Source organism: Hylobates moloch, unplaced genomic scaffold (genome assembly GCF_009828535.3).
Source record: "Hylobates moloch isolate HMO894 unplaced genomic scaffold, HMol_V3 SCAFFOLD_14, whole genome shotgun sequence".
Classification (NCBI taxonomy): domain Eukaryota; kingdom Metazoa; phylum Chordata; class Mammalia; order Primates; family Hylobatidae; genus Hylobates; species Hylobates moloch.
Window position 1 is genome coordinate 13,662,356 of NW_026652289.1, and position 141,940 is coordinate 13,804,295.

A 141,940-nucleotide genomic window follows, 5' to 3' on the forward strand; every position below is an offset into this window, starting at 1 on the left:
TGCCTGTAATTCCAGCACTTTGGGAGGCCGAGGCAGATGGCTCACCTGAGACCAGGAGTTCAAGACCAGCCTAGGCAACATTGTGAAAACTAAAAATACAAAATTAGCTGGGGTGGTGGCGGGCACCTGTAGTCCTAACTACTTGGGCGAGGAAGGAGAATCGCTTGGACCCAGGAAGCAGAGGTTGCAGTGAGCCAAGATCACACCGCTGCACTCCAGCCTGGATGACAGAACAAAACTCCATCTCCAAAAAAAAAAAAAAAAAAAGAGAAAGAAACTGGTCCCTGGTGCCAAAAAGGGTGGGGACCGCTGCTCCAGTGGGATACTGGAATGGCTTTTCCACCAGAATTTTTTTTCTTCTTCCTGTGAACTGGCTGGGACACTCTCCTCAACCCTGGTTTCTGAATACCCCCTTCCCTCCCCACCTCTGGCCCACTCTGTTGGCCTCCTTAGGCCAGGCTCACTCCCTCATCCTTTTCCTCTGCTCAGCAGCATCCCTGTCCCTGAGCCCTCTGTGACACACCTGAGTTTTGGGGGCCTGGCTTTCCTCTGAAATGCCAGCCAAATCTGATTTGAGCTTTTCAAGTCCTCAAGGACCTGATATCACACACACACACACACACACACACACACACACATCCAAAAAGAAAAAATCATTTTTCTTTTTAAAAATATTTTATAATGGTAAAATATACATATGTATATATGCATATGTATATATGTATATATGAATACACATGTATGTATGTATATATAAATACACAAATTTATATATAAATATTTTTATTGTGGTAAAATATACATAACATAAAATTTACCATTTTAACTTTTTTTTTTTTTTGAGACAAGAGTTTCACTCTGTAGCCCAGGCTGGAGTGCAGTGGCATGATCTGGGCTCACTGCAGCCTCCACCTCCTGGATTCAAGCGATTCTCCTGCCTCATCCTCCTGGGTAGCTGGGACTACAGGTGCTGCCACCATGCCTGGCTAATTTTTGTATTTTTAGTAGAGATGGGGTTTCACCATGTTGGCCAGGCTGGTCTCGAACTCCTGACCTCAAGAGATCCGCCCGCCTCAGCCTCCCAAAGTGCTGGGATTACAGGTGTGAGCCACTGCGCCTGGCCCATTTTAACCATTTCTAAGTGTACAGTTCAGTGGTATTAAGTACATTCACATTCTTGTGCAGCCATCACCACCTTGTATCCACAGAACTCTTTTTATTTTGCTAAACTGAAACTCTGTACCCATTAAATACCAACTCCCCATCCCCACCTCTCCCCAGCCCTGGCAGCCACCATTCTACTTCTGTCGTTATGGATTTGACTTCTCTGGGTACCTCCTATCAGCGGAATCATACAGGATTAATTGGCTTATTTCACTTAGCATAATGACCTCGGGGTGCATCCCGGTTGTTGTAGCATGTGTCAGAATATCTTTCCTTCCTGAGGTTGAATGATATCTTGTTGTATGTAGGTACCACATTAGCTTTTCTAGTGACTTTGTCTCTCATGGAAGGAAGAAAAGAGAGGGGTAGTCACGGATATGCCCAGTCTGTTTCCCTTTGATCGGCAGCAGTTTAAAAAAAACAAGCAAAACAAAAACCTCAGCAAAAGTCTCAGAAGGGTGACGGAGAGGTGGGGGAGGCTGAGGACTGTTGCACAGGCAGGTGGCTGGGGAAGGAGAAGGCTGGAGCTTCAGGCAGTTGTGGGTCCTGCACACCCAACCCCCGAATGCCACTAGGAGCTGTCAATGGCGCCCTCTGTAGGTGGGAATCTTAATTTATGTTTTAGGAGTGATGATCGTGGTCCATGAAAAAAATATATTTTTATTATGGTGAAACATACGTAACATGAACTTTACCATATTAGCCATCTTAACTGTAAAGTTCAGTAACATTAAGTACATTCACATTGTTGTGCAGCCATCATCAACTTCCATCTCCAGATCTCTTCATCTTCCAAAATTCAATCACTGCACCCATTTAAACACTAACTCTCCATTCCCCTTTCTCTTAGCCCCTGACAACTACCATTTCACTTTCTTTTTCGTTTTTTCTTTTTTTTTTTTGAGACGGAGTTTTGCTCTTGTTGCCCAGGCTGGAGTGCAATGGCGTGATCTCGGCTCACCGCAAACTCTGCCTCCCAGGTTCAAGCGATTCTCCTGCTTCAGCCTCCTGAGTAGCTGGGATTACACACATGAGCCACCGTGCCCGGCTAATTTTGTATTTTTAGTAGAGATGGGGTTTCTCCATGTTGGTCAGGCTGGTCTCGAACTCCGGACCTCAGGTGATCTGCCTGCCTTGGCCTCCCAAAGTGCTGGGATTACAGATGAGCCACCATGCCCTGCCTTCACTTTCTGTCTCTATCAATTTGACTACTGTAGATACCTCATATAAGTGGAATTATATAGTATTTGTCCTTTTGTGCCTAGCTGATTTCACTTAGCATAGTTTTCAAGGTTGTGAGAATTTTATCCCTTTTTAAGACTGAAAAATACTCCATGGTACGTATATACCACATTTTGTGTATCCATTCATCCATTGATGGACACGGATGGTTTCCACCTTTTGGCTATTGTGAATAATGCTGCTATGAACATGGGTGTACAAAAAATTTACAAGTTTTAAATGTTCATTCTCAAAGGAAAGCTTAAGGCTACCAAAAAAAAAAAAAAATCAAAGTCCACAAAGGGAATTTAGAATTAATAAAAGTGAGCTCTGATCAAAGGTATAGACCAGAGGTTCTCAGTCTTTCTCAGTTCATGGCACCTTTAGTGTCTCAATAATTTTTCAAGTGCCCCAGGACAAAACCCAAACCTAAACCCAAACCTAAACGGTTATGTTTATTAAACAGCTATATCCAAGCAACATAAGTATTTGTGTTCTAATAATAAAGAAGCAGTTTACATATATACATAAATACATATGATGGAAAAAAAATGTTTTCCTTTATTCTTTCTTTTTTCTTTTTTAAACAGAGTCTCCTTCTGTCTCCCAGGCTAGAGTGCAATGGTGTGCTTCCTGCAACCTCTGCCTCCCGGGTTCAAGTGATTCTCTTGCCTCAGCATCCCAAGTAGCTGGGACTACAGGCGCTTGCCACCACTCCCAGCTAACTTTTGTATTTTTAGTAGAGATGGGCTTTCACCATGTTGGCCAGGCTGACTGTCCTGACCTCAGATGATCCGCCTGCCTTGGCCTCCCAAAGTGCTGGGATTAGAGGCGTGAGCCACCATGACCAGTCCTCCTTTATTCTTAAATAAGCACAAATAATTTCGAATGGGGTGTGTGTGCCCATTGGACATGTCACTATTTCTTCAACCTTGAAATCAGATTGGATACCACACTCTCATTTCTTGACCCAGGTTGATTTTTAGCTTGGTGCTTCTTCTTCTTCTTTTTTTTTTTTAGAGAGATGGTCTTCCTCTGTTCCCCAGACCAGAGTGCAGTGTCTCGATCAGCTCACCACAACCTGGAACTCCTGGGCTCAAGCGATCCTCCTGCCTCAGCATCCCAAGTAGCTAGGACTACAGGCAGGCACCACCACACTTGGCTGATGCTTTTCATCATGGTAAGGCCCGGAAACCCAGCGTTGCAAAGCTGTGACCTCATCTCTTCATCTCTCCTTCGAAAGTAGCACAATCAGATCATGCTGATGTTTCCAACTCTAATCCAGTATCACAGGGTCCGTTCTAGCATTACCCTTTTGCTTATATGTAACTTTCTTTTCCAACAGTGTGAAACCTGGCTCCCACCATCCTTTATCCATTTACTTATTTTTCAATTCCAGGATATGAAGAAAGAAGTTTCAGATTTGTTAACCTGTACCTCCATTACATAGGTCTGTTTTGGAGTCTGTATTCCATTCCACCGGGCTATTTGTCTGTTTTTTGTTTGTTTGTTTTGTTTTGTTTTTTGTTTGTTTTTTGAGACAGAGTTTCGCTCTTGTCGCCCAGGCTGGTGTGCAATGGCACGATCTTGGCTCACTGCAATCTCTGCCTCCCGGGTTCAAGTGATTCTCCTATCTCAGCCTCCCAAGTAGCTGGGATTACAGGCATGCACCACCATGCCCAGCTAATTTTTGTTTTTTCAGTAGAGACAGGGTCTCACCATGTTGGCCAGGATGGTCTCAATCTCTTGACCTTGTGATCTGCCCTCCTCGGCCTCCCAAAGTACTGGGATTATGGGTGTGAGCCACTGAGCCCAGCCTATTTGTCTGTTCTTTTGCCACTGCCATTCTAATTTGACCATTGCAACTTTGAGATACGTCTTCATGCATAAGGTAAGATCCCCTTTAGTCTTGTCAAGCTGACTTAGCTATTCCTGGATTGTTATTTTTCCATAAGAATATATTATGGTTTTCTGAATTTAATTTTTATTGGAATGGTAATAGTTTACAGCTTAATTTAGGAAAAATTAAGTTTTACAATGTGAAGACATTCTTCCATGAACATAGTATGTATCTTTATTTAACCAAATATTATTTTACAATTTTGTCCTTAAAGATGCTGTGCAGTCTTTTTAGTTTAATTCTGAGAATTTGTAGGGTTTTTTTCTTTCTAAATGGTGCTTCATTTTCCACTACATATTTATTTATTTTGGTTTTATATTTATTTTATTTTTTGAGACAGGGTCTCCCTCTGTTGCCCTGGCTGGAGTGCAGTGGTGGAATCTGGCTCACTGCAGGCTCAGTCTTCTGGGCTCAAGCAATCCTCACACCTTGGCATCCTGACTAGCTGAGACTACAGATGTGCACCACCACACCAGCTACTTAAATTTTTTTTTTTTTTTTCTGTAGAGACGAGGTCCCACTATGTTGCTCCTGAGGTCAAGTGATCCTCCCACCTTAGTCTCCCAAAGTGCTAGGATTACAAGCATAAGCCACCACACCCAGCTTCTCCTACATATTTCAATTAGCTATTGCTAATGTACAGGTAATGCTACCAATTTTGGTAACTGATTTTATGTCTGACAACCTTGCTAAATTCTTAGTTTGCATTTCGGTTGAATTTTCCAATTAGATGACAGTTTCATTTCTTCTTTCTTTGTCTTGCCTTATTTCACTAGCCACGACCTCTCGTAATAGATAGTAGCATGGTGGACATCCCTGTTTTTCCTATTGTTCCCAGTCATAATTCAAGTTCATATCGTTTTCCCATTGTGCATGATGATTGCTGCAGGTTTTGGGATATAATCTTTACCAAGTTAAGGAAAGTCCTTCTATTCCTAGTTTTATGTGAATTTTTAAAATCATAAATAGGTATCTTTTCAAATGTCTTTTTCCATCTATTGAAATAATAATAGATTTTTCTCCTTTAATCCATTATTGTGGTGAGTTATATAAGCAAGATATTATTTCCTTGTATTTTTTGTGTTTTTTTTTCAAGTGCTGTTTTGTATTCAGTTAGCTAATATTCTATTTACACACATTTATATCCATACTTGAAATAAGTTCATCATTTTCATACTTTGTGTTATCCTTAGCTTGTTCTGTATTTAAGGTTATATGAGCTTCGTAAAAGACGTTGGGATACTTTAGTTTTTATTTTGTGGAACAAACTGCACAAGGTGAGAATTATCTGTTTCTGAAAAGATTGTTAGAACTTAACTGAAAAATCATCTTCACGTTGGGAAAGTGCTACGGTTTCAATGTTTGTGTCCTCCTCAAATTCATTATGTTGAAACCCCATCCCCAGTGTGATGTTATTTGGTGGTGGGGGGCCTTTTGTGAGGTGATTAGCTCATGAGGGTGGAGCCCTCAGATGGAATTAGTGAGTGTCTTTATAAAATAGGCCCAATCGAGAAAGGTCAGGAGACAGAGAGTGAGGTATGTACAGGAAGAGTCCACATCTGAGCCACTTGAGTTCTGGGCAAAGAGTTTCAAAGAAAGGGAACAAGTACAAAAGCCCTCGGGCTTTTTTCCTCAGCTTAGAATGTCCTAGGAGCAGTACCGCATAGTCTGTAACAAACCAGAATGCTCCTGGAGGCAAATAATGCAAAGCTTTGATATGGAAAGACAAGTCACTATCCAGAGGTTGGTGAGCTTCATATCTGAACAAAGGGTTAACCCAGCATCAATGATTCATGGCATTAACTTAGTCTAAAACATCCAAATGCACTTCTGAGCCACACTTGCCATCTATACATCTCTGGCTAAGGCTGTAAATGGGCACTGCCAACTTCTGTTTCTTTGTTTTTAATTTGGGACTAGGATACACTGGGTGAGTCCTGGCTCCACCAGTTACTAGCTGGATAATCCTGGGAAGTTCCTCATGCTCTTTAATTGTTTGTAAAGCAAACCAGCGCAGAGAGATGGTAATTTGCCCAAGGTCACACAGGCAGAAACTGAACTCAGGGCTTTTGACTGTTTCCTAACTCTTTCTGATAACTCTTTGGTTGGGACCACCATGGCAGAAAACAAAGTTGGTGGTTAGCGATTAACCAGAGAAGAGGACCAGTGTGGATAATCAGTCAGAATTAAGTCTGTTTTCACTAATAAGTGTTGCCTTTTACAGGTAACTTTTTGAGCATATCCCCCTCTCTTAACACTGCTGCATTAGCTCATATCTGCTGGGGGTGACACCCTCTCTCTGAGCTGCCTACAACATAGACATCTCCACAGGCACATCATCTTGTGGGGACAGAGGCTCAGCGTCAACGCACGTGCTTTTTCTACTAGAAACTCTGAAACCCCAACAGGCCACAAAAGCCCACATCCTCAGATGTTCAAAACACATCTGCTTACAGAATATGAAACACTATTTTCTTAGACTAGAGGACAACCTGATGGAGAATTTCAGTCATCACCAAGTTACTTATCTAATGCGCTGGTTCATGATTTATTTGGACACATACCTAAGTATAGATGAAGTCGTATTAAAATATGTACCAGCCTGTTTTTACTTATTTTTACTTTCATTTTATTTCAGAGCATTTAATGCGGTTCACAAGTCAATAACATCTTCCAAAAACACACTGTGTTGTTTTTCTCCTCAAAGCAGTTTTTCATACATTGCATCATTTTCTGTTCATAACAGTCCCAAGGACTGGATAGGGTTGGCTTTGCTGTCTCCATTTTAATGACAGGAACTTAGAGGTGGAGGCCTTACGCTGTCCAGGATGGGGTTTTACAGACGTTACTTCGTTTGGTCTTCTCCTCCCACCCTGCACAGCGCAAAGAGCCCATCAGTTTGCGGAAGTCTGGGGTGGAGGACAGTCCGGAGTGACATGCTACCAGACCAGTCGATCTGGTTCGGGCTGTGACATAAGCTAGGGGTCGAAGTCAGGGGCACCCGCACAGGTGGACCTGCTTGGCACATAGCCAAGGCGAATCCAACTTCCCGGCCAGCCGCCAGGGCCTCGAATTGGCAAAGTATCGAATCCTGTTGTGTGCGAAGCAAGCTCTTCATGCGACACCTTCAGGGCGACCTCGAGTCAAGAACTACTCATTGTGCTGCTTGGACGCGCCAGGGCCCGGGTCTTCGTGGACCGGCCAGACCAGGAGTGAAAGGTCTGGGAGTTCTTCTGGCCAAGAGCACCCGAAGAGCCACCGGGATCAGAAGTGTGCCCCGGTGGACCCCAAACCCTGCAGCCAGGGGCGGGGGATGTCGTGGAGTGTCCGCTCGCCCCATGCCGTGACCGCGACAGCAAACTCACATGGAACCCCAAGACTCCGGATCCCCATCGGCCCGCCCCTTCTGCAGGCCACGCCCCTTCCGCCGGTCCCAGCCTCGCGCGTGTCTGCCCCTTCCGCCGGCCTTTCCCCGAGCCCCGCCTCTTCCGCCAGCCCCGCCCCTTCCTGCCCCATGTGGGCCTGAAGCGCGTGTCTGCTGTCTGTGCTAGTGCTCTTGCCGGGTCCCCTCAGGTGTGTCGTTCCCGTCGCGCTTCCGCCCTCTCGGCCATGGGGGTCCCCAAGAGGAAGGCCTCGGGCGGCCAGGACGGCGCGGCTTCCTCCGCGGGTGCAGCCAAGCGGACCCGCAAAGAAGAGCTCACGGGCGTGCGGTTCAAGGCTCAGCTGAAGGACCCGCAGGGCCCCGGGCCAGGTGAGTCCGGGGCGGCAGGCGCTGGGTCGGGAGCACAGGCTGGCGAGGCGGCCTCCGTGTGCCGGGCATAGCCCCTCCTTTCTGCAGCTTTCGGGTCACCTAGGCTCAGTGGCAAGCCTCTGGTTTGCAGAAAACTGAGGTTCAGGACTGCTGTGTACTTCCTTGCTCTGGACTGTCGGCGACAGCGAGAGGGCCCCGACTTGCTTGATTGGGACGTTTCATGTTACAGCACATTTATTTCCCTTGCCCAGGCAGCGTCGCGGTCGCGGTATGGGGCGAGCGGACACTCCACGACATCCCCCGCCCCTGGCTGCAGGGTTTGGGGTCCACCGGGGCAGCTCTAAAACCTCTTTATTGCAGTTGTCAGGGAAGTAAATGAAGTGTCCTTCTTTATTGAGTCCTTACTGAGTCAGCTCAGGACGGTTCATGAGACAGTTTGCTACTCCTTGGGCGGTCAGCACCGTTTTCAATAGCTTCCATTCCCCAACACTCATACTGACTTGATAACTTGTAACAAGCTACTAGAAGCCACCACAGCTACTTGTCAGTTGACCAGGAATGGGCCAGTGACTGAGATGGAGCCGACTGTATAATTTAATTACACTTTTTATAAAGTGTGACCACCCTTCACGACTACTTGTAATCGTTTGGAAAGTAACATGGTTTGGGAAAAACGCAATTGAACGTGTTGCCATGTGGAAGCATTGCTCTAAAATAAAACAGTGGCAGTTTTTCTCTCAGGTTAAATAAATTATTAAATTAATGGCCAAAATATCTTCAACTTCCAATTTTTGTCCTGATTTTTTTTTTAAACAGACAGGGTCTTGCTCTGTTGCCCAGGCTGAAGTGCAGTGGCATGATCACAGCTCACTGCAGCCTTGAACTTCTGGGCTTAAGCTGTCCTCCCACCTCAGCCTCCCAAGTAGCTGAGATTGTAGGTGCACACCACCATGCCCAGCTATTTTTTGTTTGTTTGTTTGTTTGTTTACTTTTTGTATAGATGGAATCTCATTATGTTGTCCAGGCTGCCCTCGAACTCCCAGTCTCAAGCAATCCTCCCACCTTGTCTTCACAAAGGGCTGGGAGTATAGGTATGAGCCACCATACCTGGCCTGTTTTTAAACTTTGATACCTGTACTTGCTAGTCACAGCTAGGAAGATGATACTTACTTAGCATAGAGTTATATATTTCCGAATTCATTAAGTATTACTAGAGGCTATTATTTGCTACGGTAGAGATAAAGTGATGAATAAAAATCTCAAAAAGCCTCTGCCATTGTGGGGCTTACAAACAGTCGAGTGGGGCAGGCAGATATTGGTCACTAAAATCACATACATACAGTTTCAAGCACGAGTTTTCCAAAGGAGAGGTACATGGTGTCTGAGGGTGTTTAACAGGCCTTGGATCTAATCTGGGAGCTCAAAGAAGGCTCCCCTGAGGAAGTGGCTTTTCTTTTCTCTTCTTTTTTTTTTTTTAAATTATACTTTGTTTTAGGGTACATGTGCACAACATGCAGGTTTGTTACATATGTACACATGTGCCATGTTGGTGTGCTGCACCCATTAACTCGTCATTTAACATTAAGTATATCTCCTAATGCTGTCCCTCCTCCTTCCACCCACCCCACAACAGGCCCCGGTGTGTGATGTTCCCCTTCCTGTGTCCAAGTGTTCTCATTGTTCAATTCCCACCTGTGAGTGAGAACATGTGGTGTTTGGTTTTTTGTCCTTGCGATAGTTTGCTGAGAATGATGGTTTCCAGCTTCATCCATGTCCCTACAAATGACATGAACTCCTGATTTTTTATGGCTGCATAGTATTCCATGGTGTATATGTGCCACATTTTCTTAATCCAGCCTATCAGTGTTGGACATTTGGGTTGATTCCAAGTCTTTGCTATTGTGAATAGTGCCGCAGTAAACATACGTGTGCATGTGTCTTGATAGCAGCGTGATTTATAATCCTTTGGGTATATACCCAGTAATGGGATGGCTGGGTCAAATGGTATTTCTAGTTCTAGATCCCTGAGGAATCGCCACACTGACTTCCACAATGGTTGAACTAGTTTACACTCCCACCAACAGTGTAAAAGTGTTCCTATTTCTCCACATCCTCTCCAGCACCTGTTGTTTCCCCACTTTTTAATGATGGCCATTCTAACTGGTGTGAGATGGTATCTCATTGTGGTTTTGATTTGCATTTCTCTGATGGATCTAATTAAACTAAAGAGCTTCTGCACAGCAAAAGAAACTACCGTGAGAGTGAACAGGCAACCTACAGAATGGGAGAAAATTTTTGCAATCTACTCATTTGACAAAGGGCTAATATCCAGAATCTACAATGAACTCAAACAAATTTACAAGAAAAAAACAAACAACCCCATCAAAAAGTGGGTGAAGGATATGAACAGACACTTCTCAAAAGAAGACATTTATGCAGCCAAAAGACACATGAAAAAATGCTCATCATCACTGGCCATCAGAGGAAGTGGCTTTTCAAAAGGATTGTAGGATGGGACAGGGACAGGAACCTTTCTGGCAGAAGAAAGAGCACGTTTAATTGTTAAAAAGATGTAGTATCTGTATTTCATGGTCTTGTACAGAGAGCCTCATGACGTTCAGGTGCTACATCATTTGAACACATGTCAGAAGGAAACCCGGATTGACAGGGCATGGGTGTAGATGAGTAGTTGAAAGATGGGGCAAAGCTGAGTCAATGGGTGAAAGTGTGGATCCCTTGTTTGAGGCTGTGTTGAACTTGTGTTTGAATCTGGTCTGTATCTTGGATTCTCTCCTCCTCTCTTCCTCTTGATATGCTCTCATAACCTATGATAGGGTTGCTGGAAGATCAGGGAAGTGAAGTTGATGGCTGTTAGGAGACTTTGTTTTCACCAGGCATGTGAGGGAAGGGTTCTGATGATGCTCCCTTCGTGTAGTGGAGGAACAAGAGCTGCCGGGTTAGATTGGTAAGGACTGAGGATATTCCAGAGTGGATCAGTGTCAGCCTATGGGAGGATCCCCCATCAAGAAGGGTTTGGCTCTAAGCCAGTTCCTTTGAAAGTGTTTGCCCATGACTCCACTGGTGATAGAGAAAAGACCATACTGTAAGAGAGTACACTAATGGTTAAACTCTTGATCTCCTTCTCCCCACATTGCTTCTGGTTTCCCCACTGCATAAGTGGTAATTCTGATTAGCTGGATGTTCCTGCCAGAACCCTCCGTCTGCATCAGTCTATCCCCTGGCCTTGGTGGTTGATTCTCCTCCTGAGAATTTCTGGAATCTGTCTGCTCCCCCTCTTTCCTTCATCATCAATCTAGTCCAGGCATCATCAGTCCCTGCTGGGACCGCGGCTGGAGTTGCCCAGAGTTGGTCTCTCTTGCTCTTGCTTCCCTACAGCCCATGCTGTGTGCAGCAGTCGGATGATTCTTCAGAACTCCAAATCTGATTATGTCACTCCCTCATGACACCCTTCAGTGGTATCCCACTGCCCTTAGGATAAAATCCAAAGTCATTTCCTTTGCTTCATCTAGCCCCGCCTGCTTCTTTGACTTCATCTCAGGCTGCCCTCCCCACTCACTCAATCACCCCTCACCACTCACCTGGCTCCAGTGTACCCTCCAGCCTTGGGGCCTGGAATGTGGTCTCACCCTCTGCCCCCTCAATACTTAACATTTACTATTATTAATAATAGGTTCAGCATTACTTCTTCAGAGGAAACCTTCCCAACCCTCTAATCTAGATCATGTTCCCTAGTTACAGTCCTCATTACACTCTTGATGTTTGCTTCATAGCACTTACTACAGGTGCTATATGTGTCTGTGTAAGTGATTGCGGTAGGTGCTTAATAAATACATTGGTCTCTATCATTAGACTGTAAGGACCATGTGGATAGAGGCCATTTCTAATTTGCTCACCAGCACGTCTCGGGCACCCCCTGTGATGCCTGGAGCACCTGGTAGGTGCCCAGTAAATGGTGTATGGAAAGATGAACCCGTAAAGACGGCAAACGTAACAGGCCAGCAGTTTCCACCGTGTAATACTCTGGAATGCTGGGAGTTACATGCTAGAGTTTGGCGAATAATTCCTTTAAAAAGAGTAAGTAGTTGCACTGCTCTTTCTGTATTAACAGCCCTTACTATCACTTGCATTCTGTGTTTTCTTGAGGGACAGAGGAAGTATTATTTATGACTCCAGGGTTCCTGTGCCGACTGAACTCCTGTGACTCACAGTCACCTCGGCCAGAACACCCATGGCTCTTGCTCATAATCACCACCAGACCATGCTGCAGACGGCGGCAATGGAGTCTGGCCCTGATGCTCAGAGCAGCGCCTGGCATAGCAGATGCACTTGCTCGGTGACTGTTAAAGGAATGACGGTGGTTGGTGCAGAAAATGTTGCAGCATAAAATGGGAACTGAAAACACCTGTGAGGCTGGCAGAGGCCGAATGTGACTGGATTTTCACTGCTGCTGCTGAGGACACCTGGGGGGCTGCTTATGTTTTGAGGGTTTACCTTGCCCTAAGTGTGATGCTGGATGCTTTATGTGTAAATTAGCCTTTTTACGCTTCATACAAACCCTGTCAGGTAGGTTCTGTTCTTGTTCCGTTATACAGGTGAGGTACCCAAAGCTCTTGAGTTCAGTGCCTTACTCAGTACCATGCAGCTAGTAAGTGGCTGAGCGGGGATTCGTGCCCAGGAGTCTGGCTCCATTTTTTGTTCTTTTCTGGTACGTTTTTGGTGTAAGGTCCTGCTCATGCGTCCTCGGGCAGATGTTGCTTAGCAGCATCAGGGACTTGAATCTGAGACACGCAGAATTGCTGTCCAAGAGGAAGGATGTGTTGGTCCTCTCTGCTCAGCTAGTGGAGCTCACCTGCAGTACCAAGCCCTGTTCTGGGCCTCATGCTTCAAGGGAACATAGAGAGTGACCTGAACACAGAAGGGTCTCGAAACTGTCATTTCTGGAGAGAGGTTAAAGGAAGTGTTTGGTCTTCAGAGGTGCCGACTAGGGTGATGGGAGCTGGTGTGGGAAAGAAGGATTAGATCCACTGCCTGTGGCCCCAAGGCAGAAAAGGAAGGACCCCTTAGGGATGCCCAGACACTCCCTAAAGCAGACCCCCCTATTCTGATGTGTCTATGAAGACTGTAGTGTATTTCTTAAAGGTTGTGGCATTTTACATTTTACTGTATTGATAATTACTAAGTGAGTTTTAATAGAAATATTTAGTCCCTTCCTCTGTTTTTTTTTTTTGTTTTGTTTTGTTTTGTTTTTTTTTTTTTTGAATAAGGTGAAGTCTCCACTCCCCAGAAGAGATGATGAAGGCCCCAGTAAGATGTGTTACCTTTAGCTTATGCTCTCATGTGGCTTCCAACCCACTGCCATGCCCTGCCTTCCTAGTTTTGAGAAGTGTGGCCCAAAGAGTAGAACCAGAGAGAGGCAGAGTTTTTTTTGTTTTGTTTTGTTTTGTTTTTGAGATGGAGTCTCACTCTGTTGCCAGGCTGGAGTGCAGGGGTGTGATCTCGACTCACTGCAACCACCACCTCCTGGGTTCAGGCAATTCTCTGAGAGGCAGGTTCAAGTGATTCTCTGAAAGGCAGTTTTGTAGAACAGGTTCTGGCGGGAGAATTCTGTGGGCAGTGGCAGACAGGTGGCTTCCAGTTGGTAGGGTGGGGTTGTGGTGGGGGTTCAGATTCAGGTGTCAATGGTGGGGGAGGGGAGGTTGTGTTAATTGCAGGAAGGGTAGTACAATCCTCAGGCTGTTGAGAGGGGAGATTTTTGAATGGAGAACTTCTGGGGTAGCCTTATGGGGAAACACTCGAGTGGGGTGCCCTCCTTTGGGTTTTGAAAGAGCACTGATGTCAGCTGATGCTTGGCATGCTGACCGTGGGCCAGGTGCAGCACGGACACTCCATGTGCCAGTGCACTCAGAGCAGCAGGCGTCAGCTCCATTGCATGAGCAGAAATCATCCAGTTCGTGAAGGGAGAATATGGGCTCTGGAGCCAGACTGCCTGGATTGGAGTCCTGGCTCTGCCGCTCCTAAGCTGTGTACCTTTGGACAAGGGCCTCAGTTTTCTCATCTGTGAAATACTAGTACCTAGGGAAAAAAATACTCGTACCTAGGGTGGAGGGTTGCAGTGAGAATTAACTGATGTCATGTAAGTAAACCTCTTGGTAATGTTTCGTTATCATGCTCTATATGGTTTTTCTTGTTATACCCATTCTATAGTTGAGGGAACAAAAGCTATATGGGGATCCAGACGAGTCATTGCCAGACTCAGTACTCAAACCTGGGAGTCACATTGGCACTCAGTTTGTCTCATTCCTTATTGCCTTCATGGTTTCTAAGTGTGTTCATAATGTCCATGTGGATTAATCTACTAGGGCAGCCATAACAAAATACCATAGACTGGGTGGCTTAAACAAGAGGAATTTATTTTCTCATAGTTGTGAAGGCCACGTCCACAATCAAGGCATTAGCGTAGTCACATCCTGGTAAGGGCACGTCCTGGCTTGCAGACAACTGCCCTCTTGCTGTGTCCTCACATGGCCTTTCCTCTGTCCACATGTAGAGAGGGAGCTCTCTGATGTCTCCTTCTCTTATAAGGACACCAATCCTATTAGATTAGGACCTCACCCTCATGAACTCATTTAACCTGAGTTATCTTCTAAAAGGCTATATCTCCAAATACTGTCTTTTTAGGGCTTAGGGTTTCCTTCTTTTTTTTTTTTTTTCCTGAGACAGAGTCTTGCTCTGTCACCTAGGCTGGAGTGCAATGGCACAGTCTCGGCTCACTGTAACCTCTGCCTCCTGAGTTCAAACAATTCTCCTGCCTCAGCCTCCCAAGTAGCTGGGACTACAGGTATGTGCCACCACACCTGGCTAATTTTTGTATTTTTAGTAGAGAGGGGGTTTCACCATGTTGGCCAGGCTGGTCTCGAACTCCTGACCTCAGGTGATCCGCCCACCTCGCCCTCCCAAAGTGCTGGGATTACAGGCGTGAGCCACCGCACCCGGCCGGGTTTAGGGTTTCAACATGAAGTTTGGAGAGGAACGGTTAAGTTGATAGCATTCATAGTAGCTTCTGTGCAGTGTGGGTGGATCGGAGAAGGTCACAGAATAGGGAAAGCAGGTTGCAGTGGTGGCTGTGATTGTTTCTAAGAAGACTGACCTTGTTAACGTTTGAACATAACTTTTTTTTCAGGCTTGGAAGCGTTTGTGTCTGCTGCCAAGAAGCTACCACAAGAAGATGTGTATGATGTTGTGGAAGGGTATATAAAGATTTCTGTTGAGTGTGCGGAAATTTTCCAGCTCCTAAGTGGAGAGAAACGACCTGAAAGTGAAGTATGTTTTTCCTTACATGGCTTGATGAAGAGAAGAAAAGTTAATGCTGCTGTTAAGTTTGATGAGGAAAAATGTGGTAGAAATTTCCATTACCAACTTTCTATAGAAAATGATGCTTTGTCCCTGTGCTCTAGGAATGTATTCATTTTTTGCCTCCATGACCTTTGAAAGCATTTTAGTGGAAAATTCTCACTTATTATTAACATTTGATGAATGATATCAGAAGGATCTTAGATTCCTAATCAAAATATACTTGGTTTCAGTATGGTTTATTTAAACGAAAGGGAAACAGATAAACACATGGTGTCACAGACTCACAACACATAATGAATTGATGATTGTTTTCTGATTCCAAAGAGATTGAACACTGGGATATTTATGTGCCTGTTGAAATCTCAGTGTTATTGCTATAAGGTTGTAGACCTGAGTATCTCTAAAGGAATGAGGCCCAGTCATTAAGAGAATTTTCTTCTCATTTGATTTTCTGTAATTGTAAATAAGCTGTTCTTTCTTTTCTTTTCTTTTCTTTTCCTTCCTTTCTTTCTTTCTTTCTTTCTTTCTTTCTTTCGTTCGTTCGTTCTTTTTTGAGACGGAGTCTCACTCTGTTGCCCAGGCTGGAGTGCAGTGGCGCAGTCCCGGCTCACTGCAAGCTCCGCCTCCTGGGTTCATGCCATTCTCCTGCCTCAGCCTCCCAAGTAGGTGGGACTACAGGCGCCCGCCACCACGCCCGGCTAATTTTTTGTATTTTTAGTAGAGATGGGGTTTCACCGTGTTAGCTAGGATGATTTTGATCTCCTGACCTCATGATCTGCCCACCTCGGCCTCCCAAAGTGCTGGGATTACAGGCGTGAGCCACCACGCCCGGCCCTAACAAGCTGTTCTTTATTTTGCTGGACTGTGGGAGTGGGGCTACATGGAGAGCCTGGGTCCTGCAGGTCAGCCTGCCAAGCTGTCACCTTTGACTCAGGATCTGGGTGGGCCTCATCCTGCATGTTGAAGGCTTTAAGCCTACAAGTAACTGTGGCTAAGACAAAAGGAGCATATATGTACAGGAGGAAAGGAAATGAGACGATTTCTAAGCATTTCAATTCTGTCTTTGCAGACAATGTTAATATTTCAAGTTTTTGAGGCCATATTATTGCGGACAGCAAGTGATCTTTCACATCTCCATGTTGTGGGAACCAACATTGTGAAAAAGCTGATGAACAACCACATGAAGCTCATCTGTGAGTCCCTGTTTGCCTCGGGTTACAGGTAGGCAGTCTGCCTTCGCGTGGCAAAGGATGGGCCTTTGGGTTTGGTCTGCATTCAGCTCTCCGCAGGTGCATTTGGTCATTACCTTTATGGCTAGAGGAGAGCTGAGCTGTTTCCGAGGCCACAGTGACTGAGTCTCTGCCCCCTTCCTTTGTGGACCAGCCCTGGCTGTCTCTGACTCCTCTCTTGCTTACCCCTTGTCCCTCTTGTCCTGCCTGCTACTGTCCTTGCTGCTATATCTGTTGACTGACTCCCTCTACTGGAATCCTAGGTGCATGTGGCAGGGCCTTGCCTGTGTCATAAAATGCCACCTTCCCAGCACCTAGAACAGGGCCTTGCACGTAGCAGGTGCTCAAAAAACCATGGAATCTGGGTAACTGCAGAACGGAAAGACAGCCAAGAGCTTGCGTTCGGGGATGCCTTTGGGAAGAAGTCGTACTCTGTATTCTGCAGTCACAGGGACTGAGGTGTGGTCTATTGATCACACGATGGCTCACTCCAGAGAGAAATTTCCATCTTCTTCAAATCTTGCGTTTATATTCTTAATCCTACTTAGTTTTAATTTTTAGCCTTATTTTGAATCTTCATGCTTTTTTTTTTCTTTTTCCTTGAAAGAAGAGCATGTCTTTTTCCTTCTTTTTTTCTGGTTTGGGGATAGCAAATAACACAAGCAGCTTGCAGCTGGCTTTGTGGTGTGGCGGCTCTGTGCTTCTGCTGTTCTTGACGTGTCTGATTTCCTCTGGTTCCCTGTGCAGGTTGGCTCGCGCCTGCCTGAGCTTGATGGCTGCCATGGTGACCCAGGGTCCGGAAGCTGCCAGGGACGTCTGCAGCCATTTTGATTTGAATAAAAAGACCTTGTACACCCTGGTGACCAAGAGGGATTCAAAGGTGAGGGGACCACAGTGTCTCATGCCTTCCATGGGTCCCCTTCCCTTGGAGGACTGTAGTGGTTTTTCCTCCATTCTTGGGCCCTGATCCCCACACAGATGAAATGAGAGGTGTTTATGTAGAAGGGTGTGTGTCAGCAGCCACAGGATCTGTCTGTGAGGACAGGACTCACTTCAGACTGGCGATAGGGCCAGAACCTGGCAGAGCCTGAACAATGGGGACATCTGAGGGAGCTCCTGCGGGCTGAGTGGCGCAGGGCCTTCCTGGTTGTGAAGATGACTTCGCTGTGGGCATCTCCTCTCCTGAGGAAACGAAATACCCTCCATGTGCCCATGGCCCTGAAGCTTGTAGCGTGTGTCCCAGTCCTCTTTTCCTGTTCTGCCCACCTCAGAGAAAGCCCTTGAAGCTCTAAGCCAGTGACGTCCTGAAAGAGGACTTTTATGGCTTTTTAATAAGTGACTTTTGCCTCCCAGTTACAATCTCGTGATGGGTAAGGGTTGGATTGTGCCCAAGAAAATGGGAGTGTGGATGGTTGGTTTTCAGGAAACCTGTGAAACAAAAATTCCCTGGTGGCTTTTGAAATTTCACTTGGGTTTGGAAAGGTTCTTGGGAAGCAGGCACACTTTGAGGACTCCTGAGCTTGAGAGAGGGCATCCTCCGATCGTGTGTGCCGGCTGCAGGTTGTCTGTCGAAGGGCCTCTTCTGGTTGCCATATCAGCTCCCCTGCTGGAATTCAGTGCTGTGAACAGCCCTGGCCAGAGTGTCACCCTCTTCCTGAACGTAAAGAATAAGGGGACAGGTATCAGCCCATCCCATCTGCCGTGGTGGAGAACCACATTAGAATAATTCACTTCTATAACCGTGTGCTGCCTTGTTCTGTCAGTATCCCTGGGAACTAAGAGTTTCTACATTGCCGGGAATTGGACTAAAGGGTTGATAATACCAAGTAGCTTTTATGGCTCTGTGAGACTGGCCTGGTGTTGAGGGTTTTACTGGAATTGCAAATAAGGTATTCTCTAAGGAAAAAAAATCCAGGTCTTAATGTCTCTTAGATACTACGCTTTATCAATGTGTCAACAAATTCCATTCAATGAGTAATGGCTCCTGACATTTTAAATACGTTTCTAATAAAAAGAATGTGTGTGCTATTTGCAGACTAGGGCAGATATCACGGTTCTTTGGTCTTACCTGGCAGTAAGCCTGGCAGTAATTATCCATCACATGCCCTCCCCACCCATGTCTTTTGATCTCAGCCCTTCCAGCTATCTAAGTGAAATAGACTTTAGGAGCCCAGACAGCGTGGGAAAGGGCTTCCCCTCCTGAACCCCAGCTGCAGGGCCACGCACGAGCCGTTTCATCTCAGGGTCTCAGGGCACATTATTTTACCTCTCCAGGATCTGTAAAATGGGAGTTACAGTCAAGTTGAAAGTGTTTTTACTTTCATTGTGTAATCTGTAATAAGTATCTTAGATACCTTGTATGTTATAGGAAATGGAGCTGAGACATTACATTTAATAAGGAACTGTTAGGAACATTTAAAAATAGAGCGGCGTGAGGAACCCCTGTACCAGCTGTCCAGCTTCAGCCACTGTCCCCACCCTCCACCTTTTCAGTTTCCTTTGGGGCAGTCAATTATAGCAAATCCCAGACGTGAATCATATTTCACTATAAATATTTCAGCATGTACTCTAACAGAAAAAGACCTCTTAAAGAACAGAAACCACAGTGCCATTATCACGCCTAACACATTAATAATTTCTCACTATCATCTGTTACTCAGTTTGGTCTCAGGTTTTTTCCATCTCAAAAATGTTTTTACACTTTGTGATTCAGATCAGGATCCAAACAAAGTCTACATTACATTTGGTTGATATGTTTCTTAAATATCTTTGATCCCTTTTGAGTCTTTGAGTTTTTCTCCCTGACGCCATCACCTGCTTTTTTTTTTTTTTTTTTTTTTTTTTTAGTGCTATTTAGTTGTTGAAGTGCTGGCAGCGATTTTTTTTAAATGAATATTTGTTAACATTTTGAAGGAAATTATTAAAGCCTCATGAAGAAGGAGGATTGTAGATAATATTCATCCAGCCAAAGAAAGCATTGTTAAAATCCTGTGCCAAAGAGCAGTTTTACCCGATGTATTTTGGTCTATTTTAGACAATGTTTTGCAGAACAAGCCCTGAAGAGTTTAGGACGTTTTCTTCCTGGAATAATAACCCTGTGAGGTCACAGGGTGAGAATGAAGAGCAGGCATGTGGCCCACTTGCCGTAGGAGTGGGACGCCTTTGATGGAGAGGACTGGAGACAGAGGATGGAGCCCCAGGGGACCACAACAGTGGCAGAGCCTAGAGCCTGGGCAGCTGCTAGAGCCTAGAGTGGGCAGCTGCTGTGTCCTGGGAATCTTACCCAGTTCCTCCATCATGTCAGGACAGGAAATTTGGAGTGGTCTGGGATATAAAAGATGGAAGCCAGGAGGTGATAAGTAAATCCCTTTTCATTTATAGATTCATTGCTGGAGGGACCCACAGGAGGTCTAGTTCTGCTGTGTACCAGCAGGATAGAAAGATCTAGAATGGCAGAAAACCTGGACCAGCATTCCAGGGCCCTGACTCCCAGTACTGTTACTTCAGTGGACAAAAAATAGAAGCACAGGAACTTTCCACTAGCAGGGAAAAAACAGAACTTAATTTAATTTTGCCAGGCAAGTTTTAGCATTTTACCAGCACTCATCTGGAGCACAAGGCATGTGTAGATCAAGAAAATTAACTGCTTGAATTAGATGGCATGTTTATTTGAACAATGAGGCATAGAGATGGCTTGGGAGCAGCTTAAGCTTCCTGAGGACAGGGACAACATCTTGGTTAACTTTGCACCCTTCTCTTGGCCTGAGATGATGGCATCTTGAATGGAATGAGTGTTTTATAAAAACTGAATTGGTGGGTTAAGGCACTGGAGCGTTGCTGACACTATGGAAGTACTGCACATTCTCAGCACCAGTGATCATTGTACACAAACTCCTTATTGTGATGAGACACACAGGTCCTCAGAACAGAGAGGATAGTTTGAAGTTCTCAGTTTTGGAAGAAACTCGCATTGGTGTAATAAGGTCGTGCTGAGATGCTGTGTGACATGGACGGGGATAAACTCAATAGATGTAATGAGTGTGCAAGGCCTTGATCCACATATTAGGGAGCATGGGTTGGATAGCCTTCCTTTTCTCCAGAAGAAACATAGACCCAACAAAATAAGATGGAATTAATTAAAGACTTGCACACATACCTAGCTGGTGCCAAGTATGGTCCTTGCACCTTAAGAGAAAGTGAAATGAAAATGGAAAATGCCACAGAATCTTGTGAAGAAGGAAGAACTTCTCTGTAGTTGAACATAAGTAGTATGTTTGTACAATTACTTCTTATCTCAGTTCTGGTACTTAATTAGCTGTGTGACCTCAAGTGAAATTTTTTTTTTTTTTGAGATGGAGTATCCCTCTGTCACCCAGGTTGGAGTGCAGTGGCGCAATCTCTGCTCACTATAACCTCTGCCTCCCGGGCTTAAGTGATTCTCCTGTCTCAGCCTCCCGAGTAGCTGGGATTATAGGCGCCTACCACCATACCCAGCTAATTTTTGTATTTTTAGTAGAGACAGGGTTTCACCATGTTGGCCGGGTTGGTTTCGAACTCCTAACCTCAAGTTATCCACCCTCCTTGGCCTCCCAATGTGCTGGGATTATAGGCATGAGCCACCGTGTCTGGCTGAATTTTTGAACCCTCAGTTTTCTCATCTGTAAAATGGGTGTGGTGTGGGCATCTCTCCCTCAGGCTGTTATGAGGAGTAAATGAGATAACGGATGTGCAGCATTTGGTACAGTGCCTGGCACATAGTAAGCACTCTGTAAACATTGTTCTCCTCCTCCTCCTCCGCATCATCACTGCTACTGCCACCGCCTCTCCTGCTACTACTAAGTGGAACAGAACTATCTGGAAGGCAGAGATCACTCCTTAATTTTCCCAGGCATTTTGGGGTGGTGATTTGTTGTGATATTAACTTATTTCTTGGCAGTGAATGAAGGTATCTTTGCAGTAACTGTGAAGTAGAGAGTAGTGCTGGGTGTAAGCAATGGAGGATCCAGGCACACCTGCTAGTTCTGGAACAGCTGATAAGAGACTGACATGACCACATGCCTTGAGTTCCTTAGATACAAAACGAGGAGTGATGTGACACAGCTTTGTCTTAATGATACTGGGCGGGGAAGCTGATCAGCCACTTCCCAGAGGCACTGGCTGCTGTCACGGTGTTGGGGCCCTCCCCAAATATGCCCACTGCCCTGGTTGGTGGCTGATGCCTGTGGACAGTGCAGGCCACAACCCTGGGAAGGCCAAACAGGGTTGATAACGTGACAGCATCTGTGCTTTGGTTTGTGGTATGAGCTAATAAGTTATTTATAATATCTCATAAAAACCAGACATCACCACATTGATGTCTCACCAAAAGCAGTACCAGCCATTTCATCATCTCTGGATTTTCAAAAACATAAATTATTTTCATCAGCAAGCGAGAGGAGATGGATCTAGGCAGGCTGAGAGTCTTGCTCTACACCAAAGTGGCCAAGAAACGAAAATGTATATGCTCTAGTCAGGGAAGGGAACACTACTATTTTTTACTCATACTTTTGTATTGAGAATAGGGCTTGAAAGAGAAGGAAAGTAGAGAAGATTACCGGGGAAAGACAATAGAAAAAATTTTTTACTTTCCATGAAGAATGAGCATTGGTTTCAGACTTGCATCCCCTGGTGACTGGGGACAAGGCTGGGGAGCTGGTGATGTTGAGACGGGAGGGGTGTGCTTGGCCACTGTGTTGCTGATTCCTTTGGCTGTATGTGGAATATGCATGTGACATGTAGGTCTCCTTTGTCCTCTAGGGAGTGTACGACGTTCGGCAGGCCTACGTTCAGTTTGCTCTCTCCTTTTTAATTGCGGGTGATGACAGCACTATAGTGCAGGTGTTGGAAGTGAAAGGTAGGTGTACTCCCTTGTCCCTTAGGAAAGCCCATTTGTTTTGAAAAACCTACTGCAAACCATTTCTTCCAAGTTCGAAAAAAGTCTGCAGCCTTTGCAGTTGCTGTGTACACCAGATTGAAGGGTGTGGGGCAGGGAGGTGGGTGAGCGGGTGCAAAGCCTTGTTCAGTACCAATTTTGATATCACTGGTCAGAGTGAACAGAGTTGTTCCTGTTATGCCGTCTGGAATGCTGAACGATGCCATAACAGAGGATAAATGCAGACCTCAGAGAGGCAGAGTCGGGCAAACAAAGGAGGCTTTATGGCTCTGGAACCTACTCAGACTCGTAGCCCTGGCTACCTGGATTTCTTTGGGAGCTGTAGTTTTAAAAAATAAAGTTAGTTTCTTTGGTGGCTTAGCCCTGTGTTACGAGAATATCAGTAACAGGGCTTCAGAGAGTTCCAACTTGACCACCTTTTGGTGGCTGTGTCCCTAGAGTGAGGCTTGGCGTTTAATCTACTAGGGCCCCTTGCATTTTATCAAGAGATTCACTAAGATGATAAATGGCAGCACTTAGCTCAGCACATGGCAGTTGCTCAGTAAGATTCCCTGGAATCCTGGCCTGTCAGGAGGTGAGGAGCAGTCCCATGTCCTGGCTGGAACTCTGGGAGTTATTGAGGAGGAGTAGCAGGGTGCTGTACCCAGGGTGTTTGGGTCTCCAGCCCTTCTTCTCCCTCCCAGGGTGGGAGATCTGAACTGCCCCTGGAACGTGACTGCCGGGACCATTTAGGAGAAGAGTGCAGGTGGTGGTTACGCTGTACGTGGTCAGCCTGATCTGTGTGGGGTGCTCCATTGCTGCTGTGGTGGAGCAGCGTGAGAGTGGAGATGTAGTCTCTGCATAATGCAGCAGACAGATTTTTTTTTTCCTACTTGTTACCAGGCACTAGGTTTGGATGTCTTGCTGCTGCCAGGGCCAGTAGTTTCTTTCAAATTCCTGTGGGTCATTTCAGCTGTCTGGCCTTTTATTCAAGGACAGTTGGTACCATTTACACTGTTGAAGGGGGCTGGAATGTACTACAGTTTAATGTTTCTGCTGGGAAGTTTGGCCGTACGCATCAAAACTTTTAAGGTGCTTATGCATGGGTTTGGATTTATGATGGGTCCGTCCCCCTGGACCTCTCATAGTACCCCATGCCAGAGCAAACTGTAGCCCCGAACCATTGCCTGGCCTCTGTGCCTGTAGGCTGCTGGCACTGAAGTGGGTTGCACAATGGATAAAGAAAAAAAGATAAAAAAACTTAAGATACTCGATCCTGCAATTCCATGTCTAGTCATTTATCCCAGTGAAATAATTAAAGATGTGAGTAGAGGTTTTGTTAGGGAATAATATTTATTAGCTGGAAATGGGACTTCTAAGTATCCACCAGTAAGGGATTGGCTGAGCAAATTGGGGACTGGTCATAAGATGGAATGCAGCGATGAAAAATACTCTAGAGGCTGGCCATGGTGGCTCATGCCTGTAATCCCAGCATTTTGGGAGTTGGAGGCTGGAGGATTGCTTGAGCCCGGGAGTTCTCAAGACCATCCTGGGCAACATAGTGAGATTCTGTCTCTACCGAAAAAAAAAAAAAAAGTTAGCTGGGCGTGTTGGCGTGTACCTGTTGTCTCAGCTACTTGGGAGGCTGAGGTGGGAGAATTGCTTGAGCCTGGGATCAAGGTTGCAGTAAGTCGAGATTGTGCCACTGCACTCTAGCCTGGAGAACAGAGGGAGGCCCTGTCTCAAAAAAGAAAAAAAAACGTGCTGCACTTAATGATTTCAAAGTTTTTTAGTGATATGTGATTGGGTGTAAACTGAGTTATAAAACTGTAAAGTACGATCTCATTTTATTCAAATAGAATAGCATGGATACATCAGAAGGTTAATAGTTAACTCAGAGGATGTTAACGGTGTTAACTTCTCGGTACTGAGTCTTTGACTTATTCTTTTGGTTTGTCTGGTATTTTCTGATGTTTCCTTTTTCACAAATAATGAATTTGCTTTTGTAGAAATTCTGTGTGCCCAGTAAGCATGTGTGGAGCAAGGAAAATTGTAATTGTTTTGCTGCTTCTGCCCACTGTCATCACTGCATTAATGATGATACAGTGTCAAGCTCTGGTGGCTATTTCCTTGGGGATTGAAAAGTAGGAAGAAAAAGCAAAAAGTAAACAAACTAAATCACCCAAAATTCTACTACCAACTTAAAAAATGATGACCATCTCTTTAAACATATCTCAGCAAGTCTAAGCAAGAGGGAAATTTTATTAGTTTGTTATACCATACATTCTCTTTCAAATAGTAGTTAATTTTAATATGAGAAAAGAAAGGTAGAATAGAACTAAAGACCTACTGAACTTCTTAAAAAGTTCTGTCATTGGTTCACCTTTAGGTGCTCTTGATTTCTTTTCTTTCTTCCTTTTTGTTTTGTTTTGTTTGGAGACAGTGCCTTGCCCTGTTGCCTAGGCTGGAGTGCAGTGGTGGGATCATGGCTTACTGCAACCTCAAACTCCTGGGTACTAGTGATCCTGCCACCTCAGCCTCCTAGGTAGCTAAGACTACAGTAAGACTACAGGTGCGCACCACCATACCCAGCTAATTTTTAAATTTTTTTTTTTAAGAGACAGGGTCTTGCTATATTGCCCAGGCTGGTCTTGAACTCCTGGCCTCAAGGGATCCTCCCACCTTGGCCTCCCGTAGTGCTGGGCTTACAGGCGTGAGCCACTGTGCCTGGCTTCTTGATTTCTTATGTCATGGAAGTGGTTATTTCTACCGGAAACTTGTATAGTTAAAAAAAAAAAAAAAAAAACTTAAGAAAAAGTAAATGGCATTGTTTGCTGTACCACCTAAACAGTAATATTCTCTCATCTATTCTCATTTTCAAAATATTTTTGAATTTAATGCTTTGAAACTTTTACTTTCAGAATTTATTCCTTGCATTTTTAGCTCAGGGATAAAGGAAGATAGGATCTCTACCATCAATATTTTATTATCCACACTGAAAACAAAGGTACGTGCTTGGTGATCAGTGTTTCTGTTGTCTGTTTTCCCTTGGGAATGGAGATATTCTCCGGTGTTTTACAGGACTGTAGAGCTACAACATCTTATGTTATGTAGATTTTTGTATTGGTTGAGTGGAAAACTCTTTCCTAAGCAGCAGCTTGTTCTTGTTGATGAGTGTATCCCGGGACTAGAAGGTTAAAGAATAGCTGAAGCAGCCAGTGATGTCCAGACATGGCTGCTGTTTCATTATAGCAGCAGAAAAGCTGCTGGTCAACATTTCACAGCAACCCAAAGTAATCATTGCGAGCTGTAAATTATAAATAATACTTCATTCACATACGTAGCAAAATGTTGTTTTGTGTCATGTTCCATGACAAAAGTCTGCCTTTTGCAAGCATCTTATCGATATTTTAAAACTTGCTAAAAGGATCACTGCCTTTAATACAGAAACACTTTAAATCTTCAGTAACAAAAACTCTATGACTCTCCCAACATGACAAGTTGTCCAGAGTCCACATGAAAATGGCTAATAAGCGTGAAAGGACTTTATTTTCAAAGTATTTTAAAGAGTGATTCTCAACTGGGGGCAATTTTGCCTTCTACGGGACATTTGGCAATCTCTGAAGACATTTTGGGTTGTCACAACTGGGGAGGTACAACTGGTGCCTAGTGGGGAGACAGCAGAGATGCTGCCAAACATCCTGTAATGCCCAGGATGGCCCCCATAAGAATTACTTGGCCCCAAATGTCAATACAGCTGAGGTTGAGAAACCTTAATTTAAAGTAATGCAAATAACGACATACGGATTTTTTTGCCTACTAAAATAGCATTGACTTTTAAAAACGATGGTGTTCAGTGCTAGCAAGGATGCTTTGAATCAGATACTTTCTTGAGGAGGAAGTGTTGTATCCCCGGTGGAAGATAACAGTTCTGACAGGATGTGTCAGAGGTCTTAAATATGTTCGTGGACCCTGACGTATGGTTGTTCTGAACTGGGGGAGTTGCATCAGAACCTCTAGGGGAATGTATTTGAAATATATATACCTGGGCCACACCCCTAGGGATTCTGGGGGTAGGTTTGGGTGGAGCTGAGAATTTGTGCCACAAGTCTACTTGCAGGAACCAGTGTTAAGTCCAAAGTCAGATGCAGTGAAGACTTTGTTCAAGGATGCTAATCACGGCTTTTTGGAGAATAGCCAGAAATTAGAAACAACTAATTGTAAACACCAGGGGAATGGTTAGATAAATTGTGGTCCAGTCATAGGATAGAATGGTATTTAGCCCCCCAAAATGTTCTAAAGGGATTTTTAATGATGTGGAAAAGGCTTATGCTTCATAAGTAATCATATATAAATAAAATCTCAGGCAAAAAATAACTAATACATACACATGTATGTTGTGTGGGTGTGGGTGGTGACTGAAAGGAAATATATCAAAATAGTAACTAGGTATCCTAGGATGATTGGGAATATTGGTGAATTTCCTTTTATGTTTTTCCTTTTTTTAAACCAAATTTTCTGCTACTAGCATGCATTATTTTTATAATGATGAGAAAACAGTAAGCACCATTTAAAAAATAATTGAATTCCATGAACTTCATTTGTTTTATTGTTTTCAGGTAGTTCACAATAAAAATATCACAAAAACCCAGAAGGTGCGTTTCTTTACGGGGCAGTTATTGAACCACATAGCATCGCTGTACAACTGGAATGGGATTACCGATGTGAACCCAGAAAATGTCAAGGTGCTGACACTCTTTGGTTTTCGTTGACCTCGTTGTTGGAATTTGATCCTCAGGGCCGGGAAAGGGAGAATTCTCAATGCTGCACTAGACTTGAAGTCCCCTCATTTGATCTGTTTCTTTTGACTGTGGTTATATGGTTGTATTAACCGTCTGCTAACTACAATAGGATTTTTTTCCCCTAATTTCTTATGCTAATAATGTTTTTTTTTTTTTAATTAGAAAACTATGATTTCCTTGGGCTGAGCCATATCTTAGTTTTCCCTGCAGCACTTGCCTGTTAGACCTGCAGGGTCATCCCGACCTTCTTTTCTTCCTCTTGCTTTACCTCCGCCTTCCCGTCCTTCCATTCTTTCATGTCCAGCTGTTGGAGTTTCAAGGCTTGTTGTGTGTTTTTTGTTTGTTTGTTTGTTTTTAACCTCAGGAACCTGAATGTCTAGGAGCTTCACCTAATGACATATATAATTTATTTTGTGCTAGTTAACTCATGTGCTAAATTGAAACAGCTGCTCTTAACATTGACCCAATGCCAGTGTATATTTTAATTTTCCTCAGGGTGTTACTGAACATGGACTTGGCCAGAGTAGTAAAGGCACAGACTTCCTGTTAACTTTATAATAATTCACCTCTCATGAGCCTACTATTTCACCTCCTTTTATCTTGGAGACTTGCCCAGGTCCTCTTGTTTTGAACATGTTTTTGTATGCTCTAGACCAGCAAGCCTCAGAGCCTGCATAAAAACACTCCCAAATATGGAATTTTATTCAAATGAACAAGAGAAATTAGATCACTTTAAAGCTTTTAAAAATACAGGTTTAAACTTGCCCCTCTTCAGAGTATTCTTTTATCTTGATCGGTGTATCTTTTGTTGTTGTTTTCATTTATTGTTTGGAATGACACCAAGTATTTAAAATGTTTTCTAAATTGTCATCGGCAGTTAATATTGTCCTTGTTTTTACTCTAGCTCTTACTAAAGTGTATGAGCTTGGGATTTTCATTGAATTTTTAAAAATCTTCATAGGTTTTTGCTGAAGAAGCAGGGAAAACCATGGTGCGGGAGCTTGTTCATAACTTCCTGATGGATCTTTGCTGTTCACTCAAGCATGGAATTAATTTTTACGATGCATCTTTGGGTACCTTTGGCAGGTAAAGTATAACACTCTTGTGGACCCCAGGGTGTGCGTGTTCCTCAGAAGTCACGACATATGTGAGTGTCTAGTGGAACTGTAATAGGTTAGAACTAGAATTGTGGACATTATCTAACTTGTTTCAGGGTTGAACAGTTGTAGTCCCAGAGAACTTCTACTCGTTGCATGTCCTCGGGGGCAGTTCTGAGGGTAGCTGTCTATTAGCACTTAGTTAGGTCATGGGATATTTCACCCAGGGAGGTGCTGCGGATGTTTACCTAAAGACAGTGTTCGTCAGCTGGAGCTCAGAAAAGGCGTCTGCCTTCCCAGAGAGGGTTGGCCCTGACATAGGCCTCACAGCAGTCCTGACGCAGGTACCATTGTTATGCCAACTTTGCAGAGGAACAAAGTAGTTCTAGAGAGGTCAAGACACTTACCCTGGTTAAATGGCAGAGGTTGCATTGGAATCCAGGAAGTCCAGCTCCAAACGGATACTAAACAGTCCTCCCTCTCCTTGACAGGCTGCCCATGAGTCACGATTTCAAAATTTTTTTTTTACGTTTTGTTTCACATTTCACAATTGTGATAATATTTCATCAGTAAGGAAACATATGAAGTTCAAATCTACTGGTTTTGATCATATTCTTTGAGACTTTGTTTTTGTAGTCGTATAATACAGGTCCATGTAATTTTTTTTTTAATAACAAAAATGGCTTCCTACTGTTCTTCCTATCTGCTTTTTTCCCATTTGACAATAAGAATATTGGCCGTGTTTTCTGGTCGTTGTAAATGTGTAAATGATTTATTGTTTAATCCTTGTTATTCTATCCTAGCATTATATCACAAGGATTTAGGCAGTTTGATTTACTTCTAATTTCAGCCAGTCAGGAAATCAGGTGATTCCTTCAGAATGGAATAACATGGTGGGAGTTTTTGTCTGCTTATGACTTGGGACATGTTTTGATTCTGAGGTCACTGTGATTTAACTTGTCACATCATTTCTTTTTTCTTTCATCAGTAAGAATGAGCTCATTTTCCTGCCGAAACAACAGCAGACTTTTATAGTCGAATAGAATATTACACCATGCTTAAAACACATGCATTGTTCCCCCTTTTTAAAGCATTTTTCCTCCATAACTAGGCCCATGAAATAGGTGAGCATTTAATGAGCATATTGAATCAACTTGTGGGTATGCGTCTCTTTGCAGCAAGCTGTGATTTATGTCAGTTTTGAAGCCATGGGCAAAAGACAAGTGTTTGTGTATAAGGGAAAGGAAGGAGATTTGTTTGTGGATGGTAATAGAAAGCTTTGAGAACACTGAATTGCATCGTTCCCTGTTCCCTAGTAGACATGTGGCCCACTCATTCATTTCATTCAGGTTCCTGTGCAGACCTCACCACTTCAGGGAGGCCTTCCCCGACAACCCTTTCTGAAATAGTCCCTCCACTGTCACTGTGCTTTTTGCCTGGCTTAGGCTTCTGACTGTTCATACATTTATTTGCTGATTTATTTATTTGCTTGTTCATTATCAGATTGGTGAGAAGTGGTGAGAACGGGCGCCGGTCTATTATGGGCCTCCAGTCCTTAGGACAGTGCCTGGCACATAGTAGGTGTTCACTGAAAGCTGGTGTTACAGCATAGAGCAAGGATTGGCAAACTTTTTCTACAAAGGGCCAGATTGTATTTTAGGTTTGGCAGGCTACACAGTCTGTTGTGACCACTCAGTTGTGCCACCAAAGTATCCATAGACGTAAATAAGTAGGTTTACCCATGTCCCAATAAAATTACAATGATAGGTGCTGGGCCCTACTTTGCCAGTCCCTGGTGTAGGTTAACAGAACAGACAGCTGGGCTTCAATCCCAACTTAGCTCTGAGACCTTCACTGGGTTAGGCATCCTCTCTGCCTCCATTATCTCGTCTATAAAGTGGGAATAAAAGTAGTGCCTGTCGCAGAGAGGTGGTGGTAACTGCCTAGAGCAGTGTCTGGCATGTATTGTGTGCTACATAAATATTAATGCTCTCCATTTTATTACGTTGTTGATTAAAATAAAGCATGTGTAGTATTTTTAGCACTCTTTGTAGATTTAATATCCTTTTCATTTGACAGTACAAACTGTTTTGTTCATGACATTTTCATATTAGGAAAGGATATTTTCATATCCTTTTTTAAAGGATAGTTTTTCCGATCAAAATTACACTTTCTAATTTGTTTTTTGAAAAACTTTTTTTACTATATGTAAAGCTGTCATATAGCATTGTAGTTTTACTCAATTTATAAGGGAGATGTGAGACACTGGGGACCCTAGAAACCATCACTGTGTCGTGCACATGAGGCAGAGTCTGAGGATTTTCTGGATGTTTTGACTTCCTAGGGTCAAGCAGATAGGAAAGGGCGTATTTTCTAAAAATACTTTGAGGCAGGTGAAGCCTAGTGTCCTGGGGCTTTGGCTGTGTGGATCCTGGGGTTTTACTCCCTTTATGCAAGTTTTAGTCTCTGCAGACTTTCCTGCCTCTTACTTTTTTTTTTTTTTTTTTTTTTGAGATGGAGTCTTGCTCTGTTGTTCAGGATGGAAGGCAGTGGCACAGTCATAGGTTACTGCAGCCTCGAACTCCCGGGCTCACCTGCTGCTTTTATTATCTTTTCATACCTTTGAAGACGGTCCACTTTGAGACAACTTTTCAGTATTTTTCTACAGTAGATTTTTTCCACATCCTAGCTGCTTTCAGCTGCTAAATGAAAATGAAGGAATTTGAAATAAGCTAGAAACAGGGAAGGCAGAAGGTCCATGCAAAGACCTCGTGCTGTCTTGTCAGATTTCTTGTCAAGAAATAATTTAATGGCACTCTGAACCATGCAGCAACTCATGAGCAGTTCATATAAAAAAAACTTTATTGCCAGGTGTGGTGGTGTGCACCTCTAGTCCCAGCTACTGAGGAGGCTGAGGCAGGAGGGTCACTTGAACCCAGGAGTTCGAGGCTGCAGTGAGCTATGGTCACGCCACTGCATTCTGGGTGACAGAGCAAGACCCTGTCTCTAAATAAAGAAATAATAAAAAATTTTAAAAATTAAAACAAGTCCCCCTTTCAAGAGAAAAATGTCTTATCTGCATTTTTTTACACTCACACTCACATATGTATTTACATAGTGCTTCTTTTTTCAGATGGAATCTTACTCTGTCACCCAGGCTGGAGTGCAGTGGTACAATCTCAGCTCACTGCAACCTCCACCTCTCAGGTTCAAGCGATTCTCCTGCCTCAGCCTCCCGAGTAGCTAGGACTACAGGCAGGCACCACCACGCCTGGCTATTTTTTTGTGTTTTTAGTAGAGACAGAGTTTCACTGTGTTGGCCAAGCTGGTCCTGAACTCCTGACCTCAGGTGATCCTCCCACCTTGGCCTCCCAAAGTGCTGGGATTACAGTTGTGAGTCACCACAGCCAGCCCTACATAGTGCTTTTTAGTGTGTGGCTGAAGGAGGGACGTCAGTAAAATCTCAAAATGAAATTTGGGGCATGGATTCCTCCCTGCTGGTTTTGTCCTTTCTTTTCAGTAGCCTTGACTTCTAGGCAGACTGGTAGGTGGCTGAGGTAGAATGAGAGAGAATGGTTTTCTTTCTTTTCTTTAGAAAGCAAATTGAACTCAAGGGAGGGAAGTAGGAAAGAAGAAAGGGAGCAGGACAATCAGAGACTTTTTCAGCCACTCAGAAGTAGAGGATGAGAGGGAAGCCCTCTGTGGAGAGCTGGAACCCCCAGGCCACGGAACTCCCATTTTACGTCCTGGGGGAAATTCCCCACACTGTTATTACTGTGTTCACTGAGGGCAATTCTGCAGAGCTGCGCATCACCATGAGCTCTCAGGGTGCTTTGACCATTTTCTGCTGACCTCTCCCCATGTCTCTTTCTCTAACAGAGGCGGAAACCTGACACTCTTGCACTTCTTGCTGGGTTTGAAAACTGCAGCTGATGATGATCTGGTGGCTGACCTTGTGGTGAACATCCTCAAAGTGTGCCCGGACTTACTGAACAAATACTTCAAGGAAGTAACGTTTTCCTTTATCCCACGAGTGAAGTCTACTTGGTTAAATAATATCAAACTACTAAATAAGGTAAAAAAAACATGATATTTAAAAGTCTGTTAGCTAGGCTGGGCGTGGTGGCTCATGCCTGTAATCCCAGCACTTTGGGAGGCCGAGGCAGGTGGATTACCTGAGGTCAGGAGTTTGAGACCAGCTTGGCCAACACGATGAAACCTGTCTCTTACTAAAAATACAAAAATTAACCGGGTGTGGTGGTGTGCACCTGTAATCCCAGGTACTTGGGAGCCTGAGACAGGAGAATTGCTTGAACCTGGGAGGTGGAGGTTGCAGTGAGCTGAGATCGCACTACTGCACTCCAGCCTGGGTGACAGACCAAGACTCCATCTCAAAAAAAAAAAAAGTCTGTTAGCTAGGTAGGGGGGCATAGGGAGTTGGGGGACCAGCAGACATTCTGATCTGGTAAACTGTACAATATGAAGACCTTTCAGGGATAAAAAGGGATATTTTAGATCATGTAAATTTGGTGTCCTTATCTTCTATAGCATTTTGCCTTTCACTGAGCTGAATTTGAGGTTTATTTAGAATCTTTTAAGCCAATTTATCCTGTTCATCAAGATTTTGCTTAGAGTGAAATCTTGTTGAGTCTCAGCACAGTTAGACTGGGGTTGGTGAGATGCTTGATTATCTCTTCTCCATCTGGGCTCATAAAAAGTAAAATAAAATGAAATGTCTGACTTGTAGGATAGTTTTTAAAGGTTGCTGCTTCAATTAGAACAACTTGAAATAAGCTGTGGAACGTTGGTCTGCTGGTTTAAGTAAATGTGCATTACCTTCCTTTTGATCATAGTGTCAGCATCTGCCCATTTTACAAATAGAGGTACCTACTGTTAGCTCTTTGGCAGTAATACCTGACTTGTTTGAACTCTCTGTCACTGATTCATGGTTTGCCTAGTGGTAAAATACCTGGGATTGTTTCTTTTGCCTCTGCCTGGGCCTGGCATTATCTGTAGAACCAGCTTTTATTCTGCTTGAGTGCCTATGTGCAGTCTCCACATTTACCCTTGGGATGAGGAGGATGTACTCCACCCCTCATTTTGGTATAGATAGTCCGGGGGCCAGAACCCCTACTAGGAGCTGCATCTGATGAAACGTCTGATTTGTAGGATAGGGGAGGGGTGAGTGTGTGGTCTTTGCAGGCCCAGTATTGAGTCCTTACTTGGCTGCTTACTAGCTATGTGGCCTTAAGGAAATTACCTAACCTCACTGAGGTCCAATTTTGTCACCTGTGAATATATTTTTGTTTTAATGTAAAGTGTGCCTATCCCAAAGGGTTGTGAGGAAGCTTTGAGAAGATGGCTTCTTGACATCCCTTCCTGACATCATTTGTCAGGTGCCTGTCAAGTGCAGCAGGAACTGGTAAGTAGTACCATTCGTAGTTCTAGCAGTGATTTATTTGCCATCAGAGATTTTAAGAGACTGCAGATCACAGGTCAAGTTCTGCTCTGAAGGTCCTTTCTCTGTTAACAGCCAGTCTCCTGACCTGATTTGTCTTTGACAAGTAGATTTGGGGGTTAATCTTCCCCTCTGCCTTGTGGGGAGTCTCGGACCTTTACCACTATAATTATTTGATTGAATGGCTTCACCTTTGGGTGCCTACAGCTAGTCTCAGATTTGAAACTTACTTCCAGCACCAACTAAATCTCTTTTTTGCTTTTCCTAGATCTATGAGGCTCAGCCGGAGATTTCCCGGGCATTTCAGACCAGAGAGTTTATACCCTTGCCTCGGCTCCTGGCAATGGTGATGGTGACCACCGTGCCCCTGGTGTGCAATAAGAGCATGTTCACCCAAGCATTAAATGTAAGGCCATGTGGTTGCCCCACTTCTGGAACTGCCTCCAGCTAAACTCTCTGGCTACATGATGTGATTATTCTGAGAACCGGCCTGGATGTGTTTGATTGTGTTTTGTCAGGGAGGCTCTGAGGCTTCCAGGACAGAGGCTGTAGTTTGAAATAGCCCATAAGTGACAGGTCCACGGACCTGGGTAAGGACCTTGGAGCAAAGAGACTTTGCTTCTAGGGACAACGGACTTCGTGTCCTTGGCCCTGTTCCATCACACAGCGGGGACCCCTGCGTCCCTCTAAGCCTTTCTAGTCCTGCCTGAGGGTGAAAGAATGTCTAAATCAGAAGAATGAAAGTTTATCATTAAAATCTCATTAGTTTAGAATTTCTAGACATGGTAGGACTGAAATTTGCCTAGCAAATTCTTTCTTTTACGGTTTAGGTGAATGGTGTTAAGATGCCTGGCAAACATATAGTTTGAAGGCCAGCTGTTTTCAAGCGTTTTTGGAGGACGTATTCATGGAAGAAATTGATTCTTAAATTTTACCTCATTATTTATTATAAGGGTCCCCATGTCTCATCAGAAGCCACATTCTGAGGGGTTCACATGTCTTCACTGCAGCATCATGGGCCTAGGTGAATGGCTGTGGGTTGTTGGCACACCTGGGTCCTGGGCCCTGCCAGCCCCTCCTAACCCCAAGTTGCCTGAGGTACCTGGGGGAGGACAGGTATTTGGAGAGGTGTCTTCGTCCTTCCAGGCAGGCTGAGTTGTTGTGTGGCTTCAGTAGGAACAGGTTGGCTGTGGTGGGTTACACAGGCCTGGGTTGGCCGTGTGGTAATGCGCACAGTCACTGTAAAGTGGGGTGGACTCCTGAGACCACATGGTGAGATTCACTATTTTTTGATACCCCTCCAGGGTTTGTGCTGAGCATGGGTAATGGGGTGAGGAGTAGAGAGGAGGCCTGTGTGGGAGTAGGCAGAAAGGTTTTGTGTTGTGTTTGTCAAATCGTCATATGCAAAATTAGCACCCAGCTAGCTTGCCCAACTGTTTTAATTAACGTGGGAGACATTTGCATTTCTCCGAGGGCTTGCAGGAAAGCCAGACTGAAAGGATTAATTTGATGAACCTCCTTTATTTTTTAATTATTTTTATTTTTTATTAAAATTTTTTTTCTTTTTTGAGACAGAGTCTCGTTCTGTTGCCTAGGCTGGAGTACAGTGGTGTGATCATAGCTCGTTGCAGCGTCAAACTCTTGGACTCAAGTGTTCCTCTCACCTCAGCCCCCTGAGTAGCTGGGACTACAGGTGCACACCACCACACCCAGCTAATTTTCTTATTTTTATTTTTTGTATAGACAGGGTCTTGCTATATTGCGCAGGCTGGTTTCAAACTCCTGGCCTCATGCAGTTTTCCCACCTCGACCTCCCAAAGTGTTGGGATTACAGGTCTGAGCTGCCACACCCAGCCAGATGTGCCTCCTCTGTGGGCTGCATTTTCTCTCCCTTCCAAGCTTGCTCCTGGTAGTCTGGGAGAGAAAAGCCTGTCTCCTCCTCCTCTCACTTTTCAGAACAAAGGGTTGTGCCCCTAGAGGGGTGTTCTAGCACGGAGTGGCTCCTAGGAAGGAGTCTCAGAGGACACAGCCTCCTCTCCCCCTGTTGGCTGTTGCCACTCCCTGCAGGGCCAGGGCCGGGGCCACCGAGCCCAGCCTTGCCTTCCCTCCACAGGTGCCCTTTCCAAGAGCCAAGACTGTGTTTTTATGTAAGTGAGACCCAATGATGTGAGTGCATCCAGGGACTGGAGTTAGATGATGTTTGTTTTTTTTTTCTTTTATTTCTTATGGTTTTGTCTAAAAAACTTTTAAAGCATACATTTTAGAGTCAGGAGGAGAAGCTTTAGCCTATTTTAGAAACAGGAAATAAGAAAGCGTTTGGAAGCAGGGCCCCAGGCTGTTGGTTGAGCTTTGCTCTCCCAGCCCCTTGGGTGTGGTGTGCACGCTTGTGTGGGGCCTGCCTTTGAAGCGATTGTGGAGCTGGCCATTCTTGGCTTAGTAGTCCTTGTAGTCCTGATTTAGTGTGCAGTGTACACAGAGTGAAGCCGCAGCTGACTGGAATGCTGGGGCTCTGGGGTGTCGTGGTTATTGAGCTGAAAGTAAACCAGAAAAGCTCTTTGTTTCTACTGCACTGTCAGTCTGCAGTGTCCCAGCCAGGGCTTCTCAGATCTCAGTGTTGGAGGGCTCTCCTGGGGATCATGTCAAATGCAGATTCTGCTTGAGTTGTGTGGGCCGGGGCCTGGGATTCTACATTTCTCCTGAGCTCCGGGAGATGCCATCATATGATGCTCCTGGCCCCAGAACACACTGTGACTAGCAGGGGCGTGGACTCTTTTGCTGCTGTTGGTAGTAGCACAGGTTCTTGAACCCTACTCAGTCTCTGCAGTGAGTGACTCTCCCAGGTGTCATTCTGACTGGAAGTCAAGAGCTCTGGATGTCACAGGCCTGTGATGTGGGTTGCTTGCTCACTGAGCTTGGAGGTGGATTTTCATACTAAAGTACCTGATGCATTTTTTTTGGCCATTCCTCCACCTGATGCTAATGTTTTTAATAGTGGTAGAATCCTGGGCAACATAGCAAGACTCTGCCTCTACAAAAGGAAAAAAAAAAGGCTAGGCATGGTGGTTCACACTCATAATCCCAGTGCTTTGGGAGGCTGAGGCAGGAGGATTGGCTTGAGGCCAGAAGGTTGAGGCCAGCCTGGGCAACATAGTAAGTCTCATCTCTTAAAAACAAAACAAAACAAAAAGAAAGCCAGAAGCAGTAGGTGCCTGTAGTCCCGGTACTTGGGAGGATGAGGCGGGAGGATTGCCTGAGCCCAGGAGCTTGAGGCTGCGGTGAGCTATGATTGCACCATTGCACTCCAGCCTGGGTGGCGGAGTGAGACCCTGACTCAAAAACAAAAAATAGTGGCAGAGTGGGTTCTGGTGAGATCTATTGTTAATGGAGAACATTCACAGTAGCTGAGTGGTTGTCTCAAGGCTTACCAAAGAGCAGATGATAAAAATGAAACTACTGCTGGATGCTACCATTAGTGGTCGTTTCCTGGCAGTTGCTGAAGTCAGACCCAGAGGATGTCAGGAGGGCGAGATACCCAGGTCGCCTCTTCTCACAGTGTAAAGACCAGCTGTTTCATGCAGCTTCCCCTGTGAGTGACCTGAGGAGGGGCAAATGCCAGCCAAGCCCACAGCTTAGCAAATCTGTGTCCACCAGTGTATCCTAGAGACATTTGTACATTTAACTCTTTTTCTTCCCAGTTGGACAGCACCTCAGTGAGGCACACGGCCTTATCCCTTATTTCTGTCATTTTGAAGAGGGCATTAAAAACGGTTGACCACTGCCTGAATAAAGAGGTGTGGCAGGAATCAGGCATGTACACAGCTGTGATGATGGAAGAATTCGTGCAGCTCTTCAGAGAAGCCCTGAGCAAGGTAGGCTCTGATCCGGGTTTGGGCTGTCCTTCCAGACCTCACCAGGTAGAAAAGGCCATTCTCGGAGCCCTAGGGTGGAAGCCAAGTGATGTGTCCTTGGAGCCACAGGGTTGGACAGGCCAGTGGGCAGTGTGGTAGCATGGGTGCTGAGGGCCAGTTGAGAAGACCTGCCACTGTGGTTGTAGGCAGTGATGTCACAGAGCATGATCCAAAAGTCCTGGTGCAGAGTAAGAATTTAGACGATACATGTGTTCTCTCACAGGGGTTCTGGCTCTGGTGGGGACCTCATGTTCAATCAGGAGCCGTGGTGATGTTGTCAAAGGGTAGATTGTGTCCTTACCCCTCACCCATGGCTGCAGGCACACACACAGACCACACTGTGGCCCAGTGAGAAGGGATGCAGTGGCTCAGGAAGCCCCTCTTGCTTCCTATGGCTGAAAGCCAGGCTTCTGTAAACTGGCCAGCTGCTCTAAGAGCCCCAGTCACACAGGGTAGCTTTCCCTGAGCTGCTCCTGAGAAAGTCTGTCTTTGTTCCCTGTGTCTTTTGCTTAGGTGAATGAGGCTTAAGGGGTTTGTTTTAATGATCAGCACTTGCCTGTTCACCAAATCCTTACTGTGTATACTTCTAGAAATCATACTGCAGAACATGGTTGGGCGCGGTAGCTCACACCTGTAATCCCAGCACTTTGGGAGGCCGAGATGGGTGGATCACCTGAGGTCAAGAGTTCAAGGACCAGCCTGGCCAACATGGTGAAACCCCGCTTCTACAAAAAATACAAAAAATTAGCTCGATGTGATGGTGGGTGCCTGTAGTTCCAGCTACTCAGGAGGCTGAGACACAAGAATCACTTGAACCCGGGAGGCGGAGGTTACAGTGAGCTGAGGTCACCCCACTGCACTCCAGCCTGGGTGACAGAGTGAGACTCCATCTCAAAAAAAAAAAATTATACTGCAGAGCAGAGCTTATGTGGATTTGGGCCTATTTTCTCACCACTCTTCCCTCTCCTTCTTACACACACTTCTCTAGACTCGCACCCCCCTCCCTGTTTTTTGCATCTTGTTAGTATGTTCAGTTCATTTGTCACTCTTCGTGGTTGACTACAACTAATGTTTCACTTCTTTTTCCTGTTTAGATTTTGCCAGACCTGAACACTATCGTGTGGGTCTGGCAGTCACTTAAAAAGCAAGAGACCAAACAGGATGACAAGAAAGGGAAGAAAAGGAGCGATGGGCCCCCGGCTGCCTGCGATGCTCGCCAGTGCGGTAAGGTCTCAGGGGTGAGGGGGACCCTCTGCCTTTTGCATGGGACAGAGCTGACACTGACAGCCTAGGATAGCTCCCATCCAAAGAGTCCTGGAGCAGTTCTTGTTTCAAGGCACCTCTGGCTGTGAATGTGTCTGTATCCTTTTTTGCTTAGGGAGAAGAATTGGAAAGGAATCATAGATTGAATTTTGGTATCTGTTAGAAACGTGCCCATCTTTATGCAAGCACTGTGCCTCTCTAAAGACTTGAGTGTTGGGTGCCATGTGCTCTGGCCTTTCCAGGGATGGCAGTATGGGGGTGCTGTCTCTTGGTCTGCAGATAGAGCTCAGAGCCTTGTTGTTGGTCAGGCATTGAGCTTTGTGTCTTATGTCTGTATCGTATTTCATCCTTACAGCAGCCCTGCAAGGGTAGGCCCTGCTGTATGTCCCTGTTGCTCAGATGAAGACACGACAGCACAGGGAGACAGAGTGACCAGAACCTGTCTAAGGTCACAGCAGTGAAGTGAGGTTTTAACCCAGACCCCCTGAACAGTTTTAACGTTTTTACCATGTTGACTCCTTAGATCCAGGTACTGAGCAGTTTGTCTGCAGCCTCGGTGTACAGCATGCAGTTGGCTGCAATGTGGTGCCATACTTGGTTCAGCTGCTCAAGGACAAAGAACCAGTATGTTTTCTAATTCAAGCTATTTTCTTTCTTTCTTTCTCTTTCTTTCTTCCTTCCTTCCTTCCTTCCTTCCTTCCTTCCTTCCTTCCTTCCTTCCTTCCTTTCCTTTCTTTTCTTTTCCTTCCTTTCTCTTTCTTTCTTTCTTTCTTTCTTTCTTTCTTTCTTTCTTTCTTTCTTTCTTTCTTTCTTTCTTTCTTTCTTTCTTTTCTTCTCTTTCTTTCTTCTCTTTCTTTCTTGCCTGCCTGCCTGCTTGCTTCCTTCCTTCCTTCCTTCCTTTCTTTCTTTTTCTTTCTTTCTTTCTTTTTCTTTCTTTCTTTCTTTTCTCTTTTTCTTTTTTTTTGTGTGCAGATGATGCGGAAACCATTCTTTTGAAAGCTGTTCTGCTCCAGGTCATATGCTTGTACCAGAAGGTGGTCCCCCACGTGGTCATGCAGTACAACTTTGACTTCAGCAAGCTCCTGAAAGGTGGGTTTCAAGGGCTTGCAGACAAGCCGCCACTGTTGCTGCCAGTGCAGATGGAGGAAGTGCCAGTAAACCAGAGCAGAGCCCTGCAGCCAAGAATCGGGAAGGCTGGTGGATGGTTGGCTGCGTGCTCATCCGTCAGCCTGAGAAATTGTACTTGCATCAGTATTTTTTAAATAGCTGGTCTTCCTTAAGTAAATATCAGATGAACACTTGGTAGCAGTGAGAACAATGGAAGAAGCCAGCCAGCTTCCAAGTGCTGAGCAACCTGCATGAATGGCCCACAAATCCGATCATGTGACATTAACTCTAAAGTCACTTTTCAAGGGAGCAGGGGTGCAGAGGGTGTAGCAGAAACGAGGGTCCTGCAGAAGGGACATCCTGTTCATGCAGAGACACTTTTGACATAGTTACTTCGTCTTTTACCCCACTGAATCAGGTTCAAACTTACAAAAGTAACAATGCTTGTCTGGTCATGTTTCCTGGATAGTAAAGTTTGTCTGATCCACTTTATAATTGGGCCTATGGGAGAAGACTTGCAAAAATATCATTCTTGGAATTTATATGAGCTATTGAAATGCTCCTTTTCGAAAGCCGCAATTCACTTTTTAATCATTTGAAGGTGAAAGGTTCTCTTTGCTGTGGAAATACGAAATTTACTAGAATGTGGCCATTTAGTATTTGGTAGCAAAGGAGACGTCCAGAGAGCCCGCTAGAGGATGAGGACCCAGTCTCAGGCGCAGGCGGCTGCAGTCTCTGTCCACAAAATGCTTGCTGTCTGGGGAGCCAGGGAGAACGTTAGCGAGAGCCCACCCCTGGAGGGCACTTGGTGGGTGCAGTGATTCCAGCTGTTCGGGGTCAGTGTGGACTGTGTGGCACGGGAGGGCTTCTTCAGGCAAGTGAGATTTGGGCTTTTTGTTGAAAGATTTGGACAGACCAGGGTGTGGGGGGACATGAGGTGAGATGTGCCATGTGAGGGTGAGCACAGGACAGAGAAACAGAACCCTGCATCTACCCTTTTTCTTTCTCCATGGTGAGTTCCTTGTCTTTCTGGCCAGGGCAGCAATTGCTGGGCACCCACATCCGCGTGACTTTTTTCAGCCTGCCTCTTTTTCACCCATAGGCATCATCTCTGAGCAGGGCCTTCGAGAGAAGGTGCCTCCCATTCTGCAGCACCACATGCTGAAGGTGGCCCTGGAGCTGCCAGCCAACAAGTTTCTATGGTTAAAGGCACAGGTAGGAAGCAGAGCTCCCAGTCTTCTGCCCTAAGCTAACCTGCTGCGCTGGGTGGCTTCTTAGCCTGATGAATTGCTAACTGGCTCAGAACCTGACGGGGCAAGGCAGAAGAGGTTAACAGTTCTCATTTTAGAGAGACCCACAGCAGAGGTCCTGATTCATGAACCAGGAGGCCTAGGAACCTGCTTGCTTTTGTAAAATAGGGTGCTTAACATGTCCTTGCTGCAAATACATTGTTGCTGGGTCCGGGGAGTTTCTTGTTTATCTCAACTGTTTTACGTTTTTCTCAGTTTTAAATAATAAACAAAATAAAATACATACCTTTTCTTTTGTCCTCATCCTGGAAGAATTAAAGACGAGATGAGAATAGATAACCAAGTCAGGAGAGGGTTGAGGCTGGTAGAAGAATCAGTAGACATTGCCAACATTTTTTTCTAGGTCTTTAATAAAATATCTTCCAGAACTTTTTGGAGAACATAATGTTAAATCATAAAGGGAAGCTCAGGATGCCACAGATATTTACGCTGGGCTTACGCCCAGGATGCTGCATCATTTCTATGCAAAGAGGAGGAGGGAATATGATCAAGCAAAATTAATCATTGTCCAAGTGTTTCTTATAATCTGAGCTGATGTATTTTTTAATGACTTAGATCTTATATGGAACCAGTAGTATGGAAATGTATGTTGGCATTTTTACATGCGACATTTCCAGGACGACTTAAGAATGCTGTGCCTCTGGGACCATGTGTCTCTCCCTCGAGTCCCCATTCTGAGGCTTCCCTGCATTGTAGCTGAGGATCATTCTTACTGAGAACTTACTCGCATGCTGGGCAGGTTACGGATGCTTCATGTGGCTGCTCAGTTCACACTACTTAAAGACAAGGCAGCTGGGCACAGAGTGTCAGAACCTTCTGCAGGGTCCTGTCCATGAGTGGTGAGTCCAGGATGGGACTCAGGCAGTGCTGCCCAGAGCTCTGCTTGCCACCATTCCACTGAGATGTGAGGTCATTGCCACCAGTCCTCGGGAGGTGACAGGCTCGGGCATTGCTGATTGGTTTTCACTCCAGCTCAACTGGGCTTATGGGATCTTGATAATTTAGTTGGCAAGTGAACAGAGGCCTCGTAATTTGAAAGAGCTGGCGTGAATTTATATCCTGCACCCCACCTTATGCTTATATCTGCTGGCTTTGCCTGAGCTAACCAGCACCTCACCATGTTCAGGGTTGTCCTCATTGCCAAGGGCTGCAGTGAGACACACAGGCTCAGCAGAGTTTGGATTGGGGATCTGGAGCTCCATATACTTGTTGAAGACGTGTTCAAAGCCCAGAAGCCTTTTGAGGAGGATAAATTATGCATAAGCAATCCATTCTATCAGCACTGGCATCGTGATGAAAGTAACGAGGACATCATTTGATGGACTCAGACAGCCTGGGGTCCCTCCTGCTCACCATCCACCAGACAGCACAGCATCTGCCTTGGTTCCCAGTAAACAGCCAGGTGCCTTCTCAGTGCCTCAGTTCCCACATACGTAAAATAGGGTAGCAGCTGTACCCACCTCACGGGTGTTGGGAGGATTCAGTGAGTCAGTGTAAGCTGGGCCCCTAGGACGGCTCCGGCACAGGAACAGGGCTACCTGTGCTTCCTCTTGCTACTCTTCCTGCCAAATTGTGGTTAAAATGAGATGAGGTAAGGACCTGGCAGCATACTGTGTGTTCAGCAAGTGATGGCTCCTGTTACGTTACGTTTTGTTTTTTGTTTTTGGAGATGAAGTCTCACTCTGTTGCCCAGGCTGGAGTGCAGTGGCGTCATCTGGACTCACCTCAACCTCTGCCTCAGCCTCCCAAGTAGCTGGGACTACAGGCACAGGCATGTACCACTATGCCTAGCTAATTTTTGTATTTTTAGGAGAGACAGGGTTTCGCCATGTTGGCCAGGTTTGTCTCGAATGCCTGACCTTAGGTGATCTGCCCGCTTTGGCCTCCCAAAGTGCTGAGATTACAGGTGTAAGCCACCATGCCTGGCCCCATGGTATATTTCTAATATATAACTATATATTAAAATTATGTATGTAATTATATATACTAAAAATATGTAATATTGTTTAAACTCTAGGAAGGCCCAGATGCAGAAATTATTGGAGGTGAACGATCAGTATTTTACTTACTAATGAAAATGTTTGTGACTAGTAGCCATTTACAACTGAAGTCATTGACCAAACTTCTGATCATGAAGGTGAGCATTTTCTACCAGTTTCTAACTCTGAAAAGCATTTTGTGTAGATCTTCCTTATGGTAAGTGTTTAGTTAAACAGTTGTTGAATTCAGGAGGTATTGGGATTGTTTTTAGTTTTAAAATAGAAGGTTTTATGGCAGTTTAATTTATCGTGTCTTACACTTAGCTACATTCCTGAGAGGCAGCCTGGTGCATTGGAAAAACTTTTTTTTTTTTTTAGGTAGGTCATTTCTAGCTTGTTGTAGGCTCAATACTAAATTTTGGCTTCTTGGTGTTGATTAGGCAGCGCCTCTTTCCTCCTCCTCAGGCTCCGGCCTTCTCCAGGGCTTTCAGCCTTTTTGCCCGAATCCATCACCCACAGCACATGGGTCATCAAAGCCAGTGGAAGAGAATAGGAATTTATTTCCTTCTCTTTTTTTTGTCCTTGATACTCATGTTTCCAGAGCTATGTCAGGTCTTATGATAGCAGTAGGACATCTAGTCCTCATTTCTGCTCTGCAACAAACAGCTTGGGGGATGCACTATGTTTAGGGTACAGAGGTTTCACCTTTCACTTTTATTTGAAATGCTGATAACCTTGCTGCACTTATAGCCTTCTCTCTTGAGCTGCTTAAAGAATGTGGCAGTTTAAGTCTTGACCTCCATAGGTTGCCATTTCCTTCCAGGTAGTGCAGCTGTGAACCTGACCCCAGCTAGATTTCGTGATCTGACTGCAAATAGGTGAAATTGGCACAGTCAGGCTTTCCTTCGGTGCATGCTGTTGCAGGGCTCTGTGCCGTGAGGCCTCTTAGACTCTGAGTTTCTGCTGTCAGACCATTTAGGGAAATCATTTCATCACTTCAGCACATTCAAGTCCTGCCTCATACCAGTTTCTCTTCTGTTGGAATAGTGAGTCTTGAGGTCTACATTGAAGTGATATGATGTGACTGGCTCGTGACCTTGGAGAATTTCATACAGGCTGGGGGTTGAGTAGCTGTGAGGGGTGAAGTTTTACACATTTACCTGCGTCTTTGTGAAAATCCAGAGGTCTTTGGCTCCTAAGTAGCAGCCAAATTTTTTCCCTTCTTTTTATTTAGGAAATGAGAATAAAGGATAAGTAGCCTTGAGAGAAGGGATCATATTGTCTTTTTTGTTTGTTTGTTTGAGACAGGCTCTCGCTCTGTCACCCAGGCTGCTGTGCACTGCTACAATCACAGTTCACTGCCATCTTGACCTTCTGGGCTCAAGTGATCCTCCCAGCTCAGCCTCCTGAGTAGCTAGGGCCACATGTGTGCACACCACCACTAACCCGGCTAGTTTTTTAATTACTATTTTCTGTAGAGACAGAGTCTCAACTGTGTTGCCTCTGCTGATCTCAAGCTCCTGGGCTCAAGCAGTTCTCATACTGCAGTCTCCTGAAGTGCTGAGATTACAGGCATGAGCCCCTACGCCTGGCCAGATTATATTGTCTTTAAGAGAGCATAGAATGATTTCCTTGTTTCCCTCAGCAATGGGGATGTTATGTTGAAAGACTAACTTTCAGAGAAAAATGGGATGAAACTTTCACTCCCTGCGTGCTCCTTGGGCGTGTGGTGCTGGAGCACAATGAAACTGCTTGACCTCCGACAGAAAGTGGGTCCTGTAGGCTGGGTGTGGTGGCTCATGCCTATAATCCCAACACTTTGGGAGGTCAAGGTAGGCAGATCACTTGAAGCTAGGAGTTTGATACCAACCTGGCCAACTTGGCAAAACTTCGTCTCTGCTAAAAATTAGAAAAATTAGCTGGACGTGTTGGCGCACGCCTGTAGTCCCAGCTACTCAGGAGGCTGAGGCAGGAAAATCGCTTGAACCCGGGAGGTGGAGGTTGCAGTGAGCCAAGATCGTGCCACTGCACTCCAGCCTGGGTGACAGAGTGAGGCCCTGTCTCAAAGAATAGAAAGAAAGCACGTTCTGTTCTGACTTTTTCGCTGGTGCCTACTTCCTGGCAGATTCTGCGGGACACGGGGGTGTTTGAGCACACCTGGAAGGAGCTGGAGCTCTGGCTGGAGCATTTAGAGAACACCGTGGAAGAGGACAAAGAGACTGTGATTCAGTTTCTGGAACGCGTAAGCACATATTTCCCACATAAAGGAACATGCTCAGAGATGATTATATTAACTTCTTAGCATAATCGAGACATTTTTGATGCACCAGCACCAAAAGGCTTCTCGTCCTGGCTTACTTCCTAATTCTTGCTGAGACTTCAGAATCTACTTAGTTTTAGAATCTGTGAAATAGGTATATATTACAGCATGCTGTTTCATTTCCTTTTGGGAATTTGTTGTTGGTGGTGGGAATAGGTATACCAAAAGCGATATTAAAAGCAGTGCTATAGTAAAAGGAGATTTTTTTTAACTCCACAATAAAAAGTTTAGACCCAACTTCATAGTAAAACTATTCTGATTAAGGATTGAACATATTATCACTTCCCTTGATTTTGACCAGTGACATTTTTTGGCTTTTTCATTTCACCTGTGACCATCTGAATGCTTTCTATTTGGCTCTTTAATGCCCAGATTTTATTGACATTGGTGGCGAATCCCTATTCATACACAGACAAAGCATCTGACTTTGTCCAAGAAGCAAGCACGCTGCAGGCCACTATGATGAAGCAAGAAACCGATGACATGAGCATTCCCATCTCCCACATTGACGGTATGTTCCGTTCTGTTCTGCGCTGCTCAGGGGTCTGAAGACCAAGCCACATTGACATGTTAAGAGATTGAGAACAAGAACTGCACTAATGCTCTAGGCCAAGTGCACACAATCCCTTTGCAGCAAAGACCAGCCTGTTCTGGAAATGAAATCTCCTTATGTGTTCATGTAATGGGAAACACTTGTTGTTTTATTTGCATAGTATTTACTGGGTGCCAGGTAGGGTTTTAAGCTCCTTTTAAGTCCTAACTCATGTAAATCTCATAAGCAACCCCAAGAGAAAAGGGTATTATTATTGTACTCATTTTATGTAGAGATAAAGCGGCCGGGGCACAGAGAGGTTTGGTATAATAACTTGCTCAAGCTCATACAGCTACTACATAGCAAAGTCAGGATTAGAACCCAGGTACTCTGGCTCTGGCCTGTGCTTTAACCCTCAAACTAGTTTGCCTCTCAGATTTTGGCTTGTTTGCCTGAATATCTGGGTTTAAGTTCCTGGGCTTCTTGTGTCACTTGAGGAAACTTCAACCTATTATCACCTCAGCTGAATATCCTGCATTTTATCAGACAAAGATACGAAAGATTTCATAGGCAATGTCTTCGTCTGTTTAGGGTCAAACTATATTAAATGCTCCCCCCAAGAGGAATTTGGCTTTTTTCTTTTTGCACATATTCTGCTTCTGCCTCCCTGTGGGTATTTGCAGTGAAACCCTTCAGTGGCTCTCACATCAGCTGGATTCTCGTCTTTCTCTCTCAGATGTTCTCGACATGGTGGATGTCCTGGTGGAGGGCAGTGAAGGCTTGGATGAGGAAATAGGGTTCACGTTGAATGAAGACATGATCCTGCTCACGTTCCCATTCAGTGCTGTGGTCCCCGCAGCCCTGGAAGCCAGGAATAAGTTGTTCCTTGGGACAGGCAATGAAGCAGGTACCTGTGTATGGTCAGGATGTTCTGGCTGCATCTGGCCAGCTAGTCTTTGCAGGGTGGGAGGTGTGGGATTCTAGGGGCTCTGGGATCAATTGCTGAGAATCCAGGGCAACAAGAGGTCAGAACCCCCAGAGTGATAGCTACCCAACCAGCACAGCTAGGAGCACAGGGGTAGGGATCTTGGGGCTGGCTAGGCTTTTGGGAAATTGGTCATTTGAGCATGAGTCTGAAATAATGTGTTTGCCTGGCTGCCCAGACAGCCTCTGTAACATTGATGTTTTTTCGTCAACATTTATTCTTGATATGTTGATGCAGAGGATGAATCCTTCATACTCGTTGGATATTCCAGGCTCACAGATTATAGGAGCGTGATTGGTCGGGAGAACTCAGGCTTTGCTGCAGTAACAAATAAGCCCTGACTTGTCAGTAGTTTAATAAATAAGGGTCTGTTTCTAGACCATGCTATGGTCCAGTACAGGCCAGGTGGCTCTTCTGGTTGCTGTCCTTCAAGAGGTTGATCAGGGATTCAGGCTGCTCCCATTTTGTAGCTATGCCAACTCAATTTGTGGCTTCCAAGATCACCATGGAAAGGGAAGTGGAAATGGTGGACAGTCAAGCAAGGGGTGTTATGGCCTGAAAGTGACTAACCAGGCATATGGTCCCAGCCTACATGTAAGAGAGGCTTGTGTGCTGAGGTAGAGTAAACGGATTGGTGAACACCTAGCAAGTCCTGGTCCCAGGCGGCTTTTGCCTGGCCTTTTCCATGCCTGGGTCTTCACTCCTGGGCCTTGGGAGCGGATGTCTGACTTTGCTGTATGTGTTTAATAAAACAGAGCCTAGTACAGTCTCCAGTAGTAGCACCTCCTTCCCTGTGGTTATGTGTCCCCTCATGGAGTTGCATGAATTTTTCAGCATCTTGCATGTATGTGGAAGAAGGTGGTATTGGTAGGTCACAGAAGGGTGGGCCCAGCCAGCCTCTTCCCACATGCATCTTGTTCCTTTGCAGCAGAAAACGTTGTGACATATCTGACGGCGGTGCTAACTGACCTCCTCCACACCCAGAGGGACCCCCTGGCTCTGTGTCTCCTGCTCCAGGCGTATGACAAGCTTGAGCCTCCATGCCCGGTGCCTTGCTGCCACCAGCTCTCACGGTTTAACAGATACTATAGCCTCTGGATCCCGGAGCCAGCCCGAGAGGCCTGGGTGAGCTGCAGCCACAGCTGTGGTCACTGCTCCTGTGCAAGGTTCTTCCCAGGGTCCCAGCTGGCTGGGCCAGAGCTGTGCAGTTGGGTAGCCAGACAACCTGCAGGGTGAAATTTCTTACCCTAAAGTCCCCTGCATAAGAGAGGAAGCTAAGTAGTATCCCTGGTGCTCAGCTAACATAACTGAACACACAGGACTCAGTGATGCAGCCAAATTAAATTTCCCGTTGGCTCCCTGATAATAATAGGTTAATTCCTCTTCCAGCCTGGGGCAAGAGCATTGCCTCTTCCTTTTTTTCCTTACCTTGTTATCTCTGCATGCTTGTCTCCTGCCTCTCCTCTGCGGACCTTAGCATGGCCCTAGACAAACTGTGCTCAGCTGTCACACATGGCCCCTCAAGGCCTCCAGCAGGGTCTCTTCTGCTAAAGTTGGGGAAGGAAAGGAAAAAGTATATTTTCTCTTGCTGGGGACTACATTCTCATAGTGGGATTCTGGCTCCAATGCAGAGTATTTACAATGCTGTGTGGGGCATGAAATTTGTGGTACGCATTTTTGTGCATTCATTTCATTTTAGCTGCGTTTGAAAAAGCAGACAGCTTAGACCCTCCTTGTCTTGTGATATTGGTAGCAATAGCCAACAATGATTGCATATTTTCTGTGTGTTTTTTGGAGGCATACCAGGTCCTGTACTAAGTGTACTACATGTATTTTTGGCCGTTTAATCCTCACTGCAACTCTGAGAAGTAGGCCGGGACTCTCACCATCCTTTATGCACGTGGGGAAACCAAGGCCCAGAGTGGTTCCAGCACCAGTCAGTGGCGGAGTCAGGATTCGGCCCAGGCAGTCTGGCTCCAGAGCCCTCACCCATAACGTTGTTGCCACCTTCCTCCACACGTAGGCCACAGTGATAGCCAGACAGCAACTTATGTGGCGGTATTGGAGGTTCCGTCCTGCCCCTCGTGGTTGCTTGGAGTGGCTGTCCACCTTCTGTGGAATAAGACTTAGCAGTGGTTCTCACGCTCCAGGGTGTGTCGGAATTCCCCAGAGGGCCTATTCAAACTTGACTGCCGGGCTCCAGCCGCACAGTGTCTGCCCTGGCAGGTCTGGGTGGAGCCTGAGAATTTGCATTTCACACATGCTGCTGCAGGCCTGGGGAACACTCTGACAACCACCGAGTTTCAGGGCATGTTACAGCCTTGGGTTTTATTAGCCTAAGGAAGTCAAATGGAATTACAGCAGCATAAGCTATGTGGAGTAAATAAAGAAGGCAGCTTGGTAGTAACATTAGAAGAAATGAATAACTTCAGTTTGAGGCAGAAGGGCTCCAGAAATTTCTCTGTGTTCTGCCCATCTTCTGTCCTTCTAACAAGATATTTGACCCACAGCTCCTGGGGAAGGTCTTCTGAAGGCAGGCCACTTGCAGAGCAGGCTTCTCTGTGGGCTGATTTCCCCCTTTCTAGTGATTCTTGTGATTCACATCCTGCCTCTGTCACACGTGGCTCCTGCCTATGGGACAGGCTTCTGTCTTGTTCTCCAAGGGGTGTCGATGCAGCATGAATTTGGGCCTTCATATGTGGTCAGTGGAAATGCTCTAGGAAAGTACGCATGACATGGTACCAGAACTTACTCTACTGAAGTAAAATGCCATGCGGTCCCATATTCATTAGTCCTATCCCAGCATGTGCTTCTTTGTGAAATGTCCGTTTGTTGTGTGTTACCCGTGCCTATGACCGTTTTCATCTGTGGTGATGTGTCTTTCTCTTCCCCGGCCTTTTGCTGTCTCCCTCAGCTGCTGCAGGCACAGGGCAGCCCCTCGCCCTCTGCCCTTCCCTCGGCCTCCTCCTTCACAGCCCTACTGCAGGCAGCCTACGAGAGCCAGGCGCTTCGGGACGAGCACATCCAGGCGCAGTTGCAGGCCACCATGTCACGCCTCCCCATGCAGCAGGTCCTGCGCGCAGCCAAGCAGGTGCTACTCTACCTGCGGAGCACCGTGGAGAACTTCAGCCAGGTCACTGTTGCCCCCATCCTCCACACGCTCCGGAGCTCTGCCACCAGAGAGCTCAGACTTCTCTGAGTCGGGCCCACAGCTCAGCACACTCTTGCTCCCTGGAACTCACTGCAGAGGCAGTTTAAGTGCTGTTCTGTCCAGACCTCAGCTGCAAACTCTTCATGTCCCTCAGCAGCTGCAGATGGGAGCCAGGTCAGCCTGACTTTGTTTTCAGGGCAGCTCTGGTCAAGACAGAGCCCTTCCTATAGTAGGTCGGGTTGGCGGCCCTACCGGGCCTTTGTGTTTTTTGTCACCAAGCCTGGAGTGCAGTGGCGCGTCATAGCTCACCACAGCCTCGACCTCAGTGGACTCAAGCCACCCTTCAACCTCTCAGCCTTTCAAGTAGCTAGGACTATAGGCATGCACCACCATTCCCAGCTAATTTTTGTGTTTTTTGAAGAGATGGGTTCTCGCCATGTTGGTCAGGCTGGTCTCAAACTCCTGGGTTCAAAGTGATCTGCCTGCCTCAGCCTCCCACAGTGCTGGGATTGCAGGCATGAGCCACCACACCCAGCCCTCCCTCTTTCTTTCTTTCTTTCTTTCTTTCTTTCTTTCTTTCTTTCTTTCTTTCTTTCTTTCTTTCTTTCTTTCTTTCTTTCCCTTCCTTCCTTCCTTCCTTCCTTCCTTCCTTCCTTCCTTCCTTCCTTCCTTCCTTCTTTCTTTCTTTCTTTCTTCTTTCTTTTCTTTTTTTCTGAGACAGAGTTTCGCTCTTGTTGCCCAGGATGGAATGCAATGGCAGGATCTTGGCTCACTGCAACCTCTGCCTCCCGTGTTCAAGCTATTCTCCTCCCTCAGCCTCCCTAGCAGCTGGGATAACAGGTGCACGCCACCGTGCCCAGCTAATTTTTGTATTTTTAGTAGAGACAGGGTTTTCTCCATGTTGGCCAGGCTGGTCTTGAACTCCTGACCTGAGGTAATCTACCCACCTCAGCCTCCCAAAGTGCTGGGATTACAGGCATGAGCCACCGTGCCTGGCCCAGTCGTCCCTCTTAAGTTTATTAGTTTAGTAGCTGGCTGATGAATTTCTGTTCCTGATGTGGTTCGAGGGATTTTTAAGTTTTGAGGTGGGCCTATCCCTTTCAGTTTAGTCAAAACAACCTTTGTGTTTCACCAAGGCTTAGGAAGACACATCTGTTATTTGAGAAATGGCATTGCGTTGATGGGTGTCTCACACACTGTGAGGAGTTGCCATCTCAGCCTGCCTCCCGAGTCTCCTGCTCTGAAAACACGGGCCCTGGAAGTCACTGCCTGGTGGCTGTGAGCCCGTCTCTTCCCTGCTGAGGCTCGTGCTCTTGTTCTCACAGCTGGGCAGAAGTGTGGGCCCACCCCTCCTGCAGCTCTTCCTGGATCTCCTCAGGCGCCTGGTTGTCCACTGTGAGCAGCTGGATGCCCAGAACCAGCAGAGATGTGAGGCTGCCCGGGCCGAAGCCGACCTCTTCCTGGACATGGAGTCCGTGGCCTCGCTGGAGATGGCCAGTGATCAGGTACCGCCACAGGTCACCTGGTAGCCTATTCTCAGAGTCATGGGCAGTGGCTTTCTCTTCACTTCTGATTTAAAAACAAACATAGGTCCTATTGTGGGAAAACTGGGAAATGCAGAAACTATAGCAGAGATCATAAAAACTTCCTATCACCCGCCCAGTGTGCCGTTTAATTTGGGCGTTTCTCTTTCCAGTTGCTTTTCTGTGCACAGTCACCCTCCCTGCAGACAGCTTTCTCTCACGCTATGTGAGATGAGCCTGCTGAGAAACAGCGTGAATAGCTGCAGCTTGTGTTGCGTGCAAGGTGGGCAGCGGGTGCTGCTTTTCACAGGAAATACACACAGGAAATAGACTGCTCCGAGAAGCAGCAGCCTTTCTGTCTTGTTGGGAGTCTTGGGAAGCAGGCTGTTTAATTGGGGCCAGGATGACTATTTCTCTCACAGTTTGCCATGTAATGTGTTTTACCGGGTTCAGGAGGCAGACATGTTCCTTGTTTCACAATCTAATTGAAATATACACTTTTTTCCTTTGAGCTCCGAGTTGCCTTTCTGGGAGGTATTTGCTTGGGTGGGACCACCTATTCGCCAGTCAGTGTGAGGCAAAGCATTCTCAATATGTAATCGTGCTTTGCTGTTTTTTTTTTTTTTTTTGAGACGGAGTCTCGCTCTGTCCCCCAGGCTGGAGTGCAGTGGCGCAATCTCGGCTCACTGCAAGCTCCGCCTCCCGGGTTCACGCCATTCTCCTGCCTCAGCCTCTCCGAGTAGCTGGGACTATAGGCGCCGCCACCACGCCCGGCTAATTTTATTTTGTATTTTTAGTAGAGACAGGGTTTTACCGTGGTCTCGATCTCCTGACCTCGTGATCCGCCCGCCTCGGCCTCCCAAAGTGCTGGGATTACAAGCATGAGCCACCGCGCCCGGCCAGCTTTTCTGTTTTTAACTGGTAAAGCTTGAGTGGAGACTGTGACAGGCTCCTCTTTCCTTCCCTAAGAATAAATAAGGGAAGAAAATTTCTTTCTGTCTCTGGGAACTGGTGGAGTGTCGTTGGTGAGGAATCGGTTCAGCAGGGCTGTGAGGAATGACTGAATGAAATTATTCTCTAATCCAGCAAGGGTGCTCAACTGCATTCTGCTCAATGTTTACTCAGTTGGCCCAGTCAGAACTAGTTTGGGGGTTTTATGGGGTCACTCGAGGCCCAGTCTCCTCCTGACAGTGGAGACAGGATTACTTTCAATTCAGGATCGTAGACACACGGTGGTTTAATCCCAACCCACTTTCCCCGGACACATGGTCTCATCTAAACTGACATCACCCCAGCTGTAAGTAGACACCCCTGTCCCTCAACCAGATTTATTTAGGAGGGCAAGCCTGCTGAGGAGAAGCCAGCAGCTGATTGATCTTACTCACATGGCGGTGTTTCTGCATGGCCCGCCCCCCACACTGAGTGACCATAGAGAGCACTTTTCCCATGCTGGAAATTCACGCAGGCTGGGTTCTTCAGACACGTGCCTGCAAATGTGGGTGGGGCACCAGCCAGGTCACAGTCCAGTCCTTCCGGGGCAGGTGGAGTGCCTCAGGTGATTGTGGTATAACTGGATGACAGCTCTGGCTGGGCTTGGCCAGGATGTGGTGGGCACCCCTGAGGGGGGCATGGAAATGTGGGCTTGAGGAAGGAATGGATTAGGAAAGGGGCCTTCTGCTCTCTGAACCGCTAACAACAGTGAATACTTGTGTGGCAGCTGCCACCTCTCTCTTAGCCCTGTGCCTTGTGTGATGTCTGTGCCTCGTCACTGCCTTTCAGACGCTGGAGGAGGTGCTTGTGGCCATCCTCAGACACCCCACCCTGGAGGGCTGGTTCCTGGCCCTGGAGCAGCAGGCCCTCCCGCCGCACACGCTCAGCCCTGTCCTCGTGAAGCTCCTGGCCACCCACTTTAGTGCAGGGGTCCTTCAGCTGCTGGCAGCAAGTGCCCCAATACTCCGGAACATTGGGCAGCTGGGCCTTCTGGCCAGGTACTCAGAGGCCATCACCCAGAGTGTGCTGAAGAAACTTGAGAACAGGAGGGCGGGCCCGGCCACATCACCACCAAAGACCCCTCTGCAGCTGGAGGCCCTGCAGGAGCTGCATCCATACATGGAGGGTGCTCAGCTCCGTGAGATCACCCTGGCCTTGCTGAGCCTGCCTGAGACACACCTGGTGACCCAGAAACCCACAAAATCCCCCGGGAGAGAAAGACACCTGAATGCTCTTGGGAAGACCCTGGTGCAGCTGCTGACCTGCAGCCCCCAGGATCAGCTGCAGAGTGGTGAGCTCCTGTGGTCCCCCGAGTATGTGAGAGGCCTGGGGGCTCTGCTGCCCATGCTAGCAGTGGACGAGCTGGACACAGTGCTCCTCCACACTCTGCAGAGAGACCCTGTGCTGGCCCCCGCAGTCGGGGCTGATTTGCTTGACTACTGCCTGGCCCAGCGCACGCAGGCGTCCCTCAGCATCGCTGCCCTGCTCCTCCAGGAGAGCTGCACCCACCTGCTGTGGTTCGAGCAGTGGTGCCTGCAGGCTGGCCCAGGGCTCGGCCTCCAGGGGGACCTGGACGACTTCCTCCCCCTCATCCATGTGTATCTCCAGTGCAGGATGCGGAGCCACTTCACACGCCCAGCAGGAGGTAAGGGAAAGGCTAACTTTGGGCAGCTGGGAGTCTTAAGTTGCACGGGCTAAGAAGGTGAACTGCGTGGCCATTTTTAAACCCTAGAAATTCAGGTTCTGGGATGTGGGTTAGTTTCCAGTATCTGAGACAACTCTGAAGATGGAGAAAGATGGAGTAATTTTCCCCAGTACCCTGTCTCCCTTCAATCTCCCTACTTTGTGGTTTGAGGCACAGCACCTTGTGCCCCATCAGGTCTGAGTTCCCCCACGTGAAGCTGACGGGAGTTGGGTACAGTAGCTGGGGTTATTTAGGGCTGTCCTGTTACGTTGAAGGAGTTCTTAGGCGCCAATCCATCCCATGTCCCAGGGTTCCCTGCCCTTTGGGGAGATGTTGGTGAGTTGATGTTGAGTCGAGGCAGCCTGGGTTCAGCTGTCTCTTCTGTCTCCACTCACTGGGTTTCAGAGCTGAGGCACTTTTTGATTACCCCAAATTTGATATAATTCCCTTTTGTTGAATGCATGGATGATTTTTACTCACCACTCTGCCTCTGTTTTGCATAACTTCGTATCATTGATGACAGAGGTTTTAAAAAGGAAACAGCGCCCTGCAACTAAGAGTCTTCTAGTCAGTGGTGCTTGACATACCTGTCCTTGGGCACTTAGTCCATTTAACATTGGTATAACGGAAGACCTGAGGCTGAGTAATTTATAAAGAAAAGAGGCTTGTTTGGCCCATGCTTCTGCAGGCTGTACAGGAAGTAAGGGGCTAGCATCTGCTTCTTGTGAGGGCCTCAGGCTGCTTCCACTCATGGTGGAAGAAAAAGCGGAGCCACCTCTGCAGAGATCACATGGCCAGAGGGGAAGCAAGAGGCACAGGAGGTGGCAGGCTCTTTTTAAAACCTGGCACTCTAGGAACTAACAGGGTGAGCCAGAACTCATTCGCTCTACCACAAGGACTGCACCAAGCCATTCATGAGGGACCTGCCTCCATGACCCAAACACCTCCCATTAGACCCCACCTCCAACACTGGGGATCACATTTCAACATGAGATTTGGAGGGGACAGACATCCAAACCATAGCAGCTACCCTCCCTGTTCCATGGCTTTGAAGAATGAATCCCATATGAATTGAGAACTGTGGCACTCATGGTCTCATAATGAGCTTAGAAATAGCAGCTATAACCAGGGCGCCTGGGTTGAAGAGTATCCATCAAGAGTGTTGACTGATGAGATAGGGGAGGACCCTTGAAGGAGACAAGTGTGCCAGTTTCCATGGTGTCAGTACTCCTGCCGTGACCAATTTCAAGCCACCAGTGTGGCATCACCAGGGTCACAGGATACCTAAAATACAGCAGCCAATTCCTATGAGCTGGTCCAAGCTGGCTCCAGCCCATCATTGGGTGTGATGACTTCTCCTCTGTATCTCTGCCCTAGTGTCTTCCGCTGTCATTCCTGTCTTGAGGAAGACCCTGTGGAGGCAGCTACAGAGCAGGCTTCTTAGCACTGACAGTCCCCCAGCGTCTGGGCCGTACCAGGAGATCCTGGCACAGCTGGTCCCATTTGCACGAGCCAAGGACCTCAGTGTACTCATGGACCGCCTGCCCAGCTTGCTTCACACCCCAAGCCATCACAAGAGGTATGAGGGCTCAGGTTGGTTTTAGGATGTTCTCCTCTCAGCTTCACTTTTCTCTTTTTTAAATTCATGGAGTAAGTCATTGAAAAACTGCTGCATTACTGTTATGCCCCATCTGTGATCAGGCAGTTCCTATGAGAATTCTACTTCCAGCCATCCTGCCTGGAGCTTGTACATCTCCACAAATAGATGGCTGGGTCCGGTTCCCTGAGAGCCATGGATCTCAGCTGGGGGTGATTTTCTCCCAGGGGATGATTGACAATGTCTGACATCTTTTATTGTCACAACTAGGATGAGGGGGTGTTGCTTCTGGCTTCTAAAGGGTAGAATTATCTGTCCCATAATGTCAGTAGCACTGAGGTTGAGAAACCCTGATTTAGAAAAAGTCTGGACATACATATCCTTTTCCTGGTGTACTAATAGTATTCCCCTTGCTTGTAAAAATTTTGGTATATCTTTGGCATTTGAGTAAGAGTCCAGGGAAGCCTGTGATTCCTGTGAGTGGGTAGTATGGGGAGCAGGACTCAGCATCTATCCCATATGGCTCTTTGTGATGCTGAATTATATGTAAAGTCAGAAGGATTTAAGCCTGCTCTCTGTCTCTGACTCTCATCTCCTGCTGCAGGTGGATCGTGGCCGACTCCATTTCAGCAGCTCTGGAAGGGTCAGCAGAAGAGCTGTGTGCCTGGAGAAGGACCCTTTTGGAGTCCTGTGTGAAGTGGCTGATCGTGTCTTTCAATGGTGGCCAGCAAGATGATGACAATACTCAGGATCAGGAGAAGGAAATGCTGCTTAGATTAAATGCGTTGTTGGTAAGTGTCTTTTCTTAGAGATCCAGATTGAATTTCTGTGGGAAAGAGTATGCTAGACAAACCAAGCTGTAGATGCATTTCAAGCTAGGTGGCATGAATATGGCCCTGTAGGAAATGAGAGGGGCTGTATCTGGGGCACAGTTGCAGATACTGGATAATCCCAGAATTGATCAACCATCTTTTATCAGGAATGGATGTTGGATTTTGTCAAATGCGTTTTTCCATTTAGAGATGTTATATAATGTCTTGTTTTTTGATTAGTCTACTAATAAGATGAATTATATTAACAAATTTTTGAATGTTAAACCAACCTTGCATTCCTGGGATAAGCCTGCTTGATTTTGATGTGTTATTTTTATATATTGTTTGATTTGTTACTATTTTGTTAAGAATTTTTGCATCTGTGTCCATGAGGGATATTTGTAATTTTATTTTCCTGCAATGTCTTTGGTCTTAAGGATTAAGTAATGCTGGCCTCATAAAACAAGTTGGGAAGTTTCACTGGGTACAAAATTCTAGATTGATAGTTTTTTCCTCCTTTAAGTATTTCAAAGTTGTTGCTTTTCTGTCTTCTGGCCTGCTTTGCTTCCAGTAAGAAACCTGCCTTTCTTGCCTTTGTTTCTCTGTGTGTTGTGTCTTTTTTCTCTGACTGATTTAGGATTTTTTTTTGACATGGTTTAAAGCAGCTTAATAATGATACACTTCAGGGTAGTTTTATTCAAGTTTCTTGTACTTTGGGTTCAGTGAGCTTCGTGGTCTGTAGGTTTATAGTTTTCACAAAATTTAGAGATATTTGGCCATTATTCCTCTCCATCCAGTGGGTGGCTTGATGACGGAATGACAGAATGGGCTCTTTTAGAGGGTTGCCTCCCTCCTTACCTGTCTTTTCTTTTAATTGAGGTAAGTTTACATATTTTGAAATATACAGAAATATGTGTACTTCGTGTATCTGTGTACCCCACATTCCTATCCAAGAAGATTTTCATCATCCCAGAAAGTTTCTTGTGCATCTTCTCAAAATCCCCTTCCCTCCAAAGCAACCACTCTTCTTATTTCTGTCACCTTGAGGTTGTTTTGCCTGTTTGAGACCTTTGTATACTTGGAACTGTGCAGTATAATCATATAGTGTGTCTGCTGTGGTGCATTTCACTTCTTTAAGTTCAGTGATGCTTTCCAGATTCATCCATGTGGTAGGAATGAGTAGTTTCTTACTTTTTGTTGCTGAGTAGAATTCCACTGTATGATGTTCACCGTCCTCTACCACTCATAAAATTTGGAATTACTGGTTTTTGTGATCATAGGGCTAAAAGATACACTCATTGCAAGTATTAACACTGCAAAAAATAGAGAAGAAAACAAAAAAAACTCCCACTACCCAGAGTCTATCTCATTATAAGTTTGGTGAATTTCCCTCTAGAAACCTTGTTATGTATCTGCGTGTGTGTGATAAAATTATGTATAATTTTATATATTAATAGGATATTATGCATGCTGTGTGTAGCCTGGTCTTTTGTTTGTTTTTAGCATAATACCATATTTAGAGATTTTTTTCCCACCTGATGACTGTGGACCTGCTGTGACTTTGTTAGTGGTCAGTGGTAGATAGGTAGATGTACCATCACGTATCACGCAGTTGTATGATACTGGACTTGTGGGTGGGTTTCTAGTTTTTTATTATGATAAAGAATGCTGTGATAAACATCTTTGCATGGTCTATTTTTGCACACTTGGCCATTTATGTCCAGTTGCAGGAAATGCTGGGGGAAAGAGAATATGTATTTAAAAATGTGATGAGCCAGGCATGGTGGCACACGCCTGTAGTTCGGCTGAGGCAGGAGGATCGCTTGAGCCCAGAGGTTCCGGGCTATTCCCATTGGGTTTCCACACTAAGTTTGGCATCAGTATGGTGACCTCCTGGAGCAGGAGACCACCAGGTTACTTAAGGAGAAGTGAACTGGCCTAGGTTGGAAACAGAACAGGTCAAAACTCCTGTGCTGATCAGTAGTGGGATTGCGCCTATGAATAGCCATTGCACCATTGCACTCCAGCCTTGGCAACCTAGCAAGACCCAATCTCTTTTAAAAAAAAAAAAAAAAAGAGAGAGAGAGAAAAAAAGTCACCAGTGTGAGATATGCCTCAGCTGATAGGTCCAGGATCTCCTTGGATTTCCTTGTGATTTCTGGAACTGTGGCCTCCACTGCACAGCCAGCCTGGCGGGAGGCAGCAGCCTGTACACACACGGCCTGTAGCTGGTCTCTCTGGAGCCAGCATTGATCATCCAGTTCCACAGACCTCTTCATGTCATCCAACCCTGTGACCTGGAGGCTGGGTAAAGGTGTCACACTAGTAGTTTTCATTGGCTATTTAATAAAAAGCTAATTACAAATCTATTAGTGCTATTTGAAATGATAGACAAAGGAAAAATATAACAGGACTACTCAGGAAATTTCCTTTGACTATTTGATAAACACAATTATGCTGATAAAATGTCAGAGCTACTAGCAGAAATAACCAAACAATTTTTTTAAGTTAAAAAAAAATCCAAAACCTTCATGCTCTTGTGTATTGTTTGGATGACTGTGTTTCATATTTACTGAATGGCTCTAAGTGTAATTTCATATTCTGCATTTTAGTTTTTGTTTTAAGATTAATCTTGGTTCTGCTCTCTGCCCCTGTAAGTTTGAGCTATCACATGCTTGTCAAGAATTGTGCAAACAAGAGTAACTGCTCAGTGATTTTTCCCACGCACATTAATAAATTTGTATGCCTAGTCTATTAAAAAAAAATAATAATAATTGCACAAAGAGTCTAGAACAGAGCAGCTGCTGGGTTGAATCACAAGTGTCAGAGCAGAAGGGGACACCGGCGCTCCTCTTTTCAACCCTTTGATCCTGGGTTTTACAGAGGAGGAGTCAGGCCATGGAGGTAGATGCCTTTCTGAAGGCTCTGCAGCTGGGACCTTTTAGTATTTTGTAGACTGAGATGTTTCATGTGTTTCTCTTACTTATTTTATTCATAGCATGCACTTAATGAAGTTGATCCTGGTGACTGGCAGAAATTCGTGAAGACGGGACTCAAGTAAGTTGATTTTATTTTCTTGGTGCCCTTCAGTAAAGGTGTGAATGTCGTTCCTCATGCAAAGCCTCTTTTATAGCTTGTTATTAGCATAATCCACGTGGTGGAGCAGACGTCACCTCGTTTTTAGAGATAGAAGTTGGAGAAGTTAAATGATTTGCCTCTTGACACGGGGTGCTTCTGATGATGAGAGAAGCGGTCTTTTAAAAGAACTATTTAAAGAAATACAGAAATGTGCAGAGAATAATAGTAGCCCCCACATTTAATACATGCTGACAGTTTTCTGTGTTTGTCCTGTTTCTTTCTCATCCATCTCTAACCAAAGGTCAACACTCTTCTGAGGTTCTGCTTTGTCTTGTCAGTATCTTATTTTGTATTTTCATACACTGAGTGTTAGTATGTTGTTAAACAATATTTAGCGTGTTTAACATTTTACACTAATGTATCATTCTTTTTTTTTTAATGTATCATTCTTTATACATCCTTTTGTTCACTGAGATGTTTCTAATTTACCCGTGTTGATACTTGTAGATCTTAGTCGTTCATTTTTACTGCTGTAGAATATTCGGTCTTTTGACTATATTCCAGTTTACTTAGCCAGTCCTCTACTGACAAATGTCTAGGCTGTTCTCCTTATTCTCCCCTTTACATCACATCTCTCTCTCCCTCCCTCTCTGTTTTTCTCTTTCTCTGTCTCATTCTCTCATTCTCTCCCATTATAGTCTTGCAGTCTCTATCATGTCTCTTGGGGTGGGTTGGGGACTTACTAGCTTTTAGTGTGGGTGCATCTTCAGTTCTAGATGCTCAAACTGCTCTCCAAAGTTGTTGAGCAAATTTTTTGTTTTTGTTTTTGAGACAGAGTTTTGCTCTTGTTGCCCAGACTGGAGTACAATGGTGCAATGTCGGCTTACTGCAACCTCCGTCTCCCAGGTTCAAGCGATTCGCCTGCCTCGGCCTCCCAAGTAGCTGAGTCCACAGGCACGTACCACCATGCCCGGCTAATTTTTTGTATTTTTAGTAGAGACGTGGTTTCACCATGTTGGGCAGGCTGGTCTCGAACTCCTGACCTCAGATAATCCACCTGCCTCGGCCTCCCAAAGTGCTGGGATTACAGGCGTGAGCCACTGTGCCTGGCGAGAGAATTTGCACTCCCCACAGAGTGTGTGTTAGGGTTCATTTTCCCTCACATCCTTCCTGACCCTTGATACATTCCAACTCTTCAGTTTGGGGCAATCAGATAGTCATGCATTATTTTCATTTCCCTGACCATCCCATGAACTTGAAACAGAGAAGAGTATTTCACACAAGAGGAGAGAGAGAAGTGAGAGTGGGTGCCAGGTTAATGACAATTATAGGTTACCATCACAGAATTATGACATTTCTTTCCATCTTAGATTAAAGTTATTCGTATAGGACTGGAAAACACTTTCTTTAGAGCATGTTGCTTTCCTTTCCCTAGTGGGTTTTGAAGGGATTTAGGACATAGAAGGCTTCTGAACCATTTGATGGAAGTTCTGAGTAGAGGAGAGTGAGGAAGGAGGGAGGCCGGGCAAGGCAACCTGGGAGGCACTAAGTTGCCTCTTTCTCAGGCGCAGCTGTTCTCATGCCTCCTGGCGTTTCCACTAAGCAGGAAGTTCGTTTGGTGTTTGAGTCATAAAGAAAATAAATGCACTGGGCCGGGCGCGGTGGCTCATGCCTGTAATCCCAGCACTTCGGGAGGCTGAGGCAGGTGGATCACGAGGTCAGGAGATCAAGACCACCCTGGCTAACACAGTGAAACCCCGTCTCTACTAAAAATATGAAAAAATTAGCCGGGCGTGGTGGCGGGCACCTGTAGTCCCAGCTACTCGGAGAGGCTGAGGCAGGAGAATGGCGTGAACCCGGGAGGCGGAGCTTGCAGTGAGCCAAGATCGCGCCATTGCACTCCAGCCTGGGGGACAGAGTGAGACTCTGTCTCAAAAAAAAAAAAAAAGAAAGAAAGAAAGAAAAAGAAAATAAATGCACTGCATCCTTCCCTTGTTTTGGAAAGTGCCCCCTGTGTCAGTGGACAGACAGGAGTGTGATAGAGCTATGCAGTGCCGTGTCAGTGGTAGAGCCTAGATGGTGGGTATAGGGTATTCGCTGCAAAATTCTCAACTTGGTGTTGTTTGAACATTTTCTTAATAAAATACTGAGAAAATGGCCAGGCACAGTGGCTCACGCCTGTAATCCCTGCACTTTGGGAGGCCGAGGTGGGCGGCTCACCTGAGGTCAGGAATTCAAGCCTAACCTGGCCAACATGGTGAAATCCCGTCTCTACTAAAAATACAAAAATTAGCCAGGCATGGTGGTGCATGCCTTTAATCCCAGTTACTCCGGAGGCTGAGGCAGGAGAATCACTTGCACTTGGGAGGCAGAGGCTGCAGTGAGCTGAGATTGCACCACTGTACTCCAGCCTGGGCAATAGAATGAATGAGACTCCATCTCGAAAATAAATAAATAAATAAAATGCTGAGAAAAAGAATTTTTATTGTTCCCTGTAAAATAAATTTTCCTTTTAACAAAGCTCTTTTCCCTTTGATTCTTGCCGCCTAGATTTCGGTACCAGGACCACACATTTTTAAAGACGCTCCTCACCACCATACAGCTCCTGTACGGCCCAGAAAGCTCCGTGCGCACGAAGCTCATCCAGCTCCCGGTGGTCCACATGATGCTCATGCAGCACTCGCTGTTTCTGCCGACTCTACTGAAATCTGACGGAGAGGAGAGCCCGGACAGCCAAGTAAAAGGTGACCCCTCACCCCAACCCTTCCATTCCAGATCCAGATTTTATCTCCTGATGTCCTTACACCGGCTGTACTGAAGCTCATCTCCCTCAGGCTCTCGGAGCTAAGGAAGCATTGCCAAGACAGTCTCGGAATGTTTTATTTCTGTCAAATCCAGGGTCAAGAAATGCCTCCTCTGACTTGTAGTCAAACAGCAAATACAAACCTGTTTTCAAGGCCTTAACTGGCTTACAGAAGTTGTGTTTGAGATCTTAGTGCCGTATCATGGGCTCATGTTTAAAATCTGGGATCGAGGGGAAGTCATGTGTGGGAAAAAAGTGTGGGTGTCTCACCTGAGAGACATTGATTAGTTGCATGAAATTTCTGCTCGGGAAGATGGAAACTTTTATCAAGGGAAAACAGTTAGAACTTGCCCGTTGACAGTTCAGTGGTAAAGAACTTCAAAAGCCTAAGTTTAGGCTCCATCGCTAATTCAGTAAGGATTCACTTTAGTGCTCACAGGTCGGATGTCAGAGAAGATAATCCAAGGGTTCCTGCCCTCCTGACGCCATGCTCTGTTTAGACAGATAAAATTCACACCCGGAAGTATTAGCAATCACCACAGGGTCGGACTGTAATAAACTGCTGTTAACAAGTCGAAGACAGCCATTAGCCACATCACTGGTATGGGTAGTAGAAAAACTAAAAAGGGCTCCCCCATTCAATTCAGGCAAGAGTAGACAGAGTAGAGGTTTTGGTAGCACAGTCATGGGGAGAACATCCCTGGATTGAAAATCTGTATTGGCTTAACGTTTGGGAGGGGGAATGCGCAGGGACTGAATTCAGCCTTGTCAAAGGCCTAGGAAGAAAGGTGATTGTGGAGGTGTCTTAATTGAAAAATAAGTGGGGGGCTGGGTGTGGTGGCTCATGCCTCTGATCCCAGCACTTTGGGATGCCAAGGAGGATTGCTTGAGCTAAGGAGTTCAGCCTGGGCAACATAGCATGACCTCATCTCAAAAAAAAATAATATAATAATAATAATAATAATAATAATAATAACAAAAAAATAAGCGGGGAAGGGATTAGATGGCAGTCCAAACACCAGTATTATTCAGAGGAGGAGATTTCCAGCATTTCAATGTTGCCTGGAAGGCTCTCTCTACTGGTATTCAATGTGTCTGCCCCACCATGCCATGTGTTTCAGGGTTGTTTTCTTGCAGAAGTGCTGGTGGACCTGATGTTGACGGTGGTGGAGATGTGCCCCTCTGTCTGTGAGAGCAGCCACTTTGCAGTGCTCCTCGGGGCCTATGGTGCCACTCTCAGCGTCCTAGGTGAGGGTGTGAGGGCTGGGTAGTGTGAGCAGGGGGAGGGAGTGAGGGCCACGGGGTGTGAGCAGGGGGAGGGAGTGAGGGCCAGGGGGTATGAGCAGGGGGAGGGAGTGAGGGCCAGGGGGTGTGAGCAGAGATAGGGAATGAGGGCCAGAGGGATGTGAGCAGGAGGAGGGAGTGAGACCAGGCGGTGCGAGCAGGGCGGAGATGTGAGGACCGGGCCATTTGAACAGGGAGGATATGAGGGCAGGTGGTGGGAGCAGCAGGAGGGTGTCAGGGGTTCATCTTCCTAAACCGATCCTGCTTTGACTTGTAGATCAGAAGATTTTACTTCTGCTTCGAGCATATGAGCAGAACAAGCTCAGCCTCATCAACTTCAGGTGAGTGTTGGGCTAGAGGTAGACTAGGCCTTGAGGTCGCAGCCTGCTCTCCACACAGTGAGCTCTAGACTCGAGATTTTCTCTCGTTCCATTTTGGTTCTCAGGCAAAGAGTGAGGCAGGCAGCACTCCCCTGACTCACACTGGCTTCTGCATAGGCTGCTCTGGGGAAGCTTGGCCTTGTGCCATAAGGCATCTGCGCAGGGCCGCTGCAGCTGACTGATGGGTGCCTGTTCATCTGGAATTGCCCCTGTTGGACACTGCCGGCTGGGCTGGGGTATCTCATTTGGTTGATTTTTCTGAAAACTTTTCTGCTCATGCCTTTAGGTAGATTGACTTATGCCATAGGGATTTCAGGGGAAGTGTCAGGGGGCCCAACTGTACATAAAATCTCTTTTTTTTGTCTGTGTGTGCATGCATGCTTGTGTCTGTGTGTGCATGCGTGTATGTGGGTGGGTGTGGGTGTGCATGTCTGTCTCTCTTGGGCTCCTAGTCTCTTGGTCAGATGGGCTTTGGTCCTGCAGGGCTGAGTGTGACACCTTTCCCTGTGGGCCCTGCCTCACCTTTACAAGTGCCGCACCTAAGCAAGAGCTTGATCGAATGTGCCGTTGATAGAATGCACTTTTGGATCCTCTTTGCTACCCTAGAGTCTTCTTTTCTCCTTGCCATTTGGGACTAGCACTGGAACAGCTGCTCAATATGTACGTGTGTGTGTGTGTTCAGCCAGGAGGCGGGCTGACTGGGCAAAGGAAGATTGTTCAGGAGAGCTTGCAGGGAGGAGAAAACAATTTCCACGTCAAAGTACTTTGTTTAAAGATAAGAGCTGTATCAGCCCAGAAGCTATCTCCCAACCCTCCCCACCCCACAAAAAAAAAAACAAAGAAAAAGGAAATGAAAACATTTTTTTCTGTCTCTTAAGAATGCCCAGGGCTTGCATAGAAACTCTTTTCCTTTCTCCTGCGGCAGCTTTGCTCTTTTGACGTCAGAGCTGGTGCTATGTCAGTTATGTCCTTTCTGGAGTAGAATAGCCCTTCTTATGTGAGGAAGAGGGGAGAGCATATCGGAGGCGGGTTTTATCACAGTGCAGCATTGTTCGAGCTACCTATTTCTGCAGGAGAACGATCTCTAACACAGAGAGCAGAGAATGCCAAGCAAGGCTGCCCAGGGAGTCACAGGATAGGGCTGGTTGTGAAGGGAGTCTAGTTTCAGCTCCTGGGGGAAGAGTGAATCAAGGATCTGCCATTCACTGGCTCTGTGGCTCTAAGGGGCACAGAGCATTTCCACAAACAAAATAAACGTCTCGTCCTTAGATGAGGGAGCAGGCCTGAGCTCGGGGAGCTGAGCTGGGGATCCTGGACGCTGCGTGGCGGCTCTCCCGCCGGTCAGTGGTGGGCAGTCTGCCAGTGTTCCTGGCGCATTGGCTCTCTGCCTGCCAGAAACTGGGGTGAACAGCGAGCATCCCTGAAAGGATGATTCTTTTCTAACGTTAGTGACTATTGTTGACTTGCACAGAAGCGAACCTGTATTTAGAAGAATTTTGTTTAGAAGTATTTAGCTCTATAGATAATGTTCCTTGATTGCCTGGAGTCGCTGCGCTTGGTGCTCTCAGGAAAACCTACAGGAATGAGATACAGTCTTCCCGTCTGCTGAGGGTATCAGACTGTGAGAAATTTAGATATTTTTAAAGTGGCAGCTGACTCACGCCCCATGATATAAACCAGCTCTTACAGGAGCACCAAGAGCTAGGCTCTGTGTGCTCAAGACCGATTCGTGCCAGGGTTGGCATTTGGCGAGTCAGAGGGATTTAATTGAGGTGAGGTGGGCAGAGGGGCCTGGGGCAGCATGAGGAGGAAACAGCATGCAGGAGTGGAAAATCAGGACATTTGGGGAAAGGGTGAGTAGCCTGGCTTATCGGGGTTCTTGGATGTGTGGAGGGAAACAGGCAATGGGAAGGCCAAATGGATTGGCAGTGGAGGGTAGAAGTACCAGACGGAAGCATTTCCATTCCATCCAGGAGACAGCAGAGAAGCATTCCTCGTCACAGCTGGGCTCTGGGGAGCGGCCTGGCAGCAACGGGGCAGCAGCAGGGCAGTGGTTGGGGGAGGGAGGAGAAGAGTTGGGGGAAGTGCTAGGCTGGAGTCATTTTCCAGGAGGAAGGCAAGGTGGCCTCTGACAGCTGCGGTGGCGGTTGTGGTGTGAAGGTTGTCCATAGCACACACATGGTGGGCTTAGCCGAAAGGCTTGTGTAGGCAGACCTGGTTCACTCGTGGCCACATGTGAGCAATGAGAGATCAGGATTCTGCCACTGTGGTCTAGCATGGACTCAGGAGCCAGACTTCCTGAGTTTGAATCCCAGCCCTGCAACATACCATCTGGGCAGGTGAGCAGCTGAGCAACTTGCTTAATCCACTCCGCACCTCTTTCCCCCATTTGCACAAGGGAGATAATAATAGTACCCACCTGATGGAGCTGTTGTGCAGATTGAGTGAATTGATCTACATGAAGGGCTTAGAATAGGGCCAGCTGAGTAGACACCGGCTTCTGTCATCATCACCGACACTGTCACCCACCCTCAGCATCACCATCACCACCACCCACTTCGTAAGCTGTGGTGGGATTGAGTGATGTAACACGTCGCATGCTCAGAACAGCACCTGGTGTGAACTGGCAGCCTGACAACTGCTACCTGTTGTTATCATGATTAATTCTATTCCGGGGGGGCTCTGTGACCAGTCTCTTTTCCCTTTTCTGGCTCTAGGGTGCTGCTGTGGGGCCCAGCGGCCGTGGAGCATCACAAGACATGCCGGAGCCTGGGCAGGTCACTGTGGCAGCAGCCGAGTGTCGGGGACATCCTTCGCCTGCTGGACCGGGACCGGATGATGCAGACCATCCTGCACTTCCCTCAGAACCGGAGGCTGCTGCCCCCCGAGGTTGGGCTGCTGCTGTTCTGTCCCTACCCACCCCTTCGCCCCAGCCTCGGGGGCTCCATCTGCACCCTCAGCTTCGTTTTTCTTGTTATTCACCTTTTTGTTAAGTAAGAATCTTATCATATATAAAGGTACAGAGACCAGACCCTCATAAGCCCACCACCCAGCTGCAACAATGATCTGCACTGGCCACACTTGTTCTGTTTATACCACTCTGTTCCCCTGCCCCCAAGGAGATTATTTTGCAGCACATCCCAAGGATCCTATCATTTCATGTACAAGCACTGCTTTTTACAGAAGCACTTTGTTTTATGTCCTTAAATATTCAAAATAATTTGAGCTCTGGCAATAGTGGGTAAACAGTTATGCCATACAGGTTGAGAATCTCTAATCTGAAAATCCCAAATCTGAAATGCTCCAAAATTTGAAGCTTTCTGAGCACTAACATGAGATAGAGACACCTTTGCTTTCCTGAGGTTCAGTGTACAGAGACTTTGTTTCATGCACAAAATTATCTGAAATTCCTATATAAAGTTACCTACAGGCTATGTATATTACGTGCATATGAAACATAAATGATTTGTGTGTTTAAACTTGGCTCCCATCCCCAAGATATCTCATTATGTATGCAAATATTCCAAAATCTGAAACACTTCTGATCTCAGGTGTTTCAGATAAGGGATACTCAACCTGTATTACCTTTGTGAGGTTGAATCACACGTTTTTGTTGGTTTTGGCTCTTTCAGGACACACAGGAGCTGATATTCAAAGACAAAAGCAGGGTGGATCTTGATGGCCTCTACGACCCCTGCTTTCTCCTTCAGCTCTTCAGTGAGCTGACCAGGCCAGGTAACTGCAGTCTTCTCTGGGGTCAGGGCTTGCTATGCATGACTTCTCAGAGGTCAGGTTGATTATGGTAATTATTGCCATAATTACCAGTTGAGGACCTGAATCTCGGAAATAATTCTTAAAGGATCTTCAGCCATCCTCTCATCTGTTCATTCCAGTGATTTTCAGCAAAGTCACAGTTAGTATTTTGAACATACAGTGATTTTTAAAAAAAAATTGTAATTTTAAAATCTGGAAATGTCCAATTGTCTTTGATGTTTTCCTAATTCCTAATGATGAGCATTTTCTGCATTTTTATTAGTTACTGGTCAAATACCAACAGAAATGAGATATTTTATTCCTGAAAATGGGTCAGCCTGCTGAGGTTGCCTTTTTCTTCGCTTAAGAACATTTTGGAAATTATGTTTTGTGTCTAGTAGCCTCAGAATGGGAGTCCTTGTGGGTGAATGGGTTGTGGGGAGAGAAAGAAACACTTCCATGTAACACACATTGAGAAACACTGAGATTGATCTTCCCAGGCTGGTCAGGTCTCTTGGTTGGGGGTATTCTGACAGTGTGTAGGGATAGCTCACTGTGGCTTGAATTTGCATTTTTCTAATGGCTAATGATGTTGAACATCCTGTGGCTTATTTGCTATCTGCGCATCCTCTTTGGTGAAATGTCTGTTCATGTCTTTTGCCCATTTTCTAATGGGATTTTTTGTTTTTTGTTTTTGTAACTATTGAGTTTGGGGAGTTTTTTTTTTTTTTTTTTGTCTTTCTTTTTTTAACTATTGAGTTTTGAGTGTTCTTTATATATTCTAGATACTAGTCCTTGGAAGGATTTGTGGTTTGCAAATATCTAACAATCCGTAGCTTATCTTTTAATCCTTCTAACAGGCTCTTTCACAGAGCAAAAGCTTTTAATTTTGATGAAGTCCATTTGGTCAGTTTTTCCTTTTATAGATCATGCTTTTGGCATCTAAGAACTCTGTCTAGCCCTAGATGCTGAGGAATTTTTCTTATGTTTCTATCTAAAAGCTTCTAGTTTTACTCTTTAAATTTAAGCCCGTGATCTGTTTTGAGCTCATTTTTCTGTGAGGTGTGAGGTCTGGGTCTCGATTCATACTGCTTCACCTGTTGTTGTCAGTTGTTACAGCCTCTGTGTGTTGAAAAGTCCATCTGTCCTGCTTGTGACTGTTGGTCCAGATGGGGATCCCAGCTTCTCACTAGGCATCAGTAGGTCTTTCCTGGCGGGGACAGGTAGAAGTGGGGGCCACCGAGTCACTGCTGGGCATGCTGAAAGTCCTTACTCTCTGCTAGGCTTCCTCTGACAACCCAGTGGGGGCAGGAGGAGTGTACTGTCACTGCCCAGGAGAGGAACATCCTGCCTCCCTTACTTGGCCTTCTCTCATGCCACCTCAACAGGGGATTTGGGGCTCCTCCTTCCAGCCTGGCAGGGGTGGGAGTTTAGGCTCCACCTTTGCTGGTGTGGCTGGGAGTGGGGCACAGTGAAGTGTTTGGCTGAAGTATCACCGCTGTTGTCTCACAGTTTTCTGTCTTGCTAGGCAGCCTTTTTTCCATTCTTTTTTGTTAGAGAGAACAGGCTTTTGTTCCGGCCTTTGTGTGTGTGAGAGCCTGTCGACGTTTCCAGGTTGCTGACTTGAGTTCTAAGTCTAGGACAAATGAGGCAAGAAGGCAACCCAGGAACGCCCTACCTGGTTCTTTGGGTCTCAAGGTCTCTGTCTGGTCTGCTTGCTTTCTACCTTCCAGAATCATCTTATATTTGTTCTACATATGATGCTCAGTATTTTTAGTTCTACTTGATAGGAAGAATAGGAAAAAGCATGTCTACTCCATCTTGCCAGAGTTGGGAAGTCTAAGTTCATTGATTTTTAACATTAGGTAATACATTCACAGTTTGAAATTCAGCAGGTGCTGAAGGGTATACAGGGAAAATCCACTTCCTGCCCTACCTCTGGCCACAGTTTCCCCATTCTAGAGGGAGCACTGTTGCAGTTCCTCATGTTTTCCTAGGTCCAGCTTGAGATTCCAGTGGGGTGTGCTGGGGGTGTGGCGGCACTCATTTTGCTTCTGTGCTGGTTCGCGTGATCCCTGAATGGACTCCCAGACTTCAAAACTGGGGAGATTTAGGTGCACTGGGGAGACAGTTTTCCACGATTCATTTCCACTTGAAATTTTCTTTTCTCTACAAATGCTCCTACTTCTGAATATATTTGCCAATCCTCTATCAGTGCCCTTTGTATCCCTTTTAAAAAGATCAAAGAGGCTAGGATTTCATAGAGATCTTCCCATCAATAGGCCTTTGTGTTGGCTCTAGCTCCCCGTGGTGAGCACTGTGCTCTGTTGCTGAAGCTGGATTTTGTTTGCAAGAGAGCAGGGGGCATTTCATACAAATGTCAGATTACGGTAATAGCAAATGGATATCTTAATTGCCCTGATGGCGATTTTAAGCAGCAGGCTAACTGCAGCAGATCTCCTAGTCTGTGGCCAGGAAGCTCTCCTGATTTCCCCTGTGCCTCAATGGCGCTGCTAAGTCTGTTACTACTCATCAAACATGGAAATAAAGTTTCCGTACTCTAAAAAAATGCAAGACTACTGGATATTTTAACTTTAGTGAATTATAACAAATAGAGCTTTCAGGAGAAAAAGGCTTGGAAACTGTTTAATAGCAAAATCAGGATGTTAATTTTCATGAAATCTTGAGTGCTTTTTTCCCCCCCCTTGGTCTGGGAGGACTTTTTTGAAGAGCTGTCATTAGTAAATGGTCTTTCAAATTAGGAAAATGTACCAGGTACCGGTTTCCTTACCTTAAATTTCCAAATACATCTATTTAAGTTTTATTGGTTTAATATAGGTAGAAAAATTGGCAGAGCTTGCCTATCCCAATTTGAAAAGGAATTGCAATAGCCAAAAATTTACACAAAAAATTCATATCAAAGTAGAACATTTCAAAAGGCATAGAGGTGGAGAGGGAAAGGGATATACCCCCCCCAAAAAAAAACACTCCCCAAAAAGTATATTTATTAGATGTTACTCTGGGCATCTTGTCATCCTGAACAAAAATGGAGGCCTGGTTTTTAAACAGATTTCATTGACTGCTGAAAGGAAGCACACATTCGTTGGAAGAGGCAAATTCCTGGCACTAAAATAGTTGAAATGTGACACATAGAAAAGTCAGTAGTGGTGACACCACCAGCCAGATCAGGGCATAGAACAGTAAGCAGTTCCTCAAGCCCCTTCCTCTCTAGAAGGGGCCAGCATCCTGTATTTGAACTTCATGTAAATGGCGATACACGTGATGTAATCTTTTCTGCCAAGCTGCATCTATCCCATGTTACGTTTGTGAGATTCAGCTATGCAGAGTGTAGCAGAAGTTCTGAACTGTATGTTTTTACTTCCTGTGGTGGCATCTGGGTCCAGGTATTGCTAAACTAACTGCAATCCTAAATTGAGCATACAATTAATTTTTATATGTGGCTGCCAGTCTTGAGAGTAATTACAGTCTCACTGTTCCGTTTTCAGCCCTTTGCTGGAAATGGGAACCTATTTTCTTAACCTTACTCCTTCCCTTCTTTGAGTCCTTGGCCAAGAAACAGGGCCAGCCAAGGCTGTTAGCAATGGCAGTGACAAATGCTTTTTCCACAGTGAACTCTTGTCCTCAACAGAACTGGACTGAAATCTACAGCTCATAATTCACACATGCCACAAGGCAGCCAGAACAGGAAGCCCCATTTGCAATTCTGTGAGCCTCATCACCAGACGAGCAGAGCACACAGGCTCCTCTGACTCTTCTCACTGTGATGAGTCTAGCCCAATGGGGTGCCTCTGGGGGATATTATGTAAAAAGAGGTGTAAGGAAGATTTCTGATGCTCCAACAGCAGTTACACTGCTACTGAAGCCCACTGATACTGGGGCACATTTTTTTTAAGAGTCGGGGTCTCACTCTGTCACCTAGGTTGGAGTGCAGTGGCATGATCATGGCTCACTGTATACCCAAACTCCTGCTCAAGCCGTCCTCCTGCCTCAGCCTCCTGAGTAGCTAGGACTGCAAATGTGAACCACCATGCCTAGCTAATTTTTTTTTTTTTTTTTTGGTAGAGACTGTATCTCTCTATGTTGCCAGGGGAACTCCTGGCCCCAAGTAATCCTCTCACCTCAGCCTCCCAAGTTGCTGGGGGATTACAGCACCTTGGGAGGCTGGGTGAGCCATTACACCCAGTTTTGGGGCAGTTTTAATTTTAATCCTTGATAACTGTCCTGGTTAAGCCATTTTGATCTGAAGGTCTGTTAAGGCCATGTTGCTATTCATGAGGTTCTTGAAACAAAGAGAATGGCATTTATAACTATTTTTAAATAGCCTATTATGTTTTCAGCATTCTGAGGGCAGCTCTTTTCCATAAGTGTTACAAAGCCAAGATTTTCATAGAGTGGCAGAGATGAGCACAAAACAGGAAACTGACTTTTCCTCATGGACACGTGGAAAAACCATTTGTCTTAGAATGTCAGTGATTACTAAAAATATCCCAGCCAGCTGAGTATTAGCTGCTTTTAGTGAGTATAAACTAAATGTTTAGACTTTTCTCTTTCCCAAGTGTATTCCATTTACCTATATTTGTTATGTACTTATGTAGGTGTCTCTTAAACACATTTCTTCCATCTTTTGTAAAACAATATAATTGTATCTAGTTTGGTGCTTTTAAAGCTTTTGGATTTCTTTTCCCCTCTTATCAAAAACAGTCACTTGTGAGAAATAAGAAAATTAGGCTGGGCACAGTGACTCATGCCTGTAATCCCAGCACTTTGGGAGGCCAAGGTGGGCTGATCACTTGAGGCCAGGAGTTTGAAACCAGCCTGGCCAACATGGTGAAACCCCGTCTCTACTAAAAATAAGAAAATTAGCTGGGCATGGTGGCACATGCCTGTAGTCCTAGCTATTTAGGAGGTTGAGGCACAGGAATTGCTTGCACCCATAAGGCGGAGGTTGCAGTGAGCCAAGATTGTGCCACTGCACTCCAGCCTGGGTGACAAAGGAGACTCTGGCTTTAAAAAAGTAGAGATAAGAGAATTAGAAAATTTTATTCCTAAACTGCTATGCCCAAGAGTCATCTGACTATGCTCTTTTCATTCTTTCACTTTTAGTCTATGTCTTGATATTGAAAATGGGTTTCTTGGAGGCAGCATGTACCTAGGTTCTGCTTTTTATCTAATCTGACCATCTCTGCCTTTTAATTGGAGTGTATACATCATTTATATTTAATGTGATTATTGATCTGACTCTATTTTATCTCTTTTGTTGACTTTTAGCTGCAACTTTTGTGTGTGTATGAGTGCATGCATGCGTATTTTTACTGGTTGCTTTAGGATTTATATTACACATCTTCAATCTGTTATAGTTTATCTTCAAGTGAGATGATACCACTTCATGTATAGTATAAGAACCTTGTAACAGTATAGCTCCATTTCCTCCCTTCTGGCTTTTCTGCTATTCTTATCATGCATTACACTTCAGTATGCTATAAACCCTACAATATAGTGTTGTTTTTGCTTCAAATTGTCATTATTTTTAAAAGAAGTGTAAATATTTGATATTTGCCATATTGTACCATTCCTTTGTGTAGATCTAGATTTCTATCTGGTATCATTTTTCTTCTTCCTAAAACACTTCCTTTAAGAATTCTTATAGTTCAAGTCTACTGGTGACCAATTGTTTTAGCTTTTTTGTGTCTGAAAAAAGTCTTAACTTTTGAAAGATTTTGATGGGATATAAAATTCAAGGTTGACAGTTTTTTTTCTTACAGTACTTTAAAGAAGTTGCTCCTCTGGTTTCTGAATTGAGTTATTTCTGACAAGAAATCTGCCATTCTTATCTTCATTCTTCTGTATGTCATGTGGCTGCTCTTAGGATTTTTTTTAAATCACTGGTGTCAAACAATTTGATCACAATGCGCTTTGGTGTAGTTTTCTTTTATGTATAAATATATATGCTTTATTTGTAATAATGCTTGCATGATATTCTTAATGTTTTATGTTATTGAGTTTCTTGGCTGTCTAGGTTTATAGTTTTTTTTTTTTTTTTTGGTCAGATTTAGAAAAGTTTTGGCCATTATTTCTTCAGATTTTTTTCAGGGACCCCAATTACACATACCCACAGGACACTGATGTTCTGTTCATATTTTTTCTCTCTGTGTTTCAGCTTGGATAGTTTCTATTGCTGTCTTAAGTTCACTAATCCTTTTTGGTCTAATGTCTAATCACTGATAATCCCATCTCTATTGGTCCGTTCTTGCACTGGTATAAAGAACCTGAGACTGGATAATTGATAAAGAAAAGAGGTTTAATTGACTCATGGTTTCATAGTCTGTATAGGAAGCATGGCTGGGGAGACCTCAGGAAACTTTCAATTACGGTAGAAGGCAAAGGGAAAGCAGGCACATCTTACATGCCAGAGCAGGAGGAAGTGGGGCAGTGCCACACACTTCTAAACAACCAGCTCTTGTGAGAACTCACTCACTAGCATGAGAACAGCAAGGGGAAGTCTGCCCCGAGATCCAATCACCTCCCACCAGAGTCCCCACCTCCAACACGGGGGTTTATAATTCGACATGAGATTTGGGTAGGGCCACAAATCCAAACTATATCACCATCCAATGCATTTTTCAGCTCAGATATTTTAGTTTTCATCTCTAGAAGCTTGGTTTTGAGTTTTTGTATCTTCTGTGTCCCTGCTTAACATGCTTTATCGTTCTGTAACTTTTAAAAATGCCATCAATGAACTATCTCTTACTGATAGTATATTCCATAATTACTCATTTGTAGTAGTCATTTCAGTTGGCTTGTGTTTAGTTCCCAATTAGGCCACTGGTCACTCTATCTCGAGAACATCATTGTGGATAATTATGATGAGTTTAATCATTAATCATTAATTCCTAGCCTAAGGTTCTTCTTGATAGTATTTATCTTGTAGAATAGCCTGGGTTTTTATTAAGGAGTGGCAAGGTGTCCTCAGTTTTGTTAGTGGAGAGCCCTCTAGGTTGTGGTAAGGTGCATCCCCTCATGTGTCTGACCTTCTCCCTCTCTCTTTGAGTCTTCTCCTCTCCTCTAGTGGTCGTCAGCTTCTCTAGGCCTCACAAATGGCAAATGGATACCAGCCAACAGGCTCTCTGGACCGTAGCTTTTGCTTAAGCTTGATGAGCCACTTTTCTGTGAGATTTGTGTTGTTTATTTGAAGGAAGAGCTAGGGTTGCAGCGTGGGTGTGAGTGAGTCCTTTGTCGGGCTGCCTTTGGCATCAGCTACCTTTTCCTGCTTTCACTGCTGTATGTGCTTTCTTTGGTGATGCTTATAGACAGGCGCCCGCGGTGGAGGGCTGCGCAAGGTGGAAGCTGGGGACTGATTTTCTCTGCTGATTCCCAGTTGTGTTCCCCAGGCCTCTGGCATGCTGGGGTCTCTGCAGTGGGTCTCAGTGTCACCTCCAATATCCTGACTCAGTGGGTGTTTATGAGAAGTAATGAAATTATCCTGGTTGGGATGTATGAGCATTTTAGAAACTGAAGGTATGATCATTATTGCCACATAAAGGAAGAGTGTTTTTTTTTTTTTTTTTTTTTTTGAGACGGAGTCTCACTCTGTCGCCCAGGCTGGAGTGCAGTGGCACAATCTCGGCTCACTGCAAGCTCGGCCTCCCAGGTTCACACCATTCTCCTGCCTCAGCCTCTCCGAGTAGCTGGGACTACAGGCGCCCGCCACCACGCCTGGCTAATTTTTTTTTTTTTGTATTTTTTAGTAGAGACGGGGTTTCACTGTGGTCTCGATCTCCTGACCTCGTGATCTGCCCGCCTCGGCCTCCCAAAGTGCTGGGATTACAAGTGTGAGCCACTGCGCCCGGCCAGAAGAGTTTTTTTTGTCTAACTTCAGCAGAAGTTAGGAGGAGTTGGAGAGAGACTTGCATTCCTTGTGCTTGGCACATGTAGCTATTGGTAAGATGCAAGAGGAAATTTAATTCTCCAGGTTAACAAGAATAATAAAATCATATTTTGTGTGTTTCATGCTGTATTTCATTTCCTGTAGAGTTTGTGGTGGATTGTCGAAAATTTTTGGATTCAAATGCTCTGGGCCTAACTGTCACAGCCCTCAGCAGCTATGACCCCCAGATGCGAGCCATAGCCTACCATGTCCTGGCGGCCTACTACTCGCACTTGGAGGGGGCACGGTTCCAAGAGCAGTCCCAGGTAAGTAGGAAGAGCGTACATCCTACTGTGGGGGTGGGCCTGGTGGGCTTCAGAGAGCTGGCTGTCCACCCGGTTTGGTAGAAGGATTTACTAGGGAACATGGAGGTGGCGTGTTGCCAGGAGATCTCTGCTGAAGAGCAAAAGTCTGTTCCCTTAGGAGGTGATGCTGGAGGTTGCCTTTGATCCACAACCCACCGTGGAGGTTGAGAAGTTTCTCCTTACAGGCTTTCTTGTGTTGTGTGTAGACAAAATGATTTGACTTCTACTGAGTATTTCTTTGGTCTAAACTCAGTGGTTAAGGTGGCTATTATCCACGACACACTGAACCTCAGAAACCTGTACCCCATGGTGCTGGAGGAACAAGAGCAGATTAGATTTTCAGGGCATGGTGCCAGACTTCTCTCTGCTGTTGTGCACATGACTGATTCCTAAAATAAAAACGAAAAGCGTTCCGGAGATGCTGGCAAGTAGTGTGTCTGCCCCTGTGAGCTTTGTCTTCAGTGGTCCCTGGGTTATGAGGAGCAGGCACACCCTGCCGAGCCCTGGTATGGCTGCACCAGAGAAGACTGACCATAGCTCTGAACACGCTCATCTTACATTTTCCTTTTCTGTTCTGTTTTCAAGCTACTTTACCTGTTGGATGTAGTCCGGAATGGGATTCGAACTCAGGACATGAGACTCACTTTTACCTTGGCTCTCTTCATTGCCAAAGCAGCCCTGCAGATTTTGAAACCAGGTATCACTGACATAATTAGGTTGAGGGGAAATTGAAAAGCTGAGGCTGAGCAAGTCTACTTTTAGGGATTGGTCCCACAGGTATAGTGGGTCAACATCTGTGTTCAAGGCCACTCCGTGCTCATGATCATGGAAGATGAGGAGTCACCGAAGTTCACATCAGCTCTGGACTGTAAATAGGTGATGGCTGTGAGGAAGCTCGTCATGGACCCCTGTGGAGTGAAATCCAGAAAAAATTAGATGGCAAAGCAAAGTGCAGAACAGTATTTATAATGGAGGGAAAGAGTGTATATTCATATTTGCTTGTAGTTATAGAAGACTGTGGTGAGAGCAAATAAAACTGAAGTTAAAATGTGGGCCGATCACATCATAGGGATTGGAACCCAGGGGCTAAAAGCGTGGACACAGCCAGACCTTCCCGGACTTCCCCATGCCCGTTTCCTCTAAGATGGAGTGATGATAGGACCCACTGCCTCTAGCATTGCTGTGAGGGTGATGAGGATCACACACTTTTTTTGTTTTTTGGAGACACGGTCTGGCTCTGTCACCCAGGCTGGAGTACAGTGGCATGATCTCGGCTCACTGCAACCTCGACCTCCCAGGCTCAGGTAATCTCTCACTTCAGCCTCCCGAATAGCTGGGACTACAGCAAATGCCACCACGCCTGGCTAATTTTTTGTAGAGACAGAGTTTCATTATGTTGCCCAGGCTGGTCTCAAATTCCTGGGCTCAAGCGATCCTCCTGCTTCAGCCTCCCAAAGTGCTGGGATTACAGGTGTGAGCCACCACACCTGGCCTAGATCACACACACTAACACACATGTAAGTGCCTGGCACAGTAAAAACTCATCAGTGATAGCTGCCGTCACCATCACCGCCATTATTAATCATTGATTCATGCTTAGGCTCACGGGTCCTTAGCTACAAAGCTTTTGGTATGTGAGTATTGTACTTGTGTAATCCACGGTGTTAGAACAAGGCTCCTTTTTGTTAGAGGAATGGGGGTACCACTGCTAAGATAGTGTGACTAGAAGTTAGCTCATTCTAAGACTTTTTTTGGTTATTGAGAGAAAAATCATAGAAAGTTGGTACCATCAGGGACCACAGGGTGCTATTTCCACCCGTATCCCCTGTACTCACTAACTGAGGCTCCCAAGGGTAGATAGCTTGTCAAGGCCCCACAGTTAGTTCACAGTCAAGTTGCTATTAGAATTCAGATCTGATTTTCATCTGCTCCCATTTCATTTTATTCCATGGGTTTACTTGCCTTGGAGATTTGGAAGGGGAAGAAAATAATTGGCAGAGACCATGATGGTTCTGGTCCTGGGTGTGGCTGTGTCCCACACCGGTGCTCATGTTGGGGTGGAGCGTGTGCAGGGCAGCATGGTCATGGGGTAGACTCATTGGTGATCCAAGGATAGGAGGTGGCAGGAGCTAGGGTGTCTGTTGCCTCTGCCTTGTTGCATTCCAGAGGCACTCAGTAGTGTCTGAGCCTCCCCCGCTGTGACGGTTCCTTTCAGTGAGAAGCTAGAGGCAGGTGCAGCGGGTGAGTGTGGTGTCAGCCCTGATCTGTGGGATGTGTGACCAAGTCCCACCCTTCCCACCTGCTGGTTTGAAGCCTGTGCTGTAGGACGGGAGCTGGGGAGGCAGAGGGTGCGAGGTCCCTGAAGGACTCAACATCCAGCAGTGGTTTCTGAGCTAGGAGAGCAAGCCTGTGCGTGGTATGGAGCTGAGGTGTCGAATTCTGTTCTCATTCTCGAGAGCCAGTCCTGTGGGTCAGGATACAAAAGTTCCTGGGAGGGGATTTATGTCTGATACCCAGAACGCCTGCCTCTTAATGCGGCCAGACCAGGGGGCGTCCTGCTGGGGCCTGCCGTGACTGACCGTCTGCCTGTGTTCTCAGAGGAGCACATGTACCTGAAGGTCAGCAACTTCCTGCTGTCGCATGAGTACTTGAACATGGACAAGGTGCCAGGCTTCTACCAGTTCTTCTACAGCTCCGACTTTGAGGTATGCTTCCAGAGTCCTCACGGCCTTCTGCAGGCCCCTGAATTGATTATACAGTCACCGTTGTCATTCTGACATTTTCCCCCATGGATACTGTGTGCTGCACAGTCAACACGATTGTGCAGTCAGTGGCCATGAAGGCCTGCACTTCGGAATGTCTCCGTGCTGTGGGCTCACTTCTACATGGCGCCTCAAACCTTAAAAACTCTGCTTCAGAGTCCTGAGTTTTACAACATTGTCATATTTTCTTGGTGAATCACTGGGTTAAATATTAAATTCTTTTTTTAGATATTCATGTTAAATATTCTTTTATAGAATACCTATCTGACTTCAGTATTTAAACGTGACTCGATCTGACCTGAAGAAATGGAATCAAAGATGAGATCAGGGATTTTTCATAATCAGACATGGAGGTCAGGGCTGCTGTGTTACAACTTTTGCCACCACTTAAAATAGTGGTGTTTGAACAGTTGTCAGATGAAAGGACTTTCACTTATTAACAACAGTTTTTTGTGTGCCTGGGTTATAGCAAAAAACGGAGCGGGAGTGGGTGTTTGGCCTTCTGCGGCAGGGGATCCGTGACAAGCAGTGCTACGAGCTGTGTGCCCGGCGTGGCATCTTCCGCATCATCCTGTCCTTCTTCCACAGCCCGCTGTGTGACGAGGCGGCACAGGTACATGGGTTCCGCAAGCTTATTTGAGAGCGAGAGGTCTGTGCCCCTTCTTAAGATTTTATTTGCAAGTCAAGTTCATAGGAATTCAGTTTCCAGCCTGGACACGACCGACCTAAACCTGGCTCTCAGTTAGGGGAAGTGAGACGTTGAGAGCAGCTGTCCTGTTCCCTGCATGCAGAGCAGGTGGATTCACTCGAGGCTGCAGTGTTGTGACCCCCAGTGTCATTTGTCCTCTGAATACTCTTTACTGCAATCCTCCTACTGTGTATACGGCCCTTGGCATATACGAAGGCCATCAGTGGGGGTACTGATCAGTAATCATGAGCCTTCAGAGTGGTCACAAGTCTAGAAACCCCCTGTCAGTGACTGAGGTACTCTGAGGCACTTTTGAATCACCAAGATTTCACCTACCGCAGAAGTTGGGGTCATCAGAACTCATTTAGAAAGCAAGGGTCAGGTCAAAACAGACAGCCTCACCTAGCCAGTCAGGAACCAAGAGCTGGTGTGTGTGCCTTCTAAATATTACAGGTGGGTGGTAGAAGGAAATAGGAAAAGCTTTTAGTATTTTGATTAATTTCTAGCGTAGTCAGCTTTTGTTTCTCATATGTAAAATGTGGGTAAATAGGAGTAAGTCAAGATTAAGAAGCCCATTTGAATAAACTGAATTTGAGTACGATAACTTTTTGTTTTTTATGGCATGTGAGAATTCTGAAGCACCCCATGAACAAGTCAGGGGACAGTCCCATTTTTATGTCCTCCCTTCCAGGTGGCAAACACAGGGCCGCATGGCTCATGGCTGGCCTGGAGGCGGACCCTCATGCACTCCCTGTGCCGGTGGCTGCGCGTCTGGGCCATTTGGCTTCTGTGGTGCATCTTTGCTTGTGGGTTGGTTCCAGATGATGGATTAACGGAAGTGGGGATCCCCCGGGCCCAGAGATTGCTGTGGAAGTCTGTGTCCTCTGGCTGTCATTTGTGGGGAAGGGCACATTCGTACATGACCACTGCTCTGACAGACTTAGCAAAGCAGGCTTCATTTGCAGCCACCACCTGTAATGGCACCATACCATTACATTTTTAAAACGGTTTCTTTAATCAGGTAAATTGGGTTTTCTCACTGAAGAGTAACTTCTTGTTTGGGGTTTTCAGAATTGGATTCTGGAAATTCTACAGAATGCTGCCCAGGTTGCCAGATCTGCCTATGAAATCATACGAGACTATAGCCTTTTAACATGGATTTTACACATCCTTGAAAGCAAGTAAGTACGTTTTGCATGCGAGGTGCGCGTCAGGTGGGAAGGAAAGGAACAGAAACGATGATGTCTGCTGCCAGCTCTGTTGTTGGTTGGAAATGTCCAGTAAAATCTATGCTGTCTGAAATGCAGTGTCCTCCAGTGCTACCATATGCCTGGCAGTCCCGTTCCTGGCAGTGCCAAAGTGCCTCTCCTCCATTCACAGCTTTTCCTTGAGTGTCTCTTGTCTGCCATGGAACAGCAGACACCAGCTGCTGTTCACATCTGGCAGAGTCTGCCAGCCTGTCTGGCTCTGTTCTGCACAGGTCAGACTCCTCCCCTGGTGTCCCAGCAGCCTTCTGTGCTCTGAAGTAGTGTCCTGTTCTCTAAGCCTTTAGCAGCTGCAGCCCTCTGTTGCAGGAAGGCCGGTCTGACGGGTGACAGGGCTCTGCTGTCAGTGCAGGGTCTCTGTTCTCAGTGACAAGCCCGCATTAGAGGAGCAGCACCAAGGGTCTGAACTTGATGATTTATTGTGATTCCTGATTCTCCTGCTGTTTGAGACTGTCTGAAAAGATGAAAAGATGAAGACCCTGTCACAGCAGACAGCACTTGGCGGGAGGGCTCTGTCTTACAAAGAACTAATAATAAGCCTGGGAGAAGCAGGCCCTTTTGTGCATTTTTTTTTTTTTTTTTTTAAGTATTTCCTGAAATTTCTCTAAAAGAAAGTAATATATCCAAGTACATCTGCAAACAACAAAAAAAGGGGGTGGGGGAAGAAATTAATATCCAAAATTAGAATGTGTATTTGGACATCAACTTCAAGACTGTTTCAGATTTATAAAAGGCATAATTAGCTAATGTTCCTGGCTAATATTGTCTTGTCTTAGAAATTGAGTTGTTGTCATGAACAGGACAGTTGTTTTTAGTGTGCCCCAGTGGCTCCTGAATTTTTGGAGGGACTCAGGGCAGTCTTCTGTTAGGAAGGTGCACCTTGTCCTGTGTGGAAGCTGTGTTTGTATAGCAAGCACCCTGTTTTTACTTGGAGACTATGCTTATCTAGGGGGATGAGCAGATAGGATTATGGAGGGGGATAGTCTGATCTTGCTGAAAGGTCAGGATGTGGCAGATTGAAGGCTGTTGTGCTTGGTTTTAGGTTTCTGGAGACTCCGCTGCTGTCTAATGTGATCTCCTTGCTACACACACTGTGGGTGACCAACCTGGGGGACAAGGCAGTAGAGTGGGAGAGCCAGCGCCCTTGCCAGCCTAGCTCCCGGGAGCCCGCCAAGCGGCTTGCCCTGCACCTGGTCAATGAGTTCCTTTATGTTCTCGTCGTGCTCATGAAGCACCTGAGGTGAGTCCTGCCCCCGCCAGGGGGGCCCTCCTGGCCTCTTGGATGCTGTGTTGGTCTGCCACCTGTGGACACCACGTCTCCGTCACGACTCTGTACCAGGGGGACGCTGGGCCGTGACCTGCTGTGGTTTGGGGCAGAGTACCAGTGTCAGGTGTAGGTAGTGTCAGAACATCTATTTTATTAGCTCTTTCTTTCCCCTTCAACTTTATAAAGCTTCTTGCCAAGACCCCGAGAACGTAACATACTTTTCAAACCCTAATATGCATCATACGAGGTCATTTTTAGCTGGCGAGCCATCTACCTTGATACTATGATTCAAACACTTGAATCAAGTCATGTTTCATAGAAAGAAAGAATTTCCTGTGACTCTAACATAAGACAGGGTGTTTCCAAACTTGCCTCTGCCTTCATTAGCCTGCGAAGACTCATTGTCCATGAATTCTCTGGAATGTTTCAGTATTTTCCTCTGATCCCTTGGAGTCATGTTTTTGGTTTCCTCAGAAGAGCTAAATTTCCCTCCAATTCTACCATGTTACAGAAAATACACTGTGTGCACTCATTATTTCTGATTTGGGAGCCAAGTTATGCTAACCTGAACCAGAAGGTTGATAGCAAGAGGATTGTAATCTCAGAAGTTTGAAAAATATCTTGATAAAAAGAACAAGGCCTTTTGTTTTGTATTGTTCAAAACTAAATTGTTAAGTCCGTGCTGGATAGTCAACGTTTCCTGTGTAGGGATTGTCGGAAGACATGCTGGTGTCTAAGAACCAATTACAGTTTAAAATACTGGTTTTATGTTTATAATTGTGTGGAACCGATGTTACAGGATTTAACTCTCTTGGAATTCAGGGAGATCTTTTTCCTCTTGGTGGTCATCAGATTTTGGCCGTGGGTGGTTACACTGTCCCAGGGCCTCCCTGGGTTTTTCTCACTTCAGACTGGTGGTCTGTGAGGCAAGGGAAACTGGCAGGCCTGGAGTGGAGCCCTCGCAGGCTCTTGGCACCCTGGCTCTCAAGCTGTGTGTTTGGCTACCCTGTTTAGCCAGGGTTTCAGGAGGTTTCTGTGCCTCTGGGGTGCAGGTCAGACTCCAGGTCCCCTTTGTGCCTTCCTGGAGTGGCTCACTTTTTTATTTTCTGCGTCCTGGGGGCCCATGCTAGATGTCTGCTGTGCAGGAAAACCTAGTTCGTGGAGGGACTGTGTGCACCTCTGGGTGTGTGATGTCGTCAGGCTGCCGCGGTGCTGACTGCCAGGCTGGGGCGGCAGCCTTTGCTCAGTCTGTAACATGGACTCCCAAACAGGCCCACCTTGGCCCCTGTCCAGCTGACCAACTTCTTCGGGACACTTGACTCCGTGTTGAGGTACCGGGCCACTGTCATACAGGCCTTCAAGGACATGAACAGATTTACCGTAAATGAGACAGTGCTTTCCACCAAGGACGTCCTTGTCCTCTTGCACAAATGGAGCCTCATTGAAAGAGACGTCAAGCTCCAAGAAGACCTGAGAGCAGCCATTGAGAAGGGCCAAGCCCGGGAGCTCATGAGTGAGTGTCAGAACCCAGGACTGGCCCAGAGTAGCCAACACGTCTCTCTTACCCTCTCCCTCCCTCCCTCTCTCTCTGTCTCTCAGCCACATTTCCAAAGCTACTGAGGCTCAGAGATGGGACACATCCATCTTGGAGCCCTGGATGGGGAGCTGGGCAGCCTTTGAGTTTCAGCCCGGCTGCTTACTAGCTCCCTGTCTTTGGAGAAATCACTTCACCTACCTTAGTATCATGGTGCTCACCTGTAAAGAGGCTGGGGGTGGCTATGAGCTACCTGCCCCCCACCTCATCCTGTAGTGCAGGGTTAAGGAAAAGACTGGAACCAGGCCTCCTGGACTGAAGCTCTGATGCTGCCCTGATTCCCTGTGTTTAAAGAGGACAGTAATGGCACCTGCCTCATGGTGTGAGGATTAATGAATTGGTTATAATAACAGTGATGACAGGCATAGTGAAACATCGAGCAGGGCCGGGTGCTCAGGACATGCAAGCCGCCCCTCGTGTCCCCCATTGACACCTTCCCACATCTGGATCTGTGTGGGCAGGAGGGACCCCAATCTCACTACCTTCTCTTTGTGCATTTAACAGAAATGCTCAAGGATAAGAACAAGCCTGTCATGCCAGCCCGAGCCAAAGGCCCACGGGGCCGAAAGAGGAGGCCTGGGGAGGCAGAGGACATGGCCGACCCTGAGCTGATGGCATCTACGTTGGAGACATGCAAGGGCCTCCTGAGGTCCATCTTGACTTACTGGGGACCAGTGATCCCTGGTCCTGACCCCACTCAGGAGCCTGTGGACTCAGCCAGCCCCGAGAGCAATGCGCCAGGCCCCGTGTATGCTGCTGCTTCCCTGGCAGTCAGTTGGGTGCTGCGGTCGGTGGCCGAGCACCCGCTCAGCAGGGCAGAGGCTGCAGGACTCGTTGGCTGGCTTAAGAACCACATTTTGCCACACCCTGTGGTCGTGTCTGACCTCCTCAAGGATGGTGCCGTGAGGAGCAGCATATTCAAGCTGTATAGCCGGCTCTGTGGGGCTGAGGGGCTGGCGGGGCCCGCGCAGGAGGTGGCCTGCCTGTTCAATACGGTCATGCTGCAGCTGGTGGCCGCCCAGGGCCGGGCAGGGAGCCCCTTCCACCCGGCCATGGAAGCCCTCTCCCTGTCTTCTCTGAGTGAGAAGGATGAAGCCACACGAGGTAAGGCTTGTTCTTTTGTTGGAGGCTGAAGAAATAGATGCAGAAGTGGGCCTGGGGGCAGGAGTGACTTCTGTGCTTAGAACGCTCAGGTTTCTGCCGACTTCCTCAGCTGGGTATTGTGCTTGCTTAGGTGGCCCCTTACAGTTCTGGCGTTGCAGAGAACTTGCCACTGGGCGGTGAATGTGAAGGGAAGGAAGTCTTTGGCTTTGCTTGCAGGGGAAACCTTTGGTGCTGGTTATGTTGGTGGTGCAGAGAGGGCACCTCAGAACCTTGGCATCCCTCCACCCCGCAGGGCAATGGGTTTCCGACCATTAGGCACGTGATGAGTTCTGTTTCACATGTGGCCAGCTGTGTGTGTGCGCGTGCGTGTGCATGCACATATAGCTTCACATGCATACAAATGCACACATGTGCAGTTTATGTACTTGGCAGTCACTAGGAGCCTAGCAGTGTGAATGAGTGAGTAGCACAGGCTCCAGGGGGCCGTTAGAGCTCCAGGGAGCTGGGTGTGGTAACCCAGAGATCTGTCCTTTCATGGAGGAATGTGGGGGTGCAGGGGAGGGAGGGGCCGGCAGCCTAGCGGGTGGGCTCACCTGGTAGCAGGGTGACCTCGCCCTCTGGTCTGGCCGCAGTTGGGGAATTGAGCCTTTTTGCCTGCAAAGCTTTCTCCTCCTCCTCACCCATGCCACTGAGGAAATGGTAGGAAATGATTCTGGGAAGTTCTTCTCAAACTTCAGTGTCATTCTTGGCATGGACGGTCAGAACCAGGAAGAGACTTGTCTTGTAACAGCTTTTTGAGGGGATGCACACATATTCATCAGAAGAAAGATAAATTTTTGCCAGGCACAGTGGCTCACACCTATAATCCTAGCATTTTGGGAGGCTGAGGTGGGGAGATTGCTTGAGACCAGCCTGGGCAACATAGTGAAACCCTGTCTCTACAAAAATCAGCTGGGCGTGGTGGCACATGCCTGTAGTCCCAGCTACTCTGGAGGCTGAGGTGGGAGGATCACCTGAGCCCAGGCAGTCGAGGCTTCAGTGAGCTGAGATCACGCTACTGCACTCCAGTCTGGGTGACAGAGTGAGACCTTGTCTTTTTTTTTTTTTTAAAGGAAAATTTTAAATAATAAAAATTAACACAAAAGTTAAGCAAAGGCAGAATGAGTTGTTGTATGGGTCTGCTCACCTTGGGTTGCCCAGGCCTGTGGCACGGTTCATTTGGGCACTTGGCAAAGCCGTTGCATTGTGGGCAGGATGACCTGTTTCGAGCTGAGCAGGTGTGCATCCTAACGGCCTATCCCCTGCTCTTGTTTAGCCTCCGCAGCATTCCTGGTGTCTCTCTACATAAAGGACATCTGGCTGGGGGCCCAGCAGCCGGACACCCTCTTAACCCACGTCCGGATGGTGTGTGAGGCCGCAGATGATGCCCCGAGCAGTGAAGAGGAGGCCATCGTGGTGCTCTGCAAGGACGCCGCCAGCGCAGCCTCAGATGCTTGACTCCTGCCGGCCAGCGCCTTGCGCCCTGATGACCAGAGCCCTCGAGCACAGCACCAGCTTCTAGAAGTTTGGTTGAGTCAAGGGTTTCCAGAAAAGGCGTGGGAAACAACAGGTTCAGTACATTGGCTCAGTTCTTTGACAAGAAAAGTTGAGAGGACTTTATTGAACTGGCCAGTACATGATAAACTCGGGCCTGTAGGTGCCCAGCATCAGAGGTGCAAGGAATGTGGGGACTTCTAGGCCATGAGGCCCATCCAGTGCCTCGTCAGGCCAGCCCCTTCCTCTCTAGGGGCTTGGAGCTGGTCACAGGAAATAGCTCAAGTTTGAGGCAGCACTTCTGAATGCAGAAGAGATTCATCTGTGTTAAAGCTGAAATGTCAAAAGGTATCAGATTTTTTTAATGAAAATGAAGAGAGATGTTTAAAGTTTATTTTTCAGCAGGTGAGGTGGCTCACGCCTGTAATCCCAGCACTTTGGGAGGCCAAGGCGGGTGGATCACCTGAGGTCAGGAGTTTGAGACCAGCCTTCCCAACATGGTAAAACCCCATCTCTACTAAAAATACAAAAATTAGCCAGGCGTGGTGGCGCACACCTGTAATTCCAGCTACTCGGGAGGCTGAGGCAGGGGAATCGCTTGAACCTGGGAGGTAGAGGCTAGAGTGAGCCGAGATCGTGCCATTGCGCTCCAGCCTAGGTGACAGAGCAAGACTCCATCTCAAAAATATGAAAAAGTAAAGTTTGTTTTTCTATAAAAACTCATAACAAAGTTTAGTATGACTTTTTGAATAAGTTAATTTCTGCCAGTGTTTAATTATTTTATTAAATAAAAGGATGTTACACTGAATCCTTAAAGTATAAAAGTGATTTGACCTCTGCTTTGAGAAGACAGCCTGTAATTTTTAAAGCTATACTTCAAAGAGGGGATCTTGAATTTTATAAATGCTTGTTAATGTCTGTTTTTGTAAGGTTTTTGTGTTTTCCTTTCATTGTTGTTAAGAGGCTATTTTTGTTCCGCATAGGCCTGCATTTATTTTAAAGGTCAGAATTTTGCTATTAATGGTCATATATTAGTTGGGGTTGTAGCTAACAAAAGTCATGTAATTTTGTGGTTTTCACAGTTAAAATTTCTGTCTGTTCCTTTAAAACTCTCCTGTATACCTGGCACTCTTGGGATCTGCTCTGTGGCCTAGGACGTGGCTGTTTTATTTGCCATATAATGCATATCGTGCTGACAATATCTTGGTTTTGTCTGAAACATTTACACTTTTATTTTCCACCAGTGTTCTTTAGAATTGTTTCTGTTTTAGGTGACTTAAAGTTTTAACTAAAGCGTGAGTAACGTTTGTTGGCATACAGTCCCTTCACCACAGATAATTGCCTTGCATTGTCTACAAAGCAAGGATCACTTACCTCACTTGTCCCCTTCCCTACACAAATAAACCTTACAACACTATGCTTTGAGACTATCCTGAAGTTGAAATCCCACGTTTAGATCCAAGTTGGACTCAGGCAAGCACTGCTCCAACAAAGCGTTCTCTTCCTGTTTCCCCTTAATCTTTATCCACTTCTCCAAGGCCTGTCTGTGGGGATTCCTTTGGTTATAGGCACCTCTGCTCATTTATGCAGAGGACATTGGCCGGAAGGACATTGGTCTGGGGAATATCCCTGAACCCCATGCCTCTGGGGGCACAGGGAGGGGCAGCGAGCAGGTGGGGTGGGTTTCCACAGCTTCATCCCCGGCTCGAGGCCTAAGCTGCCTCCCAGGTTCTTAGGGCCCAGCAAGTCAAATACATGCTACGTCAGGTGGCGACAAGTGCTCCAAAGCCGAGTTCCAGCTCAGTCAAGTGAGGACACATTTTCAGCACCTCACCTTTTCTGCATCTCTGGAGCCCATCAGTCCTGCTTTTCTTTGTTCTCCCTTTTAAATGCACTACCCTGACCTTGTCCCTGTATTTTCCAGTCACTTAGTGTGGAGGAAGGGAATCTCATCCCATGGAGAATAGATTGTACATGGGCTTCACCTGACTTAAAATATAAAATGCTAAATTAGAAATAAGTGGGGCAGGGGGCACAGTTATTTTAAAAATAAAACCTATACACTGCCTCCCTGCCTGAAAGCTGTAGGGGACATATGGGTCTTCTGGGATTTGCTGTGTGATGCTGTCTCCTCTCCAGGGACAAGGCTGCTGGGCACTAGAGGACTAGATCCTTCAAGGGTCCCAGATCCACTGTCACATAAAGTCAGATCCAGAAGGAGACCTTTCCTGCCAGCTTCCAGGGCTCTTTGTGTTCTGTGACAGCATTTGGGCATAGATCCTGCTTACCCGGCCTGGCTGCTGACAGGCGTTGGCTGCCTGCCCTCCAGGGGAGACACTTCCTTGGGCTGTGTCTTTGAAAGGCTGTGGGGAGGTTGAAGGTGCAACTCAGGTCCCCAGACTGCAGTGAGCTGACCTGGCAGGGCAGATGCCATTACATCTGGGGGAGCCGGAGGGTGCCAGTGGAGCTTGGATGGGAACTTACCCAGCATCCTAACAAAGGTACAGAAGGACCAGGTGAACTCAGGGCTGATAACACATTACACAGTCATGGTAAAGTGGCATAGTAAAGATTAGTAAGCAAACATCTTTTCCTCTTGATTTGCATATATTTTATTTTCCTACTCTTCCCTAAGCAAATATAAGCAGTAAGCAAGCAGGCTAGGTGTGCTCAATAAACTCAGCAACACCTGGGATGACCTCTGCACTCGAGGGGCCACTGCAATCTTTGTCAAAGGCATAGGATGCTCCTGCTCTAGTTGCACTTGACCTAGGTGCCCTTTCTGCTACATGCAGACGGCCTCTAAGAAGAACGAGGAACGTATGTGTCCAGGTTGGCTTGATTTCACCAGTTCACTCAGCTATGGCCACGATTTACCGACATCAGCTCTGCAATTGAGAGGTCCTGTCTCCAGGGGGAGGCTCGCTGGGCTTGCTCCTGATGAGGGGACCCCCATTGAGGGTCAGTTCCCAGAGGAGAGTGGGGTGGGTCTGGAAAACCCCGAGGGGCAAGGTGGAGGAGCTCTCCTGTCGTAGCGGCTGGTCAGGGCCAGTTCTGCTCCCTGGCTCCACTGAGCTCGCCTGAGCCTGTGAGGTCCCCAGGGGTTCCCTGTGGCGCAGCAGGCACTTCTGGATGCAGAGGTGGAGGTTGAGGCTGTAACTCCAGGGGCATGTTTGGTGGTGCTTGGGGCCGTTCCTGTGAACAGAGCAGAGTGGGAGGCAGGCGTCATAGTTGCTGCAGAACAGTCCGTACTGTGGGGCTGGGGGGTTTCCTGCCACACCTGCCATCTGCCCAGACCCCATACGGAAGGCCACACAGGCAAATTCCTGAGAAGGTCAGCCAGCTCACAAAGGCGTCCATTCTAGAGAAATCTCAGAGGAGAGGAAGTGCTTTGTCAGGAACTAGGCCTCAGGTCTTTCCCTGGAGGCCACTTCTTCCTATATTGATTTAGGATGGGGGGTTGGGGGGTGGAAGGGGCAGGTTGACCTCCCATCCAGCCCTGTATCTGAGTGTAGCTCATTTTATATCCATAGCCCAAGCCAACTTATATCTTGGTGATATGGTTTGGCTGTGTCCCCACACAAATCTCACCTTGAATTGTAATAATCCCCATGTGTCGTGGGAAGGACCCAGTGGGAGGTAATTGAATCATGGGGGCGGGTCTTCCCATGCTCTTCTCATGATAGTGAGTAAGTCTCATGAGATCTGATGGTTTTATAAAGAGGAGTTTCCCTGCACATGCCCTTTTGCCTGTGCCATGTAAGATGTGGCTTTGCTCTTCCTTTGCCTTCTGCCATGATTGTGAAGCCTCCCCAGCCACGTGAAACTGTGAGTCCATTAAACCTCTTTCCTTTATAAATTACCCAGCCTCGGATATGTCTTTATTAGCAGCCGAGAACAAACTAATACACTTGGCTAGAAATGCATCCTCCCTGTGCCAGACATGGAGGCTCACACCTGTAATCCTAGCACTTTGGGAGGCAGAGGCAGGCGGATCATGAGGTCAGGAGACCGAGACAATCCTGGCCAACATAGGGAAACCCCGTCTCTACTGAAAATACAAAATTAGCTGGGTGTGGTGGTGGGCACCTGTAATCCCAGCGACTCAGGAGGCAGGAGAATCACTTGAACCAAGGAGTCGGAAGTTGCAGTGAGCCAAGATTGCGCCACTACACCCCAGCCTGGCAACAGCAAGACTCGATATAAGAAAAAAAGAAAGAAAAAGAAAAGAAATGCATCCTCCCTGGGTGGATTCTCCTGCCCGGGAAGTGCTGGGGCAGTGGACATGGCCATCGGGAGTGAGCTCTGGCCACCACTTCCCAGCTGCCTTCAATGCCATCCGTAAAATGGGACAATATTGGCTCACAGATATCCTCAGGATGAAATGAGATGATGTATAAAACGACTTAAATGTGGTTACAATGCTGGCACGAATGAAGAGTACCACATCATGAACGCACTGGGCAGAGGCCATCCTTTCAGATGACACTCACCTAAGAATGCCCTCCCTGCCTCCCTCCTCCCCTCCCTCATGGGAAGGTCAGCTCCTCAGGGAGTGACTCCTAAATCTTGCTAAGGATCCACTTTGCTGCCCTGAGCATTCTAGGAATGTTACCAAGGGCCTTGAGAGCATTTTCCTTAGTAAGCCCTGTAGCTGGTCAGGAGGTACAGTGTCATCAATTTGCCCCTGTGAAATAGCCCAGAAGTCCTGTGCCCCCCAGGGAGCTGGGCATGGTGGAGGCAGCCCCTGGACTCGCCAGAGCGGACCAGGGAGCTTTGCATCAGGAGGATTACTGACGATCTTTGCACCTTCCCTGGCATAAGGCAGCTGCAGGTCATCTCAGAAGAGTAGAAAAGAAAGGTGACATCACTCGTTTATCCCTCGGATGTGTCTTGGGTGTAAAAATGTGCTTAAATTGAATGTGAGTTCTAAAAACTGAAAGGAAAGAACAGATTTCCAGCTGTGCACAGTGGCTCCATACCTCAGTGATGCCATCTCAGCTCACTGCAATCTCTGCCTCCCAGGTTCAAGTGATTCTCCTGCCTCAGCCTCCTGAGTAGCTGGGATTACAGGCACCGTCCACGACGCCCAGCTAATTTTTGTATTTTTAATAGATGGGGTTTTGCCAAGTTGGCCAGGCCAGTCTCGAACTCCTGACCCCAGGTGATCCACCCACCTCGGCCTCCCAAAGTGCTAGGATTACAGGTCTGGAGTTTGAGACTGGCCTGGCCAACTTGGCAAAACCCCATCTCTATTAAAAATACAAAAATTAGCTGGGCATCGTGGACGGTGCCTGTAATCCCAGCTACTCAGGAGGCTGAGGCAACAGAATAGCTTGAACTTGGGAGGCGGAGGTTGCAGTGAGCTGAGATCACGCCACTGCACTCCAGCCTGGGTGATGCAGCGAGACTTGTCTCGAAAACAAAACAAAAAACGAATTTCTTCATTGCTCTAAAGCTACCTTCCGTATGTGACCAAAGGTGAGCAGAAATGGCCTGGTGAGTGTAGCCCTGGTAGGTGAGACACCACGGGCAGGGCAGGCGGGGGCGGGGAGGAGAATCAGAGGCCCCTTCAAGGTAACGTTGGGCTGTGGTATGGTTTGTCCCCACCAAAACTCGTGGAGGCCTGGTCCCCAGTGTGGCAACACTGGGAGGTGGGGCCTTTAAGAGGTAATGAGTATTTTTTTCTCTAGACTGAATTAGATCTTTTTGCAAAACGAGGCCCTCACCAGAAGCTGAGCAGATGTCGGTGCCATGCTTCCTAGACTTCTAAGCCTTCAGAACCATTAGCTAAATGAACCTCTTTTCTTCATAAATTACTCAGCCTCAGGTATTCTGTTAGAGCAACAGAAAACACTAAGATGCTGTGCGAATGTGCGAGTCCACGGCTCTTCACGGGACCTGGTATGGGACGCATTAGCTCGGGCTCCAAGGCCACTCAGCTCTTCCTCAGCACAGTTTGGCTCATCTCTCTGCTGACCAGCTTCCTACACTTAGGGTTTCCAGTCCCCAAGACTTCCGTCCGTAATGGACATGATGGTCCGTAATGGCACCCAGCCCTAGTCTTCCTTCTGAGAGTACTCAGTGCAGCCCCCATAGCCACCAGATCCATCCCTCAGGTTCTAGATTCCAAATTCCAAAGACAAGAATCTGACCTGTCCCAGCTCTTTTGCCAGGGCACACGTTTCCAAGGGCATGGGCCAGCCACTGGACAGGCCCTCTTCGGGTGAGTGATGGCAAAATATAGGGTCCCTTCTAAGAACAGTCATTAGAAGAGCAGCAGCTGTGAGGGCTGATTAGCCTAGAAGGGAACATTGGATGTGGCAGCCAATCCTCTAGCACAACAGAATTAACATAAAACAAGCTGGGTTCCAATTACTCCTGAAAACTCCCGGATTTCACCTCCAATTTAGTGGTACACAGCAGGCATCCGATAACAGATGCTGGCCATAGGTGCCTAAGGTAAGGATCTTTCTTTTTCTTTTTTCTTTTTTTTTTCTTTTTGGAGACAGAGTTTCGCTCTTCTTGCCCAGGCTGGAGTGCAGTGGCGCGATCTCAGTTCACTGCAACCTCTGCCTCCTGGCTTCAAGCGATTCTTCTGCTTGGCCTCACGAGTAGCTGGGATTACAGGCATGCACCACCACACCCGGCTAATTTTTAAAAATATTTTCAGTAGAGATGGGGTTTCACCATGTTGGCCAGGCTGGTCTCAAAGGCTTGACCTCAGGTGATCTGCCCATGTTGGCCTCCCAAAGTGCTGGGATTACAGGTGTGAGCCCCCACATCTGGCCAAAGGTAAGGTTCTTATGTTCCTGGTGAGCTGGCCGGCAAGACTTAATGCCCATGGTGTCAAGTTGGCTTCATTTTCTTTAACAGCTTTAGTGAGATATATTTTCATCCATGAGGTTGACTCATGTAAAGAGTACAATTCAGTGGTCTTTAGTACATCCATAGAGTTGTGCAACCATCACCATAATCTAATTTTAGAACTTTTTGTTTGTTTGTTGAGACAGGGTCTTGTTCTGTCACCCAGGCTAGAGTGCAGTGGCGCAATCACAGCTCACAGCAGCCTTGACCTGCTGGGCTCTAGTGATCCTCCTGCCTCAGCCTCCCGCGTAGCCGGGACTACAGGTGCACACCACCATGCCCAGCTAATTTTTTGACATTTTTTGTAGAGACAGGGTCTCGAACCCCTGGGCTCAAGCAATCCTCCTGCCTTGGCTTCCCAAGTTGCTGGGATTACAGGTGTGAGAACCTTTTTTTTTCTTTTTTTCTTTTTTTTTTTTTTTTTTTTGAGACGGAGTCTTTGTCTGTTGCCCAGATTGGAGTGTAGTGGCACAGTCTCGGCTCACTGCAACCTCCGCCACCTGGGTTCCAGCGATTCTCCTGCCTCGGCCTCCCGAGTAGCTGGGATTACAAGTGCGTGCCACCACGCCTGGCTGATTTTTGTATTTTTAGTAGTGACAGGGTTTCACCAAGTTAGCTAGGCTGGTCTTGAACTCCTGACCTTAAGTGATCCACCCACCTCAGCCTCCCAAAGTGCTGGGATTATATGCGTGAGCCACCGTGCCCAGCTTAATTTTAGAACATTTTTATCATCCCCAGAAGAAACCCATCAGCAGTCAATCCCCCTTCCCTGCTCTCCCCCCAGACCTAGGCAGCTGCTAATCTGCTTTCTGTCTCTGTATTTGCCTACTCTGGATGTTTTGTGTGAATGGAGCCATACAACATGCAGCTCTGTGTCTGTCTTCTTTCACTTAGCATGATGTTTCTGAGGTTCATGCGTGTTTCAGCATGGATCAGAACTCCGTCCCTTTTTATTGCTGAATACTATTCTATTGTAGGGACGTAGGTTGAGCATCCCAAACCCGAAAATCTGAAACGCTGCAAAATCTGAAACATATTGAGCGCTGACATGAGGCTCAAAGGAAATGCTCGCTGGAATATTTCAAATTTTTGGATTTGAGATGCTCAGCTGATAGATACAATGCAAATATTTTTAAATCCCAAACCTGAAACACTTCTGGTCTCCAGCATTTTGGATGAGGGATACTCGACCTGCACCGTTACTCACTGGAAAGCGTCTGAGTAACCCACACACCCACACCCCTTCTTACCTCCTGTGTGGGGAGCCGGACCAGGACATGTAGAGCAGGATGAGGAAGAGGAGCACCACGAAGGCAGCCAGGCTCACCCAGAATGCGATCACGATGGAATCTGTGGGAGGAGGAGATGCATCTCAGCGCTGCGTTGATGTCGACATAAAGCAACACTGAGGGGCAGTAAGGAGTCCCAGGGTATTGTGGAATGAGGGCCCTGAGTTTCGGTTGTCCTCCAGCCTCTCAGCTGTTACCATGGGGAAGATCTCCCATTAACAATAACTTTGGAAAAGAACAGGGGAGCCAAGAAGTGTTTTTTTTTTTCAGGGCAGCTGGCCATGGGGTCTGTTTAGGGTGATTGTTAAGAGGAAACATTGAATGGAATTGTGTGCCCCCCCACCCTATGTATCTGCTTGCCCGGCTCCTAGTGGTGCTCAGAGGAACAGTCCTGAAGGATGGTAGGGAGAGGAGAGGGCTGTGGGCAGCTCCGTGTATTAGGAAGGACTCCTGGGCCCCCGGGAGGGATGCAGCGCCTACCAGGGGCCGTTGGTGGAACAGCTTCAGAGACCCCAAGAGTTGATATTCTAAGGAGGATGTGCGCTGGGCTGCAGCGCTCTGGTGGAGAGGCCCTTTCCGCTCCACAGGAGTTAGCCTAGGTCTGCTCATGTCTGGATCGGCGAGGTAGAAATAGCGAGTCCCTCTCTCAGGCAGAAAGTCTCATCTCAGGGGCTATGGCAGGAAGGAAAAAGCACTTTTGCCACCAGCATGATGGCTGTATTTGTGACCTGAGGCTGAAGGGGGAAAGGGAAACCAGGAAACGCACTTAGCCTCCCTGGGGCCCTGGGTAGAACTTGGCAGGCCAGGAGGGGCCTTCTTCCTTCTCCAGGCTCCAGTTTGGGAATGTTAGGCCAGTTGCTATGGAACTACTTTCTAGCACGACAGTTTTTCTTGGTGGTTGTCTGTGGCTATGGGCAATCCAGCTCGTAATTAGGGTCTGCAAGTGTCTTATGCCAGACCAACTGCGTAAGGGCAAGATGCCACAAGCTGGGATATTCTAGACGCCTATGTGTGTGACCAAAAGGGGCTACTACAGGATGATAACCTAATGAGAATTCATTGAGCACCTTTTACGAGGGACTGTTCAGGATTCAGAGGGGGCTAAACCAGCACATCAGAAATTGCTAACTCCCCACATTCACCCACAATGTTCCACCCCCAACCTCCTCCTCCTCTGAACTTCTGCAGTGCTTCCAGCACTAACACTGTGAATAAATGAATGAGAGAACATGCAAACCACTGAAAGAATGAATAAAGTGAGAGTAATCTACATAGAGGCAGAGTTGGAGGCTCTGGGGTGAAGATTGGTATTTGAGTAAAGGATGTCATCTCTGCCATCTACGACCCCTGAGAGATAGAAGGAAAAACTGAGGACTCATAAGAGTTGATCTTGGACTCTAAAATTTAACATTAAAAACAGGGTATAATGGGCTGGGCACAGTGGCCCATGCCTATAATCCCAACACTTTGGGAGGCCAAGGTAGGAGGTGGAGGAGTTCGAGACCAGCCTGGACAACATAGCAAGACCCCATGTCTACAAAAAAATTTTTTTTAATTACTTGGGCATGGTAGTGTATGCCTATAGTCCTACCCCTTCATGAGGCTGGGGTTGGAGGATCACTTGAGGCCAGGAATTCAAGGGTGAAGTGAGCTATGATCACGCCAGTGTGCTCCAGCCTGGGCCACAGAGCGAGATGCTGTCTCAAAAAAAAAAAAAAAAAAAAATCCCCCTCAAAACAAGGTATAATGAAAAGGCACAGTATTTGCAAAAGAATCATGAGTATCCATTGCCTTGTAATTCTTCAGCAACTTGGCATTTACACTCCATGGGGGCAGGGACAGCAAAGACCTCCAGGCTGGCTCTCACATCTCTCCTCTCTGTCTCCGAACTGAGAAACTGATGCAGTCCCCTAGAAGAGTGAACTTTTTAAGGGCACCTCTGGATTCCTGGGGAAAGGGAAATGAGATTGGACTGTGTGTCCTAAGCTTAAAAGGAGTTTTTTGTTTGTTTGTTTTTGAGACAGAATCTTAATCTGTCACCAGGCTGGAGTGCAGTGGCACAATGTTGGCTCACTGCAACCTCCGCCTGCTGGGTTCAAGTCATTCTCCTGCCTTAGCCTCCCGAGTAGCTGGGATTACAGGTGCCCACCACCACATCCAGCTAATTTCTGTATTTCTAGTAGAGATGGGGTTTCACCACGTGGGCCAGGATGGTCTCGATCTCCTGACCTCATGATCCTCCCGCCTCGGCCTCCCAAAGTGCTGGGATTACAGGCGTGAGCCACCACACCCGGCCAGCTTAAGGATTTTTGAAAGAAGCCTCTGACTCTCTTAGCCTTCCTTGCCCACCCCCTGTGCATTGTCCTACACTCCCCAAGAGTTATAATCTGTTTTACAACCCTTACAGTATAAGAGTGCATACGCTGTCAGAAAATGGGATTGGAAGTTTTATTCTGTAGGGATATTTTAGGTTTCTGCAGACACTAATGCTCTTTTTCCATCCTAAAAATAGTGCAGGGTTTGAGGTCTTATAGCACCTAGATAAGTTCTACCAGGGATCTAAGGGAACAGCTTCAAACTCAGCACCTGAGAGCCCCTTTCTCCCAGGCTGACACTTGTCTGAGTCCTTGTCGTCATCCCAGATATTAAGCAAGAAATAAGATGACAGGTTTCACAGAACGCAGTGTCTTCAGATAAGTGGAGTTTAAGTTTTGTCAGACCAAAAGGCAATCATCAGCCACTAGTCATTTTCTTTACTAAAATCTCTTTCATCATGTTCTGTTGAAAAAAACAGGCAAGAGAATACGATTCTTTTTCCTCTTCCTTCTGAAGGTTCACCCGAGTGCTTGGAGAGAACATTTCATTCCAAAAGCAAGAGCTGTGTGACTCTCCAGTGTCAGAAATAGTTAGACATCCCTAGGCCGTTTTTCCCAACAGGGAGCCCCAGGCTGGGTTGACAGTGAAACTGGTCCAGCCATAGAAACTTACCTCCTTTCCTCTCTCCTATCCTCCCTTCTCCTCCCTGCTTGTTCTTTCCTCCTTTCCTTCCCTCTCTCCTCTCTTCCCTCCTTCCTTTCTCTCCTTCCCCTCTGGGTCCACACTGGTGGAATGAGGGGAATTAGTCCTCAGCCGCGGAGTGACAGGAATGGTTCTGGATGGCATGGCCAGGCTGCACTTCATCTTGGGAGGATTCTTATCCTAACTTGGAGTTAACAAATTAATCCAATCTAAGGGCTCCTTCTTATAGTAGGCACTTCTGTTTTGTTAAATAAACAGTTTTAGCATTCCTCCATTCTTCATTCTACTAACGTTTGGGTTCCAGAGTTCTAGTAGAAAATCAAGATGTGGTTGGTTGGGCGTGGTGCCTCAGCCTGTAATCCCAGCACTTTGGGAGGTCAGGACAAGAGGATCACTTGTGGTCAGGAGTTTGAGACCAGCCTGGTCTACGTGGTGAAACCCTGACTCTACTAAAAAAAAAAAAATACAAAAATTAGCCGGGCGTGATGGTGCCTGCCTGTAGTCCCAGCTACTCGGGAGGCTGAGGGAGGAGAATTGCTTGAACCCAGGAGGTGGAGGCTGCAATGAGCCGAGATCATGCCACTGCACTCCAGCATGGGTGACAGAGTGAGACTTGGTATAAAAAAAAAAAAAAAAAGATTTTTTTCCTTATTAGGGAATAATAACGTGGTTAAGAACCCAGCCTCCGCAGGTGGATGTTTCCTGGCTAATCTCTAAATCTGCTCATTTGTAAACTGAGGATAGTATTACATATATATATATAAATATACTTATGTAATTCTATATATATTATATATATAGAGAGAGAATTACGTTAAGTATAAATTATATGTTAGGAGAATTAAAATATGTATATATAATGCACATGCCACCATTTCTTGTTCCATGTTTATGAAACAATTTATAAATAGAACTAAAATTATTTCTGTTAAGAGGATTTTGTGGCAAGTAATATCATTGCATCCTTCAAGCTCACCCAAATATCGGATATGAGTACAGGGAATTGTGGGGTGCGATGGCTCACGTCTGTAATCCCAGCACTTTGGGAGGCCAAGGTGGGTGGATCACCTAAGGTCAGGAGTTCGAGACCAGCCTGGCCAACATGGTGAAACCCCGTCTCTACTAAAAATACAAAATAAAATTAGGCATGGTGGCGCATACCTGTAATCCCAACTACTCGGGAGGCTGAGGCAGGAGAATTGCTTGAATTTGGGAGGCAGAGGTTGCAGTGAGCCGAGATTGAGCCACTGCACTCCAGCCTGGGTGACACAGCGAGACTCCATCTCAAAAAAAAAAAAAAAAAAAAAGGGAATTGTGGCATAGGTTACTAGCTGTCAACCCTAAGGTCAGCCCTTGTGTGCTTCCATCATAATAGAACCTTTGCTTTTAGCGGGACACATGGCCGCCTGAGTTAAAGACTACATTTCCTTGCCTCCTTTTCAGAGAACCATGTGACAAGATTCTGGCCAATGAGATATGAGTAGAGCCATCACAGGACAGCTTCTAGGAGCCTCCCTCCAGGGGTTGCTAGACTTCTAGCACCGTGTGTCCATTCTTATTTCCTTACTCCATGTTGCTCCCTGAACATGGATGCGATGGTCAGAGCATGGCTTGCAGCCTGAGGATGAGGGCAGCCATGTCCCAGGGATGGTAGTACAATGAGCTAGAAGGATGTGAGTTCCTAAGGACTCCATGGAGCCATCTCACCAGCCCAGTCCTGTAGACTGAGATAAACTAACTTCTGTTTCATCTGGTACTCTGTTAGTTGTAATCCAGTTTCTTTACCAAGTCAGCAGAGAAACGGACTTTCTCAATGAATGTACCAGAACTAAAAAATCCAAATGGAAGGTGACCTTCAAAATAATCATCCTCTCTCTACCATGGAGTCATAGAATTCTTACTAAAACACATATATTGATCAAACACTTATAGGTCTCTCCTTTTGGAATACCTTCAAGGACTCACACATAGACACAATTTTGCTACGTTGTGAGATAGTTCATTTATGACATCCAGATGGTATCAACCAGCTTAATCACCCATTTCATTAACGTGACTTGTTTCTGGGTCAATCTTAACTATTTCCAAAAAGAAAATTCATCCTCAAAAGATATATACAATTTATCACCACAGATGTTTCCTGGAATGTGTTGTGGCCACCCAACAACATCAGTTCAAGAAGTTGTTGAGCAATAGTAGAGTCACTCAAGCGTTGCACCTGCCCCTGGTGCTACCTTGATGGAAATTCATTCACAGATACACATTCTGGTATCTTTGTTTAAAAATTACTTTTGCTACTTATGTCATGCCCATGGGAGTGATCATTTGCTGAAGAATTTGAAGCTGCAATTAAAGTTGAGGCCTGAAATTGATTGCTCTGAATGAGAGAAAAAGAGTTTTATGTAGTTGTTTTGTTTAATCTGTACTTTGAATTTTCTACATTGTGTACAGAGAAATTGGTTGACAGTGTCATTTTGTTCTCTTGCTTCCTTTGCTCAGAGAAGCAGATGAACAGACTGTCTCATTGAACCAGCATGACAGCGGAGGTCAATATGGACTATGACCAGTTCTTCTTAACCCATAACTAAAGGGAAGGAGATATATTGACCTGAGAGGTAAATAATAGAGCATTAAGCCAGGCACTACTCAAGGGAAATCAGCCCATCCTACTCTCTGAAAGGGAGCATTAGGCTGGTGTCTGGAGACTCACTATGTTACAATAATCTGTATTGCTGCTGTAAGATTGGTTTTCTTCTAAGCTTAGCCTCAGAAAAGGGCACAGATGAAGATCAAACATGTAATTAGTCAATTCAGGCAGGGCCTCAGGAAACAGATTTGCATTTTCTACCTTGACGACAGACAGTGCTGTGATTCTTAACCTTTCCTTGGAACAGTCAGAAGCCCTGTCTAAAAATCACAAGGGCAAAATCCCTGTCAAGTGCCTGCAACAAAAGCACACCAGACTTTGAGCAGACCCTGGGAAAGGGCAGCCCAGAGCCTTCAATTCAGCACTGATTGCTGCATATAAAAATATATATAAATCCCTAAATGTTTCCAAATATTTGCCCCAAACATGATGGGATATATTCCAGTATACGTATGTATTAGTCTGTTTTCACATTGCTATAAAGAAATACCTGAGACTGGGTAATTTATTTTAAAAAAGGGAGAGGTTTCATTCGCTTATGTTCTGCAGGCTGTACAGGAAGCATGGCAGCTTCTGCTTCAGGGGAGACCTCAGGAAACTTACAATTATGGCAGAAGGCAAAGGGGGAGCCAGCACTTTACATGGCCAGAACAAGAGGAAGAAAGAGGAGATGGCACACACATTTAAACAACCAGATTTCATAATAACTCACTCACTATCATGAGAAAGCACCAAGGGTATGGTGCTAACCCATTCATGAGAACTGTGTCCCCATGACCCGATCACCCACTACCATGCCCCACGTCCAACACTGGGGATTACAATTCAACATGAGATTTGGTAGGGACACAGATCCAAATCATATCATAGCATAAACACAAAAATTTTTAAATCCATCCTCCTTGGGCCAGGCGTGGTGGCTCACGCCTGTAATCCCAGCACTTTGGGAAGCCGAGGCAGGTGGATCACAAGGTCAGGAGATCGAGACCATCCTGGCTAACACGGTGAAACTCCGTCTCTACTAAAAATACAAAAAATTAGCCAGCCGTGGGTGGCGGGTGCCTGTAGTCCCAGGTATTTGGTAGGCTGAGGCGGGAGGATGGGTGTGAACCTGGGAGGTGGAGATTGCGGTGAGCCGAGATCATGTCATCGCACTACAGCCTGAGCAACAGAGCGAGACTCTGTCTCAAAAAAAAAAAAAAAAAAAATCCATCCTCCTTGTTAGGTTAATGCATGAGTCCTGCATATTCTTTGTATTTTGATTCCTCCTCTACTCAGAACAAGATTTGAACCTAGCCTGGCCTCACACATTTTAGCCAGCTGCCCAAATGGCATTCTAGTGAAAACATCTTTTCTTTTTTTTTTTTTTTTTTTGAGATGGAGTCTCACTCTGTTGCCCAGGCTGGAGTGCAGTGGAACTATCTCAGCTCACTGCAACCTCCGCCTCCCGGGTTCAAGTGATTCTCCTGCCTCAGCCTCCTGAGTAGCTGGGATTACAGGCACCTGCCACCACACCCAGCTAATTTTTTGTATTTTTAGTAGAGAAGGGGTTTTGCCATATTTGCCAGGCTGGTCTCTAACACCTGACCTCAAGTGATCCACCCACTTCGGCCTCCTAAAGTGCTAGCATTAGAGGCGTGAGTCACCACGCCAGGCCTAGCAAAAACATCTGAGCCAGAGCTTTGCCTTTTTATTTCCGTCTTGAAGCATCCCTGGGCCCTGGGATCCACCCTCAGCTTCTTCCTGTCTTTGATGTGTATTGCTGCAGAGAAGGTTTGCAGAACTGGGAGGTGATGTTATTCTGATTTGTTTGACTGGGGAGGAGACCCAGGCTCCAAAGAACTGGCCAGCTGAGAGAAAGTTGAATTCATCAGCAAGGAAGTCCACAAAGGCAGTCACCTGCTTTCTGCGATATGACCTCTGTCCACCCTCACCGGACTCGTGCTCACTTCACCCCACCCCTGAAGCCATGGAACAGCATTCCTGAGACTGCCTGACACAGATTTTTGCTTTTGCCTGTTTTAGATTTTTTTTTTTCCAGTAAACTTACCTGAATTCAAATACTGAGAACAAAAGTACACAGAACAGCTTCACTTAACACACAACAGTGGAAGAAGTTTTACTCTCCCCAAGGCCATTGTTTATGATAACAAAATTCTGGAAACATTCTGTATGTTCAAAGTTACAAATTTCTATAACACCATGCAAAGTTTTTGTGAAAGAATATTTAATGACATGAGAAAACAAAATATTATGAGGTCAATAAGAACAGAGTACAAAACACAATAGAGTGAGATCCTATTTTATATATATGATATATATATATCATATATATAAAATATATATATATGATATATATATATGATAAGATATTAATAGTAGACTCTCTCTGGCTGCTTTAGCTGAAATCCAAGACTGAAATCCAATCCAAAGGTGGTGTTATGGTCAGAGTGTTGTGTCCCCGTAAAATTCATATGTTGAATCCCTAATCGCCACAGTGACAGTATTTGGAGGTGGGTCCTCATCTAATGAAATTTAGATGCCATTATAAGAGTGGTGCTCCCATGATGGGATTAGTGTCCTTCTAAGAAGAGGACAAGACACAGAATGCATTTGCACCACCCCCACTGTGCCCACTGAGGAAAGGCCATGAGAGGACACAGCAAGAAGGCAGCCATCTACAAGCCAGGAAGGGAGCCCTCCCCAGACACTGAATCTGCTGTCATCTTGATCTTAGACTTCCAGCCTCTAGAACTGTGTGAAAATAAATTTCCGTTGTTTAAACCACCCAGTCTATGGTATTTTGTTATATTGGCTTGAGCAGAGTAAGGCAGGTGCCAACTACTTCAAGTTTGATTTTGTGATGCTTGGCTCTGAAGAATTTTTTTTAGAGATGGTAGACACGACAGTGTGTGGAGTCTCCCACAACTCTTACTCTGTAGGAGAGGGTGGGAGGCTGCATTAGTCTGTTCTTGCACTGCTATAAAGAAATACCTGAGACTGGGTAATTTATGAAGAAAAGAGGCTTAACTGGCTCACATTTCTGCAGGTTGCACAGGAAGCATGGCTGAGGAGTCCTCAGGAAACTTGCAGTCATGGCAGAAGGCGAAGGGGAAGCAGATATATCTTCACATGGCCAGAGCAGGAGGAAGCAGTGGGGGACATCACACACATTTAAATAACCAAATCTCACAAGCAGTAACTCACTATCACAGGAGTGGCATCAAAGGGGAAATCTGCCCACATGATCCAATCACGTCCCACCAGACCCCACCCACAACACTGGGGGTTGCAATTTGACATAAGATTTGGGTGAGAACACAGACCTAAACCATATCAGAGGTATTTCCCCTGCCCTTGAGTCAGGCTAGAGTCTGGCATGTGTTCCAGAAAATCTCCAGAGCAAGAGGGTCAGCAGTTGGTGGCAGCAGAGTAGACGGGGGGCTGCCATCCTGGTGTCAAAGGGAAAGCTGTGTGCAGTGCAAGGCACATTAGAGGGCCTCAGGGGAGAGCAGGCTCAGAGCCTGGAGCTGGCTAAAGTGATGGTGGAACGACGCCAGGTGGGGTTGGTCTGAGAACAGAGAAAGGAGCTGGCAGAACAAATAAAGGAAAAGCATCTGTTCTGCCATTCTAGGGAAATAGGAAGCTCTAACTCTGAGTGGAATTCAAGGATGGTTTGTTTTTAAACATTTGACTGGACATTTGCTTTAGGAACTAAAGTTACTCAGACATTTCTTCAAATTTAAGAGTGAGTGGTGAAGCTATGAGGCAGGGAAAGAGCCAGTGTCATTAGCTAGGTTTGCAAGGCAGTTGGGAGGAAAACTAAAGCAGCCTTCTGAGTGCACTTGATACATCTTGCTCTTCTGGAGCACTGGTTCTTTGCATTTATGCAGATGCATGAGAAAAAAGACTGGAAGGACATTGTGGCAGTCTGGGCCTAATCAGGAGACAGAAACCATAGAGTAGGTTAAACAGAGAGGTTTAAGATGAAGAACTATTAAAGATGATAAAAGAGTAACTGTAAGGGATAAGGAAATTCCAGACCCCATAAGGTACCCTAAGGCTGAGGGAGAGTGCCCACATACATTAGTTGTTAGGACTGCTATAACAAGGTGCCACAAACTGGGTGGCTTAAACAACAGAAAGCTCTGTCCTTAAGATTCTGAAGGCTGGAAGTCCAAGATCAACGTGTCAGCAGGGTTGGTTTCTTCTGAGGCTTTTCTGCTTGACTTATAAATGTCCATCTTCTCTGTTTCTTCTTCCCTCTGTGTGCATGTTTCTTTATCTCTTCTAATAAGGACATCAGTCAGATTGGATCACAGCCTACCCTCATGACCTCTGTAAAGGTCCTATCTCCAAATATAGTCACATTCTGAGGGACTAGGGATTGAGGCTTTTAGGAATTTTGGCCCTTAACACCAAGAAAAGGCAAACTTGGAAGGGGTTCAGACCTCTCTGGAGAGAGTGTGGTTTGGCCACCAGATAGCAGAGACATTGGCTGGATTAGCCAGGCCTGGGCTGGCCTGGAGCTGATGGACCAACAATAGATGACCTTCCAGAGTGCCAGTGGGAGCAAGTGGTGGTTTGGCCAGGAGGCAGTGAGTGCTCCCGAGGTCACAGGTGGCTGTGTGCAGGCTGCACAGGGGCTCTGGTTTCCCTGTTGAAATGGCTGCCCAGAGGTTATTGCCCCACCGAGGCTGCAAGATGTCGGAGGAGCCTGGCTCTGGCCAGTGACTGGAGCTGGTTCCACCAGATGTCCTCATACAGACCTCACTGCTGATCCCCAACCCAACCCTACACCTCCTGTCATGCCCCCAGTTCCCTCTCCTGAGAGAGCTGACACTGTGCTCACTTCCAAGGAGGAGTGCTCAATGGAATCTCATGGTTTATCTCAGAGCATATTTTGAAAGATGCGTTCAGAGCTGAAAGGCAATCATTGATAACAGACACAGACATCCATCATGAAAGTTAACAATCTGTGCGAGAGCTGCCTATTTCACATTGTTTATTCATTCATTGAACAAAAAGTTATTGTCTGCCTAATATGTGCCAGGCACAGTTGAGTAGCTGGATCCAGATTCCTATTCCCTGGATCATATACTCTGGTAAGAATCTGCCCACTAATCACTACAAGTGTCTTGGGAACAGGCCTGGAGGCATCAGAACCTGGACTTTAAGCCCCTGCTCTGCAAATATTTAGCTGGGCGCCCACGAGCAAGTCACTTGGCTTCTCTGGGCCTGGTACTCCATATGCTTCCATTTCCATATCTAGGACACCATGGGTTACTCACTTACTTAAGTTGGCATCTGCGTCCCAGACTGTCATCTGCTAAGGGTGGGATTCTTTTCAACTTTATATTTCCAGCCCCAGCACATCACACACAGTTTCAGCTGTCACCCGCCACCCTTACATTTTTTGCCACTGGGACATTTTCAGCAAGCAAATTGGCTTTTGTTTCTTCCCTGCTTACAATGCTAAATGACCCCCACAGCTGGCAGGAAGTCCTCTGAGGCTGGCCTGTGAGAATCTGGCCCCGATGTGACCTGTAGCTCCTAACTCCATCACTCTTCCCAAAAACACCCTCCGTGTCATTCTCCAGGAAGCACCTCTGCATATATGAGTGTAACTGTTCTCTACGTGGGTGAGCCCTTTGTCTATCAGGCAAATTCCTGTAGATCCTTCAGGGTCAGCCTCTCTGTATCTTCCCTGGGAAGCCTTCTGTATTGGTCTGTTTTCATGCTGCTGATAAGGACATACCTGAGACTGGGTAATTTATAAAGAAAAATGGGTTTAATGGACTCACAGTTCCACGTGGCTGGGGACCTCACAATCATGGTGGAAAGTGAAAGGCACATCTTACATGGCAGCAGGCAAGACAGAATGAGAGCCAAGTGAAAGGGAAAACCCCTTATCAAACCATCAGCTCTCATGAGGCTTATTCACTACCATGAAAACAGTATGGGGGAAACAGCCCCCATGATTCAATTATCTCCCACTGGGTCCCTCCCATGACACATGGGAATTATGGGAGCTACAATTCAAGATGAGATTTGGGTAGGGACACAGCCAAACCCTATCGCCTTCCTTCACTTGCTGGGACCTGCCCCTCCTTAGACCTCTGACTTCTCTCTAAGAGTCTCCTTCTGTGTGGTTGACTAACACCATTTGAAAAGCTGCAGCGTAATACCATTAATCAAAAATTAGCTTATTAATGATCACCATCTCCCACATAACTGGGCAGAAAGGATAAATACAGAGCAGCCTGTTTGATCTATCACGTCAGTGTCCTCTGCAAAAAGGGCCTCCTCTAGGATAAAAAGGACTTAAGGGACATAACCAGATGCAGTACAGCAACGTGGATCAGACAAAGGAGCTCATGAGCACATTTTTGGGGAAGCTGGGGAAAGTTGAAGATAGGCAGAGTATTAAATGATACCAAGAAATCATTATTGAAATGTTTTAGGTGTACTAATGTTATATTCTTCTTTGTTAATAATTTCCTAATGAAACATTTGGTGGGGGACTATCTTGATAACTATAATCTACTTGGAGATACATCATTATATAATTTATAATAATAGTAATGAAATAGCTCTTGAAAAACAAACAAGGACATGGATTTAGTCTTTTTGTTCTTGTGCTTCCAGCTCCCATTGCAATGTCTAGCTCATAATAGGCAGTTACAGAATTTTGATTGTTGAATTAAACATGAGCAAAGGCAAGAAGGTCCATCTTGCCTTTTATAATTTATAATTTAATTTTATAAATTAAATTCAGGAAAAGGCATGGTGTGTCTCTGGTATGGTGAAGAAGTGGGTATCACTGGGAAGAATGAAAAATTAAATTCACAGGACCAAATTTCAGAAATGCCAAAAGAAAGAGGGGAGCTTAGACTTACTGGGCAGGGCAGGGCCAAGGAATGAGTAGAGGGCACATGGTTAAGCCATATCTCTTGCATGCAGTGATGCTGAAGAGTTACACAGGTTGGGCACTGCTCAAGGGACCCCTGCTAAATGTGTTGTGATTAGCTTTGTGCCTGAAGGAAGAGCCTTTTTCTAATTTTCTCCAAGATAGGAGTTACTGGATGCCCTGTTCCTATGTTAATGGGGCTTGAGGAAGAAGAGAAGTAGGTGACCATCCTGAGCTGTCTGAGTTTCCTTGGAGGTGGAACTTTCCATGATAAGACGAATAGTGCTGGGCAAACCAAGAATTGGTCTGCTGCAGTCCATTTGGGCTGCTGAAGCAAAAAAAGTATAAACTGGGTGGCTTATACACAATAGAAATTTCTCACAGCTAGAGGCTGGGAAGTCCAAGAGCAAGGCACCAGCAGATTTGGTGTCTAGTGGGCCTGCCTTCTGGTTCATAGAGGGTGCCTTTTTGCTGTGTCTTCATATGGCCAAAGGGTAGAACTGTGTCCTCTTCAACCGCTCCTTATAAGGGCACTAATCCCATTCATGAGGGCTGCATCCACATGAACTGTTCACCTCTTAAAGGCCCCACCTCCTATTACCATCATATTGGGGGTTAGCCTTCAACAAATGAATTTTGGGGGGACACAAACGTTTAGACCACATACTCACCTAAGCAGAATACAACAAGGGAAAGAAGAAAGATATGGAGGGAGATGGAGATGAACATGGAGACTTGCAGAAGCTGGCCAGAAAAAGGATGTAAGTATTACAGATCAATGTTTTCTGAAGGGGCAGTTTCAGATGTTGGGCACAGAGGCCTACTGCAGGGACCCAGAGAAGGGGAAAGGAGAGAGGAAAGAGACCACCCGTTTAAGACATTTGGCACCTAGAGGTGGAAGAGACTTTGCCTAATGGCCAAGAGAGCAGTAGTAGGGATTTGGCTCTGGGCACACTTTAGACCCAGGTTAGGAGGCCACTGGACAGAGAGAGATGTGGAAAGTGGAGGTGCCCCCCGACTGAGCATGTGAGCTGTAGGGGCACGACAGCATTCTGACAATAGAGTGGCCTGGATGCCCCTCACTGGGCTCATGTGACAGTTCATCTGTGCCCACATTTGGCACTTTTGTGACCAACTCCCTGGACATTATGCTGTGGCTACTGTTCCTGTGAACCAGGGGGCGCCCATGTCCCCTCTGCCACCAGCAATAGTCTTTAGCCGATGACTAGTTTGTTCTATTTACACCACCATGCTGTGAGTGTTTGTTTTCTATGTCAGGAGGCTGTCAACCTCAAGGTGACATTTGCCGTAGTGGCGGCCTGCAAGTGGCTTATTCTTTCTGACACATGGTTCTGTAAACTGGCAAAATGACCTGCCTCAAGAAGGTTCTTGTTACCTTGAGGACATTATGCCAAGTAAAATAAGGCAGTGACAAGAGGACAAATACTGTATAATTCCACTTATAGGAGCTACTGTCTTAGTCAGTGCAGGTGCTGTAACACAAATACCATAGACTGGGTGACTTAAATAAAGTCTATTGCTCATAGTTCTAGAAGGTGCTAAGACCAAGATGTCAGCAAGTTCAGTTCTTGGTGAGGGCTGTCTTTCTGGTTATGTCCTCACATGGCAGAGCGAGAGAGAGAGAGAGAGAGAAAGAGACAGTTCTGTGGCTCTTCTTAAAAGGGCACTAATCCCATCCCAAGGGCTCCACCCTCATGACCTCATCACCTCCCAAAGGCCCCACCTCCAAATACCATCACACTGGGAATTAAGGCTTCAACGTATAAATGTTGGGAAGACACAAACACTCAGTCCATAGGAGGTACCTAGAGTAGTCAGATTCATAGAGACAAAAAGTGGAATGGTGGTTGCCAGGCACTGAGAAAGGAGAGAATGGAGAGTTGTTGTTTAACGGGTACAGAGTTTCAGTTGCGGAAAATAAAAATATTCTGGAGCTGGATGGTAGTGAGGGTTGCACAGTGATGTGAAGGTACTTAGTGCCACTGACCTGTCCACTTAAAAATAGTTAAGAAGGTAAATTGCACATTGTGTATATTTTTCCACAATTAAAAAAAAGGCCAGGTGCAGTGGCTCACGCCTGTAATCCCAACACTTTGGGAGGCCGAGGTAGGTGGATCACCTGAGGTAGGTGGATTACCTGAAGGTAGGTGGATCACCTGAGTTTGAAACCAGCCTGGTCAACACCGTCTCTACTAAAAATACAAAATTAGCCAGGCCTGGTGGCGCATGCCTGTAATGCCAGCTACTTGGGAAGCTGAGGCAGGAAAATCACTTGAACTTGGGAGGCAGAGGTTGCAGTGAGCCATTGAACTCCAGCCTGGGCAACAGAAAGAAATTCCATCTCAAAAAAAAAAAAGAGGATCTTTGTCAAAATGAACTAAATCAAAATGTTTAAAATTCTGTCAACCACTCAGGGCCCGGAGTTACTGTCATCAACTGATGACACAGCTTTCTACAGACTCAGAGTCCTTGTCGTCTCCAGCTCAGCGCGTCCCTCTTTTGGCCATTTACCCACCCACAGGACCCTTCCTGACACAGCCCCAGACGATCCTGGGAGGAGAGAGGTGACTCAAAGCAATTCTCGGTTTCCCCTTGGGAGTGGCTGGCAGCAGATTCCTGGAAACAGGGTGTGGAGTAGAAGTCCATTTGTGTGTGTGCGTGTTTGTGCGAATGTACACACACGCACGTGTGTATGTCTCTGTGCATGTGGATATATGGACTCAGAAGACCCTAGGTGGCTAGGTACTCTGCTAACACTAGGTAAAATGCTAACACTGATTTTTCTTCCGGAATGGTGGGGTGAAGTAATTTACTGCCTAAATCTTTAACAAGAGCCTGTTAACCTTTACAAATATATTTCAACAATTTGAATTATAAGATATTCCAGATAAAAAATATAACAAAACCTATGCATCCATCAAACATGTTGCCTTATTTGATCCAGATATTCTCTAAAAGGCAGAATTAAAATATTACAGCTAGCTGGGCGCGGTGGCTCACACCTGTAATCCCAGCACTTTGGGAGGCCGAGATGGGTGGATAATTTGAGGTCAGGAGTTCAAGACCAGCCTGGCCAACATGGTGAAACTCCGTCTCTACTAAAAATACAATAATTAGCCGGATGTGGTGGCAGGTGCCTGTAATTTCAGCTACTCGGGAGGCTGAGGCAGGAGAATTGCTTGAACCCGGGAGGCGGAGGTTGCAGTGAGCTAAGATTGTGCCACTGCACTCCAGCTTTGGCAACAGAGGAAGACTTCATCTCAAAAAATAAAAATAAAAAAAATTTAAAAATAATATTACAGATAGAATTTGAACCCTCCCCTATCCTATTGTATCCTCCTCCAGGGGAAATCATGATCTTGAAATCAATGTGCACAATTCTGCTTTACTAAGCATGTGTGTCCCTGTCACAAACGAGATTTTAATGTTTACAAATTATATTATGTGATTAATTATAATAGGTTCATTTATGATTTAAGTAGCTGTAATTATAATCAATAGGATTATTAATAATTAATCATTTAATTATATTGGATGTGTCCTTTTGCCCTTTTTTCCTTTGCTGTTTTCCCTCATTATATTTTAGTGGTTTATTCATTTGACTCATGTAGACCTGGTTCATGCATTATAACCACGGTGTATTATTGGTTGCAGTAATACAACTGCAGTTTATTTATCCCACCTCCTGCGGGTGGATATTAGGTTATTTCCAATTTCTGGCTCCATAAACAGTGCTGCAGTAAACATCCACAGGTTCCAGCATCTTGCTAGGTGGACACTTAGAGGGGGATGCTGAACTGTGCCCTGTGGGCCTCTTTGGCTTTTCTAGTCCTTGACGAGTTGCTCTCCAAAATGTTGGACCCAATTTTCATCCCATCAGCCACATATGACAGTTCTCATGTTTCTACTTCCTACCTCGGCACCACCAATATCCTTTTTTAAAAAAAAAAACATGCTCCAGGCTGGAGCGCAGTGATGCGATCATAGCTCACTGCAGCCTTGACCTCCTGGGCTCAAGCAGTCCTCCTGCCTCAGCCTCCTGTATAGCCGGGACCACAGGTACATGCCACCACGCCCAGCTAATTGTTTGTTCATTCATTCACTCATTCATTCATTCATTCGTTCGTTCATTCATTTGTGGAGACAGGGTCTCCCTATGTTGCCCTGGCTGAATATCCATCCTGCAATTTTTGCCAATCCCGCGGTTGTGAAGTGCTCTCTCATGGCTCTCTCCCCATGCATTTCCCGGGCCGCTTGTGAAGCTGGACATTTTCTTCCTCTGTGGGCCGTTTGAGTTTTCCCTTTGGCTACTATCTTTTCATACCCTTGCCTATACTGTTTTGTTCTTTTTCTTGTTGACTGATAAATTGCATTAAATGATGAAATAATAAAGTTGTTTCCATTTTAAAAGAAAAAAGATATTTCCAGAACAGTTTCCAAAAATATAAGAAAATAGTTGGCTGGGCACGGTGGCTCATGCTTGTAATCCCAGCACTTTGGGAGGCCGAGGCAGGTGGCTCACGAAGTCAGTAGTTCAAGACCAGCCTGGCCAACACTGTGAAACCCTGTCTCTACTAAAAATGCAAAAATTAGCTGGGCGTGGTGGTGGGCACCTGTAATCCCAGCTACTCAGGAGGCTGAGGCAGGAGAATCGCTTGAACCCAGGAAGTAGAGGTTGCAGTGAACCAAGGTCGTACCACTGCACTCCAGCCTGGGCAACAGAGATAGACTCCGTCTCGAAGAGAGAGAGAGAGAGAAAGGAAAAGGAAGGAAGGAAGGAAGGAAGGAAGGAAGGAAGGAAGGGAGAGAGAGAGAAAGAAGGAAAGAAAGGAAGAGAGAGAGAGAAAGAAAGAAAAGAAAAGAGAAAGAAAAGAAAGAGAAAGAAAAAAAGAAAGAAGGAAAGAAGAGAGAAAAAGAAAAAAAGAAGGAAGGAGGGAAGGAAAGAAGGAAGGAAAGAAAGAAAGAAAAGAGAAAGAAAAAGAAAAAAGAAGGAAAGAGAGAAAAAGAAAAAAGAGAAGGAAGGAAAGAAGGAAGGAAGGAAAGAAGGAAGGAAGGAAAGAAAGAGAAAGAAAGAAAAAAAAAGAAAGAAAGAAAGAAGAAAGAAAGAAAGAAAGAAAGAAAGAAAGAAAGAAAGAAAGAAAGAAAGAAAGAAAAGAAAGAAAGAAAGAAAAAGACTGGTTCACTGCAACTTCTTTGTTGTGCCTTGAAAGCGCCAGGTGCTCACCTGCCCTAGAGCCCTTGCCCTGCCGTTCCTGCTGCATAGGAGGCTTCTTCTGAGACCTCCTCCAGGTGCCATCGTGATGGCTCACCTCCTCCCAGGCACCCTGGGGAGGCCTTCACTGGTGCCCTGTTCAAGTGGCAATCTTTCCTTGGGTCCGTGCTCTCCCTAGCTGCCCCCTCCAGTTTTTTTTTTAATTTTTTTGAGACAGAGTTTCGCTCTTGCTACCCAGGCTGGAGTGCAATGGTGCGATCTCAGCTCACTGCAGCCTCTGCCTCCCGGGTTCAAGCAATTCTCCTGCCTCAGCTTCCCGAGTAGATGGAATTACAGGCACCTGCCACCACGCCTAGCTAAGTTTTTGTACTTTTAGTAAAGATGGGGTTTTGCCATGTTGGCCAGGCTGGTCTCAAACTCCTGACGTCAGATGTGATCTGCCAACCTCGGCTTCCCAAAGTGCTGGGATTACAGGCATGAGCCACTGCGCCCTGCCCAGTTTTATTTTTCTGTATGGAGCACATATTACCATCTGCCACATTTTTCTTGTTTATGGTGAATTAAAGACCACCTCACATTTTTAACAGTTCTCCCATTGAGAGGAGAGCTCTAATTCTCTCTGCTTGAATCTGGCTAGCCTGGGTAACAGACCTGCCAGGGGAACACGGCCAGGATGCGGCAGAGCCAAGATGTGAATCCAGCCGACTGGCTCAGCAGTCCACATGCCTGGCGTCTGCCTGGCCCCTGCCTCCTGGTGGGTCCCCTAGAAAAAATCCCAACAACTACCTATTCGAAGTTTAAACATTCTTATGTGTGTTGTGGGGGGTAGGGGGGATTTTTGTCTAGCCCCAAACTTCTAGAGAAAATAGAAATTACATTCAAATAAAACATAAAGACTGGGATACTGTGACACAAATAGGAATAAAAAAGACCCCAAGAAGCATCTCTGTCTGTGGGTGCCAAGGACTCCTGACACCCTGAGGGGCTTGGAGGTAAAATGGTGTCTGTTATCTTCTGTCATAAATCTGGAATTCACCTCCTAAGAAACAAAGATACTTCTGAAGCAAAAATATTATTATTATTATTATTATTATTTGAGGTGGAGTCTTGCTCTGTTGCCCAGGTTGAAGTGCAGTGGTGTGACCTCATCTCACTGCAACCTCTGCCTCCCGAGTTCAAGCGATTCTTGTGCCTCAGCCTCCCGAGTAGCTGGGATTACAGGCATGTGTCAACACACCCGACTAATTTTTGTGTTTTTAGTAGAGATGGGGTTTCACCATGTTGGCCAGGCTGGTCTCAAACTCCTGACCTCAAGTGATCTGCCCGCCTTGGCCTCCCAAAGTGCTGGGATTACAGGCATAAGCCACCATGCCTGGTCTGCATTTACTTTTTCTGTGTGTGTGTGGAGATGGGATCTCACTGTGTTGCCCAGGCTGGCCTTGAACTCCTGGCCTCAAGTGATCCTCTCTAGCTGGTGGGATTACAGGTGAAGTGATCCTCTCTAGTTGGTGGGATTACAGGTGTGAGCAATTGCACCCAGCCCTGCATTTACTGTTTGACAGACAGCGTGTGATTATAGTGAGTGAAAATCCAAGGAAGCCAAGACTTCTTACGGGATAGGTAGCACGTGGGTTTCCAGGGCTGAGACCCAATCTTCCCAGGCTTTGTTTTTGTTTTGTTTCTCATGCTTACTTCCGCATCTAATTTGTCATTGTGATCCAAGTAGCTGGACTCCTCAGAGAAGATTGTCCACACATGCCACGTTAGCCAAGAGATAAGGAACCCGAGGGCAGATGAGCAAGAAGAAGCGAAGTCACGCTGGTTTGTCCTTGCTGAGACCATGAAGATTAAACGTATGTTGGCATTTTAGTAAAAATTATTAAATCCTGCATCTTAGGGATGGAGAGAATAACTGTCCCAAATCTAAATACAGACGGTGGAAAGGGCAAATCTTTAATTTGAGGGAACCCGCTCAGCTTATTGGAGCCCCAAACAAATTAAACAAGAAATTTGTCTTTAAAAGAATATTCTGGCCAGGCACGGTGGCTCACACCTGTAATCCCAGCACTTTGGGAGGCCGAGATTGGGGGATCACTTGAGGCCACGAGTTCCAGACAAGCCTGGGCAATATAACATGTCTCTATAAAAATATACACAAAATTAACCAGGTGTGGTAGCATGTGCCCATAGTCTCAGTTACTTGGGAGGCTGAGGTAGGAGGATTACTTGACCCAGGGCAGTCGAGGCTGCAGTGAGCTATGGTCACGCCACTGCACTCCAGCCTAGGCAGCAGAGCTAGATCCTATCTCTAAAATAAAATAAAATAAAATAAAATAAAATAAAATAAAATAATTCTGCTTCCAAAGTGTCTTCATGACTTAGCAGGTTAATTCCAAGCTTATTACAGAAGTTAACAGATACAGTTTCTCTCCCAGCCCCGTTCATTTATATCTATGAGTGAACTGGCCACATTGCTGCTTTCCTGTGATGTCTACTGGAGTTAATAAGTGAATGCAGAGAAAGCCCAGTCATTTGGGCCCTGGCCCCCAGCCTCTGTCTGGCCAGCTTCCCTAGTTCAGACTTACGTTTGTGAGCTTTCAGCTTCTTCTCGTCCACGGGAATGAGGTCCAGATAGTCCAGGTAGTATTCATAGCTGTAGTATGGGGCAGAGGTATTGGTCCCGTTGGCCATGTCTGTGGCACTGGGCAGTCAGCCTCCGGGCCAGCAGCCTCGCCTCTGGAGCCAGGCGCCAAGCCCCTGGGAGGAGACTGCCTCACTGATTTCTGTAGGAATCGTCCAAGTGTGTCTGTGGGTCTCTAGGCTCAAGGTCTGCCCACTTATCAGAGCTATTTGGCTGGAAGAAAGGTCAGGGGGGGTGTGCCTCACAACGCCAGCATCCAGCAGAGCTTCCCATCCTGCCCCTTCTTGATAAAACTCCAAAGCAAACAGAGCAGAGAGGCGGGAGAACGCCTTTCCAGGGCAGCCCTAGGATCCCTCTCTGTGTAAGGACAGGGAGTTGGGTGGGAAATAGTGGCCCAGGGCCCCTTAGAAGGTGCCCAATAGGGCTGGAAAGACAATCGCTTTTTGCCTTAAATACTTGAAAAGTTAAAAGAACCAAAATGTAAGCCTGACAGTGCCCTTGACTTACATTTAAGCAATTCTTGATGCTATTGAGCAACCACCAAACTGCTGGCTTAGATTCAATATCTGAGGGCAGAAATTGAGTGATGTCAGCCATGAACTTGCACTTGTAAACCTCTGTCATGTACTCATAGCCAGTTAATTAAAACCAAAAGAGAGCCCCCTGCCCCAACAGAGTGCACCTCTCCGCTTATATCTAAGCCCCCAAGAACCAACCAGTGGCTGCATTTGTTCAGACTCAAAAGGCTGTTTATCTGGGCTACGACCACATGTAGTTCAAGCTCTTGGGAAAGAGTCCACTCAGCTCTTGGCTGATACCACATGTGACGCAGATTCTTCTGGGTTTCTGTAGGGTTTGACTCCAAATTATACATCCTCTTCTAAGATCCTCAGACACTAACAAGAGGAACATTCTGAACATCTGGAATGAGCAGGACCACAGGTGAGAGGAACCCTAGAATTTAGCCTTTGAGAATTAGGAAGCCAAAACACACAGCTTACGGGGCCTTTCCCTCCAATACGCCCAGCTTTCTTGTGTTCTTGATTCAGGTCTACACTGTCAGAATAAAGCTGGGTATTGACAGTGTAGACAGTCCACCCAGATAACTTGAGCCCCTCTGCTGGTTTTGCCGAGGACTGCCACACCTGAGGCATTCCCTGGGGAGAACTTTGAGGGTAGTTCAGTTGACCAGAAGGGGAGGAATGAGGCTCTTGCGTTTCCAAAGGGAGGGGTGAAAGATCCACTTGAACAGTAAAATAAAACCCCTGGTCCCACTACACCCTACACTTCTGACACCAGACGTGTGGGCTTTTCCATACCAAGCAATTTCTTATTCTTGGCAGACACTGGCTGGGTGTCCTACAATGTAACTCAATCCTGACACTATGTCATTTGCTAGAATGCCTCCCACACAGAACTCAGGACAAACAGTTCACTTACTAGATGACTGGTTTGTCATAAAAGAATACAACTCAGGAACAGCCACGTGGAAGAGACACATGGGGCAGGGTGTGGGAAGGGGCACGGATTTTTCCACGCCTGATCCAGGTGCACACCCTCCCAGCACCTCAACGTGTTCAGCAACTTGGAAGTTCTCGGAACCTCCTCGAGGAGGGTTTTTGTAGGGTTTTATCATGTGCTATGCCATCTAGATTATGATTATTTCCATTATGTGGGCACCATTGATGAAATCACTGGCTATCAGTGAATGAACTCAATCCCCAGCCTCTCTCCCCTTTCCAGGGTGTGAGTGAACATTGCAACCCTCTAATATATGGTTGGTTCCTCTGACAACCAGCCCCCACGTCATTAGCATAAACTCAGGTAGAGTTGAAAGTGGCTTATGCTGAATAACAGAAGATGCTCCTCTTACCCCATTACTCAGATATTGCAGGTTTTATGAGTTCTGTGCTACCAGGGACAAAGATCAAATACAGTCAAATGCTGACTGATAATGTTTCCACCAATGACCAGCTCCATATAGAACAGTAGTCACATAAGATTATAATGGAGCTGAAAAATTCCTATCACTTAGTGACGCTGTAGCCAACATAACATCATTGCATATTTACTTTATTTTATAAATAAATTTAGTATAGGCTAAGTGTGGTGTTTATAAAGTTTACAGTAGCGTCCAGTAATGTCCTAGGCCTTCACATTCACTCACCACTCCCTGCCTCATGCAGGGCAACTTCCAGGCCTGCAGGCTTCATTCATGGTAAGGGCCCTATACAGATGTAGTATTTTTTAAAAAACCTTTTATAGTGTATTTTTACTGTACATTTTGTATGCTTAGATATGTTTATATCTAATACTGATAATATCATAATACTATCATAAATCCTTACCATTGTGTTATAATTGCCTACAGTATTCAGCATAGTAACAATAGGTTTGTAGCTTGGGGGCAATAGGCTAGGCCATTCAGCCGAGGTGCGTGGTAGGCTGTGCCCTCTAGATTCCTGTAAGTACACTCTCTGGTGTTCACACAATGACGAAATCACCTAGCGATGCAATTCTCACAATGTATCCCCGCTGTGAAGTGACACATCACTCTACATGATTCTTATATCAAAATATCACAGACATCCCCCACACCATGCACCCACCTGTGTACTTCCAGATGTTTCTGTGTACACTGCTGTACACATGCCTCCCAGGGGTGTACAACACTGTGCAAATTACACCACTATTCTGGGCTGAATTGTGCTCCCCCAAATTCCTAAGTTGAAGCCTTCACCCCCAGTATCTCAGAATGTGACTGTATTTGGGGATAGGATCTTTAAAGAGATAATTAGGTTAAAAGGCCATGATAATGGTTTCTAATCCAAGATGACTGGTGTCTTCATAAGAAGAGGAGGTTGGGATACCACCGAGGCACAGAAAGAAGATGATGTGAAGACATAGCTAGGAGACGGCCATTGACAGTTGCAAGGGGCCTCAGAATGAAACCAGGCCCACTTATACCTTGATCTTGGACTTCTAGCCTCTAGAATTGTGAGGAAATACATTTGTTTTTGTTGTTGTTGTTGTTTTTGTTTGTTTGTTTGTTTTTGAGACAGAGTCTTGCTCTGTTGTCCAGGCTGGAGTGCAGTGGTGTGATCTTGGCTTACTCCAACCTCTGCTTCCTGGGTTCAAGTAATTCTCCTGTCTCAGCCTACCAAGTAGTTGAGATTACAGGCATGCGCCACGACGTCTGGCTAACTTTTGTATTTTTGGTAGAGACAGGGTTTCATCACGTTGGCCAGGCTGGTCTCGAACCCCTGACCTCAGGAGATCAGCCTGCCTTGGCCTCCCAAAGTGCTGGGATTATAGGCATGAGCCACCACGCCCGGCCATATTTCTGTTAAGACACCTACTCTATGGGACTTTGGGCTACTTGGGCAGACCAAGCTGGCTAATACTGTTATAATGGGTAGCTAGTCAGGTATGAGCAAGGCAGGAGAGGGGTCCCACTACGCATACACCAGGAGTGTTGGGCAACCATCAAGTGATAGGCTGTTGTTAACTGTCTCTCTAAAGTAATAATTGGTCACAGGCGGCGCCAGGAAAAGGCAGAATCCCAATGGATAGAAAACACCTAAAACTGGTCAGCAGCTTCCTGATAGGATCTCAGGAGTTGGGCGAGTGGGCTCAAGCATGGCATGTGGACAGCCCACACCCAGGGAGGAATCGGGGAGAAGGAATGCAAGATCCCGGAAGTATGCCCACATATAAAGCCCCAAGTCAAAAGGTCCAGGTGTGCACTTATCTCTCCAGTTGCCCGCTTGGCCCCCTTCCACTTGTACTTTACTTTCTTTCGTTTCTGCTCTAAAGCTTTCTAATAAACTTTCACTCCTGCTCTGAAACTTGCCTTGGTCTCTTTTCTGCCTTATGCCCCTTAGTTGAATTCTTCCTTCTGAGGAGGCAAGAATTGAGATTGCTGCAGACCCGTATGAATTTGCCGCCAGTAGCGATACCACTATCCATCATCTAGATCCAGTTGCCTTGGATAGAATACTATATTCAACGGTTGCAGAATACACATTATTTTTAAGTGTAATTTATGCTTTTTTGTACTATGATAAATGTTTTGTTAGTGTCAAAAATTATAAAATACATAGGAATAAAATTAACAAAAGATGTGCAAGAGTAAAACCTGCAAAATGTTACTGAGAGAGATGAAATAAGACCTAAAATATGGAGAGAGGTACCAGCTTATGGTTTGAAAAATTCAGTATTATTAAGATGTTAAATGGCCCCAAATTGATCACGTTCCCTGCAATCCCAATCATCATCTCAGCAGCTTTACAAACTGTAGAAATGGACATATTGATAAATTACATTCGGCTGAAATTTAAGACTTTCGTTTGTCAAAAGAGATTACTAAGAAAATGAATAGGCAAGCCACATACTGGAAAGAAATAAAAGTTAAAAATTATATATCTACTAAGGAATTTATACCAAGAATATATACATCACTAATAAAAAGACAAATAACCCAATTAAAAAATTGGCCGTAGATTTGAACAGATACTTTATAAAGAAAGATAAGTGAATAGCCACTACGCACATGAAAAAGTGCTCCAAGTCATTAGTCATCAGAGAGATGCAAATAAAACCAGGAGATACCTGGCCGGCGTGGTGGCTCACGCCTGTAATCCCAGCACTTTGGGAGGCCGAGGCGGGTGGATCACGAGGTCAGGAGATCGAGACCATCCTAGCTAACATGGTGAAACCCCGTCTCTACTAAGAATACAAAAAAATTAGCCAGGCGTGGTGGCGGGCGCCTGTAGTCCCAGCTACTCGGGAGGCTGAGGCAGGAGAATGGCGTGAACCCAGGAAGCGGAGCTTGCAGTGAGCCGAGATCGCGGCACTGCACCCAGACTGAGCAAGACTCTGTCTCAAAACAAAACAAAAAAAAAGCAAAACAAACAAACAAAAAACAAAACCAGGAGGTACCTCTACAGAATGGATAAAATTAAAAAGACCTTTCTACATTTTCCAGTTGAGCATAATTTTATTAGTTTGGAATTTTTACTTCTGTCTGACAAAATACTGATTATTAAGTTGAATTAATTTGTCTGATAATAATCTGGATTTTAAAATATTCATGATGGATAAGCAGAGACTTACTAGAAAAAAAAAGATCCATGCAAGTACCCTAATAGAAAAACAATTTTAAAAAATGTTGCCCCTTTGACATTAGTAAGAAGTGATACTGCCGTCAAGGTTAACTCTAAGATAATAATGACATACTTATATTAACAAATACCTCAAAGTCCTTGACTGTTAGCATTGTTTTTCTTCTCCCTTTAATTTGTAACCCAAAGCTTGAAGGTGAAGTTGTTTTTTCTAGAATGTTTTCTGTTACATTAGTGACTATCACAACTACAGATTGAGTGTGGAGAGAAAGGTAGAAGGGAGAAATCTAGAGAGGCAGACGGCACAAACGTTTATTGAACGATGACCTGGACAAGGTGCTTTAGGCAATTCTCACAATACTATGGTCTCAAGCCAAAAATTAGGGTTGAATCAGGTAGTTCAAGTAACCCATATGTTGTGCAAGAAAAGACTGCAGGTTACAATAAAAATGGAACTCTCTTTCACATTTTGCCTTCTGCTACACCCTTAGACCTTCTTCGGTGATGACCGCCTTCCCTGTGGCCCTAGATGAGCACAAGGGCAGTCTGTGTGTGGGATTCCTTCCCATTCATGCTCCACCCTGCTCTTGACCGTGGTTAACTTGTATGGATTACATCAATATGCTCCGTGCCCTGTGGATTCTGGCTGGATGTGGGCAATGTCGAGTTCCAGCAGGAAACCGGAAAGACAGAAGAGAGCGAGGTCAGAGAATTTAATCTCCTGCCTCCCTCCCTATGAGGTCACCCCAGCTGGTGGCTGTGACCCTGGATGGAAGGTGATTGTCTCAAGGTGGTCTGCTCTTCGCAACTCTCCTTCCTTCTGGTAACCTCGCCCAGGATCCCTCTAGGTCGAGGGAAGGGTGGTGTTGGCTTCAGTACTGCTAACCTGGATTCCTGTACCATCCCTCATGGTTCTGTCTTACAAACCTTTGCAAAGAAACCCTCCCCATACTAGCAGAATTTTAGTGCATGCTCTCTGTGTTCTTCTAAGGCCCTCTTAGGGAATAGACAATTCTGTAGGCACTTTTGTTGCAAACAGAATTTCAGTGAAGAAATGGTAGCATCAGTCCAAGATACTAATCAACATAGCAATCTTCACTACAGGATGAGAACTGTTTTCCCTTTGCCCCAGGTAGGACATAGGCCACCTCAGCCTTCCCGCCTCAGGTGGGGAAGGGGCTGTGGCTGGCCCTGTTCTTTCCCACCTCACCTGTTCCCTTCGGTTTTCATTTCTGCCTAGCCTGAGATGGGGAAAGCGGGGGATAGGACAGTTTTCACTTTGATATGGTTTGGCTCTGTGTCCCCACCCAAGTCTCATCTTGAATTGCAATCTCCATGTGTTGAGGGAGGGGTGTGGTGGGAGTAATTGGATCATGGGGGCAGTTCCCCCAGGCTGTTCTCATGATAGTGAGTTCTCACGAGATCTGGTGGTTTTAAAGTGTGGCACCTCCCCTTGGCTTGCTCTTTCTCTCTCCTGCTGCCACGTAAGATGTGCTTTGCTTCCCCTTTGCCTTCAGCCATGATTGTAAGTTTCCTGAGGCCTCCCCAGCCATGCAGAACTGTGAGTCAGTTAAACCTCTTTCCTTTATAAATTACCCAGTCTCAAGTAGTTCTTTATAGCAGCATGAGAACGGACTAATACACACTTAAACTTGTGCTAACTTTGTTTTGCACTCTTAGGTCAGATCTAGTTAGACCTGACCCTCTCTTCTAGCCCCCTCCGGGACTCCCTGCACCTCCCAAATCCCAGGTGCATGCCCGTGACCCACTGGGCAAGGCCTCATCTCAGGCTGGCTCTCCCTCTGCCCTGGTTCTCCAGGAGTGCTGTTCACACTTGACTCACCACTGGGGAGTCTTCATGCTTCCAGGTTAGCTCCTTAGGCAGAAATTAAGACTCTAGGTGACATCCTGCCAGCAAAGTTCAGATCTGGCTGACAACCTACCTTGTTTGCCTTTGTTGTGCTACCAAAACACACGCAGTTTGACGCTACTGCAGGTCACCCTGTACCCAACTGCCTGGGAACCAACAGGTATGTAAATGTCTCCTCAAAGTCTCCTGTCAGCCAAATTGAGGCAAGGAGGCAGATACCCTCATCTTCTCTATTGGGGAGGGGCCCATCTCCAAAGAGATCCTTCCAGCGAAGTCATCTTGGTCACCATTTTCTCCCTTCCTTTATATTCCCAAAGTGTGTGAGAGAGGTGTAAGAGAAGGAGGAAATCAGCTGGGCGTGGTGGCCCATGCCTGTAATCTCAGCACTTTGGGAAGCTGAGGTGGGTGGATTACCTGAGGTCAGGAGTTCAAGACCAGCCTGGTCAACATATATAGTAAAGCCCCGTCTCTACTAAAACTACAAAAATTAGCTGGGTGTGGTGGTGGGTGCCTATAATCCCAGCTACTCGGGAGGCTGAGGTGAGAGAATCGCTTGAACCTGGGAGGTGGAGGTTGCAGTGAGCTGCGATCATGTCACTGCACTCCAGCCAGGGTGACAGAGTGAGACTCCATCTAAAAAAAAAAAAAAGCAGGAGGAAATCATCTCTCCTCTCCTAAATCTACTCTGAAGATTCCTCCAGGAAGGAGGGCAATCTGTCTCACACACACTTTGATATCTCATTTTTACTTCATCTTAGAGTCTTAGCGGAAACTTCAGTTTTAACATACTGTAACAGATTGTTCCACACATTTTTTGGTTGCTAGTAAAAACAAAACAATTGAAACTGGCTTCCACAATAACTGGAACTGGTTGGCTCACACAACTGGAAGGATCTAGAGATTGGGTGCTGTTTCTCTGTGATTCCCTTACTCAGATTGGGCAAAATTGAACTTGACAAGGCCAAGTTTTTATTCTGAGCCAATCCCTATTGCCAGGGGAGCAGCATGGGCAGCCAGGGGTAGGTGCCATGCCTGCCCCAATCACTATGGAAGAGTCATGGTCATCCTGATTGATCGGGTTAAACCGCTAGGGACTCATTCCCGGAACTGGTGGTGAGAGTGGTGGAAATGGACTCAACCTTATCCAAATCTCCTAGTTATATAACTAGGAGGTACGGTGAGAATGTAGTTTAGGAAGCAACTACAACCACGAACTATGAGGTCATCTTTTTCAAGCATCTCATTTTGTCCCCCCAATGATGATTTTGTGGTTAGCTGAGGTTTTGTTTTGTTTTTTATTTTTTTGAGACAGGATCTCATTCTGTCACCCAGGCTGGAGTGCAATAGCATAATCACAGCTTACTGCAGCCTCGACCTCCCAAGCCCAACCCATCCTCCTGCCTCAGCCTCACAAGCAGCTGGGACTACAGGGGCGCACCACCATGACTGGCTAATTTTGAAATCTTTGTAGAGACAGGGTCTCTCTATGTTGCCCAGGTTGGTCTCAAACTCCTGGGCTCGAGTGACTCTCTCGCTTCAGCCTCCCAAAGTGCCAGGGTTACAGGCATGAGCCACCATGGCTAGCCTTGTTTTTATATTCATAATATTAACACAAACACACTTGTGCCTATAGAGGAATTCATTTTGCATCAGCCAACTTCATGACGTGCAGGAGGCATCATGCCTACAAACCATGATATTTTAAAGGATCATGATAATGTTTCAATTTTTTTAATCAAGAGAAATAAATGAACTTATAGGTCTAAAAATGTTTTATGACATCATTTTAATATAATCATCTTCATAGCAATGTGACTATAAAATGAAATTTTTATTAATTGTTTTAAGGAGAGAAAGGCCTACTAAGGCAAAAATAGGGCCCCTGAAAGTCACCATGCAGCTCGGCCTTGTATTCCTTCTTTCCTGGGGCATCGTATCATAGAATTTAAGTATTGACAACAGGAACCCAAAGTCTGAGACAAGATGAGCCTTTGAATCCCAAAGTAACTAGCCACTTACTTAAAGAACTCATGTGGATTGTATCAATGTTGTACTAGAGATATTATGCTTGAGAACAACAGTCCAGGAAGGTCAGGCTCGGCTCTACAAAAGCAGAAGGGGCAAAGTATGGTGATGCCTGCCTGTAGTTCCAGCTACTTGGGAGGCTGAGGCAGAAGGATCGCTTGAGGCCAGGAGTTAGAGACCAGCCTGGGCAACATACTGAAACATCATCTCTGAAAAAATAAAGACAAGAAAAAAAAAAGCAGAAGGAAGGAAGGGAATTCTATGGGTGAAAAAAAAAGCCTAAATTATCTGAAGCATTTTCTTCCAGTAAGAAGCTGATTAACATGAGCATGGCGTGCCAGGGTTTACGAAGTATTTTCATGAATATTATAAAACTTGATCCTCATGAACAACTTGGTGTAGTACTGAAGAAACAGACTCCATTTACTCCACGAAGAATTAGACTCAGGGAAGGCAAACAGCCTTTTCCACAGTTCCCTACACTGTTACTACCTTGTGGAGGGAGGGGTAAGTTAACCAGGACCACTGGTAAGTTAACCAGGACTCCAAAGCTTTTGCTTTTTGCTAGTGGCTGTAACACTAAAATTGGAAGTACATTTACGTAAATAGTTTATGCAACCAAGCAAAGTAGGCAGTGACTTCGGGGACACCCAGAGCGTAGTAGGAACAGAGTAGGTCCTTGCAGGTAGCTTTCTTCCCAGGTATACCACCAGACTGTCTGTGGTGCAGCTGGCTGGTTCCCCGCCAGCTTTCCCTCCTGACCTACGGTGTTTTAGGCATAGGCTGGCTTTCTGGGGCAGCTGAGGAAATCTGTCCTTATCATCAACAAGGGATGCTTCTTCCTTGCAAGGACGAATTGTTCCTTGATCCAAGCAGCAGGGACACTTCCAGGCTTTCCAGGGGCACTGCTGCTTCCTCAACTTTTTCCTTGCAGTGACAGCCTGAGTGATCCGGGGCCCTTCCCAGGGTCTCATTCCAGGAATAGCAATGTGCAAAAGGACCCTGTGATGAGGGACTCCTCTATCCCCTTCCTTCTCCACTTCATGGAAAGGAGGCCTCCAGGAGCCGACAAAATAGAGCAGTGGTCATCAAAAGTGGAGCTGCTTATATACAACTATAATTAGTCCACTTACAAAAAAGAAGAAAAAGGGTGGTGGTCTGGCACTGTGGCTCACGCTTGCGATCCTGGCATTGTGGGAGGCCGAGGCGGGAAGATCGCTTAAGGCTAGGACTTCGAGACCAGCAACATAGAAAGACTCCCCCCCACCCCCCAAAAAAGGTTGGGCTGCCAATACTGACAACGTGGGCACGCCTAGGAGCTTGTTAGAAATGCAGATTCTCGGGCTACCTGCTACCTGCTAAACCAGAGTCTGTGAAGATGGAGCCTGGCGATATGCTTAAGAAGCTCGCCAGGTGGTTCTTAGACACTCAAGCTTGCAGCCCGTAACTTTCTCAGTGACGCTGCCCCTCCCACGGAAACGGGTGAATAATCCTTAGGAAGACAAGCAAACAGGTCTGCAGCATCAATTTCTTCAGGCTGGAAAACCTGACGCAGGCGCAGTGACTATCACGCCAGGCCCAGACCACACGGCGCGCATGCGCACTAGAGGCCGCCCGCCGTCCCGCCCCTTTAAGGCGTTTGCCCCTTCTCGGCCTCCGCCACCGCGCCCCGCCCCGCGCATGGGCAGCGGCGGTTTTTTTTTCCCGTGGCGCTCTGGGGCGCGGGCGATTTGTAGGTAATGGCGGGCGTTCGGTCACTGAGGTGTAGCAGAGGATGCGCTGGCGGCTGTGAGTGCGGCGACAAGAGCAAATGCAGCGACTCCTCGCTGTTGGGCAAGAGACTCTCAGAAGACTCGAGCCGCCACCAGCTGCTGCAGAAGTGGGCGAGCATGTGGAGCTCCATGAGCGAAGACGCGTCGGTGGCCGACACGGAGAAGGCGCGTCTGGAGGAGGCGGCGGCTGCGGAGGAGAGGCCGCTGGTGTTCCTGTGCTCCGGCTGCCGGCGGCCGCTGGGCGACTCGCTGAGCTGGGTGGCCAGCCAAGAGGACACCAACTGCATCCTGCTGCGCTGTCAGTTGGGTCGAGCAGGGCAGGGGGGCGTGGGGTCGCCTTTTTCCAGGGGTGCCGCGCCTGGGCGGCCCGGGAGGAGGCGGGGGCTCCTTGGGGCTGCCCAGGGACTTTAAGAGCAAAAAGTCTGAGAGTGTGAGCTGTCGCAGGAAAAGGGGAGGAGGGTCACCCCTCCACTTTGGCTCTCGGGCGGCGGGTTCTTTTCTGGGGTCCCCGATCCCAGAAGAGCAGCGGTTGAGTCAGCATCATCGTGAGCATTACTTAGAAACAAAGGGCAACAAAGAATAACACTTTTAAAGACCCTAAAGAAAGAGAAACAAATGGTCAAGTAGACTGTAAGCCCTTGAGGTGCAGCCAGTACTATTACTCCCCACAGAAATTAGCGGGCTGTTGGTGTATCAGCGGATGCCTCTACAGTCTCCAGTGATAGAGCCGCAGAGCTGTTGGAACACAGTGCTATGGGGAAGAAAGGGAAGGAAACTTGCAATAAAAGCACCAACGACCTCATCAAAATTGGCGAGGAAGGAGGATGTAGCAGAAGAGTTCAGAAGAAGGCAGGAATTAGTTTCTAATCCTGGTTCTACCAGTTACCTCTGTTGTTCCACTGTTCCCTCATTTTGATGTTTTTGCAGTATTTAGGGATAAAGTGGTTCGCATATTTTTTCTGAGTTGGTGTAAGAATGGCTGTTGTTTTTGGATTGTAGTTTTTCAAGATGAAGTTTTTTCTCTCTTTGAATACTGTAAATGTTTCGATGGCAGAAATTCATCACCGGCTTACCGACGTTTCTGGAACATTTTCCTTGGTGTAATACTGGGAATAAAGGAGCACACCAGTGTCCACTAGTTAACTGAAAGTTGAGATTAACTCTTTGCACCTATTAAAATCAAACCAGGCCGAGCGCGGTGCCTCCGGCCTGTAATCCCAGCACTTTGGGAGGCCGAAGTAGGCGGATCACGAGATCCGGAGATTGAGACCATCCTGGCCAACATGGTGAAACCCCATCTCTACTAAAAATACAAAAATTTCAGATCAGCCTCGCCAAAATAAAAAATTAGGCAGGCATGGTGGTGTGCGCCTGTAATCCCAGCTACTCCGGAGGCTGAGGCAGGAGAATCACTTGAACCCGGAAGGCGGAGGTTGCAGTGGGCCGAGATTGCGCCACTGTACTCCAGCCTGGCGACAGAGCGAGACAACGTCTCAAAAAAAAAAAAAAAAAAAAAAAAAAAAGAGATTTTTGGTCCAGTAGGAAAAGCTCTTTATTTGAATGAGGTTACCTTGCTTACATGTTTTTAAGGGATAACGTGTTTGGTGTTACATCTTTCATTTTATTTGTACTTTGTTTCGAAAGAGTGTATTTTTTGCCATGTGGGCGCTTTTCGTTGTTTTGCTTTACTTATAGAAAGGCTGTTATTTTTGTTATTTAATTTTTATATTAATAGCTTTTAAATTTAAAACATAGTTCTAAAATAGTAAACAGTTTAAAATTTAAAGAACTATACATTTTTTTATTTATCAGATTTAGATAATAGGATTTAACACCTCCCCGCCCTCCCAGTAAAGACAAATAAATGAACTCGGATTCATTTCCATTCCTTCCTTACCTAATTTGAATTAGTTTAATTATTTTCATTTTGTCAAGGTTTATACATTTACATTCTGTACATTTACATTCTGTTCTGTAGCTATAACAGCCTTACTATGATTTTTAAAAATAGGATTATTTATTTAATAGGTTTTTTTTTAAATAGGGTTATAGTGGGTTAACAGCCCTCTGTTGCCCAGGTTGGAGTATAGTGGCGCAATCATAGCTCACTGTAACCTTGAACGCCTGCTCAAACTATCCTCCCGCCTCAGCTTCCCAAGTAGCTTGGGACTACAGACGCACACTAACAACTGGCTAATTTTTAAATTTTTTGTAGAGCCAAGACTCTTGTTATGTTGCTCAGGCTGGTCTCAAACTCCTGGCCCCAAGCAGTCCCCTGCTTTGGCCTCCTAAAGTGCTGGGATTACAGATGTGAGTTACAGCACCCGATCCTATAATGTTTATATAAATTATTTTCCCAACTCCAGTACTCATTAACATAAAAAAGCTGCTTAATAGCGTTTTCATTCCTGAGTTGTTTGATTAATCATTAGCGCTCCCCGTGTCCACATCTCCAAGAAAATTTCCAGTTTATGTGCTAGAAAATATTTTCCTTTTTTTTTTTGAGACGGAGTCTCGCTCTGTTGCCCAGCCTGGAGTGCAGTGGTGCAGTCTCGGCTCGCTGCAAGCTCTGCCTCCCGGGTTCACGCCATTCTCCTGCCTCAGCCTCCTGAGTAGCTGGGACTACAGGCGCCCGCCACCACGCCCTGCTAATTTTTTTGTATGTTTAGTAGAGACAGGGTTTCACCGTGTTAGCCAAGATGGTCTCGATCTCCTGACATCGTGATCTGCCCGCCTTGGCTTCCCAAAGTGCTGGGATTATTTTCCTGTTTTTATACGTGAATGCTAGCTTGGCTGCAGGTACAGTTCTTGGTCATGCTCTTTGCTTTTGACAGGTGCTGAGCAGCTGGTGCAAAAGCCTTGAGACTAGAGTATGGTCAAAGAGAATAAAGTTAAGAATTAGGGAGGAAGGAAGAGACCAGAAACTGCAAGGCGTTGTAGTCTGTTCTAAAGACTAGTGAGTCTTTAGAGTCTGTTCTAGTGAGTACGTTATTATGCTAGCTTAGGCAGGGGAGTAATGTGACCCTGCATTTTCTTTGGAGAAAGCATTGAAGGAGGAACAAGTATGGAAGTGGGAAGGTCAGTGAAGAGCCAGGGCAGTAGTCCAGGCAAGAGGTGGTGCTGGTGGTTTGGGGGCTGGAGTGAGGTTTGTGAGGTAGAATTGATAGGATGGATCAGTGGATTAGATACGGGGGAGCAGGATGAGGAGACGAAGAAAGGATGACACCCTGGTTTCTGATTTCAGCAAGCAGGTAAATGGAGTTGGAGTTTACCGAGTTAAGGTAGACTGTAGGAGGCCGTGAAATCTAGAGTGTTTTGGCCATTTTAGGTCTGATGTCCCTTCTTCATTTCTCTTCATCCCCTACCCTGTCCTTTAGTGTGTCCTAGACCTGGTTTCTTTGGGAATGTTTGCTGCTGCCTCTGGAGTCCAGCAGTGACCTCTGTCCAAGTCATTGTTCAAGTAAAAGATGTATGGCTGGGATCCTGAGGACTCTCTCAGTTACTTTTAGAGACATGGGCCCTGTGTTTGAAATCTGGAGATATATGTGTTGGCTATTTGCATCTTCCTAGGTTTGGAACCCAGTTTCACTATCTGGCAGATAATTCTTTGCAGTCTGTGATTTGAGATTCTCATGGTTCCAAGTTTACTGTGGAATGAATTTTTCCCTCTAATTTTAGCCATTCTATTAATGTTAGTGGTTTTCAGGGAAAGGGAGGATAAAACCTTTTAAAATTTTTGTTAAATTTTTATTTTAAATTTTTTTTGTAGAGATGGCGTCTCGTTATGTTGTCCAGGCTGACCTCGAACTCCTGGCCCCAAGCCATCCTCTCACCTTGGCCCCCCAAAGTGTTGGGATGACAGGTGTGAGCCACTGCGCCTGGTTGGAAATAACTCATATTCTGCCATCTTTTCCCAGAAGACCCCAGTATATTTAGTTTTGAGCCACTCTTGTGTGCGTGTGACTTTGGGCTTATTTTTTGCCCTCTGAATTCTAAAAAGTTGGATTAGAAATTCTCTGCATGTATGTTATAACGAACCACATTAATAAATTATTGTTACTTTCTCTGTTTCTAGGTGTTTCCTGTAATGTTTCTGTGGATAAGGAACAGAAGCTATCCAAACGTGAAAAGGAAAATGGTTGGTGAGTAAAACTGTATTTATATGAATATGTTAGAAAATTTTTTTTTAATAAAAATCTTTAAAAGGTCATTACTAGTAGTAAGATTACTTGGGATAAAACTTTTCATGATAGTAAAAAATCAGTCATTCGCATATATCAGTTCTTTTTTTGTTTTTCTATATCCTGTTTTAGAATGGAGTATATCAGTTTTTGAGTGGTTGTGGTCACCTTTAGATATTGAAAAGTTAGAGTTTCTAGATTTCTAAAAGCATATTCTGACACTCCCTTTTTGGATCTTTGGGCTTGGTGCTGAAGAAAATTGAAAATAAAAATAGAAAAAGAAGGTCGGGCGCGGTGGCTCACGCCTATAATCACAGCACTTTGGAAGGCCAAGGCGGGCAGATCACACCGGGGGTCAGGAATTCGAGACCAGCCTGGCCAACATAGCAAAACCCCATCTCTACTAATACAAAAATTAACTGGGCGTGGTGGTGCAGGCCTGTAATTTCAGCTACTCAGGAGGCTGAGACAGGAGAATCACTTGAACCAGGGAGGTGGAGGTTGCAGTGATCCAAGATTGCCACTGCACTCCAGCCTGGGCAACAGAGCAAGACTCCGTCTCAGAAAAAGAAAAAAAAGAAAAGGAAATACCTGTATTATAAAATCTCAGTGTTAAAGGGTGCCTTAGGCTAATGCTGCCCACCTTTCTCATGTTATGGCACACATAAAATGCTGCTGTCACACACACAGCCTATTGGCAAGAGCAAACAACACAGGAGCTCCAGCAATCTGAGGCCCCGTGTGGCTACTTCAAGGGTTGAGGGGACAAATATCTTGCCATACCTGCCACCCACGTGCCATAGTGACGCCTGAGCAAACTGAGCGGGAAGCGCTGCCCTATATAATTGTTGCTCCAAATGTAAACTGTATCTTACACTTGCATATGAAATAACTTTGGGTGGTACACAGTTAAACAAAAATTAAATATGTATACATTTTAATGTGTATTACAAATACTGACTTTTCATTTTTGGTGATGCTAGAGTATCCTATCAAATAAAACATATTTCAATTAAAAAAAAATTACTCTGTGCACTTATGACCAAATACCTCCTGATGATACTATCTCCTAATACCATCACATTAGGAGCTACCGTTTCAACTTATGCATGTGGTAGGGGACAGAAACATTCAATACTTAGTCGCTCCTAAAACCCTTTCAATTTCTTGAGTGATGGGGTGATAAGGGTATCTTTTGTTAACCATGTTTGGTCTTAGTCCCCAGTTCTGACAGAAGAGCTTCTAAGATGCTTGGAATCTCTGGTGTGATAATAATGTCGTTTTGAATCCTAATGAGGTGACTGTGGCTGGGGGGCTCCCATGTAGCTTCAGGATTGGGGGCCAGAAGGACCAAGGCATGATTAGAGGGCTGGAAGTTTCAGCTCTACCCCAACCTCTTCTCCCACCTCCATGGAGGGCAGAGGGGCTAGAGATTATCAGCAATGATTTAATTAATCATGCCTGTGTTATAAAACCTCCAAAAAACCCATGGGTTTTAGAGAACTTCCAGGTTGGTGAATATGAGATGCCGGGAGGGTGGTGTACCTAGAAAGGTCTTGGAAGCTCTGTGTCCCCCTTCTGTAACCTTTGCCCTATGTGTCTCTTCCATAAAAGTGAAAAAAAAAAAAATAGTTTCTCCATTTGAGATAAATTAGTAATAGTACAGATAGTTTGTGGATGTGACAAAAATTGTGGTGCTGGCATACAGGCCATAAAAATTTGGAAAACCCACCTCAGATCATTTCTCATTTTGTAGTTGAAGAAAGTTAGGCCCAGGGAGGCGAGAACTTTGCTAAGGTCACAGGACTAATTAGCAGTAAGAGCTAGGACGATGCTTGTTATCCTTACTGCCTGCGAAGTGCTCTTCTCCACTTCCTAGCTCTAGCCATTTTGGTATCACCATGATTTTTGTCCTGTTTGCATACCAGCTACCAACTGTGCTATTACATACTAAATTTTTAAAATTAAATCAACTCAAAATTTTTATTTAAATTTGTCTTCAAAGGATTATTTTTACTATCATAAATATATACTTGCCATAACTAGAAAGTAACTCTGAAGATAATTACAGTGAAAACAAATGTTATTAGTTCTAGCTGAGATGTTGTTGCCTGGCTGGTTCTCTGCCTGAGGTCTGTTCTGTTACTATTAAAAGATTTACGACTATGAGGCAAGTGTCAAAGACAGTCTAGCATCAAACCGAGACTTTCTTCTTTTTTCTAATCAGGATTGATAGAGAATTCACTCTCTTTGGTCCAGAGTTATTAATACTGTTTGTTTGTATCACCTAAACCCATCGATTAGACTGCCTTCAGTTGTCTTGGACTTCACTAGGGTTGTGTGCTCCACGCTCCCATGTTGCTTTGGGATGCTTGTGAATTTTTTGGTAGGCCCATCCTGTGGAATACCTGCCTGAGCCATTCTGCTGATGGTCAGCAAGAGCACTGTGGGCTTTAGAAATACGTTGTGAAGGTAGCAGTGCTGTTTTCTCTGTTAAGTCTGACTTTGTCCTTTGTTGAGGATCTTACAATCGGATTATTCCTTGTCTAACATTACCTTACGATTGTTGGCACTGCCTTCTCAATGTTATTGTTCAATGAAAAGGGTGAATGCTGGCCAAATTCTTGCCAACTGTGAAAGCAGAAAGATGCTGCCTTAATAGTAGCTACCATCTCTTCATTGTTCCACAAGAGGATTCTAAAAGTGTGAATGGGTTTGTTCCTATTTTTGGTGGTGTTTAGGTTGATTTTGATAACTCGGGATAAAACAGTCTTATTCATGGCTCAGTGTATTTGGGGAGTTCAAGCCTCTGGTTTCTCTGAGTGTCTTTTCTTGGCTGATGACATTACATACTAGTTTGCTGTCTTGGTAATAGTGTGAGGCGGTCTCATAATGGTAATGAGTTTGATATATAGCATGGAGGTTTGCCTGTTCACTGTGAGTAATTTAGGTGGGATTTACTGACATGCTTTTATATTTCTCATATAAAAATTTATACAAGCTGGCTGGGTATAGTGGCTCCTGCCAGTAATCTCATACTTTGGGAGGCCAAGGTGGAGGATTGCTTGAGGCTAGGAGTTCGAGACCAGCCTGGGCAACATAGCGAGACTATTTCTACTATAAAACTAAAAAAGTATAGAAGCTTATAAAAGCCCGTAGACACTTAATATGTAATCAGTGGCATACTATCCAGCTAATCACATCATCAGTGAGAATTCATGACTTAATCAGATGGTGATCCATTTTATTTGTTCCATATGTTGCTGTAATAATTAACAGTGTCTCAGTATCTGTAAGTAAACAATGATGTAGTCCAAGCTGTGAGTCTTGGGTAGCTCCCTTTTGCTTGACAGCAGGAATGGATATTTAGTGATTACAAGTGTTTCACATACTGAGTAGGAGTTAGAATACTTTTGCAATAAAAATCATTTGTAGTGTATGTTTTACTACTGTGATCACTACTAGATTTAAATCTCCAGTTATCATTTTGCTATATGTTGGAATGGTAATTTTAGTATATTTATAGAATGGTAAATTCGGATGGATCAGTTCAACAAGGCGTTTGGGAGACACTGGATTCTAAGCCAGGTTTTAAGGAGACATGAATAGGCTTTAGGGGAGGGTATATTCAGGTGTGTGGAACCTGAGTTGAGAGAGAACTAGAATGAAGGAACAATTACATGGATTGTCATCTAACTTTAGAGACTTTTTTTTTATTAAGCCAAACAGTATTACCTTCCACTAGAGCAGAGTTTGGTAAACTATGGCCCATGGGGCGGGCACCAATTTGTGAATACGAGTTTATTGGAACACAGATTATTCAGTTAGTATTGTCTATAGGTGCTTCCGTTTTACAATGGCAGAGGTGAGTAGTGACAGACACCATATGGCTGGCGATCCTAAAATATTTATTCTCCACTTTGTTACATTAGTACCAGATTGAGGAATTTATATTCTAGAAAAACACCACCTCAATATCCTCTCTTGTCATTTTTTTGTATGTCCCTTGTCATTTGATACTTAAGGCATCGTGGCCTGGAGATGACTGTCTTTACATTTTTATTGTAAATATCTTACTACCATTTTTTCCTATCCTTTATGTATGACCTAGTGTGGTGAGAATAGCATACTTTAGAAACTGAAGTGTTTATGGATTTTAACAGTGAGATTTTTATTATAATGAGTTGCTGCTTTGTTTCCTAAAGCAAGACACTTCTTTATTGCAGCATCCTTGAGACTTTGTGCTGCGCGGGGTGCTCGCTCAATCTTGGCTATGTGTACAGATGCACGCCCAAGAATCTTGATTACAAGAGAGACTTGTTTTGCCTCAGTGTTGAAGCTATTGAAAGGTAAGTTTGATATATAAATGTTTACCTCACAACTGGTGTTTCAGAAAGTTAAGTTTGCAGAGAAATTGGCACGGAAGTGTCAGAACTAAATCAATCCTGTTTGGTTAAATATATTTTCAAGTAATGATTTCTAACAAGCCAGTAATTTTGTTGTTGTTGTTTTGACCTTTAAAGAAGCATCTTTATTTGGTATCGGAAAAGTCAGACACTCTACATTATAGGAGAAAACACTGTGAGAAATTTTTTTGGAATAAAAGTATATTCAGTTGTTTTTAAAAATTGAATGTAGTTCAGTAGGATATTGCCCCCTGCTCCCAGCTTTTTATTTTTATGTATTTTAAAACTTATTTTTTTAAGATATGGGGTCTCACTCTGTCGCCCAGGCTGGAGTGCAGTGCTGTGGTCGTAGCTTTCTGCATCCTTGAACTGCTGGGCTCCAGCGATCCTCCTGCCTCAGCCTCCCAAATAGCTAAGACTACAGGCATATTGCCCCGGGTCTTGTGTTGCTCAGGCTGGTTTCAAACTCCTAGCCTCAGATGATCCTTCCGTCTCAGCCTCCTGAATAGCTGGGAACAAGTGCACACCACCACACCCAGCTTGTATTTTAACCTTGTACCGTACTTCAGTTATGTTTTAGGGTCCTCTGAAAAGCAGATTGTGTCAGAAGATAAAGAGCTTTTTAATCTTGAAAGCAGAGTTGAAATAGAAAAGTCTCTAACACAGGTAATTTTATTCTGTACATTTTATATCTTTGTATGAACAATTTGTCAGTGAGGAAGTGCTCCCCCACAAATGATAATTCTCATAATGTCATCTGTTTTGATCGCAGGAAGAGTGTGCTTATTTCAGTTGTTAGTAAAGTTGATTTTTGGGGAACTCAAATGAAGCTAAAGCTTAATCAACAAAAAAGGAAGACATTTCATGTCAAAATCAAAACTATATATTCGAGCACTGCAAAGCTAGAAATACATCTTTGTTTCAAATCAATATTTTGTTTGATTCAATTCTTGTGGTATAAATAGCCTTGTTGTTGGATGTTAACATTTCCTCATTGCCAGATAGGTGAGATGGTGATGACTGTATAAGAGAGATGTAGATTATAGGTTGAGAACTACTGTTGATAGAATTATGCTTTATTTTAAAAAATTTATGCCTCTAAATAGTTTTGTTAAACACTGAATATCTACCATGTAATGTATGACATATCCAAAATTGCATTAAGTGTATATCTTAATTATATTTAACCATGTATAATTTTTAATTATATGTGTGTTTCTTTATTTTTTTATTTTTTCAATTCAATAGATGGAAGATGTCTTGAAAGCATTACAAATGAAGCTGTGGGAGGCCGAATCCAAATTGTCCTTTGCCACTTGTAAAAGCTGAACTCTAGTCTGTGTCCTCCATTCCGCCCCCGCCCTTCCTCCCCGTATTTGTTAAATGAAGCAACATAGTGAGACATCGTCTCTACAAAAAAAATAAATAAATAATTAGCCAGGCATGCGAAACGCTGAGGTGGGAGGATCAGTTGAGCTTGGTAGGTTGAGGCTGCAGTGAGCCTTGATCATACCACTACTGCATTCTAGCCTGGGCAACAGAGTGAGACTCTCAAAAAAAAACAAACAAAAAAAAACCCAAAATTGCAGAATTACTTTTATAGCTATATTTTATGGTGAAGAAGTGATTGTTTCTCAAAAATCCCATTTTAAAGCCATTTTATGGTACTTGTTGGAATTGGGACTTAGGAGTTTTGATTTTGATAAGAAACTGGGATGATTTTTTGAACTTTTTTTCCTCTGTATCACATTTATTTACTATTTTTAAAAACTTTATTTGACCTTTAACACTTGGGACAATATTTATTATAAATGATAAAAAAAGTCTTAGATGTTTGTCTACCCATGGTGTCATGGAATCTTCTCTGAAAACTAACGCATAAAGTTCCCTGGAGAAATTGGTCAGAATGATCTGTCAGAACCATGTGAAAACTTGCTCAAGAGCCGTTGCATATATATAGTAGGATTTTACTTTTTCCTGCTTATGTACTACTATATGCTTAAAAAACCTGGAGAAATACCAAAGAGGAATAACCATCTCTGAGGGTGGGATTCTGGGGGAATTTTTGATTTTTCTGTTTTCTATAATGTGAAACTTTTGTAGTATGTATTTTTATAATTGAAGAGAATAAAGATTAAAACAAAATGCTTTAAGATTGACTTTTACAAACTGAATTGTATTTAACTGAGATCAAAAATCCTGGTGCTGTGAAGTCCACACATTACTGAGCATGGCAGTGTGAAAGGCCTGCTCAGGAATATAAAGGTAACCCCAAATTTCCCCAGACCCCTTTGTTTCTGGGTGCGAGTGAGGTCACGGAACAGTACTCAGTGTATGACTGACTCACTCAGCGTCTGCTTAGAAGTTCCCTGATTATTTGTGAGAATACTAAAGTTCTCAGAGCGAAAGATCCTAAGTCACGTTGACTGGATCATGCAGGATTCTTGTGTTCTTTCTGAGAGATTGTTGACAACCTCAGTTAAATTTGAGTGAGTCCTTTAGGCGTTCTCTCTTGCAGACTCCTCTCTCACTAGCAGACTGTGGTGCTGTGGAAGCAAATGTCAACACCCGCTGGCAACAAGGCAACATCCAGCTGCCGTAAGCTTGATGTAGTCCCAGGTGTCTGTCCTCTTAGGTGCTTTGGTGGCACCTTGTGTGAAAATGCATTCCAGACAGATGAGAGAGTATTTTAGCCACAAGACTCAGCTAACTCTCTGGTTGTGCAGGTTACAGAGTACTCCAGCAAGCATTTTCAGATTCCATTCCAAAGCCCTAGGCGATTTGGCTCCCCGATTCCTTATACCCTGTTCATACTAGGGAAGGGGCTGTACAATATTTGTAACCAGTTCACTCATCTTGAAAACTCATTTCACCAATGAAAAGTAATTTTTAATATCCTGGTGCTAATTAAGATTCTGTTACAGATCAGAAGATAAATGTAGCTCATGCCTTAGTGGCTGCCTCTAGAGTGGGCCTTTGATTACCTTTCCATCCCTGCACATGTATTCCTGTTAGGGTTCTTCACATGAAGTTAACGAGGCTCCCCTGGGCTGCAGACAGAAGCCAGCACACATTTGTGTGAAGCATCTAAAAGTCAATCCAGCAAACACTGTGTTTCATAACACAGTCTTCATCTTTGGCCTCAACCTGTGGCATCCCTGAAGGGGTGGCCTTGCCATCACAGTGAGAGGGACTTCCAAGGCTGGGGTCCAGGTGGGAGTGCTGCATCCTGTCTGTGCTGCATGGTGACACTGGCGGGAGAGGGGCCTTCCTCTGTTCTGGGCCACTTCGTCCTGGGCCACCTGTTTCTCTGAAGCCTGGTGGTGTGGCTTTTCTGGCTTTCTATGAGGTCTCATCAGAACGTGTGTGTGTGTGAGTGTGTGTGTGTGTTTAACTTGTCTCATATATCCACGTGCTAAAACCTGCTACTTGAGGCAACAAGTTTTTGTTTCTTATAATTGGAAAACCCAGTGTGTGGTCATTTCTGGTAAATGAGCCCTGGGGAAGCACTGCCTGTGGGCAGGAGTAAGGGTCCAGAGGCAGGAGACGGATGTCCCAGCCCAAACCACACGGGACCCAGCAGAGGCTTCAGACAGATCTCCCCAGAAGTTATTCCTTCGGCCATCTTCATAAAGGGCACTCCCTAGTTCTTTAGGGAGCAGATATGGAAACTGATTCCAGAACCTGGTATGCGGCCTTTAAAGATTGTTGTAACTGGGTGTTTGTAGAACGTTGTGCATGGTTTTCATCCCAGAGTGTGGGTGCTGTCCTTGGCAAGTTCTTCAGTCATGCTCATACATTTCCAAGCTAAGGAGTCCACTGGACGCATCGTTCTGTGTAGCATCGATGCCTGAATGGCATGTGTCCTACCCGGATGATTCTAGTCAAGCATGGGACATTGAAAACACTCAAGACCAGGAGAGGGACCCCTTGCAGAATCAGATCTAGCTTTTCAGTAGGAACTTCTTGAACCGAGGAGCCGTGAGCAAAGCTTCCCCCAGCTTGTTTTTGAAGGAGGGTCTTGAGGGTAGCAACCAGAAATCCAGGGTCAAAGTCCCAGTTTAACTGCTTTATTAGCCATGTGATCAGGGGCAAATCATGTAATCATCTGTTTTTCCATCTGTATAATGAAAGTATAATAACTTGTCTTCCCTGCGTCAAGGATGATCAAATTAGATAATGCATATGACAGTACTTTGAAAGCAGTAAAACATCATAAAAATAAAGGATAAAGATTTAGCTTTATTTAAATAGAGCCAATCTGATTCAGTCTTCTAGCCAGTCTATTTGTAAGATTCTAATGACATAATCTGAAATGCTATATGTTTTTTTCTAAACTATATAACATTTATTTGCTTTATTTTTTTCCAGTTGTAAACATTGCACAAATTTGAAAAATAGAAAAAAGCACAAAGAAGAAAATAAAGCAGATAATCTTACAATTAATAATTATTCACATTTTGGGGTATATCCTTCTAGTCATTTTTATATGCAAATTTGGGGTCATACTGGTCACACTATTTTCACTTAAAATATTTCCTAAAAATATTTCTATATAATCGAATATTATCTTATAACCTGAGTTTTAATGATCACCTAGGATGAGAACCATATTTAAAAACTTGTTTAAATGTGATTATATGGTATGAAATTCACACTTTTTAGTGGTTTATTTAACAACTGAGTTTGCTAACCAAATAAAAGACAGGGCATGAAAGAAATCTTAGACCAGTCACCTCTTTGTCTAGCTCCAGTGGTGTGCAGGGGAGAGCCAATTATTAAATTTTCAGGAATTTTGTCAGCTGGTCATTAAACTGTTGGTAGCTTGAAATTGGCCATGACGGGGATATTTACACCTGAGAAATCAGAAAGTGCTAAAAAAAAAAATGAAGTCTTCTTCCCCCACCCCAGCTGGGTTTGCAGCATATTGCTGTGTATTCCTTCTGTACTGTTTGAATTAAAGTTGAAAAGAGAAAGTGACTTCTCTTCAACACCCAAAAGAACAAGTCCTAACATCTCTTCGTTTAGTATGTCTAAAATGACACTCATTTTTTTTTAAAGTTAGCCATGTCTGGAAATATTTTATTTATTTTGAGACAAAGTCTCACTCTGTTACCTAGGCTGGAGTGCAGTGGCACGATCTGGGCTCACTGCAACCTCTGCCTCCTGGGTTCAGCGGTTCTTGGGCCTCAGCCTCCCAAGTAGCTGGGACTACGGGTGTGTGCCACCACGCCTGGCTAATTCTTGTATTTTTGTAATAGTAGAGACAGGGTTTCACCATGTTGGCCAGACTGGTCTCAAACTCCTGGCCTCAAGTGATCTGCCCGCCTCAGCCAGCCAAAGTGCTGGGATTATAGGCGTGAGCCACTGTGCCCAGTCTTATTCTAAGACTTTAGGGATTACAGCCACATTCTCCCTCTCTCCTGGAGAAAACCCAAAATACCTGAAACAAATGACTTAAAATTTTATATAAGTAGTTGATGTTACGTACATCTATTTTGCTCTCCCCAGATAGGATAAATAACTGGGCAGTTGCTTGCCAGTGAAAACCCAGAGACAGTTCGTTGGCAATCACTTTTGAACTGAGGGAGAATAACATTTTTTGATCTAATCTGACATATTTTGGGTATTGATCATTAATTTTTTTAGTGAGAGCTGAGTTCTATCTGTAAGCTAATTCATGATTTAGGCAGCTAATCACGAGGGCACGAGTGCAGTCATGGCCAGTCTATAGAGTTGTTTCTTTGGGATAGTCACACCTGTTTAAATCCCAGTGATAAGCTCGAAGGTAGAGAAGGGAGGGGAGGATGGGATGAAGAATGGATGTGCTGGGGCCCGGAGTTTTATTGGCCTCAATGTGATTTCAAATAGTACTGGCCTCATTTCCTTCAAGTTGGCTCTGTCGACCTCTGCTAATTAGCTTAACAAAATTAAATGAACTCTATAACTCTTTTTTTCCCTGAACAATTACCACCATGGTTTTTAGTTCTTCTCTATCTAATTTTAAGGCAGAGATGGACAAGGTGACCCTTCAAGGGCTCTTCAACCTTCTAATTCAGGTAACCCTGAAAGGAAATGAGAAATGTTGAAAGGGGGGAAGTGAGACCATGAACCAACTGTGTGGATTTGAGGAAATGAGATAATTTAGGTCTTTCCAGGATGTCGTCTGTTGTCACTTTCACGTTTCTCTCCGTTAACCGTTGTCCACCCTTACCAGGAGCTGCGGGGCTTGTCATTTTGGGGGCTTCTTGAGAACAGTAGAAATTTTGAGAAAGTAAAACGTGTGTCTGATTGCATAACATTTTCCAAACCAAAAAGAAGAGCATGTAGCCATTTTGAGGAGAAACCTTAGGAAGCCTTCCAAGGGTTTTTCTCAAAACAGGACAGCTGCTTTTTGACTGTCACAACTGCTTCCCTAGGGGTGGCTTTTCTTTTCTAAGATAGCACTTAACGATCATCTAGGAGGTGCCGAGCACTGTGCTTGGGCTCCATGTATGTTACTACCTCATTCTTACAGAACCCTCTTCCACAGGAAGCATCATACCCATTTTACAAATGCAGACACTGAGGCTCAGAGACTTTAAATTGCCGAAGTCCCACTTGGCTAATAAGCAGACCTAGTGCCTTCCTTCTGTGCATGGCTGCCTTCTTCCCTCACTCTGAGCTTGTTTTTTAGCAGTAAAACACATAAAGGGACATTGCGTCAGTTAATATAGTATTAGCAATCTTAGCGTCTAGAAGGGTTTGGAAATCCTGAGCTTCTCTCTTTTTCTTCTATAGAACACAGTGAACTCAGCATGAGTTCCCTCGTCTGCAGTTGTCCCTCCGTTGAGATTCTCTGGCTACCAGATCCCCAGCCCCTCTTCTGCCCAGAGGTACTGTCTGGCCCCTCTTTCAGGCTCTCACCTCTTCATGTGTCTTCTTGGCTGTGTCGTGTGCCACCTCCTTCGAGTCATTTATTTTACTTTATTGTGGTTATCATTGCTGGGCATTATATTTTACATTTGTTTGTTGGTTTAATGTCTGTCCCGCCATTGGAGTGTTAGCTCCACGAGGGCAGGGATTTTATCCGTCTCACGGCCTGGGCCAAAAAGAATGCAGCCCGGTAATACGTGCTCATTCCATCTTC

The 141,940-nt window shown here is 45.6% G+C and overlaps 3 protein-coding genes and 1 non-coding gene across 9 annotated transcripts in view; 3 read left to right on the forward strand and 1 right to left on the reverse strand.

Moving 5' to 3' along the window:
* Positions 1–7,794: 7,794 nt before the first annotated feature.
* URB1 (URB1 ribosome biogenesis homolog) lies at positions 7,795–102,955 on the forward strand. Of its 4 annotated transcripts, XR_009209625.1 has the most exons (41): positions 7,795–8,036; positions 15,238–15,377; positions 16,480–16,631; positions 17,387–17,519; positions 22,436–22,532; positions 25,472–25,557; positions 27,170–27,295; positions 28,314–28,438; positions 32,329–32,524; positions 34,176–34,313; positions 37,603–37,776; positions 38,910–39,039; positions 40,051–40,167; positions 41,288–41,400; positions 43,513–43,632; positions 45,600–45,716; positions 46,167–46,305; positions 47,063–47,233; positions 48,240–48,436; positions 50,226–50,444; positions 51,788–51,967; positions 53,765–54,620; positions 56,037–56,238; positions 56,861–57,047; positions 60,067–60,125; positions 62,697–62,890; positions 64,087–64,197; positions 64,511–64,574; positions 67,331–67,502; positions 68,246–68,348; positions 76,417–76,577; positions 77,202–77,313; positions 79,215–79,321; positions 79,848–79,991; positions 81,138–81,247; positions 82,374–82,571; positions 83,870–84,111; positions 84,697–85,296; positions 86,612–87,177; positions 100,503–100,618; positions 102,419–102,955. XR_009209625.1 is itself a non-coding variant. In XM_032174704.2 (39 exons), the coding sequence occupies exons 1-39, from the start codon at positions 7,895–7,897 to the stop codon at positions 86,791–86,793; spliced, it is 6,816 nt and encodes a 2,271-aa protein (XP_032030595.1). In that variant the 5' UTR covers positions 7,795–7,894; the 3' UTR covers positions 86,794–87,637. The 4 variants fall into 4 exon arrangements, 3 of the variants coding, with proteins under 3 accessions (XP_032030595.1, XP_032030596.1, XP_032030597.1); XM_032174704.2 differs by lacking the exons at positions 100,503–100,618; positions 102,419–102,955 and having other exon boundaries at positions 86,612–87,637; XM_032174705.2 differs by lacking the exons at positions 100,503–100,618; positions 102,419–102,955 and having other exon boundaries at positions 48,243–48,436; positions 86,612–87,637.
* On the forward strand, positions 23,651–23,786 carry LOC116482791 (small nucleolar RNA SNORA42/SNORA80 family). The gene has a single exon (XR_004252056.1). It is a non-coding gene; the product is annotated as a small nucleolar RNA SNORA42/SNORA80 family (small nucleolar RNA).
* Positions 88,880–115,603, reverse strand: MRAP (melanocortin 2 receptor accessory protein). Of its 2 annotated transcripts, none has more exons than XM_032174707.2 (3): positions 115,379–115,603; positions 94,947–95,046; positions 88,880–90,024 (listed from the first exon to the last, which is right to left on the reverse strand). In XM_032174707.2, the coding sequence occupies exons 1-3, from the start codon at positions 115,482–115,484 to the stop codon at positions 89,712–89,714; spliced, it is 519 nt and encodes a 172-aa protein (XP_032030598.1). In that variant the 5' UTR covers positions 115,485–115,603; the 3' UTR covers positions 88,880–89,711. The 2 variants fall into 2 exon arrangements, with proteins under 2 accessions (XP_032030598.1, XP_058283412.1); XM_058427429.1 differs by lacking the exon at positions 115,379–115,603 and adding an exon at positions 95,466–95,498.
* A 10,553-nt stretch (positions 115,604–126,156) lies between these two features.
* The window catches only part of MIS18A (MIS18 kinetochore protein A), a 103,897-nt gene continuing 88,113 nt past the window's right edge, over positions 126,157–141,940 (forward strand). The window contains exons 1-5 of one of the 2 annotated variants that reach the window (XM_032175286.2): positions 126,157–126,522; positions 130,300–130,366; positions 134,632–134,754; positions 135,381–135,477; positions 136,060–136,970. In XM_032175286.2, the coding sequence (XP_032031177.1) occupies positions 126,192–126,522; positions 130,300–130,366; positions 134,632–134,754; positions 135,381–135,477; positions 136,060–136,140 (699 nt within the window). In that variant the 5' untranslated portion in view covers positions 126,157–126,191 and the 3' untranslated portion in view covers positions 136,141–136,970. Of the gene's footprint in view, positions 126,523–130,299; positions 130,367–134,631; positions 134,755–135,380; positions 135,478–136,059; positions 136,971–141,940 lie in introns of those variants that run through there. The other variant, XM_032175285.2, reaches the window with a different exon arrangement.

Bases quoted from the DNA above. Each gene is read 5' to 3' on its own strand.
- URB1 (XM_032174704.2), top strand. From the start codon at position 7,895: ATGGGGGTCCCCAAGAGGAAGGCCTCGGGCGGCCAGGACGGCGCGGCT. The intron at 27,296-28,313 runs GTGCTGACACTC...AAATCTTCATAG, and splicing joins TGAACCCAGAAAATGTCAAG to GTTTTTGCTGAAGAAGCAGG. The intron at 77,314-79,214 runs GTATCACTGACA...CTGTGTTCTCAG, and splicing joins CCTGCAGATTTTGAAACCAG to AGGAGCACATGTACCTGAAG.
- MRAP (XM_032174707.2), bottom strand. From the start codon at position 115,484: ATGGCCAACGGGACCAATACCTCTGCCCCATACTACAGCTATGAATAC. The intron at 95,047-115,378 runs GTAAGTCTGAAC...CTCCTCCCACAG, and splicing joins GAAGCTGAAAGCTCACAAAC to ATTCCATCGTGATCGCATTC. The intron at 90,025-94,946 runs GTAAGAAGGGGT...CTCTGTTCACAG, and splicing joins TCCGGCTCCCCACACAGGAG to GAACGGCCCCAAGCACCACC.